General features: G+C 39.4%; 2 protein-coding genes, 1 long non-coding RNA gene and 1 pseudogene across 3 annotated transcripts; 3 read left to right on the top strand and 1 right to left on the bottom strand.

Annotated features, from left to right (window-relative positions):
* The first annotated feature begins 18,532 nt into the window (after nucleotides 1-18,532).
* Nucleotides 18,533-28,484, top strand: LOC143862607 (uncharacterized). The gene is made up of 2 exons (XR_013240382.1): nucleotides 18,533-18,847; nucleotides 28,296-28,484. It is a non-coding gene; the product is annotated as an uncharacterized LOC143862607 (long non-coding RNA).
* A 20,233-nt stretch (nucleotides 28,485-48,717) lies between these two features.
* Nucleotides 48,718-102,538, top strand: LOC143862159 (rab GTPase-activating protein 22-like). The gene is made up of 12 exons (XM_077373154.1): nucleotides 48,718-48,892; nucleotides 49,341-49,492; nucleotides 55,508-55,606; nucleotides 60,609-60,712; nucleotides 66,432-67,240; nucleotides 67,358-67,480; nucleotides 67,633-67,721; nucleotides 67,847-68,047; nucleotides 75,518-75,919; nucleotides 76,420-76,503; nucleotides 76,886-77,186; nucleotides 102,281-102,538. Exons 2-11 carry the CDS (start codon nucleotides 49,370-49,372, stop codon nucleotides 76,922-76,924), a joined length of 2,073 nt encoding a protein of 690 aa, XP_077229269.1. The 5' UTR covers nucleotides 48,718-48,892; nucleotides 49,341-49,369; the 3' UTR covers nucleotides 76,925-77,186; nucleotides 102,281-102,538.
* Nucleotides 97,653-98,982, top strand: LOC143861302 (bifunctional TH2 protein, mitochondrial pseudogene; annotated as a pseudogene).
* A 2,218-nt stretch (nucleotides 102,539-104,756) lies between the features above and the next one.
* Nucleotides 104,757-112,213, bottom strand: LOC143861301 (Peroxidase superfamily protein). Its single transcript, XM_077372236.1, has 4 exons — nucleotides 111,980-112,213; nucleotides 110,410-110,589; nucleotides 108,648-108,807; nucleotides 104,757-105,196 (listed from the first exon to the last, which is right to left on the bottom strand). Exons 1-4 carry the CDS (start codon nucleotides 112,211-112,213, stop codon nucleotides 104,757-104,759), a joined length of 1,014 nt encoding a protein of 337 aa, XP_077228351.1.
* Between the last annotated feature and the right edge of the window lie 4,650 nt (nucleotides 112,214-116,863).

Below are 116,863 nucleotides of genomic sequence, written 5' to 3'. Positions count from 1 at the left end.
ATGACTTGATTCCTTTACGATTCCACCACCAAAGAGGGAAGATAAGAAGAAATGAGAGAGAGGGAGGAGGAGGTTTGGACGAATTTTAGGAGGGGAGGGCTGAAAATCCTCTTTTTCTTCTTTTTTGGATGGAGCAATGAAGGGGTATTTATAGGAGAATGGGTGAGCAAGGTTACTAAGTTAGGAGGAGAGAAAAATCAAGGGTTGTGATTGAAAGGATCAATTTTTGGAAATAAAGGCAATGGTGGGATGATAAAAAGAGTAGAATGTTCCTTTTTTATTTTGGGCAACTTCCTTTGATAACTACACATACATCCAAATTGGGTGTGAGCATTGAAAAATTAGAAAGAATTTGTGAGGCTAGGATTACTTATAAAAATTGGGAAACAACTTCAAGGTTTATGATGATGCCACTTGTCCCCACAAAATCTTTTAACTTAGAAACAATTAGAGAGCAAAAGGAAACGTCCCATATGGAGAGATATGATGAACTTCTAGTAATAATTTCTCCCAATAGGATGAGGTCAAGTGTCATTTTCAATTTTGGGCAATGCTTTGAACTAATGAGCTTTCAACACATGTCTCTTCCAATTTGCAACATATTTTCACAAAATCTCCAAAATCCTCCCAATTTCTAAAAAAATATAGATGATGTCATCAAGGGCACATTTTCCCATGCATGGGAAAACATGTATAAAGGAGAGAGAAAATGGGAATAGAAAATGTAGAAAATGCGAATTTTCAGGAGATTTTGGTGTCTGTTTTCAATGATTTTTTCGCCTTTGGAATCCTTGATTTTTCCTCTTTCGTTGAAGCCCAATATTGCCATAGAAATATTGATTTCAAATTTTTGATGAATGAGAGCCGTCGATCTTCCTCGGCAGATCGTTTTTCCAAAGATTGAGCAAATCGGCGATCCAAATGAACCAACCAATTCGATCAATTTTGGATCAACAGCTAAAACTATTAAACCATGACATCAACACCAATTAAGACTTTAAAAAGTTTTGTTATCGATGATTTAATGGAATAATTTCGACGGTTCTCATTCATCATGCCTTGATCCGTGATTTTTCACTGGGTTGTTGCTCAATTAAGTGACACAATGTTTCATCTGAATTTGAGATTAACCTTGATCGATCTTATTTTGACTAAATGATCACACCCAAGTCGAGATCTGCCCTTGATCTAACGATTTAAGGAAATCGGGTCTTGGAATGGAATCAGGTCCCGGGCTGTGAAGTGATCCTAGCTTATTTTGTCTCGATTGAAGATTCACAAAGTCAGATCGAGACATAATGACCTAAAACATATAAATACATGATAAATGGACTCTTTCATGGATTTAATGCTCTAAAGTCACCAATCAGGGCATTTTTCAATTTTTCGGATCTAATCATCTTACCAGGTACATCTCTTTATCATTTTTGGTTTTCAGAAAATTTGAGGATGCATATTTTACCAGTAAAATTCCACGGATCAATATATTAGGTTATTGTTGGTTAAAGTGTAGCAAAATGAGGGTGTCTACACTTATTTGCTATGATTAGACATCATTATCATGTGTTTCTAAAGTTATTTAGTATATATAATCATGATAAGTTTCTTTGTTGGCCATGTATTCACTTTCATTCCTTTGGCCTATTGTGTCATGATGCCATATAGGTTTCACCTAAGGCCAATGACAAAGACAAAGGAGGAGAGCTTACGAGTGTTATATTTAGAATCATATGGACCATAATGACTTATGTTCATTGTCAATTTTAATATTCTCCACATATTTGTGCTTTAACTTGTATATCTTTAACAAAAAAAGGGGTTTCATGATCTACTTTTTGAATTTTGTGCTAAAACCTTAATATCATTATTGATCCTCACTAATATAAGTATATTACACTTGCTCATTCTAATTTCTATGAGGTTGAGTGGTTATCATGTGTACTTTTACCTTTTCACTCGTGTACACATGATATACTTCACTGTCATGTCATGAAATGTGCTAAAAGTTAACCATATGCATGACAATTCAAAAGGGGGAGTTCTTAACTTTCATTATATATATTCTTGCTTATCATGATGAGTCTATAACTGCACATGACCTCATGATAAGAATCTAATATGAATTCAAATAATTGGGGGCTTATCATGCTAAGTCTAAAACTTGCGTAATTTCTTTCATGGTAAGTAGAATATAAGCTAGATTTTAAGGTCATATCCTATTAGGCTTCATACTTATCTTAGATCATTTATTTGATTTCATTTGGTATCATTTTGGTATAAATATGTGGAAATTGTCATTCCAATGATAAGTTTCCATTCTAGTGGTCTACCTTGCGTATTCTCTAGAATCTCTTTCATATGATCTTTCGTAGAGGTGTTTATCTTATTTGCTATGATTAGACATCATTATCATGTGTTTCTAAAGTTACTTAGTATATATAATCATAATAAGTTTCTTTGTTGGCCATGTATTCACTTTCATACGTTTAGCATATTGTGTCATTTCATGCCTTGCCATATAGGTTTCACCTAAGGCCAATGACAAAGACAAAGGAGGAGAGCTTACGAGTGTTATATTTAAAATCATATGGACCATAATGACTTATTTTCATTGTCAATTTTAATATTCCCCACATATTTGTACTTTAACTTGCGTATCTTTAACAAAAAAGGGGTTTCATGATCTACTTTTTGAATTTTGTGCTAAAACTTTAATATAATTGTTGATCATCATTAATAAAAGTATATTACACTTGCTCATCCTAATTTCTATGAGGTTGAGTGGTTATCATGTGTGCTTTTACCTTTTCACTCATGTACCCTTGATATACCTCACTGTCATGTCATAAAATGTGCTAAAAGGTAACCATATGCATGACAATTCAAAAGGGGGAGTTCTTAATTTTCATTATATCTATTCTTGCTTATCATGATGAGTCTATAACTACACATGACCTCATGATAAGATTCTAGTAGGAATTCAAATAATTGGAGGCTTATCATGCTAAGTCTAAAACTTGCTTAATTTCTTTCATGATAAGTAGAATATAAGCTTTAACTTGCTAATCTATTATTGTATTATGGGTCATAGGGTAGATTTATGTTGGATTTATACATATACAAAGATATACCCTAAAAATTTTGCTAAAGTTGGAATGTCTCTTTGTTTTCTCAACATAGGCTTAATTTGTCTTGTGTGTATTCATTTCCTATGTTGTTTGTCTTTTATCATGCCGTACATACTTTAATTTTAATTGGTAAATTATGATAACAAGCTAGGGGAGCATCTAGTTTGATTGAAAATCTTTGATGCATTGATATTGTGCTTAACTGTGTATCATTCCTTTTTGCTTATGCCAAAAGAGGGAGAAGTATGAAATTGATTAGATTGTCCACAATCCATATGCATGTATGCTAAAACTTGTTAAATTTATCTTATGCATATGTTGAGGGGAGTTGTTATGATTATATTGTTTATTAATCCTCATAAGAGAATCCTCCCACGTCTCTAATCAATTTGGTTTGTCATCGTAAAAAAGGGGAAGATTGTTAGCCCAAGGGTTCCCCATGAGTTTATTCAATCACCTTGTTTTGATGATTAACAAATACAAATTGATTAGTCTTTTATGGACTAATTGTTTGCCTTGAATGATGTGCTATGGAAAAGAAATTCACAGGTTAATCCATGATAGCACCAACATACACATATGGCCTATGCTTGAAGATGAACCAAACAAAGGACAAAGGAGCTAGAGCATACTTGGACGAACCATACCTTGGAGGATCAACCAAGGAGAACCTCAACACAATCATCTCAAAGCATTGAACGCACAAAAGAAGATCATGAAGGCCAAAGCCTGTGGATCAACAACTTGCAAAGGAGATCAACCAAGGAGAAGCTCATCACAATCATCTCAAAGCATTGAACAGACAAAGGAAGATCATGAAGGCCAAAGCATGTAGATCAACAACTTGCAAAAGAGCTTAACCAAATGGTGGCATCATCTTTGGAAGGTGTAAAAGAAAGAAGCTCAACTTTGAAGATCCAAAAGCAAGCCAAGCACCACACTGAAGATCAAATGAAGATTAGCTCAAGAGAAGTTCAAGAGAGTACTTAGAATGGTAGTATCTATCTCCTTTCTCTCTTGCATTTTCTCTTGATCAAGACACATCTTAAAACTCCTTAAAAATATATTTTTCAAAGAGACTAACACACCCTTTAAGGACTTAAATGGATAACTGAATGGCCATGGTGGTGTACCAACATGTTGAGACCCATATGACATTCAACACAACATTAAACAAAACAGAGTTCCGAATAAACAACCTGGACCAGTAACTAAATCCTACCAGAACTTGTTTAAAATATTTTCAAATATTTTTGAAAATATTTTTAAAAGATAGCTCTCATTTGTCTCATATCCGTAGAGTATAAGAACGTCAAAATCCGACAAGAAATGAAGGAGATATGAATTTTTCAAGTCGGACACAGATTGCTGGAAAACCAGTCTCGGAACTCTGAGACATTTCTCAGAGCTCCGAGAAAATAACCTGAAACAAAAAACTATATAGCCGTTGTGGCCCAACGGCTAGTTGACTGTTTGACCCGAAAATGACTATTTTGCCCCTGAAACGGTCATATTGAGTTGGGACTTCATATATACCCATTCAAATGGTCCAAAATACTTGATGAACACACACCAACTCAAGTAAACCCTTAAAAATAATTTGGCCATTATTTTTGGGTAAAATCTCTCTCTATCTCACTTGTGCTTTGATTAGGAAAAATTCTTTTGAGATTGGATTAGGCATTACTTGTAATCATCGTTGAGAGTGTATTGTGAGCTTTACATTGTATTAGCCTATTTAGAAGCACGTGAACAACATCCTTCTTCTCTTCATTGTATTTGGCAACAAATGGCGCCGTATTTAAGACCCTTGACACTCGGACTCTCGGATTGGACAAGGTGAAAGGAAAGCCGTATTTAAGTTTCTTGAAAGATAGTGGATACCTCAAGGAGAGCAAACTTGATAAGAGTGGAGTAGGTATTGGGTTTAAGATCGAACCACTATAAAAGCTCTTGTGTCAAAGCCTCTTGTCTCTTCCTCTCTACTCTTGTGGTAAGTGCTTAACTCTTGTGGTTGAACATTATTCTTAATTTTGTTTTACTTGTATGAACCATCCACAAAGTGTTTGTCAAATGAACTAAAAAGAGAGTAGATGAACTAGGGTTCCACCATGATAAAAGGCCTAAAAGAAACCATTCATCTTATTCCTTCATCTTGTTATGGAATTTACATTATATTTGTAATCTTTAATCACCCACCAAGTATTTTGACAAAAAGACTAAAAATGAAATAATCAACTAGGATTTTCAAAAGTCACCTAACAAGTGCTTGTTAATAGGTCTAAGAGAGAATATTCACTTAAGCTTTTGAAACTAATCTAACAAAAGTTTTTAAAGAGGATAAATTTTTAAAGACACCCAATTCACCCCTCTCTTGGGTTGCCTATTAGGATTCCAGGCACTTTAATAAAATTTAAAAAAATATGATCACTTTCCATCAAATTTAGATACCAAAGCACAAATCATATGGAATTGCAATAAATTTTGTGACATGGCAGCAATTTTAGGGCATCAGACTGTTCTAATAACCACATTAAATTCACCTTGTCTTTTTGTTAAGAAGAAGCAATGACATGCACAAGGCATAAAATGAAAAAACAAGCTGACTTTATGCAATTACCAGAATTTAATGAAGTAAATCTCTGAAACTTAACAAACAGTAGTTGGATACCTGAATTTTAACAAAGGCAAGCCATGGATAATTAATCTTAATTGCTGGCATCAACACCTACAAGAAGATCATAGGAAAAGGTTCTATTGGGAAACTAACAGATTCAGAGTTTACCATTTTGACAACGGTGATCTTATATTAACACAAATATCGAAGTTATAATTACAAAGAAAATGACTACCAGAAGTTGAGAATAAAAGCTGAATAAAAGAATCACCATAAAGGACAAACTCAACTCTCTTTTCTTTTCTTTTTTTTTACTGATTAGTCTATCAATATGCATGATAATCTTTAAGAGTCAATTTCATGGGAAAGAAATAAGAGTGATGCCAATACCAACATTGGATAGTGTGATTATCAAACCCCTATGACTGTCTTAAAGGGATAAAATAATCTTGATCCTGTTTCCAAACTTACACTAACTTATCTTTAATTCCCAAAGGGCTGTCAAAGACTCCTTACAATCCCCATGAAAATTTTTGTAAGCCGGATGAATAAAAGAAGACAAGCTGCAATTGCGTAAGTGCCAAAACATGATGATGTTAATTCTACTCGTGTACAGAAATAATAAAGGAGACTCCATTATGGGCCAATAATGTTGACACTACTGTGCTTTGATAGTTATACCCACACACCTTATATCTCAACATTTAGGGAACTACAATAAGATTGCAAAAGGTAAAGCAATCTAATGCAATTACAGGGCATGATAGAGTACACATCCATTGCTTTCTCTCATAAAAAAATGTCAAGAATAAAATTATAAGTAACAGAAATGAGACCTAAGAAGTAGGGGTGTTCATTATTCGGTTTTAATCTAATAACCAAACCGAGTTGATTTGGTCGGTTCGGTTCGGTTTCGGTTATCTCGGGAAAAAAATTCGGTGAACCGAATAACCAAAATTAACCAAAAATAAACATTATTTTTTCAAAAAATGGTGTATGGGCACTCCGTAGGATGATCCAAACCGTCCATTGATCACAACTTCAATAGGTTGTGCCTAAAAAACCGTTTCGATAGATTGATCATAGCCCTCCGATCAAACCTGTCCAAATAGATTTTTTTGTCTTTTTCTATCACTATTAGGTTATTCGGTTTTTCTATCACTATTAGGTTATAACCGAATAACCGAATTTTTAATCGGTTCGGTTTTCGTAAAATTCGGTTCTGTTTCGGTTTACGAAATTTGATAACCGAAATTATTTCGATTATCCAATTTTGGTTATAACCGATTGAACACCCCTACTAAGAAGCAAATTCAATACTTGTATGATCCAGACATGACCTCATGACCATCTCCCCTCTGCTCTAAACAAAATTTGTCATGGAATACTATTTTCTTTACAGAGAACAAATCAAAGATAATATGGGCTTTAGAATTTATGAAAATTTCAATGAAAACTTCCTACTCCTTATAAAGTTTTCTGTTCTAACAAGAATGAAGCAAGAAAGAAGATCACCACACCAACTCAAATACGATAAAGAAAGGATTAAAACACCTGGAACTTACACATAACATAAAAATCACAATTTCAGATATAATCTGTATTTTCCGATCTTTAACATAACAATCATTGATAAAACACTAACCTACAACCAAACCAAAGTTCATGATTCAACACCATTTTTTTTACACGGAGTTATGGGAAGGAGTTAAATCAATTACCCTCTCATTTTGAACAACATGCTATAACAGATGCACGTAATGGACATCAAAGGACAAAATCTGTGAAACTACCCTTTACAACTTTATGACCATCAACAGCATTAGCACCCAATACAAATGTGTTTGTGAATTCAAAAATAATTCAGATGTTACAATACTTACCATCTCAAGATGACAGTTCAAGCTTCAAAATTATTATTCAAGTGTCCTATTATCATTCATATTTTTCAATATTAAACATAAACCCTATCCCATTTAAATAGATACACCCAAACCACCCCATTTGTTATTATAAAGAGGTATGAAAATCAGCAGATTGTAAAACTCATTTCTTTTATATAGAAATAGGAAAATCAACAAATTGTAACTGTTCAGGCCCTACAAATTGACAGGGGAATCTTACAAAACTCATACCAATGTTAAAATACTTGAACTTTAGATTGCCATTATAAACTAACCAACAACTATGAGCTTAGGACTTAATTATGAAAAACTTGTTAATCAACTGACCAAAACTATAAGCAATACACGACCAGAGGCTGGACATAGGACGAATTTCATCATAAACCAATTTTTTTTTTTTAAATGATCATATCCCCTGTATTATCCTAAGTCAAGAAATACTTATGTTAAAATGAAAGCAGCATTGAACAATCCAAGGCTATTACCATAACTGAATACCATTGAACTAATTTTTTTTATTGTCAAAACTAATTACTGCTAATCAGTAGTTAACAAATGAAGCTATATATGGTTGATAGTAAATAGTCCTAATTAAAGAAATCATCCAACACGCATGTTCAGCCTACTTAATATCAATTTTTATCTTAGAAATCAACACAATCAACTATCAATCTCATAAATTCTAGTGTGACCGTGGGAATAAAGTATAACTTTGAATAACACTGTGTGGATCCCGCCCGAAGGGTGACCCACGAGGGTGTGTGTTGCGATAGCGCCTTTGTCCATTGATTTTGAATATTATCGCTTTTCTCGTAAATTTGGGATGAAAATCCTAATTCACGAGAGAAGCCCTGACCAGAGTCGCTACCTAGATTAGGGATCTAGGACCCATGATTAACTCTGTATATTTGGTCTATGATTCTGAGTTGGGTAAGTTACCTGATTACAAGAAAGCAAGGTGTTAGGCACCCTTCTTGCCCGACCAATGTCGGTCTTTACTTTTAAAAGCTTTAATTGTTTAAGTTTTAACTAAAGGGGATAAACATTTATTTTTATTGAGAGGCCTAAGTATTACTAATGATTTGGCCGTTCACAGTTTAAACTCATGCTGGCCAGGCGGGCTAGGAGTGCATCCTACATGCAACTACATGCCTAGTTTTTTTGTCTTTTTCTGAGATTGATGAGATTTGGTTTGAGTTGGATTAGATTGATTGAATTGTGTGAACTACGTTACATGCTCCTAAGACTAATGTCATGGACTCAAGTTGCATTTTCTATGCCTTTGAAGAAATTGGATCTAAAAGTTCTATTGGGCAACCTAGAGTGCCACTTCTAAGTTTTCCAATTCTAGAACCTAGAAATTAAGATTTTGGAGGTTAAGATTTTGAATTGAAGTCTTTCAACTTGAATAGCTTGAGTTCTTTAGATTCTTAGAATTTTCGGATTCCATCAAGTTTCAAATTTAAACAAATACAACTAAACATGCAACATAACTAACATGCAAAGTAACAAAACAAGCAAAGCAAAATAACTAGCAAGATACCTAAATATGTGATTTCTAAGCTTATGAATAGAACAATTAATAAACAAATCTAAACGTGCAATTAACCAAACATCTAGCATGCAAAAAGGTAAAAGGAAATGGAAGAGATGAAGGAGGGTGTGGGAAAGGAAAGAGGTAGAAGAAATGTGCGGGAAAAGAAAGAGGTACAAGGAAGGTGTGGGAAAACAAAGACGTAGAAGGAAGGTGCGAAAAAAAAAAGAGGGAGAAGGAAGGTGCGACTGAACTTGGGGGTGCCAAGTTGCCTATGTACCCCATGGTGGGGATCAAGCCACACGTAGTTCTAATGGAAGGGTTTGAATTTTGAATTGGGATTTGGATTCGAAATTAGGAATGGGAATGAGCTAAAAGGAATCACCTACATTTAAGAAACTGGACTTAGAAGTCCAAGGGAAGGGCTTATGACATTTAGCCAAGTGAGTTGGGTTCGGGTAGAATGGGGTTTGGGTTGTGTTGAGGTACAACTCGGGAAGCTAGGCATGAGTTGGTTATGAATAAAAGGTATGACTCGGTGAGTCATAAGAAGTAACTTTGATGGGATTTCGGCAAATGACTCGGGTGAAGTAGAAAGATGTAACTTGGTGTAGGTTCTAGGAGTATGACTTGGTTGGGCAAGGTGTTAGGAAGGGTTAGGTCCAAGTTGGACCGGGGTTGGACTGGGTTGACTCGGATTGGGTCGAGTTGGGTTCGGGTTGGGTCAAGTTCGGCTGGGTACGTGTTAGCCCAAGGGTTCCCCATGGGTTCACTCAATCACCTTGTTTTGATGATTAACAAACGCAAATTGATTAGTCGTTTATTGACTAATTGTTTGCCTTGAGTGTTATGCCTTAGACAAGTATTAAACAAGTAAAATCATTCTAGCACACACATTGTTGGCCTATGCATGCAGATGAACCATACACAGAGTCAAGGAGCTAGAGCATACAAGTACCTTTCATGCCTTGGAGGTTCCCTCAAGGAGGAGCTCAACACTTGTCATCTCAAAGCATCAATGTTTAAAGAAAGATCAAGGAAGGCCAAGCTTGAGGATCAAAAGCAATGAAGTGTCAAGGAGCTTTAATCAACTTGAAGATGTTCAAGAAGCTCACCATTGAAGATCTCGAAGCTCAAGAGTCAAGAGAATGTCATTTTGGTATAGATTGTATCTCATTTCTCTCTTGTGTTTTCTCTTGATCAAGGCACATCTTAAAACCCCTAAAAATATATTTTTCAAAGAAATCAATAAGCTTAAAGAAGGACTTAAATGGATAAGTGAATGGCCATGGTGGTGTACCAACATGTTGGGACCCATATGGCATTCCTTCACATTTGAACAAAAACCGAGTTCTAAAGGCCAACCTAGACCAGCAACTAAATCCTATCAAAATTTGTTTAAAATATTTTTAACAAATAGCTCTCATTTTTCTCATATCCGTAGAGTATAAGAACGTCGAAATCCGACAAGAAACGAAGGAGATATGGACCTTTTAAGTTGGAAGCAGATTGCTGGAAATCCAGTTTCGGAGCTCCGAGAATTTTTCTCGGCACTCCTAGACGTTTCTCGGAGCTCCGAGAAAACAACCAGGAACAAAAAAAACATATACCCATTGGGCCTGTTTGACCCAGTTTTGACTATTTTGCCCCCCCAAACAATCATATTGAGTTGGGACTTCATATATACCCATTCAAAGGGTCTAAAAGACATGATGAATATTTTCCAACTCAATTAAACCTTGAAAATCATTTGGCCATTATTTTTGGGTAAAATATCTCTCATTCTCACTTGTGCTTTGATCTTGAGGAATTATTTTGAGAGTAGATTAGGCATTACTTGTAATCATCTTGGAAAGTGTATTGTGAGCTTTACATTGTATTCGCCTACAAAGAGGTAAGAGAGTTTATTACTTCTTCTTCGTTGTAAACTTGGCGGAAGGAACGCCGTGTAAGTTCCTTGGAGAGCTTGGACTCGGAGTAAGCAGTGGAGCTTGGATATCTTGGTGGAAGGAACGCCGTGTAAGTTCCTTGGAAGAGATTGGACTCGGAGTAAGTCGTGAAGCTCGGATTGTGTGGCGAGTGAGAAGGACGTGGAGCCATCCTTGTATGTACTAAATTGGATGTTTAGTGGATTCCTTAAGGAGACAAAACTTGAGAAGAGTGGAGTAGGTCTTGAGTTTAAGACCGAACCACTATAAATCTTTGTGTCTCTTGTGTGGTACTTATCTCTCTCTCTCTCTCTCACTCTTTCATTTGTGGTTGCTCTTGCATTTTCATATTTGTGTTGTGAGAGTAATTAGCATAGGCATTAAACTTAAACATCTTTAGCTTGCTAATTTGGCTACCAGTCCACTTAATTAAGTCAATAATCAACAAGGCTTTTGAGTATGTATTAATTGGCAATAATTATTTTTAACTCAACTATTTGAACTCAATTAAGAAAAGATAAAACTAGGGTGATTTTGGTAAAACATATTAAAAGACAAAGTTTTATAAAGACACCCAATTCACCCCGCCTCTTGGGGTTGCCTAGTGGGATTTCACTTGGTATCAGAGCTAAAGGCTCTTATATTGATTTTTGAACTTTCAAATTTCTTAAAGAAAAAAGATCTATATTGGCAACCTAATGGCTTCTAGACTTCCTTGTTTTGATGGAACAGACTATGGATCTTGGTCGATCCGTATGAGGTCTTATCTAAAGAGTTTAGATAGTGAATTATTAAAAGTAATTGAAAATGATAAATGTATCTATGCATGCTTGTGCTTAAATGATAAATCTCTTTTTAGAATTCAAAGTCTATGTGCTTAAACTTATTTATACTAAGACTATGACATGTTATACTTAATTGTAATATCTATTGAAAAGGTTCTTTGGATATCCCATGTTGATATCTAGTTTATGTTTGTGCTTCAATGTGAAAATCATTTCAAAATATGTTTCCTAGATACTTTGGACTTAGTTTTGATTAAAAACACTATATCTGGCTATTTGTGCTAAAGTGTCAAATCTTACCAAAAATATACTTCTAGATACAATGTATACATCATAATCTATGGTTGTATCTAGTTTGTGCTTCATGATCACATCTTTTTTAAGAAATAATTTGTAGATACAATAGGCTTGTATTGTTTGATTTTTATGTATCTATATGTACTAGTCTTAGTGCCCACATTCACAATCACTTAAAATCAATTGTGCACTTATTATTCATCAACATGTAAAACCACAATAGAGCATTCAATGTGAAAACCATAATTGTGCTTATAGGAAAGTCAACCACACCTTTGTGCCCATGTGTTCAAAATTGAATCTTCAAGTACATCTTTAATATTTGAACCTATATTGGTAGTCGTTAGTAGTTAGGTTATATGATCTATCACATCACTCTACCAAAACCAAAAAGAGAAGAGATCCATAAGCTTAAAGACTTGAACTTAAATGAAAATTTTTGACAATCAAATAGTACTTGAGCAAAAATTGAAAAAATGCCAAAGTATTATTCTTTGAACTCTATTTTGGACAAACATGGCACTTGCCAGACAATTGAGTACTTAAATTTTTTTAATATATCTTTTCTAGCAAAATTGAGGAACTAAATACTATGTCTAAGAAATCACTTCAAATTCTTTTTTAGACATCTTTTTGTGTCCTAGGTGAACAAACATGTATATTACTTTGCACGTAGTTGTCCTATCAAACCCATTATATTACATGCTTAATGATTGTCACCGTATGTGACAAGAATCATAGATGGGTTGAAAGTAATGTACTTCCAAAAGCTTTAATTGGATAATCTCATGACTAAGTTGAACCTTGAAATGTATAGGTATTTTATATGTATTTTGTTCAAGTAGTTATGAAAGTTTATATTGGAATGCATGTGTGTGTCCAATGTTGTATTACTTAATGGATATATTCTAAGTATTCTTGGATCCTAAATGCATGAAAGAATATATTATATAGGCAAGTTGAAAATATGGCTAGGTTCAATGTATAACTTGGGTAAAATTGAAAATATTTTTTGAATCTAGATTCATTATTGGGCATTCACTACATGTAGCGGTTGTATGAAATACTTTATGTTAGGAACATGTGTCTCCCACACATTTTGATTTTCAAATGGGCTTATGCACTTTGTGCTTAATGCATTGTCATTATATGTGGTTTGTGGATGTAGGTAGAGATATTTGGACCATTTCTTTCATTTGTCATGATTAACTTGTCCAAACATTATTGACTATCCATAGATGCTTTGATATGGATCGTATCTTTCTCATGATGTATACTCTCACCTTCATGAGCCATGGATATCTCTCTTTTAGACATGGTACTTTATTGTCTATTCTTCTATGTCTAAGTTCTATAGAATTGAGTTCAAATTTTTTTATATATTCTATAGTTATTACCACTTGTTTGATAGTACCTACATATATGAGATGTCAAACCTAATTTTAAAAGCTATTCAATCGGTACTTATGCCCTCTTGAGGGAACGGTACCATTATTTTAATTAAAACACCTAATCATGTGGCCTTGTGCCAACATCTCAACATGGAAAGGTATATATTTGTGTGATCTTCCTATCTATTTTATATGATATATACTTAAGGAAAGCAAAATTTGAAATTGTAGAAATGATATCACACTTAGGGGGAGCATGAGATAAAAATTACAAATCTTTTGTGCTATGCTTGTTTATCATGATGAGCTAGACTATGGCTATAATTTTATTCATGATAAACCTACACTTAGAGAGTAGAGTATCATTATAGCCCAAGGGTTGATCTAAAATTATGCATTTGAAGATCCCTTGGAGTCTAAGTGAGGACAACCCTTTGGATCCATGCATTGCATGATTCATCTTCATAGGGGGAGCGTAAACGGTAAAATTGTCCTTGATTGCTTATCATATGATTCTCAATGTGGTTATCACTTCACATATGATAAGTACAGTCTTTTGGAGCATGGTTGCTCCATATGGGTCATGACCGGGCTTGTCTTGTATATTGTGTATAAGACAAGAAACCCATAGCCTAGAACTCAGTGTCATATCTCTTAAGCTTTTGACTTATCTTGGATGATTTAATATGATATCATCTATTCCAAAAATGAGTTTTGGTGGCCAAGTATTCCATTGTCATATCTTTGGCCTATTGTGTCATGTCATACCTTGTTTCATATGGTTTATATAAGGCCAATGACAAATACCAAGGGGAGAGCTAATCTTTGCTATCTTTATGTTTATATGGGTCATTGTGAGATGCTCACATTGTCCATTCAAACCTTTCATGCCTTGCAGGTTCACCCAAGGAGGAGCTCAACACTTGTCATCTCAAAGCATCAAGCTTTAAAGAAAGATCAAGGAAGGCTAAGCTTGAGGATCAAAAGCAATAAAGTGTCAAGGAGCTTTAACCAACTTGAAGATGTTCAAGAAGCTCACAATTGAAGATCTCGAAGCTCAAGAGTCAAGAGAATGTCATTTTGGTATAGATTGTATCTCCTTTCTCTCTTATGTTTTCTCTTGATCAAGGCACATCTTAAAACCCCAAAATATATATTTTTCAAAGAGACCAATAAGCTTAAAGAATGACTTAAATGAATAAGTGAATGGCCATGGTGGTGTACCAACATATTGGGACCTATATGGCATTCCATCACATTTGAACAAAAACCGAGTTCTGAAGGCCAACCTGGACCAGCAACTAAATCCTATCAAAACTTGTTTAAAATATTTTTAAATATTTTTTAAAATAGTTTTAGTAAATAGCTCTCATTTTTCTTATATCCGTAGAGTATAAGAACGTCGAAATCCGACAAGAAACGAAGGAGATATGAATTGTTCAAGTTGGAAACAGATTGCTGGAAATCCAGTTTCGGAGCTCCGAGAATTTTTCTTGGAACTCCGTGACATTTCTCGGAGCTCCGAGAAAACAACTAGGAACAAAAAAATATAGTCGTTGTGGCCTAACGGCTAGTTGACTGTTTAACGAAGTTTTGACTGTTTTGCCCCTCAAACAGTCATATTGAGTTGAGACTTCATATATACCCATTCAAAGGGTCTAAAAGACATGATGAACATTTTTCAACTCAATTAAACCCTTGAAAATCATTTGGCCATTATTTTTGGGTAAAATCTCTCTCCATCTCACTTGTGCTTTAATCTTGGGGAATTCTTTTGAGAGTGGATTAGGCATTACTTGTAATCATCTTTGAGAGTGTGTTGTGAGCTTTACATTTTATTAGTCTACAAAGAGGCAAGAGAGCTTGTTACTTCTTCTTCGTTGTAAACTTGGCGGAAGGAACGCCGTGTAAGTTCCTTGGAGAGCTTGGACTCGGAGTAAGCCGTGGAGCTCGGATATCTTAGCGGAAGGAACGCCGTGTAAGTTCCTCGGAAGAGCTTGGACTCGGAGTAAGCCGTAGAGCTCAGATTGTGTGGCAAGTGAGAAGGACGTTGAGCCATCCTTGTATGTACTAAATTGGATATTTAGTGGAATCCTCAAAGAGACAAAACTTGAGAAGAGTGGAGTAGGTCTTGGGTTTAAGACCGAACCACTATAAATTTTTGTGTCTCTTGTGTGGTACTCATCTCTCTGTCTCACTCTTTCATTTGTGGTTGCTCTTGCATTTTCATATTTGTGTTGTGAGAGTAATTGTCATAGGCATTAAACTTAAACATCTTTACCTTGTTAATTTGAATACCAATCCGCTTAATTAAGTCAATAATCAACAAGGCTTTTGAGTTTGTATTAATTGGCAATAACTGTTTTAAACTCAACTATTTGAACTTAATTAAAAAAAGATAAAACTAGGGTGATTTTGGTAAAAAAATATTAAAAGGCAAAGTTTTATAAAGACACACAACTCTCCCCCCCTTTGGTTGCCTAGTGGGATTTCAGTATGGGTTGACTCAGGTTGGACCGGGTTGGACCGGATTGCGGTTTGGGTTGGAAGTGGACCTAGCCATCTTTGGTATGGACTACCTTAGGCATTGGTGCATGCTAGCATTAGGCATGGACTCATTTGGGATAGGCAAAATCTAAGGCACTGGTGTGCAACGAGTGCAAACCAGCGTAGGCACTAGTGTGCACCATCCTGGGCACTGGTGCGCATTGAGTGCAAACCAGAATAGGCACTGGTGTGCACGATCCTGAGCACTGGTATGCACTGGTTGCAAACCAGGATAGGCTCTGGTAGGCACCTTTTAGGCACGGGTTGGAGCACGGGTTAGGCACTAATCTAGGCGAAGGCCGGACATGGTGAGTTAACTTGAATATTGGGTGTGGGTCTTTGGGGTTGGGGTCAGGTTAGGTCGATTGGATTAGGCGGCTTTTGGGTTGGGTAAATAAGTCGAGTGGGGTTGGGGTGAGGTGCGGCTTTAGGGGTTCACCTCTGGTTGAATTAGATCCGGGTTGGATTTGTTGGGCTTGTTGGGGTAGGTCTAGCGTGGGTTGAGTTGGAGCTGGGTTAGACCGGGCGGGTCTGGGTTGGACCGGTTGGGTTAGGTACGGGTTGAGTCGGGTTGGGTTAAAGCCAAGGGGGCTGCGAGGTTCGGGTCAAGGCCAAGTCGGCCGTGGGTCGGGTTGTAGGTTTTGGGTGCGGGTCCGGGTTACGGCTTTGGGGTGCAGGTTGGGGTATGGGTATATGGGTTGTGTATGCGGATATGGTTGAATTGTTACATGGAAATGGCTATGGTGGTCTGATGGGGCATGGACATGGGAGTTATGAGTGTAGTCTGTTCATGGTGACAAGGCTATGGATGTAATTGATGGGATGAAGTTCTCTATGGTAGATAGAAAAGATGGTCGGATGAGTTTTGGATTGTGACAATCTGATACATTGGGTAAGAATATTATGGTATGGTGATGTGGTCTGGTGGGATATGGGCTTTGATAAAATCTGATGAGGTGATATATTGAAGGGTATGGGAATAATCAAGGAGATGGGGTCTACTTAGTGACGAGGCATGGGAATATGGTATGTAACCATGGCTATGATTAAATTGAGTAGATTATACATATTTGGGCTTGGACGGCTGGGTTTGGGTCGGGTTGGGTCACCAGGTTAGGTTGGGGCTGAACCGGGTTAAGGCTGAACCGGGTTGGGTTAGGGCTGAACCGGGTTGGGTTGGGTTGGATCCGAGCTGAACCGGGTTGCGGTTCGGGTCCGAGTTGGGTTGTGGTTTGGGTCCGAGCTGGACTCGGGTTGTGGGTTTCGGGAAGGAATGATTCGACCAAGAAAGTACCGGGTAGTGAGTTTGCTTTAAGAGAGAGGGTGATAGGCAGGGGTTCTGGCTTAAGAGAGAGGATGTTAGGTATGTGGATGATGATATGACATGATGGGCCATGGGAGGTGATTATGGAGATGAAGTCTGTAGCTATGGGAATGAGGTATGTGACTATGGCTATGAAATGGGCATGTGGCTATGGAAGTGAGTGGTGTATACTGATGGGCATAGAATTGTTAGGATGGTGTGCATGCTGTTAGGTTATTGGGGGGTATGCTATTTGGATGCAAAGACATGATGTATGGGTATGTGGACTATGGAGGATGGGATGGGGATATGGGTTAAGATTCATGAGGTCAAACCTAACAGTTCTTCATGCACGACATGAGTACATGTATATCCAGTGTGTATCACCTCATGTATTTTTTTGAATTTGATGCGGGTTGAGGCAAGGTTAGGTGGGTAGGTCCGGTTAGTGTCGGTCCAGGTTGAAAGGGGGTGAGTCCAGTTGAGATTCTTCACTAACCAATAAGATTCTTCAAAGGGCGAATCTCAAAGCTTTACACCAACTCCTTCTTCAAAGGAATCACACCCTGTAGACACCCCATTTTGACTGAACTCCAATTAGGTGTATTTGAATGAAACCTAATTAAATTAGTGATCTGGTGTCCCAAATTTCACTCTAGGATAGCTTAGTGTCTCACTAAGGTCCATGAAAAATTTCATAGAAATCAGACAAGAGTTGTCCCTCAAATGAGTTCAGTGAAGAGTATGGTGCAGTACAATGCAATAAAGGGGGTGAGCTAATCCAATCTAGTTGTACAGCTAAAAATCCATGTATTTGGAGGACAATCCTTATCAAACTAGTGCTTTAGGTGCCCATAAATACATTTTTGAATAGATTAGAACCCCAGGAATTTCTCGGCAAAATTTTAGAAAATTCCGATAAAAAATTGCACTAAGGATAGGGCAAGTTTGTGCTGATATCAAAGGTGGGGGTGCATTATCCAGACAGAATTGAGCATTTATCCGCCCATCAAAATGGAGTGCCGATATTAACTTCCAAAAAGCCTATAAATACAAGCCTAACCTCTCATTTTTTTTTCTAATGAGGGTTTTCTTTTCCTAATAGAGAGGAAAGATTAGAGAGAGAGATTTTTTCCCCCTAATTCCCCAAACCTAAATCACCGAAACCCCTAACACTTGTTCTTGATTTTTCCAATCAATTTTCTTCTTCTCCGATCAAACTTTAGCTCCGGCAAGATCATTTTAGCCGGTCTCAATTTTCGTGGAGAAAATCAGAGGAGAGTACTCTATCCAAGGATCATTTTCAGATCGAAAAATTAGAGAGAAGAAGAAAGAGGAATTCATGGCTTCGATCAGGTTTTCCCTTCTAGATTGCCTTCTCCGGTAATTTGCAGAAGCTCCGATTAATTTCAGGTTGGATCGCATTCTCAGTTGCTTTATGCTTTGTTTTGATAGATTCTCTTCCCTGATTGTCGTTGTTACATTGCTTTTGTTTAGTTTCTTTAGATCTAAAGCTATAAATCATAGATCTTCAAAGTTTTAAGATTTTAGCTATTATTGAATTCCAAATTTGTGCTGATTCCTTTTGAAAGAAAATGAGATTTTAATTTTGTTAGAGTTATTGGAGCTTTAATCACTCTAATTGTTTCCTCCAAGCATTTGTTTGTCATTCTTGAATTATTATTTTTAGTTTTGTTTTACACTGCAAGATGAGAATTAGTCAGCAGCAGGTAAAGTGTTTTTTTTTTAGAAAAGATAAAAAAATCAAATGATTTTTATGACTTCAGTTGGAGTCAAAAGCCTGTTCTCTGAAAGAAAAAAATGCTCTTGAGTGATTTTGTTTTAGTCTATATCATTCTTTCAGGCCGATGATCTTATTAGAGCATATGTTTAATATACTGAAGGAATGGACTTTCTTCTTGATAGCATTAGGTTTAGTAAAAATTCTTGGTTGTAAACATTTGATTTGTCAAATAATGAAACCTTGTTCGTAGTATTTTTCTAGGAAGTCGTTGATAGATTTAAAGAAAAGATAATAAATGAGCCCAATTCCATGAGTTTCTACAGGGACTGTACTTTAATTTATGGTGAACACACATTTATGATTTCATACGTTGCATATACTTTTGTGCTGAAATCTGTCATATGTTGGATGTTCATTGCCCTTTGGTGTTAACCTTGGATAGAAGGAAATTGATTTTTGAAGTTCAGGGGTTTGTTTTTATTGAAACTGAAATCTTCATTTTGAACTATGTTCTGTGTTTAAACATAGAAGCTATCATCATCAGTTAGTTGAACTAGGAGGTTTGCTGATCATTGGTGATTTAATACACACCTCTAACTTCACTATCACAAGCTGCTACTTATGTAGATCTTTATAAGGAAAGCGTGGCTTGCATTATGTGGTTATTCCTTTATAATTATATGGACACTGTCTGCACATTCCAACTTCATGTACAAAATGGATGGAATTGGTTTTTCACGCCCTATGATTTTTACTTCATAGATCTATTCATTGATATGTAAAAGAGGCCTGCTATTAATTTTTTTTTTTTAGTATAGACACTTTATAAACTGGTTGGGAGTAGTGTAGTAGCTTTGTTGTTGAAACTGTTTTCCTTATTTAAATGATTTTAATAAATAAATTGTTCTTCCATAGCTATACAATTGTGTGGCTTTAGAAATAGACAAAGTTGTTCCTTTTAATCGGGTAATCATGAGTAGATAGAATGATTATGTATACAAGTTCTGAAGGAAGGTATACCAACTGAATAAATAAGAGATGTTATGATGATGTGAATGTTTGTTTGGATGATGTGTGACTGTTTAAAGGATGTAATGTCATGCTTGTGCAAGGTGTTTTGGCTTTGGCTGCAGTTTACATTTTTTAGGTGCTGTGTATCTCCTCAATATTTCCAGCTTTGCCATTATTACCGAGCTCCCATCTCCTTTGCCATTCCACCACAAATCTTACCCTCACCATTGGAATCTATTTTACTGTTCATGGTTATAAATCCCATAAGTGGCTGCTATCTCCGATGACTTTTTGCAAATTATAATAAGGCAGCTCAAATTTTGTATTTCCTGATTGACTTCATTCTCTTCACATCCAATAGTTTCCAATGAGCCTTCTTCCCGACCCTTTTCCCTGGAGATTGTGCCAAGATCTGTTGAGTGTTTTGATTTTTTTGGTAAAAAAAAATGCAGAGAACGATTAAGCTTCTGTAGTGATTGAAAGGATAAGAGAAGAAGATTAGTTTGGGGTGGTAAAGGAAGGAAGAGAAATGATAAGGTCATTATCATTTTAGTATTTGCAAAGGTCTTTGGTTGTAGGTAATTGATGATAAAAATGGATTTTAAATGTTGATTTTGTTTAAGATTTCAGGGCATATTCAGATTACAGAACAACGAAATTTGGATCTTATTTCTCTTCTTTACTAGTAGATCACAAATTTATGTGTTATGTCTCTCAGCTGGTTCCATCGTTGATCGATTTTTTTACTATTATTATTATTACCTCATGTCCTGGTAGGGGTGGCAAAATTGGCCGAACCGAACCGGAACCGAGCCGAAACCGAACCGAAAATTCGGTTTCGGTTTGGTTAAACCAAACCGATTCAAATTTCAGTTTGGTTCGGTTTGGGTATCAAACCGAACCGAAACCGAATATTTGCAATTATTAAGAGTAAAGGGTGGCAAAATTGGCGGAACCGAACCAAAACCGAACCGAAAATTCAGTTTTGGTTCGGTTTTGGTTTGGTAAAACCAAACCGATTCAAAGTTCGGTTCGGTTTGGTTTGGGGGTCAAACCGAACCGAAACCGAACCATTGCCACCCCTATGTCCTGGGCATATGTATATGGAACATTTGATTGTATAATTTTTCCGTGGTTTCTGGAGTACCTTTATTTTATTCATAGTTTGGTATTGCAATGTTCTTGCTGGACGTTCCTTTGTTGAAACTACCGTTTGTTCTCATTCTTAGAAATAAAAATCTGAGTCATGCAGTTATGTTTGATCATGCGTCTTTACAAGTAGGGCCTGATTCTTAGTTTGAATTAATAATTTTCAAGTGCCTAAAAGATAGTTTGGGTAAGTGATATTAGTTAGCTTGATGTATCAGACCTTGGTTCTTATTATGGTCTATTGGTTCAAATTTTAAGTAAGAGCTTGAGTCTTGTAATCCTATTGGTATTCCTCATTAGATCTACATTTCACAATATCCCTCATAGCCTGAAATTCTATCATACCATTAAAATTTCTGAAAATTCGATTCTAGTTAATTTCTTATGCATTATCTGGTCTTGATTAGCAGTTTAAACATATTGGTTAGGTTCAGGTTATATTGATGATATTGCCTTTTTTATTGTAAAACTACATAAAAAAAAGTCTTGTCACATTCTTCATATCAGTGAGACCTTGTTTCATGATTGAGACTTTGTGGTGTATTAGTAGATTGCAGAAGCATATGGTTTAAACATATTCTTATTAACCGTGGTAGTAAAGTTGTTGGTTGCATAAAACTTGTGAACTGAATTGCTATAATATCTATATGAGTTAGTAGAATATTAAGATAAAGTAATATTGAAGTTATTTTCTTATGAAATTTACGAAAGCTGATGGAATCATTTAGAAAGTTCTTTGAGTTTTAAGAGGATAAAATGTCTTAGGATAGTGTTAATTCTATTTCTTTGTCTAGTTTTGCCTAGATTTGAAGTTCATCTAATCTCTTTGAAATACTCAATTTTAGAATAATATCTTTTGTATTGTCATAGATTGGAATTTGTTAGAGTTTTTATGGGAGCCATTTAACCTCTAAAAATGTGAACTGGAATGTTTCCACTTGGGTCAATCATGTTTCTTAACAGGCATAGGCCCTATGGAGTAGTAAATATCGAGATTAGTTTAGAATAATCATTAGGTTAGAGAAAGTGCTCATGTTGTGCCTTCCATTAGTTGCACTAATTTATCATGTCTTTAATTCATGAGCAGCTCTTGTTGGCTATTATAATGCTAAAAGTTATATAGTAATTTGGTTTAATGATTTATGCATGTTTGATGCAATGATTCAAATACTTGAGCATTGGGCTTAGGAAAATGAATTGTTTATACTGCAATTTGGCCCTTTACTTCAAACATTAATAAGGTGGAAGTTTTATCAGTTGTAGGAGTTCGTTTTTGCTTTAAATCATTTAAATTTTGGTACCATAGCACTATGGAGTCAAATTTATTTTCTTTTGTTTCATCTCAATATTGATATATATATATATGAGAAAACATTTCCTACACACTTGTGTAGGTAAGTTACCTACACACTACCTTAAAATACAGTGGGGGCCCACATTGTTTGGGTGATCCAAACCATTCATTTGAATGGTCCTCACATAGATAGGGTGTCCACAAAAAATCAGATCCATAGGATCATCCTAACCATTCAAACTATGGAGGCAAAAAATGGACTAATTTGTGAAGGTTTATACACATCCATTTTACCTCCACAAATCGTAGGGTTGGGATGATCCTATGGATCTGATTTTTTGTGGACACCCTATCTATGTGAGGACCATTCAAATGAATTGTTTGGATCACCCAAACAATGTGGGCCCACTGTGTTTTAAGGTAGTGTGTAGGTAACTTACCTACACAAGTGTGTAGGAAATGTTCTCTCTCTCTCTCTCTCTCTCTCTCTCTCTCTCTATATATATATATATATATATATATATATATATATATATATTAGAGAACGATAAATTATTGCATTATGTCATTTAGAATATAGAAATTATTGATAAAGGTCATTCCAATTTGAGATATTTGTTTAAATGATTAGAGACTAGCAATGTTAATACCCAATTGAGGATATGGTAGAAGTTATGTTCACCCATCATTGTAAAGGCGATGAAGGCGTTAGCCCAAGCCCATCTTTAGAGATACTTACCTTGTCATAGTAGTGTTTTATGTCTTCTTTTTTTCTTTCTTCTTTTTCCTTATAGAGAGTATTCTTAGTCATTAGATACCCTTGAACCTTAAGTCCTCTTCATCGTTGCAAAGGTGATGAAGATGTTAGCCTAAGCCCATCATTAGGGGACTAGCCTAGTCCATATAACGTTCCCTTCTAATTTCTTTCTTTTTTAGAAGATTCTATAAGTCTTTTAGACAACCCTCTATCATAGTATAGGGTTCTCTCAGTCTCATTATCTTGCTTGCCTTCTTCTTTGGAGAAAGGTTTTGTCTCATTTGTTTTAGGGGTGCCACCTCCTTTAGACATATGTTATCTGATTGGCGTTTCACTTGTTTGTGATCATGCTAGTTTACTTGTTTGTGACCACGCTGGTGTACTTGTTTGTGAGCACGCTAGTTTACTTGTTTGTGAATCACACATGTTTACTTGTTTAGCATCTTTATCTCGGAATATGTTCTGAACTACGTTGGCTTGATCCTCTCTCACGAGGTACGTAGTGCAGCTTGGGATCTTTATCCCAGGTCTAGCCAAACTTTGTAAGTAAACTTTGTAAATCTTTCAAAAATTATTTAAACTACTTTAAAACCTTGTTTTCAAAAAGGTCTTCCTCTAGAGTTAGGAGTTTGTTCTAGATAAAGAGTTGAGTTTGTCCTTGATTTGTTGTGTGTTTGTGTTAGAGTTAGGAGTTTGTCCTAGCTAGGAACGCCTCCGTCTGGTCAGTTGGCGATTCACATCGCCGACTGATGACTAGGTCTAAGATGCGTTAATGATCCTATTATTTTTCTTAGGACACACAGCCTAGTTACACATAGGTTGTAGGAACCACCTGCATTAGCTTAGGGCTAACCTGCATTTAGTTAGGGCATATAGGGTGTTCTAAAATTCACAATCCACTGGAATTTAAATAATCGCACAAGAAGCTTTAATAACTAGTCTGGTCTTTTAGGTCGAGTCTAGGATAAGAGTTTAGATGTCTTAGGCATCCTAGCCTAGAATAGGTGCGAAGAACTACATTGCTTTGATTCTCGTGGAGGCGGGGATACAGGCAGATTTGGATGAATACCAGACCATCCAAAGAATCGGACGAAATCGTTTAGAGTTTAGGATTTGTTGTGTTGCGTCGTGTGTGGTATCGAGTCATATTGTATGTCTTGTTGTGTTTTCTTACTTTCATGTACATATCTTATACCTTTAGCTGTAGCATGCATGTATTTGCCCACCAGAACTTAGACACCAGTTAGGCATGTCACTCATAACCTAGCTATGATTAGGCGACACTTATTCCATTTATTTTGCACATGCTTATTATTTTATCCCCGGATCATGCATATTTAGACAGACGTCCACTCGGGGATATTTGTTCATATTTTACATGATTTTTGCCCAAGACTCTTCAAGGTTAATAATAAATGGGATAAGAGACCAAGTGCTTGTACTCGGACGAGTTGGGGGTGCTCTTCAGACCTTCTCCATTCGTAATCAGGCACGAGCCCATATATATTTCTGGTTATCCATGGTATACAGAGCATATTTATATTTGGGGTTCCATGGCCTATCCATGGATGGCGACTCAGAGTTTATTTTAGATACGTCTTGGTTTGGGGATTTATCCTTGGATCAAGAGGTATCTCATTTATCGCCACTCGTGCTATGCTATGAGCGTGGCATCCGTTTCGAGAGTTCCTTGGTAGAGCTCTCCTTCACACGTGGATGATCTTAGAGGTCGTTAGGGGCTCGTCCCCGACCTCTCTCTCTCTCTCGGATCGGGGTCCACACACCCTTTTCTGTAGGGGTGGCCAACCGGTTCGGTTCTCGGTTCCATGAACCGTAAGAACCGAACCGTAGTACACAGTAGGACCGAACCGAACCGGACCGAACATAATCGGTTCGGTCCGGTCCGGTTCTAATGGCTAATTATTAATTATTAATTATAATTTATAAAAAAATTTAATTAAAGTTATAATATAAGTTACTTTCTTATTATAAGAATCATATTAACTATTACTTATTAATATTATAAGTAATTTATATTATTAAGTATATGTATAATAGAAATATAAAAATATTATATATATATATATATATATATATATATTCAAAGTTCGGTTCTTCGGTTCCGGAACCGAACCGAGAACATTAGACCAGGAACCGAACCGAATAAGTTCGGTTCTTCAGCAGTGGAACCGAACCGGACCAAAAATATTTTTTTACAGTTCGGTTCCGGTTCGGTTCTTCGGTTCCGGTTCGGTTCTTCGGTTCTGGCCACCCCTACTTTTCTGCACGAAGCCTTTCCGAGGACACCTTCCTCGTACAATTGATTTACCTTTCTTTCCGGGCCAAATCGGAGACCCTCAAACATAGAATGAAGAAATAAGAAGAAAGAAACTCTCAATGCCTCTTGATAGGCTGATTACAACATTTAAAGCTCACAAACTCTCTAAGGAATATATACAAATGTAAAGCCTATGGAGATCCTCTTAATAGAATGTAAAATTACAAGTTCAAAGAGGTTTAAGCTTTCACATAAAAGTTTAGGTTCAAGAAGATGGGATTTGATCTTGTAAAAAGGTTATGTAGAAAGGTTTTTTATAGTGTATATGTAATAACCGGTAAAATATATATATATATATATATATATATATATATATATATATACAAATAAATAAAAATGGCCTCATAGGTGGGTAATCATCGGCCATTACTCATTTTTTCCCGAGTTAATCGGGCATGAGGACATCTGGCATAATGGGGCGTACGCGATTCGAACCCAACGCTGAGCGAGGATTGAACGGCTTCCTACCACTAAACCACCGCCCCAGATGTCAACTAAAAATGAGTAAATACTTACACATATTAAAAATTACCAATAGTCACTATTCATAATTACTATTCACAATAGTCACTATGCAAGATTACTATGCAAGTTCACTATTGAGATAAACTATTCAAAATTACTATTCACAGTAGGACCCACCGAGTACTATTCACAAGCGGGTCCCACCAACAGTGGGTCCCACATCAGCGGGCCCCACACAAGCGAGTCCTACCACCAGTGGGACCCACAACAAGCAGGACCCACAAATAGCGGGACCCAACGCCAGCGGGACCCATCACTAGTGGGAACCACTACCAGAAGGACACACCGCAACCACTTTCATTAACTCATTGGTTAAGCGGGTCACTCCACAACCACTATCATTAATGAGTAGTTGCGCTTCACCGACGAAAATAATAATTAAATAATATTAATCATCCTGTTACTATTCAAGCAGCCTTTACTATTCATTTATTTATACCTTACTATTCCTATATTTTTGTAAAAGCATTTAAGAGAGTAGTTGTGAATTTAAGACTGTAGTTGAAAAAAAATACCTATAAATAGAGGAAGAGAAGAAGAAGAAAAATAAAAATAAAAATAAAAATAAAAAAGAGAGAGAGAAAAGAGAACGAGAGAGAAGAAAGAGTAAGAGAGAGAGGAGAAGGAAAAGAAAATCCACTTCATCACTACCAAGGTAAGTCTTTCATATATATAGTTAAAGTATTTATTATGGGTAATATGGTTGGTTCTACCACCTATAGATTATGCAAGTTTTATTATCTTATTTGAACGGTGAAATGCTAGCAGAGTAACCGTAAAGTAAACTTTAATCAAAGAAAGGCGAACTGCTGAGCATAGTAGCCCATCTTATTTGAACGGTGAAATGCTAGCATAGTAACCGTAAAGTAAACTTTAATCAAAGAAAGGCGAACTGCTGAGCATAGTAGCCAAGAAATAAACTAAATCAAAGAATGGTGAACTGCTGAGCATAGTAACCTGTGGGGTCCACATGAATAGTAACATGTGGGGTCCATAACATGTGGGGTCCATATGAATAGTGCATGCTGGGCCCCATGATCTTAAAATTTTAATAGAAAGAACACTGAACACAGGAAACATTATTTTGGACATAGATGGACATTACCTGGACAGAAAGGACACTGCCTTAAAACATGAATTTGATAAAATTAGAATATATTTACAGGTTATCCACTCCAAGGTGTAAGCTCAAACAAACCAGTGACCGGAAAATTATATGTAAAGGTTTTTTTTCATTGATTCTCTTTTGCTATATGTAAGAGTTTTCTTCCATTGATTCTCTTTTGCTATATGTAAGGGTTTCTTCCATTGATTCTCTTTTGCTATATGTAAAGGTTTTCTTCCATTGATTCTCTTTTGCTATATGTAAGGGTTTTCTTCCATTGATTCTCTTTTGATATACTGGATGTGAATATTTCATATTCTTTGATTATCTTTATACGCAATTGCTATAAGAGTTTCTATCCTTCTAAGATCCACAACTGATGAGAATTCAATGGGGATCCTTTCTTTCAGACCACATTCCTTTCAGATAAATGATTTTACTCATAAAGCTATAATTCTATTTTGTATCCTCGAAACTTGTTTTCGTGAGATATGTTTATGTTTAGAGTTTATCTTGTGATACCCTAATTCTGAATATGGACTGAGTTATGATATGATGACGGGTGGACGCGTTATAGTCCTCCATGTGCACGTAGGTAAAGACGACTCTAGAGAGTGTAAATCTAGAGGATTATGAGCCGAGGTATGGCTATGAATGGGCCGAGATATGGCTATGAATGAAAGCATCTATGCTTAATGAAGTCTATATATATAATTCTATATATAATTCTTGATATCAAGTTCTGTAAGTTTTCTCTATACGTTTGGAAAGTATGTTGTGCTTATTCTTTCTTTCCATGTTTATAATGTGAGATGTCCTATCTACAAAATATCATGTTCTTATGAGCTTGACAACTCTACATCACTTGTTGTTTATACCCTACTGGGCTATTTGAGCTCACCCCTTTTTTTTTCTTGTTTTATTGTTCCAACCCCCAGGTGAAGTATAGATGAAAGATGAGGAATGCTAGAGTTGAATCCAGAACTGTTCTAAAGGACAAATATGTTTTAAATATGTATCAACTATATCTTGAATTAAGATGTAATAAGTTAGACCTAATTTCTGTAAACCCTCTAAACGTAGTTGTTGTATTTGAGATCTTGGGAATAATGAAAGTTTTTGAGAAAGATGATGTAATATTCTTCTACGCACCGAGTTGGTATTTCCAAAAATTCGGGGCGTTACAGTATATATAGCCCATAAGGAAATATGACTGTTTTGGGGGTAAAACTGTAATTTACATGGTTGAAAAAGCCAATCTGCGAAAGCCCCAACAGATCTATTTTCCAGTCGCGGCGGTCGACCGAGGCACGGCGGTCGCCCGCCCTTATCGGGCTCTTCTTTTGAAATTCAAAATTCATACCGGCGCGGTCGACCGGCCCAATGGTGGTCGCCCGGCAAGGGCTTACTGTTTAAATTAATTTTTTGCTCAAAACACTATCGCGGTCGACCAGACCCATGGAGGTTGACCGCCCACACCATACTGGATTGTTTCTGTTTGAAATAGAAACGTATTCGCGGTCGCCCGGCCCGATAGAATTCGAGATGGCCTGGATTTCCAGGTTCCATTCCGTGGTCGCCCGGCCTAGCCCGGTCGATCAGCCCTGAGTAAAATTCCATTTTAACTTTAAAATCCAGGGGCTTTTTGGGCTATGGTCTTTGGGCTTTAGTCCAAGGTTTTCAAACACATTTTTGGGTGTGTTGATGGTTTTCAAAGATGTAAAATGTTAAGTATAAAAACCATTTTTGAAAATCTTTTGAAAGTTTATTTTATATAAAATCAAGAGGACTCCAAATACATTCTAAAAATAAGAACCTTGAGTCTTCTTGGAATGTCTTGGCTCCTTTGCACTTTCTTGGACTTCTTCGGCTTGGGTGAACATCTTGACTTTGTCTTGGCTCTTGTGACATCCTTCAATCTTCATTGCATGTTGTGAGGTGCATGAGGTGTCACCAATGACTTGTTCAACACCAAGCTTCTTCTTAACACTTGCTTAGGGAACTTGTGAGATATTCTTCATGATGAGCTTCTTTACTTGAACATCTTCAAATGAGGATGTCTTCACTGTAGGTGCAAGCTCTTGGTTCCTTTGATCCTTGATCCACAAGTCATGTGTTGTGAAGACTTGTGTAATGACGATTATGACATGAAAGTTTTGTATACAACACAACATCTCAAAGCAACACATTAGTCTGTCAATGCTAATCAATTTGTGTTTGCTAGCATCAAAACAAGCAGGTAAGGTGAATGATTGAACCCATGTGCACCCTTGGGCTTACAGCTTATTTCATGAAGTTAGGATTTTTATCCTAAACTTATGAAAAAAGCAACCATATTCAAATGCAATGGACAAAAGCGCTATCATCATCGTAACACACACCCTCGTGGGTCACCCCTTCTGGAGGGATCCACACTTGCATAGCCGGTCTAGAAGCAGCCCCGTCATTAGAGGTACAAGACCTCGATGTGTACGGAGACTCTCTGTTGATCATTTGTCAAACAAATGGGAAATGGCTCACTAAAGAAGATAGGTAGATTCCGTATCACACTTACCTTAAGAGGCTGATGAAAAGTTTTCACAATATCAGCTTTACTTACATCTCTAGATTGAGAAACAAGTTCGCTGATGCTTTGGCCACACTTGCATCCATGGTTGACACTCCAATAGGGGTAAAGGTTTGTCCTTTGGCAATAAAGCGATATGTCATCCCAGCAAATGTATACATGGTTCAGATAGCAGTCAAATGTCCAGATGAGAAACATTGGTATTTCGATATCAAAAATCTTATCTCCGGCAAGGGACATCCCCAGAGGCCTAGTTAAAAGGAGAAAAGAGCATTGCGGAAACTGACATCTAGGTATGTCATTTGTGGAGGAAACCTCTACCGCAGATCATTTGACGGGGTCAAGCTCCTCTGTGTCAAAGAAGACAGAGCCGCAGAAATCTTATAAGATGTTCAATCAGGTGTCTATGGTCCTCATATGAACGGCAAAATGTTAGCTCGGAAAATCCCTTCGTCTTGGTTACTTCTGGACTACTCTCGAAGCAGATTGCTTCACATTTGTCAAGAAGTGTCACTTATGTCAGATTCATGCTAATCTGATACAAGTGCCACCTTCAGAGCTTCACTCGCTCACGTCTTCGTGGTCTTTCTCAGTTTGGGGTATTGACATTATTGACAAAATTTCTCCAAAGTCCTCCTGCGGACACGAGTATATACTTGTCGCGATTGATTATTTCACCAAATGGATCGAAGCTCAATCATATCTTCAATATCATCGGCATCAGTTGTCAAGTTTATCAGGGCCAACATCGTCTGGAGATATGTAGTCCCGCACAAATTGATATCAGACAACGGTTCTCACTTGAAGAAAGAGGTAATCTCATTGTGTGAAGAGTTGAGAATCAAGCACCATAAGTCATCATCGTACCGGCCTCAGACTAATGGCGCAATCGAAGCAGCTAAAAAGAATATCAAGACTATTCTTTGAAAGATGACTCAATTCTATAGGGATTGGTCAAATAAGCTTGCGTTCGCATAATGGGCATACAAAACGTCTGTCCGTGCATCCACAGGAGCCACTCTGTACTCGCTTACGTATGGTATGGAAGTTGTCCTACCAATCGAATTGAAAAGCCTATCACTCAGAATCCTGATGGAAAGCAATCTACCAGAATCTGAATGGGCCGGCATTTGTCATCAAGAGTTATGCATGATGGATGAGAAATGGCTGAAAGCAGCATACCATGGACAAGGCTATCAACGCAGAATAAAAAGAGCTTTCAACAAGAAGGTTCAAGTCTGAGAACTCAAAGAGGAGGATATGGTGCTTAGAGAATGCCGAGCTCCTCTTTTTTATCATAGGAAAAAAATTTGACCTAACTGGTATGGCCCTTATATCGTTGATGAAATCCTGTCCGGAAAAGCCATCGGACTTCTTGACCAAAATGGAGATAGAATGTCAGAACCTACCAACCTCGATCAAATCAAAAGATATTACTCATAAATATCAAAGGCCTCTGTGCGCCGATTAGAGCCTAAAATAACTCACCTGCAAATTCAAAACCCTTCTGAAGATGTCTTCAAACACTCGAACTACGCGGACCTGATCCCAGCCTCTTTGGGGTACGTAGGCAGCCTGACAAACTCAGGTCCGGTCACCCTTTGGCAAAGCCAACAAAACCCTTCATATTACCCCTCTTCGATCATTTTCCCCACAGAAAAGCCTCAAACTACGCGGATTTGATTCCACCCTTCTTTGGGGTACGTAGGCAACCCGACAAATTCAGGTTCGGTCACCTTTTCCAAAACCAACGAAACCCTTCGTTTCAGTTGGTTCCCCAACAGAAAGCTTCGAACTATGTGGACCTGATCCCAACCTTCTTTGGGGTACGTAGACATCATGTTGAATCCAGGTTCGGTCACATTTTGCAAAACAACCCAAGATCTTCGAAACTCTATTCTGGAGTCCTGCCTATATCCGAGTCGAGATATGTGTAGGATAAAAGAAAAGAAAAAAATAAGAAGGTCTGAAGACCCATTAGGTCAAAAACCTGAAAAGGCGACTTAGGAAAAATTTACGGTCATCATGCTCGTAGAAACGAAAACCTGAGGATTCGTTTCTTGCAAAATTTAGGGCAAAACGGTCTGCCAAGTCGAAAACTTGCAAAAAAAGACTTGGTCGATGACAATGCATCCCTTTAGCAAAAATCGGACAAAGCATTCTTTGGTCCAAAAAAAATGAGTTAACACTCCAAGCAATCTAAAGAGTCTTTGGACCATGATTGAAAAGCCAAAGGCAAGGAACACTGCCTATGCGCAAATGCATTCAAATTCATCTATCAAGGTTCGACTTACCTAAAATAAATTAAAAGCATTTGTTTCAGTAAAATTTGAATCTCTTTCCATTCATTTCTATAGGAAAATTCAGAAAATAAAGCTCATTTCCCCAATAAAGCCATTACCCGGCAAAGGTAATCATATGTTGAAGGAAAACATAGCAGACTTCTCTCCTGTTTCAAAGGATCAAGGTCCAGCCCGATTTCCGTGTGCAAAACAAGAATGTTCAGAAGAATGTAACTTCATAAATCAGGGACGCTCAGAATGTACCCTCCTTTCATTGCAATGAAATTGCCCTTGTTTCTTACCTTGTATTAACTTTCTCTTGTCTACGGGAATATGTACACTAGGGGCATTTTGTATTATTAATCATAGTAATATATGACTAATATTACAAAATGAATGATCAAATCATTAAAGAAACCATGCAATGGGCATTTTGCATTATTAGCGCTAATAATGCAAAATGCTCAAAAACAAGTTGTTCAAAGAACTAAATTAGGGGCATTTTGTATGAATATCCACCTATTTTAGGTGGATATTTATACAAAAAGCACTTTATTTCAATACAACAACACAAACAAGTGCAGATAAAAGCAAAAAGACTGCACCATATATCAAATAAATGTATGTTTGATCAGTAAAAAATAAATACATCTCATCCCAAACTGGGGGAACAAAAAAAATCCTCACTGCTCAGCCGGAGGGTTTGTCGGGCTCTGCTCCGGAGAATCCTGGATAATCACTGGGGCGGACGACAGGTCTGCTCTAGGCTTAGAAACTGAAGACTCCCCTGGCTCTCGAGATCCCTCAGCTGGTCTCTCTCCAAGGTGGAGCTCGCCGTCATCCCCACATCAAGGAGCCCCAAAACTAACTCTGGGTCTACTCCAGCGGTAGCATCAACTCTCTCCATAGGCTTACTAGCTCAAAAGGACGGGGAGCAAACATGCCCCCAAGGCCTATCCCAGTCCTCGCTCTCTTCGCCGGAGGGGCGCTCTAGCTCATAGGCCTCTTGCCTCGCCAACGGGCAGGCGAAGTAGTGTCCTCGGCCTCTGCATCCTCAACCTCTACGACATAGTCCTAGTCGGACATGTCGTCTCTGTCATCGGTGCTGCTTCTGCCCTCTGGGTCTGGCATCCTCGGCCTGTACACCTCCTCTTGCATCCAAAAGTGTGTTAGAATATCAAACATATATCAAAACACATATGCAGAATTCAATTCAAATCAAAGACATAAATGAATTTCCATACCTGTCTGGACGAAGGAACCTCCTGTGTCCCTAGCCTCTGCCTCAAGGCTTCGATCTCCTGTTGAAGCGCTAAGAGTATCTCGCCATCCTCTCGTCGAGCCCGCTCCAGCGCCGAGATCCTAGACTCCCACTCCCTGAGAGTCTCCACCTGCTGGGCGAACAGAAGCTTCAGGCTCCCCACCAATAGTAGCATGTCATTCGCCTGGTGGCGAGGAAGCTACAACACCAAAAGAATTCAAATCAAATATGCAAACAATTTCAAAATACTGAAATAGATGTATAAATAAAATCACTCACCCCAAGAGACCTCTCAGGAAGTGGGTATCCAAGTGCCTCTGGCGGCCTGGTCAAAAAGATCTCCCTCACCCCTCTCCTATCGAAAACCAGGACACCCCAGCCTGGCACTGGGTAGTGCTCTAGAAGGGTAGATGGGCCAGCTTCTGACGAAGCAGGAGGAGGAACCCGTCTGTTGGACCCTCGGGCTACGGACCGCATCTGAACTGGCGGACGACGCTCCCGTCTCTCAGGAGAAGAAGACCTCGACGAAGACGTCTCGGCCACCGCCTGTCCCTTACCTCGACCACGGGTAGAAGGCCTCCCTCTTCCTACCCTGCCCGCCAAGACAGAAGCAAGCTCTCTGAACACCGGACCGCCTCTCACGCCGGAAGTCGTGGCCCTGATGGCCTCATCAATGGCTCGGCCCTCGTCATAAGGCTCTCTTGCAAAAGCAGGAGCCTCAAGATCCTCTGTAGAAAATAGGATGATTCAAATCAATAAAAGGAATTCAGTAGCGATCAAATCAAAACTGAAAAGAAAAAAAGGATAGGTGAAGAAGAATACATGTCCTGAAGTCAATGGAGGCATCAGCTCCATTGTAGCTCAGGCCGTGTAGTCTCCAGGCAGAAAGTGATCCTCTGGGATCTCAAACCCTCGAGTCTGTATGATCTCCAACTGGGGCGCTTCGACTCAGTCTAAGATCCTCAAGCTGCCGAAAGGAGGAGGGGGTACTCTGTGAATCTCGTGCCCAAGTGCCTGGCGGGCTATCCGATCCGACAGGTAAATTGCAGCCCCCAAATGGCAGTGGAAAGCCGCCATCCTCCGAGTAATGCGCCTAGAGTTTGCAAACTCCTCTCTCAAAACCTCCTGGTGATCATCCAGAACATAGACCATGTGTCAAAGACATGAGGACAATTCAAAGCAAAAATGCAGTACTGAAAATGAAAACAATTTAAAGTACTACATTGTTTAGCTGAATCCGGCCAATGGCTAGGGGAACCTAGTCCGCAATGTAAATGGGGCGTGACCCCATGAGATGCGCTGGGAAATAAACTCTGTCTGGCTCCCTGAGCTCAGGGGCAAGAAGGCCAAAGCACTCGAAGGCCCATGCCTGTACAAGAGTCATCAAACAAAAGAAAGTTACTTAAACAATTCCTATCATAAGCAATGAGCTAAAAAGCAAACAAATTCAAATTTCAAAAAGAGAAGGGTAAAAGATGTACCACTCAGATGTACCAAAGCCCGCACATGGACTTCGTCGCTCCTTGCGACAGCAAGTTCATTTCTTTGATCAGGAAGGCGTAAGCTGCCCCTCCCCAATCATAGTCCGCTAATCTGTCGATGTGGCGAACCACGCTCAAAAAGTCCCTACGGACTGTGTTGCCTGTCCCGTCGAACAGGCTATGTCCCAAAAGGGAAATCACAAAACTCATCGCAGCTAGCGATAGCTCTTCTTGTTTGGCTCATCGGGTCTCTCTGGCCAGTGGTCAAGTCTAGTCATCCACAACATCGGCATGGAGACATGAGGAGGCTCCCCTAGCCGATCCCGACTATCATGCTCTGGCACCCCCAGAGTCTCTCTGAAATCCTCTGCTATAACCAGAGTCAGGACGATGGGAATCCCTCCTATCCGAAGCCCTGTCAGCGCATAAAGCCAACGGAGTCATTCCAACCTCCCCAATCGGGAAGTGGAAAGTGTGGGTCGTATCCCACTAGCGCTCTGCTAGGGCCATCACGAAGCCTGGCCCCACTCCCTTTAACTCCAAAGAAACGACTCTCTGGAGCCCCGACCTCTCAACAAAAATCCGAGCCTTGGGATGTAGAGTCCTCCACCTCGCCCGAAGATCTCTCAATGACCCTCTCGTGGTCATAGTAGGAAGAACCTGTGCAAAGAGCCAAGAAAACAATCAAAACATTTCCCAAACAGGAGAAAAATCAAAGCTAAAAGCAATCTTAAAAATCTAGGAATCAAAAAAGAAGTCCAAAGGACGTACCTCTCCGTCGCGGAAGTGCCGCGAAATATGTACCATGGTACGCGTAAGAAGCGTCCCTCGATACCAAGGGGCGCGGACCTGCCCCTCGTCCATGGAGGACTCTCGCCAAGCATCCCTCCTCCCTCGTAAGTGGGGCGCACCATAATGACCAAGAGTAGAAGAAAACTCGAAAATGCGGAAAAGATGCGAAAAAGAACTCGAAATCTCAGAGCAAAAACGGACGAAAAGAGACGAGAATGAAACAAATGAATATCGTATGGATAAATATATATATATATATATGTATATATATATATATGTATATATATATATGTATAGGAAACTGTTGGTGCGCTTAAGCTCACCAAGCTTATGGTGCGCTTAAGCGCCCAATCACATGGGTCCCACATTTTCTGTCGTGATCCAAACCATTCATTTGCAAGGTATTATCGTAGATAGGGGGTGTAACAAAAATCAGCTCCATAGGATCATCCTAACCCCTCCATTTGTGGAGAACAAAACTGGGCAGATTTGTGGATGGGTTAGGATGATTCTCCAAAAATGGATGGGTTAGGATGATTCTATGGAGCTGATTTTTGGTACACCCCCCATCTATGCAAGGACCTTGCAAATAAATGGTTTGGATCACCACAGAAAATGTGGGACCCATGTGATTGGGCGCTTAAGCGCACCATAAGCTTGGTGAGCTTAAGCGCACCAACAGTTTCCTCATATATATATATATATATATATCCGCTTGAAAAATTTGGAAAAAGCGAAATATTTTCGCGGTCTGTGAAAATTTCTCACAGGCTGCAAAATTATATTTCACAGACTATGAAATATTCGGATTTCGACCCCATTTTTTGTCGTTTTCTCGCCATTTTTGGTCTGTTTCACCATTGTTTCTTCTGCAGACTCCCAAAATCTTCCAAAGATGAATCAAACAACTCTTTGGGCACTCCTCAAAGCTTCCAGGCACATCTTTTCGAGGTCCTCCCCGCAGAGTCAAACTTTTTAAACTCCTGAATTGCCAAAGATTTGTATATCTTTCCCCCCTGGGTATGTATAAAGCATTCTTGAGGCAGCTAGCACCTTTCAAAGAAGCTTTTCCAACGGGATCCTTGAGGCACCACAAAGGCCTTGTCAATCATCCCCAGTAGAGCCCAATTACTCCAAAGGAGTCTCCTATCGTGGCAAAATTAGTCTAAGGCACTCAATTGCCCCAACTTCTTCCCAGCTCAGCGTATAAGCATTCATTCGCCAAAGGGTCTACTCCAAGGCAACTTACTGCCACCCCAAGCCTCTCCAGCAAAGCCCAAAAATACTCTCCAAGGTCACTTAGAGACTCGAGAGAGAGAGTCCTCACCATCGTAACATGCACCCAAAAGATTGGTAAACCTTGGTTTATCTCCGCAAAATCAAGTGCTTGATTCCGTCTCCCCAGTAGAGTCAACGCATATAAATGCCTTTCAGGCATTCCCTGGAAAAGGACCCTCGCTTTTACATTCCTAATATCATTGGATTTGTCAAAACTCGGTCGAACCCGACCAATTTTGTTGTTGTTGGCAGGTGGTCACCATCCCCTTCAGAGTCAATTCTTCACGTTGTTGATAGAACATCGACTCCCCAGCATTGGCGGACCCCCTCTAGCAGAATCAATTCATGTTGGCTCTCGGTTGATTTAAGGCAATCAAAGGACCCTACCAGCTGCGTTAGCTCTTGTGGTCTTCCCCACCAGAGTCGATATAATGTATTGTCTCCAAAAAGTTGCTAGACAACCGAGTATCTCTCAAAGAGAGTCAGGGGACTCGCCCCCACTTCCCAAAGCCTTTGTTGAGAGCCTAGTCATCAAGACCAGACCGTCAGCAAAGATATCTTGCCAATCAAATAAGAAAATCCCTCGGATCCCGTGTCAAGGATCCATTTTCCATCAACAAATCAGGACCTATCGTCACAGATCCCATCAGTTCAAATGCGCATGCCTTCAGAGAGTCGTCCGCGTTCAGTTTTCAACAGAAAACACGCGCTCCCTGATTCCCCAAGTCATTCAGAAATTAGTGTCATAACATCTAAATCAGTGTAAGTCCCCTGAGGGATCCAACCAGTGTAAGTCCTCTGAGGCATCCAAACAACCAAAGCCTCCATGAGAGCACCTGCCATGAGGCATCCAACCAGTGTGAGTCCCCTGTGGCATCCAAACAACCAAAGCCTCCCTGAGAACACCTGCCCTTAGCAAACAACCAAAGTCTCCCTGAGAGCATCTGCCCTGAGCAAACAACCAATGCCTCCCTGAGAGCATTTGCCAATAGGCTTTCAAATTATGGAAGCCCACTTAGGCATTCCAAATCAAAGCAAACTCGTCACCACGTGGTAGCTCTCCAGGGTAAGTCCGTTTCTATGCGGTAACCCTCCAAATCAGAGCAAATTTGTCACCATGTGGTAGCTCTCCAGGGTAAGTTCGTTTCTACGCAGTAGCCCTCCAAATCAGACCAAATTCGTCACCACGTGGTAGCTCTCTAGGGTAAGTCTGTTTCTACGCGGTAACCCTCCAAATTAGAACAAACCCGTCACCACGTGATAGCTCTCCAGGGTAAGTCCGTTTCTATGCGGTAACCCTCTAAATCAGAGCAAACCCATTATCTCACGGTGGCTCTCCTGAAAGTAAGTCCATTTCTACGCGGTGGCTCCCCAAAATCAGAAACCATGAACTAGATGTTATAAGAACGTCTCACCTTTGTAAGTGTTCGTATCCGTACAAACACTAGTCTTTTGGTAAGACAAATCAACTCTAAATGTCAAAGAAAAATCTTTTCAAAATCGAGACTGTTAAAATACAGTATCACATCACATCAAATCGCTTAACCAAATCAAAGAGCAAATGACAGTCATGCATCTGTTCTACTGAAATCAAATCTTGCATACGATCCGTCGTACCAATCATCAAGTGCCACTTCTGCATCTCCTTTATCAGATGTCAGAACGACATCCCCCGAGGTCCATCTTCAAGTCAGGTGTCAGATCTGACTTCATATGACCCTCTCGGCTGTTGGAAACGACGTTCACCCAAGACTCGTTCTAACAGTCGTATTTTTCAAAACTCAAAAAACCATCAACGAGAGGTTTCCACTCAAGGACCTGACAGCAAGATTCTTCGGTGAAGGCTATACACATAAGGACCCGATGTGAATCTTTCAAGCCTATCATTAGTCCCCAGTGACAAAATTTTGTTGTCTCCATACTTTGGCATTTAGCCTTGCACCTTCTACTAGAGAGGGGTATCTGTAGACACCCAATTTTGTCTAGGTGGAACTAATGATAGGTTGTCGCAAGGAAGAGTCTCATGACGAGTCACAGAGCACATGTTGTCTTTCTCTCAATCTCTCTAGGTTACGAAACTAGGAAATAATTCTCAAAAATGAACTTTACCCCAGAGGTGAAACAAAAGTCCATCTGTACACGGTATCCCACCTTTCACGGCACGGCCAAAAAGCCCGTTTTCACACGGCTTTTCAACCGAGAAGTTAGCTTTGAGTCAATAACATTCGTTTTTACCCAAAAACACTACGTGTTCCGAAAACCATCGATATTAGGTTCATTGGAATCTCCTCAGAACGAGGAATCCAACGGATTTGACCACGTGTGATTCAGAGTCAAAACAGAGGAGTTACGGTCCGCCGAAACTCCCCAAAAAACCCATCAAAAGAGACGAAAAATCACATTTCTCGAAATTGAATTTTTCCAATTTCTCAAAGTGGGAAAATTTTCGCACTCTGGAAAAATTGGACCCGAACCCCTATAAATAGAGGGGTAAGAGTAAAATCAGAATTTAACTCTCTGAAAGGTTTTAAACTTCTGGTTTTATTTATTTTCTTAATTTCTAGAGTTATTTTTAGGGGATTTCCTTCTGATATTCTCTTCTGAATCTCAGAAAATCCTAGTTTCTTTACTTTAGAAGAGAGGAAGTAGAGAAATTCTTAGGTAGCTCATACTGGGCGTCTGCATTCTACTGAATTTTCGAAGACTCGGAGCGACATCCTTCAAATAGCGTCGTTATTCTGTCGAATTTCACAGAACTACGAACTATTTTTCAATAATAACGCTGTTGTTCTGCTGAAATCTCGGCAAACCCGAAGCCCCTTCATTAAAATAGCGTCATTGTTCTGCTGAATTTCGGAGATTGTGAGGCCCTTTTATCTGAATAGCACCATTGTTTTGCCGAAATCCCGACAAACCCGAAGCCCCTTAATCAAAATAGCGTTGTTGTTCTGCTGAATTTTGGAGAACGCGATGCCCTATTATCTGAATTGCGCCGTTGTTCTGCCGAAATCTTGGCAAACCCAAAGCCCTTTTCGACCAATCAACGTCGTTAAGCCGCCGGTTTCTTGACAAGCGCTCCTCTGGTAAATTTACATTTGTTTCCCATCTTTCTACATTTCTATTACAAAACTCGGTGCAGGGTAGTTACAGGATTTATGGCTCATTTTGCCCTAGATCCTGTAATATAAACCCCTCTATTCTCTGTAAATAAGGCTACGTTCCCTCTCCTTATCCCACCACTCTGTCTCCGGTCCTACCATAGGCAACGAGACAGAGACGAGAGCCCTGGCGCTCCACGGTATTGGACAAACGGAGGTAATCATAAATCCAGAGTTTTTTTTCCCGTATGTATTGTCGTTTCCGTTTGATTTAGTTAACCTGATTGTGGTCAGTTGCGAGATCTTTCGGGACTCATATTACAGCATACGACATCAGTCTGGATAACAATCGCTTATTTTCTTTCTTTTTGTCAATTCATTTTATTTACATTCTGGAATTATGCATAATCCAAATAAAGGATAAAATGATAAGTTATTCTGATTAAATTCTTCAAAAATGCCAAATCAAGTCAAAAGACCGGATTTACCCTAGCAAGAGGGGTGCCTAATACCTTCTCCGATTGTAACCATAACTCTTACCCAGATATATGTATGGACCATGCCTTAAGAAATAAAGCAAAATTACAGGTTCTAGGCCCAGAGCAAAAGAACCAATTTGGTTACTGTTCCTCCAATGAAACTCGGGTACCTATCCCCTTTTCATCGGAAGAACAGACAAAGGTCCTAGGCCCTAACTTAGGTGGCGACTATGAGTTTCTCTTTCTTGTGAAATCCGGACCACAATCCCGAGTTCACAAAAAACGCAGATCAACTAACACTCTTAGAGAACTTGATGTGGTGATCCCCTGCCGCCCCGCGCGCTCCGGAAAAAACCGCCCCCCACAAGTACACACTCACTCTCTCAAATATAAAACAACCCAAGAACAACCCTTTACAAGAGAAGAACCCACCCCTTTGAAGAGAAATTGTTCCCTCTCTCACACACACACAAGGATCTCTAACTTTCTCTCTCACAAGTACACGGCAAAATACCTACTTTTAGAGTCTTTGTATTGTGGGTATTTCAAACCCGAGTTTCAACGGCAATTCCACTCTCATGGTTTTACAAACCGCAATAGATAGGCATAAGGAGGGTGGAGAGTTGGGTTTCCAATAGGAAACCACTCCCTAAATTTATGTGCCGTACACAACACATGGACAGTTTGCATCATCCTATAGTGTGGTCCGTATAATACATTTTGAAAAATAAGGGACTACGAGGGCTTACACCATATAAAATCTCTTGTAAAAACAAGAGAAAATGACTCAGAAATTACATTTTAATTCTGAAATAACAGCTGGCCTATACTTTTTTTCTTCTCACAGTAGAACATATAAAAATACCATTTTACACTCATCTGTATATGTAAGTGAATATGGTTGAAGGAAGATATGCGTTCAAACCTGACTAAAAGAACCGAAATATGGTTGAAGGAAGCCTGTTGTGTGATGCAGTGGGAAGAGTGGGGTCCTGTCCTGACACGACCCCAATTTTTCTTAACACAACACCTATATTCCCTGACCCAACCCTCATTTTTATTAGGGCTGCAACTCGAGCCGGGTTTTACCCGACCCGCATCGACCCGACCCGAAAATAACCTGGGTTGGGTTCAGGTTTCACGGGTTTCGGGTCGAGCCGGGTTGAGCATCCAAAAGCCCGCATGAATCTCGGGTCGAGCCGGGTTTGAGGGGGCCCGACCCGACCCGAGTTACATAAGTTATAGTATGTACTTTTTTTTTCTATTGTTAGTTAAAAGTTAAAAGTGAAAACCCACGCACCCACTGTTATAGCATGTGAGTGTAATTTCTGCTTCTATGAGTTGAGTTGATTCTAGTGTTTGATTCAGCATTGTTTGATTGTAATTACAACATTGTTTGATTACATCATTGTTTGATTCAAGTGTAATGTGAGTGTAATTACATCATTGTTTGATTCAAGTGTAATGTGAGTGTAATTTCTACTTCTATGAGTTGAGTTGCCTTGCCAAACAAGAGTTTTCCTTAAAAAATTGCGTCAACGTGAAAAAACCTGACCCGACCTGACCCGACCCGAGATTTATCATGGGTAGGGCCGGGTTTGGGAATCGTGGGTTTTCCGAAAAAAAAACCCTACCCAACCCTACCCGCCCGACCCGAGTTGCAGCCCTAATTTTTATCAACAAGACACCTCTTTTTCCCGATACCACCCCACTTTTATCCCAAATTTCATCGACAATACTCTATATTTACTCATTTATACTAGAAATCTTCCCGACCCTCACCGAATGAACCTCACGGTTGAGTAGGAAGAGTGGGGTTGCTTGTGCATCACACCCTACGCATGGGCTTGGGTGAAGATCTTGGGACCTACCCCTTCAAAACACAAGGTAAAATGACGGGCCCCACCCAATGCATGGATCCAAGTGGAATTGGTGGGACCCACCTTTTCAAAACATGATGTAAAATGATGGGTCTCACCCTGTACATGGACTTGGTTGAAGATGGTGCGCCTACTCACGGGTGTAAAATGGTGGGCCCCACCATATGCATGAGTTTTGGCAGAGATGTTGCGCCCTACCAATCAAAATACGAGTGGAAAATGGTGGGCTCCACCCAATGTTGTGGCCTAGAATGATGGGCCTCACCTTATCAAAATATGTGTTGTAAAATGATGGGACCCGCTCATGTTATGCAAGAGGTGGAAAAACAAACCCACCCTAGAAAAAATTCCAATAAAAAATTCCTTGGAAAATATTTTCCAGTAAGGTCATGTTTGGCTACCATGGTTTTTTCCTGGGATATTAGCTTACCCGATGATGGGAGAGGGATAGACCCGAGACGGGTTAAATGGGGAGAGGGAAAGAAAAACCTGAAAAACAAGGAAACAAAAAACCCCACCTAGAATACGATTGATCTTTTTACTTATTTTTTAGCCACTTCTCACCCTCTACTCATCTGTGCCCTCTCAAGTCTCTCCCACCAGCCTTCCTCTCTCACCATTTGAGACACTAATTTACCATGAAACAAAATTTACTTCGATCTCATCGAAGATGAGTTCGCAAAACGAAATTAGAAAATACTCAAAAGTTCTCAGCGAACTCAAAAGCGTAAAGCAAAGTTTCATTCAATAATTCAAAGAAGTCCATTCACAATATCTATTTACAAGAAAAGAAATCCTAAAAGCTACTTTAAGACTTAAGTAACTAATCTAAGCCGTTCATCTAAAGTAAACTTAAATAAAAGCCAAAAACATGGCTAAAATAATCCTAAAATAGAAATCTCGTAATATGCATGCACTACACTTGTAAATTGCATGTAACTTTCTCAAATTAAGTCCAGATTGCGTGATCTTAGGCTCGTTGGATAGGTAATCGAATAACCTTTTTAATGAGGCCATAATCAAGCCAAGCGAAAAAAGATTTCATGCCTAAAAAGTAGGTTACAAATAGAATAACGAAAACAAAAGTTGAAGAATAAGAGATTCTTTCTACGTGGACAAACCAAACGTTCTTTGGTGGGTTTTCACTTTCATCAAACCCCTTTATCACTACCGAACTCTTCCAACCCTCTTTTCTAAAGTAGTTGTTGCATATGTATTTCCTTTAGGCCCGGTCTATTTTATTTTTATCTTCTCAATCATTTGATCACAACTAAAAATCACATAAAGGTATTATTGTGTACACTTTTACGCATGCAACACATCTATTAATTGGACGTTGATTTTGGAATCAAGAATTATTTATTAGGCTGAAAGGTGACCACATTGAAGGTCCGCTAGATTCATTGGCCCAACTTAATCCGTTGACGGCCCTAGGTGGGATTAGACCTGGCAAAAGCGACCCGTGCCTGCGGGCACGGGTCTGAGTTTTAGTGACCCGTCAAAACTAACCCGCAGGTGACTCAACTCGCAAAAACACGGGTCGGGTCGGGTCAACCCGCGGGCACCCGCAAGTCACTTGGCTTTTTAAAGGGTGGTGATTTTGTTATGCTAATCTAGTTAGATGGCGTTTTTTTTCTAATGCAAAGGATGGTGATTTTGTCATGCTAATCTATTTTTTAAGGGTTTGATGCCTAAATAGGTTATGGCTGGCACCATAGAATATAAATAGGTTATGGCTGGCACCATAGAATATAAATAGGTTGTGGCTAGCACCATAGGTTGATCCCAACCCTCCGATTTGAATGTTAGAGGGTTGATCACTTGATCCTAACCCTCTATAGATCGGAGGGTTAGGATCAACCTATTGAAATGATTTTTGGGGCACAACCTATTTAGGCTGTGGGCCATCTAATGGACGGTTTGGATCATCCCACGGTGCCGGCCATACCCCCTCATCAAAATCCAGTGATAATATTTTCCAAAATAACCTACTATTTGAATTTGCGGGTGACCCGCGGGTTGACCCGACCCACCCACAGGCCGCGCGGGTCACCAAAATTCTGACCCGCAAAAATGCGGGTCATCTCTTAACCCGACCCATGTGACCCGCACCCGCATCACCCGCGGGTTGACCCGGCCCGACCCACCCGTTTGCCAAGTCTAGGTGGGATCATGTAGGCTCCTCTTCAAATTTTACCCAAAGTAACCTTTGGGTGCCTTAAACCCTCGAAGGACCAATAACTAATACAGTTGTCTTTATGTATATATTTCCCATTTCCCCCTTTTGCCCTCATCGGTCCTACACGATACACGGTTGTTTGATTGATCAATAATTGTTTGGATGTAGAGCTTATTTTTAAACAAGTACGATTTGGCATTTGAACAACTGTCATGGATAGAAACAATCCTAACTTATGCCTCTAACCTGGAAATGAGTGTAACTGAAACTCTAGATACTCGAGGGAACTTCACTTGCTCTGTTAAAGTATAGAAGATAAATAACGCCTTTCTTTAAGCTCTTGGAGTAACTGGTCGTTTAACATGGTATCAGAGTCAAAGGTCTCAAGTTCAAACCTCTCGGATAGCAAAAATCCACATGTGATGGTCAGCCCAAAGTGGGACCACATGTCTACATGTGTGCCAAGTGAGCCACACATATGGGGGAGTGTTAAAGTATAGAAGATAAATAACGCCTTTCTCCAGCTTTTGGAGAAGTTGGTGAGCTAACATACTCGAGTCAAAAAATAAAAAATCCTATAACATCTATATTTCATATGAAATGACTAAAATACATGCACTTATCATATAGAAGATGACCAAAACACCCCATCTGTCATAAAATAATCAAGACACCCCCATTTTTATAAAAAACAACCAAAATACCGTTATCTTTTAGAAAGAAGCCAAAATAATACCTCTACCTCGGAAAATAACCAAAGTACCCTTACAACATTTGCATATATATTTTTTAGTTTTGAGAAATGGAAAAAAATACAACATAGAAATAATAAAGAAGAGATTTTTTGAAAAATTCCCAAAATTGAAAAAAAATAAAAAATCATAGAACACATAATTTATAGGAAACAATAAAACACTCATATATTATAGAAGATGAATGATTGATGCAAGGGAGCCCATGCATAAAGAGCCAAAAAAGGGCCCTTGATTGGATCCACGTCATTTTTGGTAACTTTTTAAAATCGGTTGAGAAAGTAAATTTGGTTGCACTTAACGATGTGGATCCAATCAAGTGCCATTTTCTAGCTCTTTATGCAAGGGCGCTCTTGCATCTATCATTCCTCATTAGAAAATGACAAAAGTACCCCTATCTCATAGTAAATGAGCAAATTACCCCTTTTCTCATTGTAAAATATCAAAATACTCCTACCTCATCAAAATACCCGTATCTTATGAAAATGGCCAAAATACCCCTTTTTATATAATATCATCAAAATGCCCTTATTAGAAAATGACCAAAGTACTCTCGTCTTTCATTCATCCAGAGTTCATAGGGAATAGGAATATTTTGGTCATTTTCTATGCAAAAGAGATGCTTCGATAACTACTCTAGTCTTTCTTTCACCCATAGTTGACAGGAATTAGGGTTAGTTTGGTCATTTTCTATGCCACATATGGCTTTTTCATGGGATATATTTTATTCATTTTCAATGAAATAAGGCCATTTTGTTCATTTTCTTTGAGATATGGGTATTTTGGTCATTTTAACAGTGTGGGTTGCTCCCCAGTTGCGTGGATTCAACATGTTACCATTGCTGTTGAGGTCTTGCAACTTGCAAGGGTTCCTCTTACTTTTTCGTCCATATAGATTATTTATTCCTTATTAACACCACACGAAACAAACATCCACGTCATAAATAATTGAGAAAAGTACGGAATGGGGGCTGATGTTTCGAGAAGTTACGGATTTCGGACACCTTTTAAAACAAGAATGAAACATGGGCTAATCTTCAAAATCGGGTGGTCAAAAGACCCTGATACCCTTCTGACATGGACAGAGTCTTCCTTTTTTATTACTGCCTCTTAAATTGGCGCGCTTCATGAAGCTTCTTTTGGTTCGTTTGAATGCGTATTTGAACCGACATAACCTTGGGTTCGTTTCTATCTTGGCCGTCGGAAATAACTAGAGACAGATGGATGCTTGACACGTGTTGGAAAACTTTTTGAAACGCTGACAACCCAAAGTCAATTATTATCTTTTCTCACTTCTCTTTTTGCTTAGAATGGTAACGTTATTGAATACGTCTCTTTTGGCTTAGAATCTTTTCACTTCTCTTTTGGTCCTCACTTCTCTTTTGGCTTATAATGGTAACGTTATTGAATACGTATCTTTTGGCTTAGAACGGCGATGTTATTGAATATTTCATTGAGGAATTCTAGACTAAAGGGAGCCTTTGCAAAAAAGAGGTGAAAGGGCTCTCCTATTGGCTACACATCACCATCATGCATTAATATCGGCTGAAAAGTCAAACATGATGGTGATGTGCAGCCAATGGGGGAGCCCTTTCACCTCTTTTTTCCAAGGGCTCCCTGCAGTTTAGACTTCCTCTATTTTATTATTTCTTAAGTCTCTTTTGCCTGAGAACGCTGCCGGATTCTAGAGTACGCCGCTAGAATATTAAAGGGTACTCCGGCGGAAATAGGGTGTATGCCGGCAGAATTCATGGGTACGCCGGTGGAAATAAGGTGCAAGCGGAAATAGAGTGTACACCGGCGGAATTCATGGGGTACGCCGGCGTAAATAATGGGGTACACCTCCAGAAATAGGGTGTAAGCAAAAATAGGGTGTACGCCAGCGGAAATAATGGGTACACCGGCATAAATATTGACGATCAAAAGAGAAGGGAGAAGATTCTAAGCCAAAAGAGACGTATTCAATAACGTTACCGTAAGCCAAAAGAGAAGTGAGAAAAGATAACATCAGCTTTCCAAAAAGTATTCAATAACGTCAGCGTTCCAAAAAGTTTTCCAACACGTGTCAAGCATCCATCCGTCTCTAGTTATTTCCGACGGCCAAGATGGAAACGAACCCAAGATTATGTTGGTTCAAATACACATTCAAACGAACCAAACAAAGCCTTGTGAAAGCACCAATTTAGTAGGCAGTAATGAAAAATGAGGACTCTGTCGATGTCAGAAGGGTATAAGGTCTTTTGACCACTTGATTTTGAAGATTAGCCCGTGTTTCATTCTTGTTTTAAAAGGTGCTCAAAATCTGCAATTTCTCGAAACATGAGCCCACATTCCGTACTTTTCTCTAAATAATTCTAGGATAGCCAACAAAGTTGTTGAGCGAAAGATAAAACTAATTCATGATTACAAGCAATCCATAACAACAAGCAATCTATGACATGATTCAAGGTTAGATTATCTCCCAATCAAACAACCTCATGGCATGTGATTATGATTCTCAATTCGTGACTAGTCATAACAAAAAGAGAACCAGTGCAAAATTGGGTCTCATAGGGGGCGTGTGAGCATGTCTGTGAAATCTAGATCTTATAGTAAATCTAAACCGTTGATCTTGTAGAACATCATTAGATGACTCGCATAGTCTTGGTCCCATCTCGAATGGACATCCCATGCATAAGAAGGAATATGAAAAAGAATAAATGGTCCCAATTTTTTCCGTGAAACCCTAAACAAGGCTGCATGGATCAAGGGTTTAGGATACTCCAATCCAGGTGTTTTCAACAACATTTAGACGGATCAACGGTTCTGATTGAGTACATGAGCACAACATCCTTTTTAGATCTAGAGCTACAAAATCAACGGCTCTCTTGAAAAATCCTAAAAAGATGCCTTCTGGTGAAGGGCCAGGATTATTTGATCATGTGGGACCGTTATCAATGTTCTGAAAAAATTGAAGGGTATTTTCGTAATTCTCTCGGAAATACGTCCGATCTTTCCCATATATTCGGTCATGAAATTTATTTGACCGTTACGCCGAGGATAAAATACCATAAACGACTTTAAATTGGGAAATGATAAATTCGCACCCCCTATAGGATAATTCACACTACTTGTAACGTGAAAAATATCAGAAAAATGACGAAGAAGTTTACGCTAGAAGAAGGACGTATGCGTAATGCGCATACCCTTTTCACGATCTTTGTTCTTCCAGGCCCCACTTTTCTCCGCGAAGCACTTCACTAGGCTCCTGTGCGTACTGCGCACAGAGCGCAGTTTAAGATGACGAGAAAACAATAAATACATGTCTAAGGCCTTACGCCAAATCCTTCATTAAAGTAGAAAATAAATCAATAAATGCACGCACACGAAAAATGATAAAAGAAGAACAAAACCCAGCGACTAAAAACTTTTCTCTGTTAATGGCGATGGAGATCTTCTTCAAATGCTATCAGTGACTATCAGATCTCAAAATCTCCTCCATTTTCAGGTGATTTGATTCGTTATTTTCCTTAGATTTCTCAAATTCCTCTGAATAGTTGGAGTTCGATTTGAAATCTCTGATCAGTTAATCACAATTTTTTTTTGTTCTTCGAATTAATTCATCTGAATTGTATTGAATATTCGTTACGATTGGATTACGATTCGATTCTATACGTAGTTTTTTGTTCATTTTGTTTGAATCGGTTAGATTTGATCAGGAAATATTGTAGTCGATTTGATCTAACTGAATTAGGGTTGAATCAATTTGATCTTACTGAATTAGGGTTTCTGTACATTTTTATTGATTCTTCTACTTTTATCAACCAAGTGTTGTTATTTGTATTTCTATAGTTAAGGCGATCTGTTTGATTTTGAAATGGAGTTGTTTTTTGGGGATTTCCTTTCTGTTTGAATTTTTGGATGATTGGATTGATTTATGGATTGAATGGCTTCAGAGAGTGAGAGTTGGAGGTGGAGTTTGTCGATGTCTTTTGATGGAGATGATAAACAATGGATCTGTGGGAGGGCTGGTTCGGTGAATCTGCATCACGTCACTTCCATCGTCCGCGAGATTAAGAAACCTTGCCTTCATCACTCTCCTACAAAGGTCAGTAATTTAGAAATGTCTAGGAGCTTGCATTTTAGTGTTGTTTTCAGTTGACTAGTTATTACTGTTTTGGAACTTCTATTGATAAAAGTGGGTAGTGGATGCATTGCTTCAAATTCACCGGGTTAACTATTTAATTTGAATTCACTTAGGGCCCGTTTGGATACCTCACATATTGTACTTGGATTTGGAATTGAGTTTTGAATACAAAATGAATAGATTCGGCAGCTCATGTTGAGGGAGAGAGAGAGGGAAGGGGGTACTTCCTAGTGGAGGGGAGAGGTTGAGGAGCGAATAGGGTGACGGAAACTGCCAGATCTGTGGATTTCCAATTTCTTATTTGCACACCATATTTGGAAACCTGATTTTTTTCACTGTCAGTTGCTGAATTGGAAATCCAAGAATTTGTTCCGGATCCAAATTACAATGCAAAAAGGGCTGCAAATGTGAGAAATCCAAATCAAAATCTTCTCTGCATCCAAACAGGCCCTTATAGCTTTGTCAACTGAAGTTGTATCTTCATTCTTGAATTGGATTCAAGTTTGTATTGAATTCTGAACCATGTGATGGGTTTGTGTTCATTCTATAACAGTTTAACTTTTCAATGTTGTTGACATGAAATGATTGGAGCCCATGACATTTGGGGATGCCATCTACGTGATCAATGACTTAGGTACAAGGGTCCTTGATTGCTTTACGTGCAAGGCACACAAGATTTACAATTATAACTTTTTACAATTTATATTGTATGTGAATATTTTGGGCCTTTTTTAATGCCATGATCTTTCAATATCATTTCAAGTGTTCAAGACAATGTAGTGGATTTAATTAGGCTTTAAGTTGTTACATGTAGACACCGGTCCAGGAGAAAGTCACATTCATCCGTCCTTAATTATTTGTAATTTCGTATATGAATTATGAAAATTGAAAAGGTGAAATTTTAAACTACATGAATCCTACTCCTTTAATTTAAATAACTCAAACTTCAAAATTCAAGAAAAAATCATGTTTAAATTATCTACTACTAATGCATAGAAACTCAATCAAGCAACTATGCATCAAAATATCAAATCAATTAATTTCTGTATCAAGTAAGCAATTAAAGATTGACCGTAAAATGCTAGTCATAGAATACTTAGTGATGGGGGACCATCCAATGTTGCATGAAGAATCCAGAAGTTAAAAAGATGTCGCCCATTGTTTATGTTAAAAGAGTTTTATTAGGCTTTCAGTGTGTTATTTAAGTCTTTTCAAGTCAGGGGTAAGTAGATTCTTTTCCCATCAAATTCACTTAGGGCCTGTTTGGTTTGACGGAAAGGCCTTTCCACTCTTTCCTTTTCCTTTACTTTCCAGAAATGCTCTTTTCATCGTTCGGTAGAAGAAACATGAAAGAAAAAAGCTTTTTCTTAGATGTATATTGATTGGAAAAGAAAAACGATCACGCTAGTTAAGTTAATAAAAGTCTTACTTTTATGCGGGGTGTTAATACTATAACCGGGTACCATTATCTAAACATATAATTGTAGCAATGGTCCAGATCCAATCATCAAGTACATATGGCTGATGGGTATAATGATCCAAGCCACTTAATTGTGTCCTAGTTGTGGGGCTTTGCTGCTGTTTGAAAATCTCATTCGCAGGACAATTCAGGCCATTTTATCCATTATTCAATAAATGGTCATTGATACAACGGTCAAGATGTCCATTGATCGAACAACCAGGACTTGATCAATGGGAATTTCATTCAATGGCCAATCTACAATGGTTCCCACCGAAATGTATAATCTTGATCGTTACACCACTCAAAGTGTATGTTTGCTGGTTCAAATGGAGTGGTTCCACATGAGTGTATGAAACCAAATGGACAGTCGAATATGTACAAAGCTGTCATAAAAAACAAATAAAACTCATGGCAAGGAAGCCACTTTGACTCATGGACGGTGGAAGGCTTGAATCCGATTATCGAAGGGGAAGAGAATCCACATTTCCGGCGAGACTCTGAGTGAGGTAGCTGGAATAGGAGTTTTTTTCCCCTCGTTTTCTTCTTTATCAACCAGCCGACGATCATACAGTCAAAAAATACTGATTTCTTCCTAACAGTCATGGCCGGACCCCTTGCAGTTTTTCTCTGCCGACAAGTGAACTGTCCCAATTATTGGTGAGGAAGAGTTGCATAAGCCATACTTTTCTTGTCAGCCATTTCCAGTAGCTCATGATTCCTCTCTTGCTGCAGCCAATCTGATAGTGAGTACCAGAAACACAATTATTGGGGAAGAAGACTTGCATAAGCCATCTGCCGGTTTTCCCAGCCAGTCGCATGGAAATCAGTTGTGAATATGGAACCAAAAGCTAGAGAAACTCCATTCGTACCGATCAAAGATGCAAAACGACTTATTAAATGACGAATCTCGAGTGCTGTTGATGATAGGAGAAAGATAAGTGGTTGAAAATGAAATATATAGAAATCTAGGGTCAGGGTTAAGAGTAGATGCTAAGGCAACTCGTTGGAGACTTTGTTCGAGAGGACGGGACTTACACGTCACCCAATATTTCTTTCCTTGCATGCGAAGGAATGCTGCATCCGACCTTTTTAGATGGAAAGATTTTCAGTGTTGGAATAGATTAGAGGGAAGGTGCTATCCTCCTTTTCTTCTACTACCAAATAATCGAGAGTGGTGGAAACTAGGAAAAGAGTTTCCTTTCCATCTCTTTCCACTCCTTTCTTGCAAACCGAACAACGGCTTATGTTATTTGAGTTATGGGTGTTATAAATAGGTCCCCACACATGCAATACGGAAATTTTAAGTGGGAAGAGAATTTTAAGTCATTAGAGGCTATTTTAATCTAAAAGTGTTAGGTTTTTGTTTAGGATTGTAGAACTTTCCATTTCTCTTCTTTTTCTCATATATTGTAAGTCTCACGCATTTTTCTTTGTTGATGAATTATGGATGCTACGATGATGCTATGCTATGATAGAATGGATAAAGATTTGAAGTTTTTTTCTCTTTCGTGTGGATGCGATGTCTGTTCTTTATGGTGCAATGTCTTAATCCCCTTGGTGCGATGTCTCGGGATTGCTAGTGTCATTCTAGCATATTCTTCATCTTTGGTGAGATGTCAAAGAGAATCCTTGGTGGGATGCCTTGAGTTAATTTTCTTATTTCTTTATTACTTACAATTTTTATTTCTACTATTTTCTCTTCTTTTTTTGGTTTCTTCTCAAAAAAGAAAAATCTACCTAGGAACCGAAAACATTCCTTTCCACCGGCTAAAACTTCAAAATCCTAATTTTTCTTCTTATTTTACTCATCCCTCTCACCCTAAATCATGCGTCCCTTAATCTTGCCAAACCCTTGCTTGCTCCTTCCCGGCATATGTCTGTAACTTCCCAGTATATGTCTGCACCTTTCCAACATACGTCTGCACATTTCCAGTATGCGTCTGCAGACTCTGCATCTCTATAAACCTACCTTAAATCTAATAGAGATATTTTCCCAATCTAATCACATATTTTATGGTCCTAAACTTTAATTTTCGCCTATCTTTCTCACCCATAACGTCCCATCCATAGATCTGTCCTACATCAGTTTGGTATCAGAGCGAAATATTAGTCCTTTGATCGTCCTATATTGGATTTGGTATCAAAGCAAAGTATTAAACCTTCCTTTGATCGTCTTGCATCAAATTTGGTATTAAAGCTCATGCTGGAAATATGTCGTTTAGATGCAGTCCCAATCGAATAGTTAAGCTTTTGGAAGGCTTAAACTCCAAATTTGAAGGGTTGTGGTCCTACTTGGATGGCGTGGATCTCATCCACTAAGATTTTCATGCACGTTCTATGGCCTTGGAGGCTCTACAGTTTACACAGGTTAGGAGTTTGTGTGGAACAATCATTGTCGATACCTTCTATGGAGTGAACGAAATTAAACAACAGTCCCTATTGTCATGCAAAGCTGGTTCTAACGATACATTGCTCATACGCGTCACACAGAGATAAATATGGCAATGATCTTTATTCAATACGTCCGGAAAAGGAAAGTCATTGGACATAGTCAACAAGAGCTTTAGATAGCACTAAAGGACGTTGATGATGTAGCGGGACTAAATTTGAACCCTAGATCTACATCATCTTTTCAATCAATAGATTGGTTCATGTCTAATTGTTAATTTTTGTCAAAATTAGTAAATTGAGCCAAATGAAGGAGAAAATGTTTCTTCTTAATTTTTTTTTCATACAACCTAAGGGAACTTTTGAAATTTGTTTGATCAATGAAGGGGTGGTACATAAAGTTGTTAGACAAAGATAGCCTGGATAAAGTGGTGGTTGAAGGGGATTCACTAAATGTAATTCGTTGGATTAGGGGTTCCCACCATCACCCATGGAGATTTGATTGTTCCTCTGATGAGATTCATGATTGGGTGGGGTCCTCATCTATCATCTTTCAGCATGTCAGAAGATCTGCAAATAGTGTGGCTGATAGTCTTGCCGAGGGTGGAAAAGTATTCTTTTACTATCTCTCTCTCCCCCCCTCCCCTCAAAGACTTTCCTTTCACTCACTATTTTAGGGACTGTTTTTCCTTTTCTTATGCTATCTTTTCTCTCTTTTTATTAGCCATCTCAGTCTTTTTTTTTCCAATTAATGAATTTGCTGCCATTAAAAAAATAAAATAAAGGGGTGGTACAAGACTTGCTCTGCTGAGCATTCTAGGGCATCTCTCTCACTTAACTATCATAAGTGAGAGCTTTATTTGAATGTGAGCTTAAATGCAGAACTAATGGTGGTGGTTTCATGGCCAACTTGCTTTTCGAGGCTTACTTGTGGGGATGCAAAGTGAGTAGTTGTGCATTGAAAAATCCTAGACAATTTCTACCAGTGCATGCTTGGGTATGGCAATCAAATGACAATGCCCTTGAGATGTTTGATTTGTTTGTAGGCTCTTTGAAATAGGCCCTTTGTAGGCTCTTTGAAATAGGCCCTTTGGTATTTCTATCATTGCTCAATGCTTAATGATCGAAATTGGATGAATTCAGGTTCATTTGAAAGCTCATTCAAAGAGCCTAGCAATAGCATAGTTTTCCCGCCTATAAGTTGAGAGAACTCTAGTTTAACCATAAGCACAATGTAAGTGTCTTATGATGACATATCAGAGTTGTCTGCATCGTCTATTATCTAAGGGTTTTTAGCGTAGATTAGAATGTTTTAGGTTCCTAAAGGCTCTTAGCAAAGGTTTCTGCAGATTTGCGATGAGGGGACAATGTTCATTTAAATGAACAAGACCTTTTGGTGGAGTATGAATCTTATTTTGCGAAGATAGGCAAACTATAAGGTACAAGCCCTCCTTAATCAATCCTAAATTGGCTTATGCAAATGGGTGTGTCTATAATGTCCCACACCACTCCTTGTCTAAATTGATTAAGCTTTCATCCTTGGAGGCTTTGGTAGGTGACTTCGTTGGGCATCTTACTGCAGATTAAACTAAGATTATGGTGGCTAGCATTTGGCTGTTACTCTCTCTTACCATTGATTCAACTTGTCTATTAACAAGGTATGTTGTATGATATTAAATCAGTGCTTTGAATTCACCTAGTTATGACTTCTACATTTGTTTATTGATTAAGAAACTTTAAATCAATAGTTATGCCTTCTACATTTTTGGGGGTAATATACATGTATGCTTATGGTACATCTATGCTAATGATAAACAATGATTTCTAGCAAGAAATAGTGTGGTTGTGTGCGCATGGTATGCACTTGCTCTTGGAAGCAAAAGTGAATTCCCTTGACAAACATGAGGCCTTTCCTTTACCTTCCTTGCACTTTAAATGACTTATGCCTCTAATTTTGTAATGAGTTTCTCTATAGTTTTGAATGTTAGGTTGCTGTTTTGTTAGGGGCATATCTTGCCAATGAATATTCTTCAATTCAAGTTCTGTATTTGGTCCAAGCAAATAAAGCTGAAGTTCAGAGTTCTATATTATTTATTATCTCTTTTTCTTTTCTTCTAATTGTGCAGGCAAGCAAAATGCTCAAGCCAGAGAAGTGGCAATCCACTTTTAATGGCGATGGAAAGGTTTTTGGTTTTAGGAAAGCGCTTAAATTGATTGTTTTGGGGGTAAGCTATCTCACAATATTTAGTTTTTGCCTTAGGTTTGCTCATCTGTTTCTTTAATACATAGGTAGTTTGCTTAATATGTGTGGTGCCTAACATGCTTCTTGCACATTTTCTACATCCTTTATCTTCCATTAGCCACAGTTTTTGTCATCCAAGTAAAGCTTTGCATTTTCATCATTCATGTATCCAATTAAAGTTTGCGTTTTCATCACACAAGTATAACATGCTACGCGCACATCTCTTCATTTCATCTCATTCCATTCTCTCTTTGTCACGCTACAAAGAGACTACATGAGCCCTGAGAAAAGACAACAAGAAGACAACATGGAAAAGACAAAAGCAAGATAACAACAAGACAACACTAGACAACACTAAACAACAAGAGAACACACTCCATTCATGGAAGTACATGGGGGCTTCAACACTCCCCCTCAAATTGAGGCCAAAGGTCTTCAACTTGCAACAAAAAGAATGACTTCAAGGTACCAACAACACTCCCCCTAGGCCGAGACTGCACGAGCCCTGAGAAAAGACAACAAGGAAAATACAATAGCAAGATAACAACAAGACAACACTAAACAACATGCTATGAGCGTGCTTAACATACTACGCGCACGTCTCTCCATTTCATCTTATTCCATTCTCTCTTTGTCACGCTACAAAGTTTTTGGTTTTTCCTTTTTATTTTTCAGAGACTCCGAAAATCTCTCCCTTAGATTTTCTTCCCTCAAATCTCTCCCAAAATCCCTAAAATCTCTCCTCGATCTCTCAATTCACGCGCAAACCCTTGTGTTGGGTTTTCCGTAAAATCCACTCATTCCCTTTGTCATAAATCCTTAAAAAGAAAAAAAAAACAACAAGAAGAAGAAGAAAAACCTCTTCCCTCTTTGCCGTAAACCCATTTTGGGTTCTACTCCACCTCCTATTCCTCCATTACCCAACATCCAAAACCCCAAATCTCTTTTCTTTTCTAAATCCTTACCCTTGTTTGGTTCTTTCTATTTTCCTAATCTCTTTCTTTATATTCTAAATCTTTTCTTTCTTTCTTGTTTGAATCTCCATCTCCCCTCCATCCTAATCCTTATATTCTAAATCCTCTCTTCTCATTGTCTTCTATGTCTTTTGTGTTATTCTTCAAGGTTCAGACCAAGTGTTTGGTGTAATGTCCGAGAGAGGTGTGGTGCCTTGAAGTCATTCTTTTTGTTGCAAGTTGAAGACCTTTGGCCTCAACTTGAGGGGGAGAGTTGAAGCCCCCATGTAGTTCCATGGATGGAGTATGTTCTCTTGTTGTTTAGTGTTATCTTATTGTTATCTTGCTATTGTATTTTCCTTGTTATCTTCTTGTTGCCTTTTCTCAGGGCTCATGTAGTCTCGCCTGAGGGGGAGTGTTGTTGGTGATTCCTTTATGTTCTTCTTGTTGTGGTTGGTTGGTTGTTATATTTCTCGTCTGTCGTGATGTCTTCTCTAGTTGATGTATTTCACCATTCTTCAGTTGTTTGGTTGCTTCTTTGCATTGTTTGTTGTTTCTTCTCCATGTTCTTGGTGCGTAGTTCCTTTGCGTAGTTTTACGCGTTCTCGTGGTTTGCGTTGCAATCCACTTTTTCAGGTCCGGCCATATGCCTGGTCGTTAGCGTGGCTTTCAGCCTTATCTCTGCACCGGACGACTTGCTTCCCGTCGTCGTTGGTCAGTGTTCTCTCTAGGTGATGGTTTCCCCCTTGACCTTGTCTCCAGGCGATGCTTTCCCCATCATTAGTTGGTTATCTTCAGGCGAAGATGTTTATGCCGCCGACCATGTCTCCAGACGATGGTTTCCCCATCGTTGGTTGGTTATCTTTAGGCGACGATGTTCATGCCACCGACCTTGTCTCCAAACGATGGGTTCCCCATTGTTGGCTGGTTATCTTCTTATCTTCAGGCGACGATGTCCTGCCGTCGACCTTATCTCTCCAGATGACGGTGTCCCCCATTGTTGGTTGGTTCTGATCACCTTTCCTCTCTTAGTGTTGTGCTACTCAGCTGATGTCTGTGCCAGCCAGTGTCACTTCGCCGTTGTTCGTAATGCACGCCCTTAGTGTGCCCTTTTTTTTTGCTCGATGGATCGCTACTATTTCCCTGCCCCCGTTCGATCTTTCATGGTTTGTAGATTTATTTGCCTGGCTCTCATTCAGGGCGAGGCCCTGTTGTGATCGCTCTCGCCGTAGTGCTACTTCAGGGGGAGTTGTTTCCTATGAAGCAAGAGTACGGGTACGGGGTGCGGGTACGACACTACACGGGTACGCGGTTACGTGATTTTCTAAAAAACCCGGATGCGGGTACGTTCGGGTACGCCGAATATAATAATATATTTTAATATTTTATTAAATATTTATAAAAATGAAAAAAAATTAAAAAAATAATATGAGAGCAATCAAATAATAATATCACCAAAATGAAAAATTCTAATATTACTCTTCATTTCAGAAGTAATTAAGTTCCAAATTGTTCCATATTTCATCATAACAATATAACATAAAGCACAAAAATACGAAATATATCATTCTTCATTAGAAAAGAAGTCAACCGCCTCATCTCCGATATCATCCTCTACATCGTCGGTAAAAACAATGGCCTCCAACTTCGAGACAATCTAAAATCTATTAAAGAACAAAAACAATTTTAGTATGCAACGTTGCAACCCTACAAAACAAGGCAACTACTGAACTCTATTGTCAATGTCATAATCTCAAACAAACAAGGTATAAATTGTGAGCCCCAACCCAATTATTGGACTCTACTTTGAATCCAATAATCAGTTTTGGGCTCTAAATTGGTTGCCCACATTCTCATACAAACAAGGCCTAAGGCCCTAAACAAACAACAGATTTTGTCAAACAAACAAACAACAAGGCCTAAACAATTAAAGTAAAAATTACCCACAATCTCAAACAAACAAGGCCTAAATAAACATCTGCTGATTTTGTCCTATTCATTTAATTTATCTGAGGTGCTTGTTCTCTCCTGAGAAAATGAGCCCTGAAATGGTTTTTTGCAAAATTGCCTAGCAAATCCCAATCGGATGTCAAAATCTGAAACGAACAGGGCCTTAAATGCTTAAACCCTAGATGGCTGGCACAATGGCACCTCAGATAAATTAAATGAATTGGACAAAACCTGTTATTTTGAGATTGTGGCAACTGATTATGAGCCTCAAACCTATTATCGGACTCAAATTAGGTTTGGGGAACACAATCAATTGGCATAATCTCAAGAAAAAAAATGGGAGAGAGAGAGAGAGAGCAGTAGAGATAAAGAGAGAAAGAGAGCAGTAGAGAGAGAGAGAGAGAGAAAGAGAGCAGTAGGGAGAGAAAGAGAGCAGTAGAGAGAGAAAGAGACCAGGAGAGAGAGAGGGCCGGAGAGTCGGAGAGAGAGCCGCGGCCGGAGAGGGAGTCGGGCAGAGAGAGAGAGAGAGAGAGAGAGAGAGAGTAGCGTAAGGGTTTGTTTAAGAAAACCCTTCGTTTTTCTTTTTACGTCTTTTTTAATCCCCCCCCCCTTTTACCTCAACACCCCCCCAACTAATTTAAAAAAAAAACATCTGGTGCGTCGGGTGCGCACCCCAAACGCACCCGACACGACCCAAAACTCAAAATTTGATTTTTTTTTAAAACCTATTTTTGGGTGCGTACCCGAGACATATCCGAGCGTACCCGTACCGGATACGCACCCGACACGGGTACGGGGACTTTTTAGGGGTACCCATGCTTCCTAGGCTGTTTCTTTTTTATGGCCGCTGATCTCGACGATTGTACTCTCATGGTTGTCGTTGTCTTTGTTATGTTTTTCATTATGTATTCACCACATCAGCTTGAGGAGGAGTGTTATGCCATGCTGGATGCATGGTTTTAATCAATACCGAAATCGAAATCGGTAATATCCAAAACCTTATTTTCTTTTGATCGAAATTTTGAAATTTTGGTCTAAATTTCAATTTCCCGATACGAAATTTATGGAATTTCACCAAAAAATCCGGGATTTATTCATTATTTAATATTTTCCCGAAATTTCAGCCAAAATTACTGACACTAATTTTGGACGAAATTTCCTATGGGGTAAAATAATATTTTTTTTTATTTCATTGGATTTCGGCTGAAATTTCAAAATTTAGGTTTCGGTGGGGAGCGAAACGCATTCCAAAACCGAAATTTGAAACCATGGCTGGATGTGTGTATGAGATTATTGTACTTTTTGTTATTTTTAGTTGTTTGTTGTAGTTTCCTATGTACCAAGTTGGAGTTCCATAGTATATACACTCTAGCTTGAGGGGGAGTGTTGAATAACATGCACAACTAAAAATGTAGTGTAGAGGGTATTATAGTCTTTGTACTCATGTTGCCCTAGATGGGCCTATATATACATCATTTACATGAGGAGCTCCCTAGTGGAGACTCTCCATCTGTCCATTCTTCTTCTTCTTCTTACCCACTAACCCTAGCTCCATTTCTAACATCATCCATTTAATAATATTTAATTACTTGGTAAACACCATGCCCATTTGAGACCGAATCCTATGGAAGCAGCATGGTTGCTATTTTTCATTGATAAAATAAGATATTTGCTGCAATAAGTGAGATGAGCATGGGCTGTCATTCACATAGAATTCTGACATAAGAGGTGAAGAAATGCCTTGATGCTACATCTAGAATTTGACAGCCAGAGCCTTATTTGTGGTAAAAATGAATTGCACATGCAAATTTATTTTGTCATTTTATCAGTTATCAGAGTCTCTTCTAATTATTATTATTTGGCAATTGGCAAAGATCATTGTTTTTTTAGATGTGTTGATCCTTCCAAACTTTCTGTCCCTTCATTATTGTAAATGTGTTATTATTCTATCTATTTCAGAGAGCACCCTTGGTTATTGCAGGCAATGATTTGCTTAAATTGGTAATTTGTGAAAGAGTCCTATTACTTTCAGGATGATAATTTTCTGACTACTTTATGCACTTTATTTGCCTCCATGGTCAGGGTGTGGATCCCTCTATACGGGCCGAAGTTTGGGAGTTCCTTCTTGGTTGTTATGCACTGAGTAGCACTGCAGAGTACCGGAGGCAACTAAGGATGGCCCGTAGGTCTGTGGTCCCTTGTTTTTTTTTTCTTATTCTCATTTCAACTGATGTTTGTATATGAGGGGAAATCTCTCTAGCTTAAATTCCTCTTATCCCGTCAACTTCTTTTCTTCCAAATGAAATTGCTCATTTAATTGTATGTTGCCGCCTTAGATGTGCAAAGGCACACACACACACACACACACACACACACACACACACACACACACATATATATATATATATATATATAGGGAAAAGTGAGCGTACTCGGTCGAGTAGATAAGCTTATCTACTCGGTCGGCTAAAAACAGTGGGGCCCCACATTTTTTGGGTGATCCAAACCATTCATTTGAAAGGCCCTTACCTAGGTATGGTGTCCACAAAAAATCAGCCCCATAGGATCATCCTAACCCATTCAACAGTGGAGGGAAAAATGGGCAGATTTGTGGACAAACTGTGTCTGTTCATTTTCCCCATTTTCCCTCCAAATTTGGATGGGTTAGGATGATCCTATGGATCTTGTAGATAAGGGCCTTTCAAATGAATGGTTTGGATCACCCAAACAATGTGGGCCCCCACTGTTTTTAGCTCGACCTAGTAGATAAGCTTATCTACTCGACCAAGTTCGGTCACTTTTCCGATATATATATATATATATATATATATATATATATATATATATATATATATATATATATTCTATGTTTGTACTTTTCTTTTGGGACAATTAATGTCACTTCATCAAAAAAGTACCAAAAGATCAAAGATAATCAGGCAATTTTAAGGAAGAGTGACTCCCCAGCCTCAATAAGTGAGGCCTTTATACATCATCCTTAAATGAGGAATCGGCCACATCATTAACCTTGAATAGGAACACTTACACTTCTTTTAATTCTTGGATTTTGTGTTTGTTTATAGAATGTCATATTTTATCAGTTCCTTGTATTTATTTTCATGCATTTTGTCTCAATTTCTGGTTACCTATTGAATCTCAGTGATTTATCACTATTTGCTATTTTTGCTTTTCAAGGAAGTCGATTTAAACTCTTATTTCTCCTTGAATTGAAAGTCATCGAAGAAGAAGAAAAAAGAAGGAAAAAATGCAGAAAAAACTAGCAGTTTGCACACGAGATAAAAGAATTGAAGTGTTTGCATTTGATAAGAAGAAGAGGCCGGGAGGTAAACTAGAACCAGTGTCCAATAGAAATTTAGATGAATGCTATTTTTTTTTTTTTTGTACACATTTATTGTTTTGGTATTGTGACATTGAAAATTTCTGGACACCCCCATGTCTGCATAGCTTGATCTTCAGAGAGCAATGGTGGATGCACATATCCATACCTAAAACTGGCCCACGTGCCCATTCCCCTATGAAGTAACTTATTTTGGACTTCTGGAATTCAGGCAGCACTTACTCAACTCAACTCAACTCGACTCAACTAAGCCTTTGTCCCAAACTAGTTGGGGTAATTCAGGCAGCACATAAACCTTATAAATTAAATGCCAAGTGCAGTTACTTTAAAGATGATCTATTCTCTAATCTTGCAAGGAGAACAAACATCTATTCGTTCCTTACTCAATAATGCATATTGCACCATGTCCAAGGTTTTAAATTTCGGTTTCAGTTTTGGTTGTCACGGAAACGAAAATGTTTCGGCTTCAGCTGGAAATTTAGGCGGAAATCGGAAACATATGATCAAGATAGAATCGTAAGATGAGACTTCAGGAAATGCTATTCAAGCACACATACACATTTAGAAATAACCATCTATAATGGTTTAACAACATCGAACACCTAGTGATATGTGCTGTCATGCATGCATGATAATTCACTACATTCCACATTTCAACTTCAATTCATATACATAATACATATATTACATTTTTCACAGGCAATTCATTTTTTTATGTGTAACATATAATGATTTAGTATGCCACTAATACACTTATGATTTTGATTTCGGTATGCGTTTCAGTTACGGTATTGGTTTTGGTGGGGAGGGAAATAGAAACATTTCGGTCATTTCATGTCGATTTCGGTGGAAATTTAAAATCATGACCTTGCTCGTTATAGAATTCTGTCATCAACATGTTTCATGAAGCATATGTTTAAGGATTATAGGAGAGTCACAAATTTATCACTGACTCAAATAGTGATCAGAGACTGACCATTTAGCTATGAACAGTATCAATTTTTTTGCAAGTGTCCTTAAGAGCCGCTATTATGCTCATTCGTTATTTGAAAACTTTTATATTTCATTCCGGATGTATTTCAAAGGCTAGACCATTTTTTTAGTGAGAGTGCATGGATGCCGATCTTGTTGTTATTGTTATTCATGAAATCTAAGTGGGTTTTCACGGAGAAATAAAAGGAGAAGGAAGAACATAATGAAGAGGAAAACATTCCTATGATGGGTAAAGGGTGATTCATCAACACTATACCCCTAGCACAACATCCATTTCACTAATTTGATTTAGAAAGAGATGTGGAAAATGACACTCATAACTGGAAAATGACACTCATTTGTGACCACACTTTGTTAAATGTTCCTCATGGTTGGAAGAAGATATTTTGTCTCCAACTCCGAACAAAATCTTATGGGACTCTACTCAAGGCTTTTGTAAATGTTAGCCGATTGTTTACCAAGATGGATTTAAGTAGGGGCGAAAGTTAGGTTGGGTTTACTGAGTTTGGGTTGGGGTAATACTTAAGAAAATCCACACCCAAAATTTCCTTTCCGAACCCAATTTGCCTCAAGAGACTTCACCTGAGCCCAACCAGCTCAAAATTTACAGAAGAAACGAGTACATGACCAACCCAAGGAATGAGTATAGACTGGGTCCTTGAATTCAGTCCATGTAACTATGTATGTTATCTTGCTTAGGAATCAACAAATATATCGGACTTTTGCCAAACCCTCAATAGATATACAAATTATCAATGAAGTCTATAATGCTAAAGAAAGCTAATTTAGTATCAATTGGTGTTTTCAGAGAGAGGTAAGGCAATCAACCCCCTTGAGGTGTGAGTCGTCTCACAAATGTTCTGAATTTTTAAATAAAAGTAAAAATAGAAAACATTAACAACTGCAAAAGAAGTTACTACAAAATCTAGAAAAAAATATATGCTTCATTTCCAACCAAATGTCATCATCCAACTCATTAATACACTAACACTAACAAAATAAACTATCAACCACATTGGCAAATGTCATCATCCAACTCATTAATACACTAACACAATAACAAAATAAACTATCAACCACGTCATCCAACTATCTTTACCAAGTTACCAACCAGATAATACAAAATAGAGAGGTTATCAAAAAGTTTACATTACATTCCAAATTTTCCATGTCCAAAAACAAAGTCACAAGTCACAAGTCACAAACAAAATACAAATGAAAAGATGCCTGAAAAAGGACCAAGTCACATCAAAAATCTATGTCTTCGTCCTCAATGTCAATATCCTCTTCATCTGTGTAGTGCATGCTCTCATCATATCCACCCTCATCATACTCATCTATTGGCACGTGATGAGGATGCACTACATTTGTACCTTTAGCTTTACCTGCATTAATGTTCATAAAGACACTGATTCACTATTACTCCCAATTGACCGTGATGGTGGTTTAAGTGGCACGTTAGTTGAACACTTGAACCAACAGAAATGGTCTGTATGCGAGTGACTTCAAACATCATGTTAATGCCATCCAACCAATAAGGATCAATAGGAAGAAGATGCTCTTCTTTCTCAGCTATCCGCTCTTCAAAATCTACATGATCCACCAAGATTGAGTCAATGTTTTTCTTCATGCTTTATGCTTCTCTCACATATCCTAGTGTTCTAAATAACATACACTAGGGCATTTAAATTCTCTTACTCTAGTCTATTCCTTTTTTGTATGAACCTATAATCAAAACCGTTTTAAAATAAAATTCGAATTTGCAAATTTAAAGTTCTCAAGAATGATAAACTGACAACTAAAAACATAAACTTAGTAACTTACTAGATCAAACTCCAATCCCTTTCACAGCCTGAAGCACTGCATGTGAGGCTTAGGACCCGCACAACAAAGCATGCTGACTCTAGTGTCCTGGAACTAAAGTGAATCCACCTGTCAGCTGCCATAACTGGTTGAGTGAAGACGACAATCAAGACATCAAATTAAGTAACAACTAAAAAGTAAAAAAGTAAAAAGTACGCAGAGAGAGTTCTTCCTCGTCTCAATGACCCATTCAGGTTCCAAACTCTCCCCTAGCCTCGTCGTGTGGATCTAGCTTGACATCCGCATTAATTTGTTCCCTAGAGTCCTTGCCTAGCACCGTATCCCCACATTCATAGAGGCCGTCTTTTACCTTATCCACATTGGAAAAGTTATCTTTGTATTTGGGTTGTGGATTTAAGTAGTGGCCAGCTGCATTTTTTTTTTCAAAGTAGTGGCCAGCTGCATGCTCTGTTTTCAAAAGCACAAGTGGCGTATACCTCGTGGTGTAAGCCGGGGTGGGGGGGGGGGGTGGGGGGTGGGGAGGTGTAATAACGTCAAAAGATGTACATCTTTCACTTGAGATGCATGGTTCTGACAAAAGGCATACGGCTTTTAAGCCTGCGCTACATGATTTTGACAACCCAATCCCCCATTTTGTTTGTTTTCACCTTTTTATCCTATTCTTCCCTTGAGCCACTACTAATAATTTAGGGGAAGGGAAGTCTTATAAGACCCATTTGAACTCTATATAGGTTTTGTAGATAGTTAAAAGACTTTCGTAGATTGCGTGCATCCATAGGGATTAATCCTGCCCTAAAATGGGGTGAGGATATCCTATGTCATAAAAAAAAAAGACTTTTGTAGATAGTTAAAAGAGTCTTCTAAGCCCTTTGTCTTATTTTAACACACATAAGAATTGTAATTATAATGACTAAAATTCCCTTGATGAGGGGCAAAGAATAAAAACAACAAATACACAGGTATTAAGTGTCAGATTTAGCCAAGATTCGTTGACTTGGTTTATTTTAGTAAGCTTTGCTTTTTCTGGGCCAAGTTTCATTGATATCAGCTGAGTTTTTTGGGTTTTCTATTTGACTCTATTAAGACCATTGCCGAGTCAACTTGGTTGGTAGCAAGATAACCGACTGTTTGAAAAACAGTGGTGTTTGTTTTTCGATTTTTTTTTTCTTGTTTTTTGAAAGTAATTATATTGTGCCCGACTGTCAAGTCCCTTGTGGGCGGTACGTCAAAAGTACTGCCCTTGATATTTTATCAAACAGCTGCCTCTTAAAAAGTGGGTTGCTGTCGGATCAAATATCAAGGGCCGTACCGCCTACAAGGGACTTGACGGTCGGGCACCATATAAAAACTTGTAATTTGAATACATTGGCTGCTCCTTGATAACTTTAAGTTAATTAGAAAACGGGCTCAAGTTAGAACTCGTCCAGAGGCTCTATATTTGAGTCTGCTCAGTTGAATAAGTCAATTGAAAATACAGAAAAGTCTGAAAATTAATATGGTGAAATACATGGATGTTCATAGCCTCACCCTAGTCAAGGTAAAGCTCATCTGTACTTCAAAAGCTCTTCATTGATCGATTCAGTGAGTACTTATATATTCATGTAAGTTGGGGCCAAAACTAAGTTGACTTGACCAGTCCAGTTCAAACAAACATGTTTTTGAACTGTGTCAAATTATCTAGTAGATTTTCTTTAATTGCTATCTAAAATTCTTGGAATCTTTCAATGCAGGGAGCGGTACAAAGATTTACTCATGCAGTGCCAAAAGATGCATTCAAGCATTGGCACTGGTACCCTTGCCTACGCTGTTGGGTCCAAAGTAATGGATATGAGGACTATGTCTAAAGATAATGGTAACAGAGAAGAAGAATCTAGAAGTGGGCGAGCTTCTCAAGATACTACTAACAAACTAGAGGCATATCCATGTTTGAATAATGATTGTACAAATACACCATATGCATGCCAAAGAGAAAGTTCTAGTGACTCAGGCGACCTTGTCAGTGTTAGAGGAAGCACTGATAGTGCAGCCTATGATTCATCATCTGCCATGGCTTCTTCTGGTTATTACAATGGGATTTCTCAAATACCAGGGAGAGAAACATGTGGATTGCAATATGCGACTGAGAGCTATTTTGATTTTCCTCCTCTACCTGTGACAAATTTATTCCAAAAGAGTAATAGGGATGAGATAGAATGCGAGGTGCATGATGATAGACTATCTCCAGAACAAACATTTAGATTGGAGGATGGATCCATGCATAGTTTTCAAATTAATAACAATATAGATCTAATTATGGAATCGAGTACCATACCATCTGTCGATGTTTTGCTTGCAAGTAATGGTGAGATTGAAATGTTTGCTTCAGAAGTCCAAAGGGAAGTAATGGAGTCGAAAAAGTTGGAATATAAAACTGAAATAGTGAACAGATTGAGAATATCAGATGTACCAGAAGCAGCTATGATAAATGCAACCACATCTCATGAGATGACTGCCAATGAAGACAGAGTCTCTGATTGGCTCTGGACGCTTCACCGAATTGGTAATCCTGGTTCATGTTCTATATTCCTATGTAGACATGGTAGCTTTTCCTATTCCATTATTAATTTCACTTAATTTATTAGTTTTTTCAAGCTGACACAATGAAATGCCATTTCAGTTGTCGACGTGGTAAGGACAGATAGCCATCTTGAATTTTATGGAGATGCCAAAAATATGGCTCGAATGTCAGATATTCTTGCTGTTTATGCGTGGGTTGATCCTGCCACTGGATACTGCCAAGGTTGTCCTTTTGTCCTTTCTATTCATCCTCGTATAATTTTCCAAAATAAAAGCTCTTAATGATTAGTCTTTCTCAAAGACAGATGAGATCAACTTAGTTGATGTAAGCTTTAAGCATTTAAATTGCCATCATAACTGGAATTCTGATTTTAGGTATGAGCGATTTGCTGTCTCCTTTTGTCGTCCTTTATGAGGATAATGCGGATGCATTTTGGTGTTTTGAGATGCTTCTACGGAGAATGGTACCCCCATACTTAACAGGGACAAACACCCTTCATTATTTTGTTTTATCTCCTCTCATTTATCCCTTACTGGCTGTTTTTTGTTCAACCCTCATATTGACACATCTCTTTTGCGTCTTTGCCAGCGTGAAAATTTCCAGATGGAAGGACCAACTGGGGTAATGAAGCAGTTGCAAGCACTATGGAGGATCTTGGAACTGACAGATACTGAAATGTTTACACATTTGTCAAAAATAGGCGCTGAAAGCCTTCATTTTGCTTTCCGAATGCTTCTGGTGCTTTTCCGTCGGGAAATGTCCTTCAGCGAGGCTCTTTGTATGTGGGAGGTTCGTATTCCTTAGCTGTTGTAATTGAAGGTAATATTATAGTTGTTGACTTCTTCGGTTTTAGTGTTGTTAAACAATTCAGGAGGCCAAAATGGTTAAGGAATGGCTGTGATGGACCTTTTCTTTATTAGTTTATTACTTTGACAGATCACACATCGTAGTAAATCGGAGATTACTTGACTTCTCATCTTTGTTGCTGATATCATTATCTCTACTTATGACCATGGTTTTAAATTTCCCTGAAACACTTGAAATATTTCCATTTCCATCCCCACTAAAAAGAAATTTACATGATTCCTCCCACGTCATTATTTTTCTGAAATTTCGACTGAAACTACCAAAATTTGACCAAAATTCTACCGAAATGGTCGGAACGACAAAAAAATGGAAAGATGTTATGATTTGCATTTCATTTCATTTTATTAATGTACAGAATAATGGTGAGGAAGGCAACATCATTGAACTGTAGAGAATAATAGTCAGGCAGGCAACATCATTGAACTGCACAACTAAGTAATCGTATCTTATGCATGGGATGTCAGATCGGCATGGGATCAATAATACCTCGTAACTCTATGTTGTATTGACATAGAGTTGGGGTCCTTAGAGGGGAGACTGGTCATTGCACTTTCTCATACTTCATTACATTATACTTCTTTATTGACTTTTCTGTTCTAGACATGTCCGACAACGCATGTCACTAGGTGTTCGATGTGATTGAGCCATTATGGATGGCTTTCTTGCATATGTGATAGTTTCTAAGTATGTATCTGTGCTTATTTTAGTATTTTCTCAAAGTTCCTTTTAAAATTTCATCATTTACATGTGTTTCCATACGTTTTTGTGATTTCACAAGATTTCCATCGAAACACAAGATTTCCATCGAAACCGAAATGTTTCCGTTTCCATGCCAACCGAAGCCGAAACTGAAACCGAAATTTAAAACCATGGTGATGACCAAGAAGGTAATTGCACACCTAGAATTATCTCTAATCCTAAGTTCGAATGGATTTGGGACCCCTCACATAATTTTTGAGCCTAGAAGTTCCATGATCAGAGCGATCCAATTTTGTTTGTCAGGCCAAATCCGTCATGGGTTTAATTTGTCTTGCAAATCTAACTGATTACAAAGTAGGCACACTCTGCGTGATCCTAGTGTTGTTAGACATAGAGTTAGGGTTAGAAAAAGGAAGAAGAAGAGTAGAGAGATTGCGAGTCTCCACTAAGGAGCTCCTCATGTATATGATGTATGTATAGGCCCTAAATAGGGCAACATGATACAATAACTATATTACTCTCCCCCTCAAGCCATAGTGTATATACTATGGAACTCCAGCTTGGTACAAAGAAAACTAAAATAAACAACTAAAAGAACCATGCGACAAAAAGATACACCAAAAAAGATAATCATCTCATACACACAACTAGCTTGGTACAACACTCCTCCTCAAACTGGTGTGGTGAATACATAATGAAAAGCATAACAAAAGGTAGTAACAGCTACGGTGAACACAAGATCAAGATCAATGGCCATAAAAAAGGAGCAGCTCCCCCTAAAGTAGCACTATGGCGAGAGCGATCATAATAGGGCCTCTCCCTGAATGAGAACCTGGCTAATAAATCTGCAGGCAAACGGAGATACCTCGGCAGGTAAATAACAGCGATCTAACGAGCAAAATAGGCACACCAAAGGTGTGCACACAAGCAACAACGAAGCACCATGAGCGGGAACATCAGCTAAGCAGCACAACGCTAATAGAAGAAGAAAAACCACCAAAAAGGTGATCAGAACCAACTACCGATGGGGGATACCATCGCCTGGAGAGAGATAACCAACCAACGATGGGGGACACCATCGTCTGGAGACAAGGCCGACGACAACACGTTGCCTGAAGAGATAACCAACCAACGATGGGGGACACCATCGTCTGGAGACAAGGCCGACGACATCACGTTGCCTGAGGAGATAACCAACCAACGATGGGGGACACCATCATATGGAGACAAGGTCGACGGGGGACACCGTCGCCTGGGGATCATCAACCAACGATGGGGGACACCATCGTCTGGAGACAAGGTCGACTGCAGCACGTCGCCTGAAGAGATATGGCCAAAAGCCACGCTAACGATTAAGCATATAGCCGGACAATGAGAGGTGGATTGAAACGCAAACCACTATGAGTGCGTAAAACTACCCAAGAGAACTACACATGTGTAGAAGGAACCGATCGACAATAATAAGAAGGAACAACTAATAATGAGAAGAACTAACAATGCGAAGAAGCCGCTAACAAGACAACACCAAGAACCAATCTACCAACTAAGAATGGTGAAGAACATCAACTGGAAAAGGCAACAAGACTTAATAGGAAGAACAACCACCAACACGAACCACATAACAACGACTAACAAGGTGGCGATACTACATCATGCGGAAGGAGACGACAACAACAAGAAAACAACAAGACAACTCAAGGCAATACCAGATAACACTCCAATGGAACTACATGGGGTTTTCAACACTTCCCCTCAAGTTGAGGCCAAAGGCCGTCAACTTGCAATGAAAAGAACACAATCAAGGCACAACACTTGTCAGAGACATTTGATCAAACACTTGGTATGCACCTTGAAGAGCAACACAAAGGCCATGAAACACAACAAATAGAGAAACGGAAAACGAAGAACAAGATGAAGTGGATGGGAGGAGAAGACTCAAACGAGAAAGAAAGAGAGGATTTAAACCATAAAGAAAGGGGAGACGAAACTAGAAAGAACTCAAGAATGGACTAAGATTTGAAAAGAAATGGAAAGAACCCAACAACGGTATGGATTGACAAAACGGAAAGAGATTTATGGATTTAGGACAAGAATAACAAGAAAGGAACTAGAAAGAAGAAAAATAATGGATTTAGGAGAAGAAAGAACAAGATTTATGGAGAAAAAACCAAACAGAACAAGAAAAGAAAGATTTGGATGTGGAAAAGATGGAAAAAATGTACCATAAGGATCTATTGGGGTTTTTTGTTTTTTTTTTATGTGTTTTGGAAGATGGATGGATCTACAAATGGTATTTACAAGAAAAGATTTGAGGTTTAGGGACCTAAAAGATAGGGTTTTGGGTTTGGATGGATGAATTTGGGATTTTGGATGGAGATTTAGGGATTTAGGGTTTTGGATGGAGGGAAGAAAAGGTGGAAGTTACGCCAACAAAGGGGTTGTGGATGGAGATTTCCTCCAATGGGATGTGGATGGAGGTGTAGGGAATAAGATTTGGGGAATAGGGTTTGGATGGAGGGAAGTAGTGGGGTGTTGGATGGAGTAGGGTTTGGTTATTATGTAAGGGAGAAAGAAAGGTGGGTTCACGGCAAAGCTGTGGGTTTTTTTTTGGTGTCTTTTATGGATTGGGTGGAGGGTACTGGTGGGGGGTTTACGCAAGATGAGGGAGAAGGTTTGGGCTTTACGGAAATCCACAAAATGGGTTTACGGTAATACGAAAGGAGAAAAAGGGTTACGAGAGAGAGAGAGAGAGAGAGAGAGAGAGAGAGAGAGAGAGAGAGAGAGAGAGAGAGAGAGATGGTAGGGAGATTTTAGGGATAGGGTTGCACGAGAGATAAGGGAGAGAGATTTTAGGGTTTATAGAGGGTTTTTGGACACAAAAACACACACACATAGAGAGAGACAGAGATGCATGCGAGACTCTTCTTTCCTTTCTTTTTCAGGATCTTTGCTCTGATACCATGTTAGAAATGGATTTAGGGTTAGAAAGAGGAAGAAGAAGAGGAATAGAGAGATGGAGAGTCTCCACTAAGGAGCTCCCTCATGTATATGATGTATAATGTATATATAGGGTCTATATAGGGCCATGGTTTTAAATTTCGACCGAAATCCGAAATTTCGGATTTCGGTGGAGACCGACACCGAAATCGACCAAAACCGAAACGATCATTTATTTCGGCCGAAATTACCGAAATTTAATATTAAATAAAATATTGGTTTCGGGTTATTTACCAGATTTCGACAGAAATTTCAGTCGAAATTTCAAAATTCCAGGGTCCGAAACCGGTACCGAAACCGAAATTTTAAACCTTGTATAGGGCAACATGATGCAATGAATACAATATCCTCTACAATACATGTAATGACTAAACTACCCTAGCACACTACTCAACAAGTGTTAAGTATCGAGAGGTTGATGGTGTGCCTCTTGATGATCTGGAATCATTGACTTCTACGAAGTTTAATTTACGTGGAAATGACGAGTTCAAATATTGCATGTGCTGTTCAGATAGTGAATCAATTTGTTTTGCTCCTCTTACACATCATCTTACAACTTTTCATCATATCATTAGATACTTACATGGAATCGAGGATCCTAGTCTATTCTTTTTATCTGCATCTTCGCTAGAGTTAACAACCTTTGTTGATGCTAACTGGGCAGAAAGTCTGGACACACGTTGGTCAACAATTGGTTGTTGTACGTTCCTAGGAGTTTCTTTGAACACTTGAAAATGTAAGAAACAATATTTTTCAAAATCTTCGGCTGAAGCAAAATATTGCTCAATGTCAGTAGCATCTAGCGAGGCGTTCTAGCTTCACGCTCTGCTTTCGTACTTTAGCATTTCACTCCCTCCATTAAGTCTATGACGATAACTAGAGTGCTAACATATTGCCACCAATCCAGTATTTCATGAGAGAACAAAGCACATTGAGGTAGATTGTCACTATATACGACAATGCTATTCAAAATGGCCGATCACCGCCGTTTGTTCCTTCTGGGCCTGAGTTTCTGATTTACAAATTGATGTTTCATGACCCTTTGCATCATTTTGAGGGAGAGTGTGGAACATAACCAACTTGTATACACCATTATTGTGTGTTTATAAGTCACATGGAAATGCCTTGGTAAACAAGTGTATGCATGCAGCATCTTGTGTCTATAATTAGATAGGATTTTTCATTTATTCCCTTTAGCTAATTTACTATACAAAAAGTGTGTTCGTGTTATTGGCTTAAGATATAATCATAAATACAAGGAGAGACAAGTCGTGGGATTTGACTTGTTTTTCCCATTTTAACATTTTTGACGTGGCTTCTTTCTCCTCTCATGCCTCTTATTTATGATAGTTTACTGATGTTAACAATAATATGGGTTGTCTTTTATTTCATTAATAACACTTTTTTTTCGTATAACTTAGTTAATATTAGAGTCACAAAATGGAGGTGTGACTTTTTCTTCTCCCGAAGTACCTTTCCTTTTTTTTTTAATTTCTATTCTTCCTCTTTATTTCAACCATGGTTTTAAATTTCCACCAAAATCGACACGAAATGACCGGAATGTTGTTGTTTCCATCCCCACCAAAACCGAAACCAAAATGACCGAAATGCGTTCACGAAAATCATAGATATAATAGTGGTATGCTATATTCACATGTGTTACATAATTATATTTATATGAATTGCATGCACAATGTGGTGCTTCTATTATTCATAAATATTTATATGAATTATATGTGAAATTTGGTATGTACTAAATTATCAGACATGTGCGATAGAGCATGTCATTAGGGTTCGATGTTTTTAAACCCTTATGGAAGGTTGTCTTGCTTATGTGATTGTTTCTAAGTGTATTTGTTGGGGGTTCCATGCAAATGCAAAGATCCCACATTGGAAAAGTGAATGGACGTGGATGGGCTTATAAGGACTTTGGCATCCTTCCCTTAACGGCTAGCTTTTAAGGGTGAGTTCCACTTGGGTCCCAAACTGGAAAATATGAGCGCCATTGGGAAGAGTTGGATATGAAGGCGGTTAGCGTGATCCGTCTATGTTTGGAGGATGAGGTCGTTTACAATGTAATCAGCAAAGAGACTGCAACCGAGATTTGGCGCAAACTCGAGAGTCTATAGGGAGAGATCACTAACCAGCAAGTTGTTTGTCAAGAAGCAATTATATGCTCTTCGGATGGAAGGAAACTGAAGTCTCCTGGGTCATCTCCACACTTTCAACATGATGGACTCAGATTTGTTGAACGTTGAGGCAAGTTGGAAGAGGAGGATAAGACCCTACTTCTCTTGGCGTCCCATATTGGATATTACGACCACTTAGCTACTACAATTCTCTTTAGAAAGGATACCTTGGTCACAACAGAGGTAACGCCAGCTCTCCTTGCATGTGAAAAGATAAAGGATGCCACCGGGGAAGAACCCGAGGCAGATGGGTTTGTGGTGAATGTCAGCAAGTGGTATCAGCGGCGTGGTAACTCCTGTGTGCCCTCGAGGATGAAAAAAATACTCTCGGGGAAGATCTCGATAACCCCAGTGTATCCTCGAGGACGGAGAAAGTCCTCGGGGATGATCTCGTAGTTCCCATGTTGCTCCCATGTGGAAGGGGGAGAGGGGAGATTGTTGGGGGTTCCATGGAATGCAAAGATCCCAAATCGGAAAAGTGAATGGATGTGGATAGGTTTCTAAGGACTTGGCTACCTTCCCCTTAACGGCTAGCTTTTAAGGGTGAGTTCTACCCAGGTCTCATGTCCCAACAGTATTTGTGCTTATTCTAGCATTTCTTGAAGTTTCATCTTTAAATTCTATCATTTGCATTTGATTCCATCTGTTTCCTTGATTTTACGAGTTTTCCACCAAAATTTCGAAACCGAAACGTTTTCGTTTCCATGGCGACTGAAACCGAAATTTATACCTTGATTTCAACAGCTGGGTCACTATCATTGATGCCGGCTAAACAAATCATACACGCTTGCTTTTCAACATGGATTTTGTTAAACATCACAGTAAAGTGCACTTAGCATGTACAACTAGTGCCATTTGTTCCAAGATCCTGTTCACCCACTGCATCAGAAATTTAGAGAAATTTATTTTTGTAGGAAACAAAAACTGTTGGAGGCAGGACCAGTTTAATATGAAAATATGAAAATTGACATGCCCTCCATTGACAGTCTTCCTTGTGGTCTTTGTTAAAAGACAAAGGGAAAGTGTTGATCAGGGTGTGGGGCCCTCTCCAGAGGTTCCTAGTCCTAGATGGGCATGTCAAATTATGTCTAATATGGAATGCTCCTTTCAGGATACGGAAGACATGTTTAAAATTGTAAGAACTATCAAGAAAGTCTCTGTCTAATATGATGCGAATGACACCCATTCCAAGAAAAAATACTGTGAAGTACTATGGTTTTGTGTAGCACAGGATTATTAAAATTAGGAACATTGATCGTCTTTGTAGTTTATTGCCCCAAGGCATAATCATTTTGAAGTTCTTCGAGGAACTTAACTTTGCTAATTCTGCAGGTGGTATGCGTGGTTTGTAGTTTATTGTCTTTGAGCATGTGCCAAATGCCCAGATGTATTATTTAAATTGGATTATCATTTCACATTATATGTATCATTAATTTCACTTAATTATAGGTTGTAGTACTTTGTGCAATACTAATTTTCTGTTGTAACTCTCCGTTTTTTCTTTCAGATGATGTGGGCTGCTGATTTTGATGAGGCAGTTGGTCAGGAATTAGAGGGGAACTGTCTTGAGCCACTGGTTCTACAGCTCCCTAGTGATTCTGATGCAGAAGTGGCAGAAAGCATGGAGAATGAGCGAGGGAATTCTAAGGGTGAACAATTTGAGCCTGACAATGTAGATCATTCCACATCTTATAACAATGGTGCAAGATCCATTTCAATTCATCCCTTTTGTGGCTTGACAAGGGCTAGTTTCTGGGCTAGGCATGACCACTTTCATTCTTTCACCATAACTTCAGCGACAACAAAGAATGTGGATGATGAAATGCCTGTCTTCTGTGTAGCTGCAATTCTCATCATTAACCGCCAAAAAATCATTAGAGAAACAAATTCAATTGATGATCTGATAAAGGTGGGCATGTTTTTCTAACTTTGATACTTCGAGTCGCCCAGTTAACATTTGGAAATATAGGTTTTTTTTTCTATCTTATCCATGCATGGCATGGGCACATAATGAGTGCTCAGAGTTTACACTTAATATGAAAATGTGGTCTTGTGTATGAAACCTGTTGCACAATGTTTGGAGGACAATCATTTTCTTCCAGGAGTTTCCCCTACTGATTCAACGATGGGCTAGCATTTCCATGGAATATCCTTTTCTATACTTATTTAACTTTCTTTTTTCTGTCGACCAAGATAGTTTTTCTTATTGCCCCAATCTTAATCTTATTCTTTCTTTTGCTTCAAAAATCTGCTGCTAAAAGCTCTCTGTGTTAGAAGTTGACAAACACCTAAGAATGTATGCAAGTGTTGTACATCTGGAAAAAAATATTGTATAAATTCCGTTTTTGTGGTTGCTTTGGGCTCTGGAGAATTGACATGCTGGTGTTTTTCTTGCTCAACCTCTTGCAGATGTTCAATGATAAGATGCTTAAAATAAAAGTGAAAAGATGCATTCGGATGGCCATCAGATTACGGAAAAAGTACTTCTACAAGGTGGACTTAACAATTTCTTGATGGCACCAGATTGCCTCTTATGTCATGTTCACTGCATATCTATTAGTTGGGATTACACTGAAAATAATGTTTCTCCCGTTTGACATGAATGTTGTCTTTGGGGAATGATACAAACATATGAACCAAAAATCAGATGCATTAGAGGCATCATAATTGCCACATTTCAGTGGGCCCTCTAACAAGATCTTCGTATTCCATGCCTGAGGATCCCACTGGAATGAGCCAATCATGATGCCCGAATGTCCACGGATTATGTCATTCTTAATTCCCTTTTACTGTATGTATGGTTTTTTGGTCGTTTTGTGTTAACAATTACTGCTTTTGGAGAATCCTGTTTTGAAACTTGTCATGTTTTGACCAGCTCATCAAGCAGGCGAGCACCGGGAATTCAGAGCGATGACTCATGGAAAATTATAGAGGGTCACCATTCCTCATTTTCTTGTGCCATGAGAAAAAGCTAAATGCTGTGCATATCTTTGTGCTTTCATGTGAAGTGGGAGATGAAATTGGTATTAAAAAAATCCATATATTTGGGTTCGGTACGATCAATTTCGTCATTTCTATAATTTAGTTTGAGGGAGTTGAGAGCAAGAGGCAATTCTTAGCCTGTTTGAGTATCCTGTTATCTGCAAGTTCCGACTTTCTTTCAGCATTTTTGCAAGGTAAGCTGCTTTTTATTTTATTCTTTGTTTTCACATTAGGATGATATAACTAGATTTTAGGGTAAGTTAAGGATTGCACTTGGTTCATGCTTCAAATGATTGAACTACCTGAGCTTGTGAAAAATATTCCAATATCTTGTTCTTTTCCCCCAACCAACCAGAATATTTTCTTAAAGTACATCTTTTTTATCATGTACTCCAAAACTCAAAATCAAAACAATCAACTTATACTGGTGAATGGTAACTGCATAGAGGGCCTGAAGTACAAAAAGGCATTTTCTCCAAGTAATATTGCATTTCTTAGAAATGTGATTTCTTTCCTTTTGATTTTGCTGTGCCGTATGGGTATTTATGTGGATATTCTATATTAGCTTTTCTTAATGTCAAAGTATAAAAGATAAATAACACCTTTCTCCAACAGCTTCAGCTTTTGGAGAAGTTGGTTGGTTAACATGGTATCAGAGCCAAAGGTCTCGAGTTCAAACCTCCCGGATAGCAAAAATCCACATGCGATGGTCGGCCCAAAGTGGGACCACATGTGCCACGTGTTTGCCAAGTGGGCCACACGTGCGGGGGAGTGTCAAAGTATAAAAGATAACATTATGGAAAATTGGATTATTTCCAATTCATATTGAATGACTAGATAAGAACTAAGATGCTAAGATGGAAACACAATTTCATGTCAGATGCATGGTTTGTTGTTAGTGAGGATGTCTGGTTTGCTTCTATAAAACCCTGAATATTCATTGTTAACATGAGACATAGCACTGCATGCAATCTTGACTTAGTTGCTTAAGTGCTCAAGGTCATTTGGCCTTGTCAATCAAGTGGGAAATCTCGGATGACCCATTCAGTTATTTTTGGAGGATTATTATGTAGTAGTTGATGATGCTACAAGTTTGGGTTGCTAGGCATGCTTTGCTTATCTATGCCATGGTGTGTTATAGGACAATTCCTTGTTCCTGTCACTATGCAAGTTACCAACTTTGTTGGTTGTCCTCAATAACTATTCATCAAATATTGCTTTGCTTATCTATGCCGTGGTGTGTTATAGGACAATTCCTTGTTCCTGTCACTATACAAGTTACCAACTTTGTTGGTTGTCCTCAATAACTATTCATCAAATATTGAAAATAAGATTTGGTGATCACCTATTTTGGGATATTTTTCTATTTCAAGATTATTGGACTCGTGGTGGTTGATGCGTGATTCTTTGAATGAGTTTCCTGGGAAGCTGATGGTGGACGAGAACTCTAGGGAAATTTCTTTGAATTCTTAGTGTAGATCGAGCTGTTGGAGGTTAGCCAATCTCATAGATTAGTTATTAGAATTGGTAGATCATGTTGCTAAGTATTCTCTGGATTGATTGGTAATGCGGAACTGGAGTAGAAATAGAGTACTTCTAAGTTCTAACTGTTGAGGAGAAGAGAATTGAGAGAATTAGTGAGTTGAAGAGAACTCCCCCTCACTTATGTACTTATATAAAGAGAGAGGGTACACAGACTAAATTTCCCTTAGGCATATTACACACTTCTAACACTCCCCCTCAAGCTGAAATGCATATATCATACATTCCTAGCTTGTTACAAATGTCACGGAGCTTAGCCTTAATGGCTTGGTAAACATATCAGCCAGTGGATTAACTGATCTAGTAAAAACTGTGCATATCTCCCCCTTCTAGATTCTCTGATGAATGAAATGACAATCCACCTCGATGTGTTTAGTCCGCTCATGAAAGACCGGATTTGTAGCAATGTGAATGGCAGCCTTATTGTCACAATACAAAGGAGAAGGAGAGGAGTTTGTGAGACCAATCTCTGACAAATGGGAGTGCAGCCAGATGAGTTCTCCACTCGTGTGAGCCATGGCCTTGTATTCGGTTTCGTCACTGGATTTAGCTATGACATCTTGTTTCTTGCTTCGCCATGACACCGGGTTACCTCATACAAAGGTACAATATCCAATGGTAGATCTCCTGTCAACTGGAGATCCTGCCCAATCTGCATCAGTGAACGCTTCTATCTTATCATGGCCATGATTCTTAATCAATAAGCCTCTCCCTGGAGCACCTTTCAAATACCTGATAATTTGAAGCACTGCTGCCCAGTGAGAGGCACGTGGAGAGCTCATATATTGACTGGCACCCCTACAACAAAAGAGATGTCTGGATGGGTGACTTTGAGATATATGAGCTTTCCAATCAACCTCCTGTACATGCCAGGGTCTTTTAAAAAATATCATTCCTTTGGACGAAGTTTCACATTTGGGTCCATGGGCAGAGCAGCAGGTTTCACTCCAAGAGAACCTATCTCATCTAGTAAGTCCAACACGTACGCTCTTTGTGAGAGGGAAAGGCCGCTGGAATAGGCTACCTCAATCCCAAGAAAATATCTCAGGCGACTCATATCTTTGCCTGAAGGACTTCAACTTCTGTATACCAACTGAGTCATTGTCAGTAATGATAATATCATCAACGTATACTATTAGAAGAGCACACCTAGTGACAGATTGATGGCTAAAGACATACTGGAAAAGGCGAAGACAATAGGGTAAAAAGTCTGAAACGGGGTGGAGATTTAGGAACGAAAGGTCCCGGCGAACCTTGCTTCTTTCCAGTGACTTGAGGACCCAAGCCCTTCTTGCTCTTCCTCGACTTTGTAGGGCCCAAGCCCTTCACAATTCTTTCACCTTTAAGGTAATGGCGGAAAGAAGAAACAAAATGACGGAGAGAGAAAAGGTATCGCAAAAAGGCATCGTAGGCAAAATTGAGAGATATTTCAGACGAGGGGATTGGGGATGAGTAGCATGCAACTATCAGAATTTTAAATGGCACAAGGTTTGTAGAAGATGTAATGGTGGAAAAAGTGGTTGGCATGTTGTACCATCTAAATGTTACGACCCGATCCAACAGGTCGCTGCGAACAAGAACAACTTGTTCAACTTACCAATTTTTTTTTTTTTTTTTGGAACACAATCATTCTAACTTCAACACTACTATCTATAAATCTTATTCCATAACTCCAAAGAGGATCCCATTACAATTATTCAATGTCTAAATAAATACATAATTAAAAGTCCATAAATGTTTCTCCAAGACTCCAACTAAAAACTTTAAACCATAGAGATTGACATGGCTCGTCGTCTCCAAATTTTTATTTGACTCCACTCCCTTACCTGAGCCGTTCCATTCGTTCACGTCCGTAAGTTAAAAAGGCAGGTGATAGCTAGACTCAGCTCGTATAATTATCAATTAATATGATTGGGATTGTGATAAGGATCTTGCTATTTTCTTTCATGTCAAGTCTAATTCCATTTTTTTGTTCTGAGACTGTAAGAATTTTCGTTTTGTGCTATCATGAGGTTTAAAATAAAGTAGTGCTTATTGGTTTTACGCTATGAGATAGAAATTTTCAGTCACGAAAATACATGTGATTAAAACAGACATAAGAAAGGAAAGAAATGAAGATCATAAATGAATAAGCGTGACAGAAGGCCAGGAGCTATCCCCGATAGAACGATTAGACAACATGGGAGTCATGCGCAACCCTTGTTGATGATGGAATCCTCTGAAGACCATGAGTCTCTAGGCGGTAGGATCTACCGTAACAAGTCTGCACAAAACCGACCGTGCAGGCCAAAGTAACAGGCGAATGGGAGCTGGAGGACCTTGGGGTAACAGGGACACTTAAATGAAGAAATAATGAAACTTTTGAAATCGATATTTAGTATTTCAGCTTTACAGTTACTTATCTTGTTGATTTCAGTTTTACAGTTACTTATATTGTTGATTTTAGTTTTACAGTTACTTATCTTGTTGATTTTAGTTTTACAGTTACTTATCTTGTTGGTTTCAGCTTTACTGTTAATTAATTTGTTGGTTTCATAAAGTTTTATTTCCAGCACAGGCTTGTCGATAGATTTTTTCATAAACCTTCCTCATTTCATTGATAACCAATACTTGTTGAGCTTAGCCACATGATCTTGTTGTTCTCACTCAGTTTTCATCTCAGGGTTAGAGAACGTAAAATGAGCGTTTGCGAATGAGGACATTTAGTTGGTAGGGCAGGGGAATGGAGTCGAAGTTAGAATGATTGTATTCTAAAAAAAAAAAAAATTTGGTGATTTGAACAGGTTGTTCTTGTTCGTAGCGACCTGTTGGATCGGGTCGTTACAGTTGCGGTATCAGAGCCCAAGTCTACGTAAGACTTGGTGCTTGTGAGTTGAGTCGTTTTCTTGGGATTAGATAGCTAATAGGTGACATATAATGTGTCACACTTTTAATTTCACCCAAAAATACGAATGAGATAAGGAAACTACCCTAAAAAGATTAGTAAGTGAATATACGTAGAGATTGAGCAATAATTTGAAATTGGAGTTAAGAAATAAAAAGACAGAATTCTAACCCCGTAGATCTTCTTCTCTTACTAATCTACCCTTGTATCTTATAGATGTATCAAAGAAGGAGAAATTCGAGCAGGGCCATCAACGCTAACCAACCTCCTGCACCTAATAATAATGATTAGGGCCCAGGTCAGGCCCAAAATCAGGATGGGTTGCAGATGCTTGCGACGATCCTACAGCAAAATCAGGTGGCTAATCAGGCGGCCCTACAGACCATTGCAGCCAGTCTCAGGGCTCGTCAGGAGCCGAGGCCTCGTGATGATGCCACTCAAGTGCATAGGCAGTTCAGGGACTACCAACCCTCTGAGTTTACTAGGGTAGGAGACCCCTTGGCAGCTGATCATTGGTTAGTAGAGATGGAGAGGATCTTCGCGGTGATGGATTGCACTGAGGCTCAGAGGACCTGCCTTGCATCCTTTCAACTGAAAGACGATGCAGGTATTTGGTGGCAAACAGTGGAGGAGAATTACCCAACGCTCAGGAATGAAACTTGGGCTCAGTTTAAAAGACGATTTAACAACCAGTTCTTTCCTTCGCATGTCAAAGACCAGCTAGCAGGACAGTTTGCAGAGCTAAAACAAGAGACTTTGACAGTGGCTCAGTATGGGGCCAAGTTCACTGCTTTATCGCGCTATGCCCCAGGTTATGCAGCGACAGAAGCAGATAAAGTCAGGAAATTCGTCAACGGTCTTCGCCCTTCCATTAGGGCAAGTATCATTAACCTTGGTTCTCAGACTTTGGCTGAGGCATGTGAAAAGACAGAAGTGGCGTAGGACAGTGAGAAATTAGTGCAGGTAGCCAGATCGCAATCGTTTACTAACAAGAATCAGGGACCGACGTTGAAGAAACCCAAGACTGAAGCTAGTTCGGGTCAATCTAAGGTATTGTGCCCTCATTGGGGGAAAGTCCACATCGGGAAGTGCTGGAGAACGTTGAATGTATATTACCATTGTGGAGACCCTAACCACAGGAGGAAGGACTGCCCAAGCTCCTCGCAATATGCTCAGCCATGCCCTTCATCTCAGCAACAGAACCAAGGGAAGGGAAATCAGTACCGTCCTCTGGTCCAAGACAAAAATGCGCCTCAGGGGGAGCTGAGAGGCATTTTTTTGCACTCGTTAACAATACTGAGGTACCTGAAGAGGCGGTCGGAGATCAGGATTTTAATTAATGCTTTCCGTTGAAATTTTATTCTTGTTATAATCTCTAGCTGTATGCAGTATTGGAATTGCAGTGATAGGTCTTGATTCTAAAAAGGGAGATCATAAGAGCAAAATATTGGCCTAGAGCAGGATTCGTGAGGGAGGTTAGTGCCATTAGATTTTACTTAATAACTAATATTTGTTCCTACTACTAGAATTTTTGTTTATGAAGAAGTTAGACCAGGTTTCCACTACTGGGATCGCATCGCTAGGAATCCCGCGCTAGGAGAGATGCATTAGTTAGAAGAAATGAGTCTGACTTGATCATATTAAGGTATCGAGTCGGAGATATTTAGGAGGAGTGGATTTAGAATTCCGCAATTTTGGGAGATAATATAAATCGGTAGCTTTTAAGGCCCTTAAGTAGATGGTGAAATCAAGGAATTTATTGTGGTGGCTTGAGACGAGGGAGAAATCAGCTTAATAAAAAGGAATAATGTTAAATATATTAGCAAACAGTTTTTCTTAAAGTTGAGAACTCCGATTCAAGGATAAGTTAAGAGATTTCTGTGAGTGTTTTTTGATGTGTAATGTTGAAGTTTCTTTCCATGATGACGAATGATGCCAATGATGAAAACACTTATTGATGAGATTACTGATTTTGGTGTATTCTAATAGTTCGGTGATGCATTACCATGAGCTTAAAATTTTTGGAATTTACATTACTAACCCATGTAAGTTGTCACGATATTGTGAATTCTAGGATGGCATGCACAAAGATTACCACAAGGAAAAGTATGCTCAAACCAAGGTTATGGGATAAACAAAGAGACCAAGAACAAAGGGAGATAGCAAAAAGAGAGATCATTGAAACTAGTGATTCGGAACCCACAGAAAGTGAAGCCGATCCCGAGGAAGATCCTGAGGAGGAACCAGAAGAGGATTCTGAAAAAGATCCAGAGCAAGAACCCATGCAACAAGAAAAAGAAATCATAAGCATATCCTCTTACTCAATTGGCGATCAAACGCCACTATACTCGGAAGAGGAGGTTACTAGTAAGCGTAGAAGGATATCAGTGTTTGGGAACGTACTGGACACGTACGAGGATGACGAATCTGTCAGCGACAGTGACTGGGAGGTATGTATGCATTGTTATTCCAAGTTCGTCATGGAAGTTAGCTTACTACTTTATTTGGGATATGGGAGGAGGATTTTCGCGGACGAAATTCTCGTAAGGGGGGTAGAATGTAAAGACCGCCTTTAATCTTCATCTATAAAACCTTAAGATCCAGGCCATAGGATCATTAGATTGTATTTTCGAGGGTGGAGATCGTCGATCCATCGATGATCAACCCTCGATCTTAAGAATTAGTCACTTTTCCTTGATTTACATAGGTCTGATTATTTTATTATTATTTTCGTCCTTTTAATTATAGCTAATTTTTGGGGCGTCAAAACTTATCCGTTCGACGTGGGTTATGCCCCGTTAGATGGGATATTCGAATACCTATCCAACGGGCCCAAGATCGCGCGATTCAGATGCGATTTGGCTAAGTTATGGGGAATTTTTTATTAAGGTGGGGCCTAATTACGGGATTTGTCTTATTAGGCCAAAATTTTAATATTTTAGGAATCTATGACTACCAAAAGTTATACTATTTTTATGCCTAATCTAACCCTATTTATTTTATTTCGTAAAGAGAGGTTAAGGGGTATATTGGGGCTAATACAAGTGTGCGAGAAAATGTTTTTTTTTTAAACCTCTAAATATTAAATCGTATTCACCTAACCCTACAAAGTTGGGCGTGTTCTTAGCCGCCCACTCCAATCTTGGAGTGGGTACGACAATTCCGTTTTCCTCACTCTCGCCCAATAAGTGGGCCCAACTCAAGAATATCAATTAAGATAAACTAGAAAGAAAAGAAATAAGGCAAGCCAAAAGATTTGGGTAAGGATATTTTAGGTAGGGATTAGATCAAGTGAGAGATTTTAGGGCCTTTAATTTATCAAGGTTGGGAAGCCAACTAAATCACAAAAAAAAACTATATTGTTGGGCTCTCTCTCACACGTCCAAAACTTTGGACGCCCAAGAGAGAGAGAGTGTGTGAGAAAAAAAAAAAGAGGAAGAAAGAAAAGGAAGAAGGGTGGGGATTCGTAGCTTGTTCGTAACTTTTCTTTGGGTTTTCATCGCTTCCAAGTAAGTACCCTATCATATGAAATACTTGTGTTTGTGTGTATTTTCCCCAACCCCATCAGTATATGCCCATAGAGCTAAAGAAATGTTTTTGTGTATTTAAAAAAAAAAAAACTCATTAGTAATATGTGCATAGAAATAAAATAACAAGATACTTATCACAATCCCAATCACATTAATTGATAGTTATACGAGCTGAGTCTAGCTTTCACATGCCTTTTTAACTTACAGACGTGAACGAATGGAACGGCTCCGGTAAGGGAGTGGAGTGCGACGGCCCTGGAGTCAAGTGATAGGGTGTAAGCAAATGTCAAATTTTGTTTTATGATTAAGTTCTCTAAACACACCCACACAAGTCTAGCTTTTGTCCCAAGATGGGACTCAAAATACCCCGGAGATTACCATGTAGTGCACTCCCGTTTTGGGGTTCCAAACACAAGTATTAGTAGTGTCCCAACCGCCCTATTTAGGGTCACCAAATCCACACCCAAAACAGTGCCCTTGCTGCCCTGTCTTTGGGTACCCAACACACACACACACATCCATGCTGTTGCCCTGTTCAGGCGCCAAACACACATGCATTATATGCCACTGTTGCTGCCCTCTTTAGGCACAAAGACAGCGACACAAACACACAATGTGGCTGCCTTGTTGTGGGCAGGAAGATGCACACATGAAAACACTATTGCTGCCCTTTTTCTGGGCAAGAAAAATACAGTCATGAAAGACACTATAGCTGCCCTGTTTTTGGGTGGGAAAATACACACAACAAACACCATATTGCTGTCCCGTTTTCGGACACAAAACACACATTACAAACCATTACGTTTCTGTCCTGTTTTGGGACGGAAAACACACATGACAAAACATTATGTTGATGTCCCGTTTTGGGATGGAAAACATTATTACGCTGTCCTGTTTTGGGATGCAAAACACACAACAAAACCCCCATAGAAAACGCTTGCACACACACACACGCGCGCGCGCGCGCACGAAGTTCGTTTAACGAGTTATATATGCATAGTAATGTGTGTATTTGTGTATATATATATATATAAATCATTTTAATATTTCTATATGCTTAATGCGCATGAGATTGGAAAAATACGTAAAAAATATCATTGAACCACCCTATGCGAATATCACATCAAAAATCATTGAATATACTATGTGCGTATAACAGACAAGATAGGAAATACATAAAAATCATTTAATGGCTTGTGCGTATATCACTGGTGATACAAAAAAAATCGTTTGTTTAATCCATGCGAATATTACTGATGGGATAAAAAAAAATCTATATACTTAACCCTATACGGATGTTACTCTTGAGATTGAACGAAAACCATGAAAATTGTTTATGTACCCTTTATATGCATATACTGATGGGATTTGTAAACGGTGCAAAAAAAAAAAGCATTGGTTTAATCGATGCACATATTACTCATGAGTTTTTTATAAAAAAAAATACACAGAGACGTTTCTTTAGCCCTATGGGCATATACTGATGGGGTTGGAAAATACACACAAACACAAGGATTTCATATGATAGGGCACTTGGAAGCGATGAAAACCCGAAGAAAAGTTACAAACAAGCTACGAATCCCCACGCTTCTTCCTTTTCTTTCTTTTTTTTCATTTTTTTTTCACACACTCTCTTTCTCTTGGGCGTCCAAAGTTTTGGACGTGTGAGAGAGAGCCCAAAAATATATAGGTTTTTTTTTTTTGTGATTTGGTTGGCTTCCCAATCTTGATAAATTAAAAGCCCTAAAATCTCTCGCTTGATCTAATCCCTACCTAAAATATCCTTACCCAAATCTTTTGGACTGCCTTATTTCTTTTCTTTCTAGTTAATCTTAATTGATATTCTTAAGTTGGGCCCACTTATTAGGCGAGAGAGAGGAAAAAGCAATTGCCGTACCCACTCCAATATTGGAGTGGGCGGCTTTTTTTTTTAGAGATGAGAACACGCCCAACTTTGTAGGGTTAGGTGAATACGATTTAATATTTAGAGGATTTAAAAAAAAAAATCTCGCAAACTTGTATTAGCGCTAATATACCCATTAACCTCTCTTTACGAAATAAAATAATTAGGGTTAGATTAGGCATAAAAATTTTATAACTTTTAGTAGTCATAGATTCCTAAAACTTTAAAATTTTGGCTTAATAAGACAAATCCCTAATTAGGCCCTACCTTAATAAAAAAGTGCCATAACTTCGTCAAATCGCGTCCGAATCGCACGATCTTGGGCCCGTTGGATAAGTATTCGAATATCCCATCTAACGGGGCATAACCCACGTCGAACAGATAAGTTTTGACGCCCAAAAAATTAGCTATAATTAAAATGACGAAAATAATAATAAAATAATCAGATCTATGTAAATCAAGGAAAAGTGACTAATTCTTAAGATCGAGGGTTGATCATCGACGATCTCCACCCTCGAAAATACGATCTAATGATCCTATGGCCTGGATCTTAAGGTTTTATGGACGAAGATTAAAGCCGGTCCTTACACTAAACCTATGAACGAAGCCCTTCAAACCCGAAACGCGGAGGAGGAGAAGATCTGGCCAGACTCTGGGGAAACCTCAGTTATTGTGAGGAACGGAGTACCGGCGGTCCTGGTATTTGGCAAGGAAATCGATAAAAGGCAATAGATCTTAAAATCAAGGCTGATCGGAAAACTAAAGCAAAATGTGCGGAACCTAGATGATCTATGGAGTTGGGCTAAATGGTTCTGGGATCTCCCCACGTTACCCAAACCATCCATTCTCGCTTCTAATGAAGTCCTGTTTTTGTTTGAGGAGGAAAACATGGCAACTAAACTAAAGGAATTGGGGGGGAAAGCTTATGGCCATTATTTACTTTCTCTTAGGCTCTGTTCACTTGTTTTCCCGGGAAAGGAAAGGAAAAGAAAGGAAAGGAATCTGACTTGGCAAAATGGAAAGGAAAGGAAAAGAAACTGTGATTTTCTCTTGCTTTCTCGTTGTTCACTTGCCCAGAAAGCGAGGGAAAATATGCAGGAAAGTTATTTTCTAGTTGTTCACTTGCCCAGAAAGCAAGGGAAAATATGCAGAAACCCTGAATCATGGTTTTGTAACCACAGAAGTAGACACTCCCATTTTTCCAACTGTGGGATAGTTCAAATTCCCTAGAAACCCTCTTTTCTCTAGCGGTGGTGGTTGCGGCCGATGCTTCTCCTACTCTCCCTTTACTGTGTTGCAAAAAAATGCCCTAGAAACCCTCTTTTCTCTAGCTCAAAACCCCAACAGATCCGAGCCTATGTTTAATGGGGGTAATAGATGGCGGATCGGTGGTGGAGAGAGTGACCGGAGAATGAGTTAGAATGGCCGGATTCGGGCGGAGATTTCCAGAATCCCAGATTTTGGGGAATTAAGGAAGAGAGAGATAGCATTGTGGGGTTTACAACTAGGGCTTTTAATGGTGGGATTATTGGTTCAAGCGAATTACAGGTGAAGGTGATGAGAGGTGGAATTTGGAGGCCAAATCTAATGGTAATGGTGGAGGAAGATGGTGGTGTAGATGGCAGATCTAGTGGCGGTGGGGGTAGCTGTAAATTTCCAATCTAATGGAGGAGGGTTTGGTCAGATGGAGATGATGGGTTTTAATGGCTGCAAATGGGAGGGAATCAAAGTGGGTTTGGGGTGGAGATGGTGGTTGTGAGGGGAGAGAAGGGTGGCTGTCTGCCGGATGATGGTGATGGTGGTGATGCCGTGGGGTGACGAAGCTCCGGCGATGTTCCCGGAGAAGGAGACCGGATTTGCTTCCATCTCTCTCTGCAACTCTCTTTTCCTTGTGGCCGGTTTTTCTTGTACAAGATCAATGGTCTAGAGATTAGCCTTGCCGGAATTTTAGAGCTCGCCAAAGTGTTTTTCGTCGCTGGAGTGCCCAAGGTGGACAAAGGAGTTGCAGCTAGGGTTTGGCTCCAGAGGGCGTGGGTCGAAAAAGAACATCCCGATAAATTTTCTCGCGAGAAAGGAAACGAGCTTTCCTCTCATTTTGGCTGGAAACCAATTCGGTGTTTTGCGAGAAACTAGACTTTCCACGTATTTTTTTTGCTTTTCCACGTCAGTAACTCTATTTTACCGAGAAACCAAGCGAACAACGAAATTTCATGTTTCCTGAGAGAATAGACGCTACTTTTCTTTCCTGCGCTTTCTCAAGAAGGCAAGTGAACAGAGCCTTAGAGAATGGAATTCGGGTTACCATCAAGGAGCTAAAGCAATTTGGGTTAGATTTCTGGGAATCCCACTTCACGCGTGGGCTACATCAACGGTGGAAGCTCTGGGGAAGCTATTTGGCACAGTCCTTGAAACAGATATGAAAGGGCATCATGAGGATTGTATGAGTTTTGTGTTGGCAAGAATCTTCGCTCCAGTGTGGAAAATCTCAAGGTCGTGTGTCGACCTACGGGTTCGCGATAGCTGCTTCAAAATAGGCGTTGAGGTTGTTGAATCCCCATAACTGGCTAGAGAAGAGGATAGAGGGGAAATTAGAATCCTAGGAGTCAAATCCCAAACCTCGCCTCCCTCACTGAAAAGGAATTGGCCTAAGGAACGTCAACTGGAGGAATCTTCTCCGGTGCAAGTCCAAGACCGGAAGAGTGGGGGAAGTCACCGGAAACTGGATCGGCACGTTCTAGCGACTCAGCAACGGTTGGAAAGACGATTGTTGCCCCCTGCAGCCACGTGTCCGGAATTTGGACGATTATGGTCCCGAGCATCATTTTTGCGCTCAGAGGGAGATTTCAAATTTCAAATTTCAAATTTCAAAGGCCTCTGTCAGACCCATCTCTGAAAGTCACTAGGCCAGACATCATCGCGAAGATACGTGCTGACTTAACGGATAAGGCAAATGGACGAAAAAAGACTTTCCGGTCCCTCCTATCGCCAAGATTGCAAAAAAAGGTTGACCAAGCCCTGTGAATTCTAAATCGCCAAGATTGCAAAAAAAGGTTGACCAAGCCCTGGGAATCCTAAAACAAGGATTGAAGCAATCTGGATCTTCAGGATTGATCGCAAAGGGACGATTTCTCAGATGGACGTCGGCGAAGAAAAGGAGAATTCTTAACCAAGCCCTAGGTGAGAAACCTTCTAAAGGAACTTCTGGAAGTAAAAATATTCAGTCTGAGAACCCCTGCTCTGACAACAGGTCTAAAACTCCACGAAAGTTTACAATAAATACTCTTTGCCTTGGGGAGGTGGGCCCTTCGCAGATTCAAGGACGGAGAGGAGTCCTCACCTGAGAGGACTATGAAGTCATTGGGAGTATTCATCCCCGCTCCCAATGAAGATAGGCTTCTGGAACATTAGGGGATTAGGGGAAGATTGAAAGTTACAGGCGGTGAAAATTTTTATTTACCGGAATCGGCTATACTTAGTGGCCATCATTGAATCCAAGCTAATGGAGGTAACAAATATCATCATTAATAAGACATGAGGCAGAAATCAGTGGGAATGGATAGCAAAGGATGCCGTGGGTACAGCAGGTGGGATCATAGTAATTTGGAAAGAAGGTAGAGTCCGTCGGGAGGAAGTCAGGCTGGGAAGATTCTTGATCTCGATCATCTTTTCCTCTCCTGATTGGAATGAAAAATGGATGCTTACGGTTGGGTATGGACCGGTTAGAGCTTCAGAGAGACGAGAACTTTTGTATGAATTGATGAATGCTCGAGGATCTTGGTAGGGTGCGTGAATACTTGGGGGTGACTTTAACACGATCAGATTCCCATCAGAGAAGAATACACATACTAGAATGACAACTAGCATGAGGAATTTCTCAAATTTTATTTAAGAGCATGAACTGATAGACCTCCCACTGCATGGAGCGAGGTTTACTTGGTCTAACAACCATGATCGACTGGTAATGACCAGGATTGACCGTGTCCTCATCACTCGAGAATGGGAGGAGTGCTTCCCTCTAATTTCTCATAAGGCGCTCCCAAGGTTCTTGTCTGACCACAACTCAATCATCCTAGAAATCTCTAATTTCTCTGGGGGGCCACGACCGTTTAGGTTTTATCTGGATCTGTTGGAGGTACTAGGTTTTGAAGACAAGGTCAAGTTATGGTGGGAAGAAATCGAAATCAGAGGCTGGAAAGGATATGTCATATGCCAAAAACTGAAGGGGCTCAAACTTAAAATTAAAGAATAGCAAAATGTTGTTGATGAAGATACCACTCGAAGGAGGGAGGAGATTTCGAATAGCTTGGTGATTCTAGAGAACAGAGAGGAGGAGGGCCTGTTATCAGCGGAGGAAAAATCGGGTCGTCTAAAACCTTTGGAGGAGAACGAGATGATCATACGAAGAGAAGAGATCCGATGCAGACAAAAATCACGCGCCTTGTGGCTTAAAGCAAGAGACATGAACTCCAAGTTTTTCCACAGAACAACCAACTTACGAAGGCAAATCAATTCAATTAATTGTTTAAGGCACGGGGATTCAATAATTGAAGACCCAAACCTTACCAAATCTAAAATTGTGGATTTCTACTCGGCGCTATACTCTAGGCCCCTGGTGTGATGACCAAAGCTGGAGGGCATTCAATTCAAGTGCATTACTCATAGCCATAGAATAATGCTGGATCAGAACTTCACAGAAGAGAAGATTGAGCAGACCATTTTCTCAATGGCTAGGGACAAAGCCCCGGGCCCGGACGGTTTTTCGATGGCATTTTTTCAACACTTTTGGAAGATCCTTAAGGGAGACATTATGGCTTTTTTCAAAGAATTCCAGCATAGGGACATTATCAGTGAGGCAACAAAAGCAACCTTCATTGCACTAATCCCTAAAACAAAAGGCGTTATTGGGATCAAGGACTTTCGTCCCATTACCCTCATGCATAGCATTCCCAAAATTGTAGCTAAGCTACTTGTAAGAAGAGTGAAAAATATCATGGGGGATATTATATCCCAGTTCCAAGGAGCCTTCGTCGAATTGAGGCAAATTTTGGATGGTGTTCTAATTGCCAATGAACTTATTGACTCGGTGAAGAGAAGTGGATGTTTGGGGTTAGTTTTTAAAATAGACATAGAGAAGGCCTATGATCATGTAGATTTTGGTGTCCTTGATTTTATACAAGAAAAGATGGGATTTGGTCCAAAATGGAGGCAATGGGTTAGATCGCTTATATCATTTAACTCTTTCTCAATCATCATCAATGGTTCAGAGGAGGGATTCTTCAAGGCGTCAAGGGATACGTTAGGGGGACCCATTAGCACCATATCTGTTCATAATGGTGGTTGAGGCCATCAGTCAGATGCTGACGGAAGCGAACCAAATGTGCCTGATCCACGGGTTGCAATCTGGTCCTTCAGGTGAAGAAATAACTCATCTCCAATTCGCGGACGACACACTAGTCTTCCTGCGAAACAACTCCCAGACCATCCCTAATATCATAAAGATATTCAAGTGGTTTGAGGTTTCCTCGGGTCTTAAAATCAACTTTAGCAAAAGTATGCTCCTGGGAATTAACATGGACCAGATCGAGGTTCAAAGATTGGCAACGCTAATTGGGTGTAGTGCTGGGACCTTCAAATGCATCTTATTCAAATGCATCTTACCCAGGTTTACGCTTAGGATTTGGCATACCGTCGGCTGCCCAATGGGACCCGGTGGCAGAAAGAATTGAGAGGAAGGTAGCAACATGGAAGAAGTACATTTCTCTTGGGGGAAGAATAACATTAATAAAAGCGGCACTTTCCAACATGCCGGTGTATTTCATGTCGTTGTTTAAAATTCCGGTCAAGGTAGCTTTGACAATCGAAAGATTATAGCGGAATTTCTTATGGGATGGAGATGGTAAGTCAAAAAAGCGAAGCATCTAATCAGTTGGGAGAAGGTTACACAATCCAAACGGAATGGGGGCCTGGGGATTGGTAAGCACAGAATGCGAAATAAATCATTACTGGAAAAATGGTTATGGAGGTATGGTGTGGAGAAATTGGCGCTATGGCAACGGGTAACAGGGCTAAAATATGGATCAGAATGGGGGGGCTTAATGTTAAAAAACCATCGGGAGGGAAGGGATCGGGCGCTTGGAAATCTATCTGCTCTGTCCAAGAAGATTTCGAACAAAGAATACGCTACAAAGTGGGTAAAGGCACCAATGTACGATTCTGGTTGGATCATTGGTGTGGTCAGTCATTGCTACGCATGGAATTCCCAAGATTATTCAGAATTGCCATATCCCCTGAAGCAACGGTCTCAGATTACCTAATTAGAGAAGGTCAGGGAGGCAGAGGTTTATGGGATATTCGCTTATGTCGGAACCTCAAGGAGGAGGAAATCCAGGATCTACAGAGGCTTCTTTTGACTTTGGAGTCGACATATTGTTCACAATTTAAGGAAGATGAGCGAATTTGGACCCCGGCATCTAATGGGGACTTCACTACAAAATCTTTCTTTACGGCTTTAAATGCTGGACATCCATCACCGGTAAGGCGAATTTGGAGATCTCTAGAACCCTCGAGGGTGGTTGCTTTTGGGTGGACGTTGATCCAAAGGAAGATAAATACATGTGATCGCCTAATGAAAAGGCAGTTCAGCCTAGCAAGTATGTGCGTCCTCTGTCAGCAAAATGAGGAAACGTTAGATCATCTCATGTTGGATTGCCCATATTCATACCATCCGTGGGTAAGAGAGATTGGAGCTTTCGGGATTCCCTGGGTCTATCCTCAGCCTATTAGTGCCCTTTACCTCGAATGGCGCTCGGGCCCTTTCAGTGGCACAGGTCGAAAGCTTTGGGCGACCTTCCCTACGCAATAACTTGGAATATCTTGAAGGAACGCAATAGATGGATCTTTGAGGAAAAAGTAGAACTTCTAGTCGTCTGGCATTGGACATTATAGTGGAATTGGTCTCATGGATAAAGTCTAAGAAATAAATTCCCTATGGGATGGCAGATCTTATAAGGAACTGGTGGACGGTTATATGGGGAGTCATTAGAAATGCTTCTGCTTCGACGGTTATGACATATTTAGGACCAGCCGGTATATGTGATGCCAACGAGGTGGAAATCAGAGCTCTTCTCTTTGGATTACGGTGGGCCGTTGAGAATAATCAGTGACCCCTAATTGTGTAAGGAGACTCCACAGTCGCAGTAGCTTGGGCCTCTGGGCTATCAAAGGGACCTTAGAAACTGCAGGAAGTGGTTGCGGAAATATTGGATCTAATAAGGGTACTCGAACCGAGAATTGAACATCATAGGCAAACGGCGTACGAAGTGGCAGATAGCCTAGCCAAGGCTGGAGCTGAAAGGGAAGACTTACAAATACTGTCCTTTCTGTAATTATTCCTCCTGCTTAAGAGAGGATCGAGTATTTTGGTTTTTTGAACTGTAACTTTTGACTGTTTTCTTTTGTATTGGCCTCGGGTATGCCCGAGCCTCCATTTAATATTTTGTATAAGCAGGTTGGGACTCTTGGTCCCAAATGCTATCTCAATATGAATAGAATATGTCATCTTTAAAAAAAAGACAGAATGATCAACGACACATTGTTTCATGCCAAACCACATGACAACATCACGCAATCTCCCAAACCATGCTCTAGGAGATTGTTTGAGGCCATAGAGAGATTTTCGCAAGCGACAAACTGAGGAGGACCTCTCCCCTTGAGCAACATACCCAGGAGGTTGCTCAATGTATACTTGTATACCTCCTCGGTGTGGTCACCATGAAGAAATGTGTTCTTCATATCGAGCTAATAGAGAGGCCAACCATGATTAACAACCAATGAAAGCAACACACGAACAAATGGAATATTGGTGAGAGGAGAGAAAGTCTCCTTGTAGTCGACTCCAAAGGTCTACGTATACCCCTTCGCAACTAAGCGCGCCTTGAGGCACTCAACTGTCCCATCTAGCAAGTACTTGATGGACAAAACCCATCGCATAGGCTGATCACCTGAAGGAAGAGAGACCAAATCCTAAGTCTGATTGGTCGTAAGGGCATCCATCTCAAGGTCTATAGCAGCGCGCCATCCAAGATGAGCTAGGGCCTCTGCCATAGACTGCAGCAAAGAAACAGAAGACAAAGAAGAGACAAAACTACGAAAAACAGGAGTGAGATTATCATAAAAAACAAAATGAGAAATAAGTTGGCTAGTAGAACAAGAATGAGTACGGGAAGCAATATGAGAGTCTACAGGAATATCAAAAGAGGAAAGAGGAGGTACCTAAGATAGAGAATCTGGTATCTCTAGCTGAGAAGACGCTACCTAGGACGTAGGATGATGGACATCTGGTCGGCGACGTCGTTGATAGACCTGCAGAGGAGCAGGAGGAGCTGAAGTCACCTGCACAGGAGGAGGAGGAGGAGGAGGAGTCGAAGTCACCTGCACAGGAGCAGAAGGAGCTTAAGTCACCAGCAATGGAGAGGAAGGGGACTCAACAGGGTCAGGGGGAACATGAAGAGGAAGAGGAACTTGAGGGGCAGAAACAATGGGACTACTCTCAGCGGGAGCAATAAAAAAAAGAGACGGACTCAAAGAAGGTGACATCGGTTGAAACAAAGAGCCCGGTTGAAACAAAGAGCCGACGAAGCCTAGGACTATAACACATGTAACCTTTTTAGATGCGAGAGTAGCCCAGAAAGACACAACGCTCCACCTGAGGGTCTAATTTATCCAGACCCTGGAGTAAGGCTGTGAACAAAACAAACACAACGAAATAACCGTGGAGTAAGAGGAAAGGGATCACGGTGAAGATGTAAGACCAAAAAAGGAGATCTACCATCAAGGACAGAGGAGGGAAGCAGCTTAGCCAAGAAAGAAGAGGTAAGGATGGCATCGCTCCAATAGGCTTTAGGGACCCGCATTTGAAAGAGAATGGTGCGGTCTATTTCAAGCAAAGACCTGAGTTTCCGCTTGGCTACACCATTCTGCTGAGAGGTGTAAGCACAAGAGGATTGATGGACAATACCATGAGTGGATAAGAAATCCTGAAAGCCATTAGAGGCAGAAAAGTATTCCCAAGCATTATCGGTGCAGCACAAGAGGATTGATGGACAATACCATGAGTGGATAAGAAATCCTGAAAGCCATTAGAGGCAAAAAAGTATTCACAAGCTCACAGAACTCATACTGAAGGGACTGAAGGGGGCCAGAAAGAACATAGGACTGCTGGAGTCTCTGAATGGAGGGATGGCCGAGACGGCAATTGTACTGATAGGCATCAACAGAACTATGCAACATGGTACGAAGAGGGTCACAATCAATGTGATAGATCATTCACGCACGACCCGAAGTAATCGTCTCCTAGTCGAAAGATCTTGAAAAATACAATGAGAGGGGATGAAAGAGACAGAACACTTACGACTATTAGTAAGTTGGCTAACAGAAAATAAATTAAAGGGCGACTTAGGAACACATAGTACCGAAGAGACGGTAAGACTAGAGTGAGGGGAAATAGTACCATTACCAGAGATAGGTGCAGTGATCCTATTGCCAGAGTAACAGTAGAGGCTGGATGAAGGGGCTTAAACGAACTAAGGGAAGCAGGGTTACATGTCATATGGTTGGAGTCCCTGGAATCAATAATCCAATAGCCAGAGGTAGTAAGAAGCGGAGTAGGTGAACTACTGGGCTAGGCAGGGTAACAGGCGGCTGGCGGTGCGCACTTAAGCGTAAAAACTCATCATAGTTGGCCCTGGAGACGCGGACATAGTCATCATGGTTGTATGGACAGGCAGAGGATTGGGTAGAGGGACGAAGAAGGTGAACAGAGGTGATGTGAACAGAACAGATTGGAAGGAGCTTGGATGTAAGGCATAGCACGTACCCACAATATGGTTCGCTACCTGACAATGAGTGCTGAGAGGGCGCCCATGCCCACTGGCAACATGGCCACCCCCAGAATCACGGTCATGATCACAACCTTGACGACCCTGGCCACGGGCAAGACTACGATTGTCATGGCTAGGACGGTCACCATCAACGTATGGGCCAAGAATAGAATCCTCGAGAGAAGGCTCGTGAGACCCGCAACTCTGCTTACAGTAAGGCGCACAAGAAAAGATCTCTGGGATGAATGAAGGGAACCCGTCAAGAGCGACATAAGTCATCTGTGGGAATGAACCCTCCACAAAATGAGAATAGCGAGACGAAGGAGATGCCGAAGGTGGAGGAGTTGCGCGGACCTCATGGGTCGTGCCGAGAGAGGGATCCAGACTGACTGGAGGCTCCATGAAGAGAGAGAGAGCAATACTCGCAACCACAACAACGGTAAAAGATCCAACAAAGAAGTAAGAATCACACAGCGAGCCTGGTCATGATACCGCGGCTCCGATGAAGAGACATAACAGAATGAGACATATGATCACTAGTCAGGAGAAGAATAGAGACTAGGAGAGAAATCAGAGGCACAACATGTCATCAAACACGTGGCGGACATCGCGGCTCCGGAGAAGAGACATTGTACGGCGACCACGGAGGAGAAACAATCAAGGAGACCAGAGCCGCGAGAAGGTATAAATTAGGGACCTAAAAAGATTTGGGCCATTGAAAAGAAGGGATTAAACCCCGAGTGAAAAAGAACGAAAAGGGCGAGTGTCCTTTTAGATTAGGGTTTGAAGTAGGTTTGGATTGACGGCAATGGAGAGTGAAGGTGTGGAGGCGTGGAGTGATGTAGGATTTACAGCGTGAGTGGTGTAGGAAGGTTTGGCGTAGGATTTACAGCGTGGGAGTGGGTTTAGAGGTAGTGGCATGGATGAAGGACGACAATGTTGGTGGAGTGGTGGTGAAGGAGAGGAAGATGAGGGTGGGACGTACGGCGTTGGTGGAGGAAGATGGAGCGTACGGCGCTGATGGTGGTGGAGCTTACGACGCTGGTTGTGGAGAAAGGGTGGAGCATACGGCGTGGTGGAGCGAGAGGTGGAGGTGTGAGGAAGAAGGAAGCAATGGTGGTCCCTAAGGCACCAAAAACCCTAGGGATCTGATACCATGTTGAAAAGAAGAGAATGGAGAGAATTAGTGAGCTGAAAAGAACTCCCCCTCACTGATGTATTTATATAACGAGAGAGGGTACAAAGACTAAATTTCCCTTAGGCATATTACACACTTCTAACACTAACTAGGATATACTTCTTCAAAATTGAAGAATGGGATGTTGATTTCACAAAAAAAGAGCAGTCCCAATGGAGCAACAGTTGAATACGCTGATTTCCTGCTTGCAATTGCCACAGGAAATGTTGAAGGAGGAAAAAGGCCTGGCAAAATTGTGACTCCTTTTGAGAAGACAAAAATTACTGTGTGCACAGTAGGTGCCATGACCTCTTGCATGATGCTCTATGCCTTTTGGGGTAAGGAGCTTCAACTGGTGTTGGATTCTGTTGAAAGCAGCCACCCCTACATGAAGTGGATTGACAATTATTCCTCCATAAATTTTGAGGCATCAGCTCTGCAAATAGAGGACTTGCTCGACAAACTTAGTATCTCTTTGACAGGAGAGGACTTGAAGTCATAGAAAGGCTTTATCATCAAGTTATGAAACTAGAAATTGAACAAAAAAATTCTGCTCAACCGATTGTCCAACAAACTGTACTCTCTCTGTCAAGAGTGCATGATGCAGCAGGGGAGCGTCTTATTATATTTTGTGATTTTGATTTGACATGCACTTTGAAAAGTGAGCTAATTCTTGAGTGAGTGAATCAGGATTACTAAAGGGCTTGAATTTAGAGGATATAAAACGCGCTGGAGAACTTATAATACTCCAAGATAGTGGTGCGGATTTCTTCCATCAGAGTGTAAAGAAGAAGGCAGAGCTGAATGCAGATGTTCACATGCTTTAATACTGTTGGTGTGGGGATCTCATTAGATCATCTTTTTCTTCCAGTGGCCTAAATGATTTGGATGTACATTCAAATGAGTTCATATGGAGATTCTGTTTCCACAGGGGAGATTGTTAAGAAGGTGAAGTCTCCCATGGACAAGGTTCAAAGCTTTCAAGGAAACTTTAAAGAGCTGTAGTGACACTGGCAAGAACTTATCCGTTTACATTGGAGACTCTGTGGGTGACTGGCTTTGCCTACTTGAAGCGGATGTAGTGATCGTTGTTGGATCAAGTTCAAGCCTAAGGGGAATGGGTACTTAGTTTGGTGTCTCTTCATTCCATTATTCTCCGGTTTGGTGAAGAAATAGAGGGAATTCATTGAAGAGAATTCTTCTAAATGGAAAGGCCTGACTGGCATTCTTTTACATGGACTCTAGTTGGGCCAAAATACGTGCCTTTATTTTGGGCCCATAGAAATATCTTCAATATGGGGTTCTTTCTCTTGTTTCCTTATTGCTGAGAACAGATTCATGAATTCATATAATAGATTTCTTGACGTAGACAACAACGGTGGCTAATTTACTGCCATTCAAAAAAAAATGGTGGCTAATTTACAAAGAGACACGGGGGTCAGATGTTTCCTTTTCTTTTTCTACAGGACTGCCATGAGAATATGAAAATGCTGATTTTTTATCACATATGCGTATGATATAGGGTACTGGGAGATTCCAGTTTCAGTCCGCAAATGGCCTAATAGGTGGAGGGAGATGTATGAATGTTTGACATCTCGTCTCAAGTAGGCTTTACACATTTCAGCGTTGTTATTAAAATTATCACTGAAAAAAAATGGTTAAAGATCTAGATGTATCTTTTAGGAATATTTTGTGAGAACCCAATGATGGTGTGAATTTGATAGCCAATTAGGTGTTTCAAGCATGGTGGTCTTCTCTATTGGGCAAGCTTTGCCAGTCTTGGTGTTTGTTGTAGTTTTGCCTTTTCTTCCTTAATAAAGTTGCCATATATGTGTTAGCGATTTTTACCAATGAATCCCTATATGTATATTGTTGTTAGCTGTCAAGAATCAAGATTTGATAAAAAAGTTTAAATTTTTTAAAAAATATTTCCATTAAATCTCTAAATGCTACTTACATTGACACACATTGGATATTGATTTTTATTTTTATTTTTTTGACAAAATGCCCTTCAAAGTGAAAAAAAAAAAGTACGTTTCTCTTGCCCAAGATTTTTTGTTTTTGTATCCGTATGAAATTACGATTGTTTTTAATATGGGAAACAGTAAGGCTAAATTTTTTTAGGCTAAATTTTTTTGAAAAGTGACTGAAGGGCATTGTTATAAAAAGAAATGTTTGTAGTATGTGAAGACTTTTTCAGAAATATATATATATATATATATATATATATATATATATATATATATATATATTTTTTTTTATTTTTTTTTTTAAATTGAACTTATTGTCCTTGTCATAATTTTCAAGGACTAGTTAGGAAATGTTTTGAAGAAAAGGGATTTATTATTTATATGAAAGGTCCAATATAAAAAAGCTATTGACTTCAGTATAATAATTGTTTTTGCATAATAATTGCTTATGTCAGCAGGGGACCACACAAGGTCAATTCCAGATGGAACAATAAAAATGCCTCCCGTTTTTGCTAGGACTTTATGTTTATATTTTTAGTAATTCTCGGGATTAATTTAGTAGGGTTTTCAAGGGCCCATATATGTGGGGGATTGTACCTCCAACCCTTCTATATCTGGAAGAGTTTAACTAGGGAAAGAACTCTTAAATGGATCCTACGGGGTTTTAAGTACATTTAGTCTTCTTTTTCATTGTCTAAGAATCTAGTTTTTATTCTTATATAAACAATGGTTATGGAGAACCCAAGGCGACAATTTTTCGAGTCATTTTTGTTTTCATCTGTTCTGGAATTTTTTCCAGTGTGCACTACACTATTTTGCTTCTGTGATTTACTCCCGATTTCGCCTGATGTTGCTACCTCTTATCTTCTTCTTTGTATGATGCTGATTGGAAGATACCTATGGAATCTTATTTAATGTGAGTCTAAGCTTTATTTGCTTGGATTTTCAGATCTGAGATCTTTGGTCAAAATTTCAGTATCTTTCAGACATTTTTATGTGCTAGTCTTTACCCCAGATCCGTGTTCTTTTATTGCTTACAGAATTCTGAACGTTTCTCTGAGATTGATATTCTTTCGCTGATTACAGTGTTCTGAACTTAGATATCTCATAAACTCCCTGATTACAGTGTTGTTTTCCTTAAGGCCCTGTTTGATTTCTGTGATTTTAGTGGAAGAAGTAGTCAAAGGGGGAGGTGACAAGCATGATAGTTGTGTAGGCTTGTCTTGGGGAGAAGAGTAGTAGTCAAAAGGAAAAAAACGGTAAGGCGTTTGGTTGCTAGAAGAGGTGAGGAAATATTTGGGGTGTCATTATCAAAATGGGCGGTGGAAGAGAGAGAAAGGGAAGAGAGAAGCAATGATTATATAAGACAAACAAATTCCACTCTTTTTCTCACAAAAAACTCCAAAAAAGAGGCTTGCAATTGGAATTTTAGTAGAGGGGACAACTCCCGTCACATCAGCGCCACCTAGGAAAAAGTGTGATAATGATGTCCCCTTGATGCCTGGTAGTCAAATGGAATTTGAGCTCAAATTTGGCAACCAAACATCTTCTTGCATTTCATATTCCATCAAGAGCACAGCCGTCTTCTACTCTTTTTGCAACCAAATAGGCCATAAGAGTCTTTCAGTCTAAAAATATATGGAAGCTGAAATTTCATGTGATTCTATATGAAATTTTGTGTGATCCTATAATTTTCATAATGAAATTTGGTGAATACTCTTAAAATGATACCAAAATATCATGTTATCTTATTAGAATAATTTGTAGTGTTGCTTTCACCATCCTGAGAATGCCACTTTTTTTTTTTTTTTGAAATGGCAGAATAATATCATTAATGAAAAAAGGAAGTGGGCCGAAGAGGACCACAACAAAGGAACAAAAAACACAAGAACAAAAAATAGCAATACAACTCTCATGGAGGAACTTGATAATGCCATTCCAATCAGTGTTCAAGAACTTATAATCTGATTCGGAACTTGATCGAATAAACTCAGTTTTGAATGGCCTCAACTGTCATCTCCATACTCCATTCTCTGTTTTTATAATCAATCGACTAAGTTAATTAATATTTTATAGGATTTACCAGCGACTTAGTTTTTTCCATCTTTGACTGCCAAGTACACTATCCAATTGTTTAAATAATCATACAAGGTTGTCCTGTCTGAGGCTTTATAAAATCTGCAATATTTTCATTGGTTTTCCCTGTTTGAACTTGAAAATCAAAATATTGATAATGACTGAAGCTCTATCTAGTTTTAATTCCCATTTCTGAAGTAATTGGTGCTTTGGTCTTTCCATGTTTCTCAACTTTCCCTTCCAAGAAATGCATCCTGTTTAAACTTCTAGAGATGATTATTCTGTAGAGCTTAGACCAACAAACTGCTGACATAATATTCTATTTCAGTGACATTTGAAAATGGAAGCAGTTATGTGTTGGCTGCTTAGAGATCTGAAACATCTTGGGACTACGGCTATCCACGGACACCAATAATCGGTAAGTGGAGAAAAAAAAATCAACCATGATTATTTTGTTTCCTTTTAGAATTGATGTATTCGAGAAAAAGAACAGATTTTTCTCGATTTTGCTTGTTTCCTGCTCTGACTGTGAATATTGAAACCTATTTATCCAAAAAAAAAAAAAAAAAATCATTGAGCAGTTCCATAGTTTTCTCCATGAAATGCGGTTGGGTGAGGGCTCTAAATCCATTTTCACATTGTCTTTTTCAAATTGTTTCCATGATCATAAGTACAAAGAGGTGTACTATGGTATCAGTATAATCTCAATAGCAGTGGGGACCATTTTGGTTTTTTTTTTCCCAGGACGGAGACATCCCATTTTAGGCTGTATTTCTCTCGATGTAAAATGGGTGTAAAACAAATTTTACTCCCATTTTTTCACTCAAAGTTGGGCGTAAAATTTGTTTTACTCCCACTTTACGTCAAAAGAAACCAGGAAAAATGGGGATAAATTTTCAGAAATTTTTAAGATTTTTTCAATTATTAATGTGTCTGTACATTGAGGGGCGCCCACTACGGCATAGTGAGTGCCGCCTTTTATGGATCTGATCCATCTATTTTGCTTTGGACCTCTTTTTTCAAAAAAATAAATAATAATAACAAATAAAAACACGCAAATGATGCAATACTAAAATTCTTTGCTGTAGATTTTTATGTGATTTGTTTCCGATATGTGGTTTTTCACCCTCTATGTAGAAGAAAAAAACACATATCATTGGATATTAGGATTGGATGATTGGTTTGATTTCAGGTAAATGGAATTCCATATTAGGGATAACCTTATTCTTGCTTGTTTCACCGGTAGGCAGAGAGACGTACTAAATTTGATCGATGGTTTTGTAAAATTCTTGCCCCCTGCAATGAAGCTTATTCCATGATTCTCAAGTTTTGGAATCAAGCAAAGAAATATGGGTGAGCAGAATCTCTATTCCTGGTTTCCAAGTACAACCAAACAGAGTGGGACCCAGAGTTATTTTCATTCCTAGCTCCACGATACTAGGTTGTGGGGCCTACATGACTGTGATCCTAACGCCCACCTTTACCTTGCACAATCATCCAAGCATAGCGCACCTTGATTTGTTTCTCTTTTTGTTTACTTGTATGATTTCCCCCCTTTCTGTATGTGACTACCTAATTGCATATTAATCTATTATTTGCATTTAAGATTATATGTAAATAATTTTTGGAGGGTATCCAAAGAGGCTCTTGCTTGGGTCATTTGGATTATAAGATTATATCCAAATGCATATGTTGACGTGGACGTGATTTGGTCCTTTGATCTAACAGCACAAGTCAGACCAATCACTATTGACCCCACCCTGATCGGATGATCCTAGCTTCTTGATCTTCGTCAAGATAAGCTAAATCGATGGTTTTTATAGGGCTTAACCTTACAGATGAATTTTTTGTTCAAAATGAGATTAAGATAATATGGGTAAACTCATGATGACCTACAAGATGAACGGTCTCGATTACACATACACTTGGAGCTCTAATAATTAATTATCCATAAATTTATAATCTCTTATATCTTACTGCTCGGACCAAGAACCCACATTATTCCTCCGGTGATAATTTATATTCTCTATTTTTCTATACGTAATACAAAAATTCAGCTATATACATTACAAGAAAGTACCTTATTAGGAAATGTTGTTCAAATTACATATTGATGAACTTTAATATTGTTCAAAGCATATATTGTATATAAGTACATATTATATGTAGATAGGTACATATGAAGCATTCTTCAATTTCATCAGAAAAATCTGTTGTGGTAGTGGTCACAACAATCATAGACTCTATGGTAGTGGCAGCGACACCAATGAAAGATACAAGTAGTGTGACCATCGCTTGTTAGTGTAGTGAGAGGTCAATAGGTTTTCTTTCTTGCCCGACATATAGGCATAAAACTTTACACAATAAACTAAGGCATTACAAAGGCAAAGAGTTGGATGAGGATGCGCACAGCCAAGAGTAGGGGTTGGTGGTGGCGGTGGGGGTGATGGGAAAACTTATATGATAATTAATACTTTTAAATATCTTATATAAAATACAACAACCAACAATATTAATTATTAGAGTCCCAACTTTACTAAGTTGGACTTGGATAGTTTAGAAAGTAAGAAAGAAATGAAGCAAAAATCTATGGACGGCTAGGATTGCACGACTTAGGAGAATTTCAGCAAGTAGCCCATCTTTTATTGATTAATAGAAGCTACTTATACAATACATTAATGAATAGGAGTACATATTGCATCTCTTTATTTTTCATAAGCACACTGAGACATCCAAGTGACAGAATTGTCCTTAATCTTTACAAATGATGAGAATGCCCTTATCAATAGCATTCATAATCTCCTTTACTTCAAGTGTGGATTGTCTATGTTTCTAAAACGACAATCTTTACGTATCTCTCCTTGTTTTCCTGTCAATACCCCGATGTTCCCCATGTCGAACATCGCTAGAGCAAATGCCAACTTGAAATCTCTGATACCAGTGGCAAATTCCTTCGTGATCTGTAGTGTGTCAGGCCCAAAGCGGAGTTGTTGGTCTATACCAAGGACCGCTTTGTTTTCGAGAACCCGAGTATAGTAGGAGTTATTGAAAGTGTAGTTGGATCCTGAGTCCGGATTCAGAAACACAATCGGGTCGGATCGGCCTATTCTCTTTGGTGGACATTGCTTTTGTAATTGCTTCAAGAAGGACTTGTTCATGGTTGGATCGGGCTTTCCGGTCCCGCTAAAGTTGTATAATCGGTCTCGGATGTAACGGCAGTGCGTCGTGCCAACGGTATGTGCACCTGTAAGTATCAAAGATGTATGTAATTATGTATATCTACAAATTTAGTATAATAAGATCAATGTAAAAACTGAAGTGTATTTTCGTCATTTTATGATTAGAGTGATGGCAAAGCGCTAATAACGATTATTATATAGGTTGTTAGGGGTAAAATCGGACGACCAATGACATGGTGACACATGGTGGAGATACGACAAAACCACTCGGTCAGTCGTGGTCCCATGTCCCGCCGACCACCCCTCCTTGTTGGGTGGTGGCTCTAGCTTCCGACCAAATAGAAGACCCTTGGGGTTGGAATCCTCCGCTCGAGTGTCACCTCGTATTGCTCCCACTATGGCCTCGACCCGGGGAGAGCACTCCGTCAACTGCCCCCAACGGCGCATGACCTAATGCAAGACTCGATGTAGGATGAGACCCCAATGCCCTCGAATGAGTGAAGGGTCCCTTCGAGGCCCATACGATGTCACCACCTGTGGACTTGCTTCCGCTGACTTAGAAGATTGCGCAACATCCAGTCACTTGCTGGCACCATCACTGACAGTAAACCGTACAAGGCCCGCCCTCTTCATGCGACCATCGGGGGACAACGCACCTTACCTGTCACATCATCATCAACTTGTTATCCCTGACTCATCGTAACATGCCGGTGCCAATACCCGAACGAGCAATCATCATGGTCTCACGTCACTGTCACATCGCACCCGCGAGACACATAACCTCAGCCTATAAAAGGGAACCCTCCACCCAGCGCCCAATGCATCATCATTTCCATGACACGCAACACTAGACCGTGACCATCACACTACACCATCCAAGTGTGTGTATCCACTCGGTCTACCCAGTGACCCCTCTCTCTCTCTCTCTCTCTCTCTCTCTATATATATATATATATATATATATATATATCCGCTCAGTCTACCCTCCATCCAGCCCCAACTGTTATTTTAAGCTAGGGAGTAGATAAGTTATCTACTCCAGGGAGTACCTACTCTTTTCTCATATATATATATATATATATATATAGCAGAAGAGAAAATGAGAGAATTTTGTCCATTTAACACGTCAATGTGGATGATTTTTACCATTTTTTGCCCTCTCCACATATCTGTACATACTAGCTATGTGAGGGTAAAAAAAGGTATGAATGTTCGGAATTATTTGCAAAATATGTGGCATTAACACGTGGCTGGTAATTTTGAATCTTGGTTTGCTAGCCACCTTCTCCAAACGCTATGTCTCGCCCATCCTTTGTAATTGTATGTATTCAGAGATTTGTCTTATTAGATGTGATGAAAAATTGCACCGAAATACTATTTCTTAAAAGGTTGCTAGCAATAATACGTAAAGAAAGAAGCTAGCAATAATAATCATTAGTAGTAAAGTTAATGAGGGAAATTACGGACAACGGGTACCTGGATATGACAATTACGGAAAAAACTACAAAGAAAGCTATCAAAATATGACAATTACGAAAAAAACTACTTTTCTTATTATTTTTTGAGGATATTACGAATTCCGCACACCTTTAAAAATATTTACAAATTCCGGGCACCTTTAGAGGACCAACAGATTATGGAAACCTCTATAGATTGGAGGGCTAGGATCAGCTTATGGAAATGATTTTATGGGCACAACCTATTGATGTTGTGTTCCATCACATGGACGGTTTGGATCAACCTATGATGTGGTCCGTACAGTTCTTTGTCGGCCCGTGCATCGCACAAGGTTTTTACTAGTGTGTGTGTGTGTGTGTGTGTGTATATATATAGAGGAATAAGATTGTGCGGTCGACCACACCTAAGCGTAGGTGCGGTCGAGGGCACCTAAGCTTAGGTGTGGTCAAGGGCCCAAACACATGGGTCCCACATTTTTTGTGCTGATCAAAACCATTCATTTGCAAGGCCCCATCATAGATAGGGTGTGTACAAAAAATCAAGTCCATTGGATCATCCTAACCCCTCCAAAAGTGGGGGGCAAAAAGGGAAATATTTGTGGCAAACAGTGTCTGTCCATTTTACCCTCCACTTTTGGATGGGTTAAGATGAACTTATGGAGCTGATTTTTTGTACATACCCCATCTATGTAAGGGCCTTTCAAATGAATGCTTTGGATCATCCTAACAAAGTGGGCCCACACTCCTTTTCCTTCTATATATATATATATATATATATAGAAGGAAAAGGAGTGTGCGGTCGACCGCACCAAGCTTAAGTGCGGTCGAGGGCCAAAAACTCATGTGGGTCCACATTGTTAGGATGGCCCTAAGCATTCATTTGCAAGACCCCATTATAGATAGGGTGTGTACAAAAAATCAGCTCCATAGGATCATCCTAATCTATCCAAAAGTGGAGGGCAAAATGGACAGACACCGTTTGCCACAAATCTGCCCATTTTTGCCCTCCACTTTTGGAGGGGTTAGGATGATCCAATGGAGCTGATTTTTTGTACACACCCTATCTATGATAGGGCCTTGCAAATGAATGGTCTTGATCACTACAAAAAGTGTGGGTGTTTAGGCCCTCGACCGTACCTAAGCTTAGGTGCAGTCGACCGCACACTCTTATCTCTCTCTCTCTCTCTCTCTCTCTCTCTCTCTCTCTCTCTCTATATATATATATATATATATATATATATATATATATATAGAGAGAGAGAGAGAGAGAGAACAATTTCTACACACCTGTGTAGATAAGTTATCTATACACTAGCTTCAAATACAGTGTGGGCCACATTGTTTGGGTGATACAAAGCATTCATTTGATTGGCCCTCATATAGATAGGGTGTGCCCAAAAAATCAGCACCATAGGATCATACCAACTCTACGATTTGTCGACGTAAAATGGATGTGTATAAACCTTCACAAATATGTCCAATTTTTTGCCTCCACTGTTTGAATGGTTAGAATGATCTTATGGAGCTGGTTTCTTGGGCACACCCTATTTATGTAAGGGCCAATCAAATGAATGCTTTGGATCACCCAAACAATGTGGTCCCCACTGTATTTGAATCTAGTGTGTAGATAACTTATCTACACTAGTCTGTAGAAAATGTTTTCTCATATATATATATATATATATGCCTAGATCCGATGGTGGGCTTCACTGTGAAAAAGGACCCTTTGATATGGGGTTCAGCCTTAGGGCGCCCCCTTTGATATTTGAGAAAACGGCAGCTGAGTTTGAGGGATCCAAAAAGCACTCTAAAAAAATATCCTACCAATAAGGGATCTGAACGGATTGTGACCAAGACATAGGTGGATCCGAACTGAAGTGGATCCATTAACCAAAAAAAACCAGTGGGATTCATTGTTTTCTTAACAGTTTCCCTGCTCAGTTATCTTCTTCAGTCATATTCTTATAGATGATTATCAAGTTAGTATGAGGGGGTGCAAATGCTAGCAAAGGGTTTGGAAATATCATTTACCAAGAGAAGAAAATATAAATTTTGTTACCTAAGAGGGTACCAAAGTCCAGTGCATTAAGGCCTTTGGATTTGAAGTAAGCCAGCCCCTGTTCCCATGTAATGCTAGGAAGTGGAAGATCAACTGATTTTGCACTTGATCCCATTCCATCTCTTCTTCCTGTGAAAACGGGATAAGCTGGTCCCCCTGCCTGTAAAATCACCAAAATAAAAGAAGGGCATTTTGATCCCAATTATATGTATATACGTATACTAGCATTCTTGGTCCATTCTATGCATTGGTGTAAAATAATGGGCCCCACTCTGTCAAAACATGAGGTGTAAAATAGTGGGCCCCACCGGATGCATGGACTTGGGTGGATGGGTGGAGATCGTGGGACCTACCCCATTGAAACATGAGGTAAAATGGTGGGTCCCACCTAATGAATGCGTTTGAGTGGAGTTGGTGGGACCCACCCAGTCAAAACATGGTGTAAAGTGGTGAGCCCCACCCAATGTATGGAAGGATTTGGGTGGAGATGGTGGGCCCACTCATAGGTGCAATATGATAGGCTCAACATATGCATAGGTTTGGTAAAGATGGCGAGCCCTACCGTATCAAAATATGAGGTATAAAATGGCGCACCCCACTCATGCTATGCATGGGTGTAATGGGGCTCAATTTATCAAAAGATGAGTTGTAAAATGATGCCCCACTCATTTTATGCATGTCCTAATAAAATTTTCCATTGAAAAAGTTTTCTAAAAAATTTCCGAACAAATTACAAAAGAAAAAAATATAGTTCGTATATAAGAGAAATTATATGGTGGCCGACCGTGTGGTAAAAAGGGGAGAGAGAGAAAATCTGTCACCCTTGATTTCTGATCCAAGGAAAAGTAAAAAAATGGGACTTTTCTTGGATCAAAAATCAAGGGAGGGAGGGTTTTCTCTCTCCGACTTTTTTACATCACACGGTCGGCCACCATATAAAATCTCCATATATATAATATAAATAGATAAAGAGTGATATTCATATATCCATTCCACTTCCTTTCCCTTCATTTCTATCCCCTTGTTTATCTTGAAAATAAATAAATTTTCTAGAAAAGACGACCAAAAGGAGTTGGATAGACAGTTATTTTCAAGAAAAGACTAATAAAAGGAGGTGGAAATGCTGAAAAAGGATTGAAAAATATAATTTCCCTATATATAGATACTAGTTGGCCCATGCATAAAATAATGGAGTCCACGCAATCAAAACATGAGGTGTAAAATCATGGGCCCCACTATATATGCATAGGCGCGGGTGGTGATCATGGGACCCTCCTCATCAAAACATGAGTTAAAGTGATGGGGCCCACCCGATGCATGGGTTTAAGTGGAATTAGTGAGACCTACCGTTTCAAAATATCTCAAAATATCGTGTAATATGGATGGCCCCATCTTATGCTGGGATTTGGGTTGAGATAATGGGCCCATTCATGGGTATAAAATGATGGGCCCCATCGTATGCATGGTTCGGGTAGAGATGGGGTCCTACCATATCAAAACATGAGGTGTAAAATGGTGAGTCCCACCCATGCTATGCATAGGGTGTAAAAAGGCTCCCTTAGAAAAAATTCTAGTAAATTTTTTCATGGGAAATTGTTTTCTAATAAAAAAAATTCTTGACAAGAAAACGAATGACAATGGAAAGAAACATGGTTAGTATATATTATACATAAATGTACGTTCGTATTTATGTATATGAGTGTGTTTATGTGCATCTATGTATGTATGTACATATGTATGTATGCATGTATGAATTTACTACCAGAGCAGCAGCATCTCTAGTGGCGAGATTGAGGATGTCGGCACAGGAGACGACTCCCGGGCACCTGATCTCTAGAACCTCCTTGATCTTGTCGATGAGGACGAACCCCCGCAGCCCCAAATTCTGAGGTGCCATTTTCTCAGAATTTACCCCGTCTAGAAGGATTGATCCATCGCAACCCTACATATCGCCGTATCGGACATAGATAATTAGTAGGACGGAAGACGTTTAATGCATGTTAATACAGGGAACAATTTTAATGTAATTTAAATGATATATATATTCACCTTAGCTTTTTTACTTGGGCCACCCCTGTCTACTGCATTTATGACTACTCTTTTACACTTGAGAGGGCTATCCCAAGTAAAACAATGGGCAAATATATCATCTCTCTTTTCTTATGAAAGAAATATGCATTTGTAGCTTTCATAACTTTATTCCAGTGAAATATTTTAAACTTCCACTTATCAGGTCATGTACTCATGTTTAGCTAGCTGCACTGAAAATTTTCCCATGAAAATCACATTTTCCATGGTTTGGTGACCCACATAATTTTTGGTAAAAGTTTATTTCAGATAAAAAAATTCATTAAAAAAAGCTTGAAAGAGACAACTCATGCTATAGCTATTTTTTTGTGTGAAAAATATTCACTTAATTTTTTTTCAAGCAAAATAAATTTCCAAAAAAAGAAATTTCAGCGTAACTTTTCGTGAAAGAAATATGCGAAAATCAAATCTATCCATTAAAAATAATAGTATTAAGTTCCATTTGCATTGCTGATACTTGAATTTAATATCCTCGTTTTTAATATAAATATATAATTATCATAAATGAAATCTATCCATTAAAATAAGGCAACCCATATTTGCACTACCATGTTTTGATAATTGCACTGACTAACCTTGTCCTTTATTATTTAATCAGCCGTAAAAAGTTGAAAGCTCTAGCCAGTTAAAAAAAGAAAAGACAATGTGAGTTTGTGCAATTATCAAATTATGGTAGTGCCAATATAAGTAGCACTCACTTATTAGTAGAGTTTGTCGTATTCATTAATTCATCTGAGGTGGCTATCGCCTCCTAAGTGAGTTGCAAAACACAGCCTCGTTATGAAAGCACGGAGTGAACTACTCTTCGCCTTTTACTAAAGGATTGAGTCCCTAGCTCAATGGTCAACGGGTCAAGCCTTTGTTCTTCATCCTAGAGGTCGGAGGTTCAATCCCAGCTTGCTGATCAAAAAAAAAAAGTGAGCCACAAAAAATGGCTTTCTTTAAGATTGCTAATCAAATCTCTAAACATATTTTTATCATAGTTTTAAAACTCCCCCGGCCTGCGCCATCGTGGACTCCCCTGAATCTGGCGGCATTAAACATTTTGCCCGAGTCAATAAAAGCTCCTTTGACTCTCTTGAATTATGACCGCGTCAACAGAGTACTTAAAAGTACTCGACCGTGTCGTGCCGAGTCAACTAGGATTTTGTTCGGCCGCGATCCTCATTTTTAAACACGGATTATTACCTTAAAATGGTTAATTTTGGACTACCGTGGTGTTCGCTACACTGAAAGAAACATACCGTAACGAAGCAATCGGAATAGAGAAGACGAAGGAGCGAGGCCGTGACAGAATGGTCATTCTTCCACACCAATTCCACTTGTTCCTTCACGAACTCCTCCACATACTCGCACGTTTTGTTGATTTTGTAGTAATGGAGCTCTAATGGCTCATTAGGCAACGTAATTGCTCCTCCCACACACGAAATGTACACACAAAATGCTAGAGCTACCAAGAAAAATCTACTGTTTCTCATCGCTCCGTGTTGTCACACACATGCTAAGATAACAATGATCGGGGTTTATATAAGATCTCTTTATAAGGTTTCAAGTACTGTGGTGTCATAGGTACGTGCCAACCTAGATTTTATTATCCCTAACTTGCCCACTGTACGTCCTTTTGAAAATTGTAAATTATATTAAATTATTGAACGGCCAAGATGTTACGTTACTTCAAGTGCTCCTAATACTGCGGCACGTGAGAAAGGAATGCATGGCCCTAGGCTACTCACGCGCCGAGGTCTTGACATTCTCCATGACCATGTTACTTATAATCCTAGTTTAAGAGGATATATTATATGGTGCCCGAACGTGAAGTACCGTTAAGGTGGTACTTCAAAAGTACCACCTTTGACATTTAATCCAACAGCAGCCTCTTAAAAAGTGGTCAGCTGTTGGATCAAATATCAACGGCGGTACTTTTTTTACGGTACTTGACGGTCGGGCATCATATAAAAACTCTTTTAAGAGATGTCAAAGAATGAGAAGATGAATTTGGTTGACCAAGGGTATTTTAGTCTTTTTCCCAGGTGGGCCCAGTTGGCCATTTCCCCAAAATGTCCCGATATAATCCTGACGCTCTAATAAATAGATGTTTTCAGATTATTGGAATTTTTTTTTTGCAACGGTCCATTAATCAGCCATCAATTGAGCAGTTAGGATCATTGGAAGAGATGAGTCGATGGGATTCGTGGTGGGCCCAAATGAATTGTTTTAGTCCATAGATTAAGATCATCCAGATGAGGTCCATCAAATGAATGGTTGGATCATTCAGAATTAATTGATTTGATGGGCAAATATGATCAAAACTGAACTTGGAAGCAAACTTTCATTGAAATTGCCAAAGGCAAAATGGGTAACTTAAAAAGTTTCTCATAAAACCCTTTTAAGTTTAGTTCGCGTTGAAAGCTAGGAATGGTGGCAACAATAGTATATTCAGCATCTCATTTCACAATTCAAATCCTAAACTAGTCTTAGCAAGATATTAATAAGGTCTTCTTAATAGATTTGACTTACAGCAACAGAAAAGTGAAGCTAGAGACCCCTTTTATAGCACAAGTAACTACAGCTGGAAACTGTATGTTGGGTTTCAGGTTCCTCCAGTCTGTAATGCAGTCATTTGCAAGAATTCTACACTTGATTCTTTTCTTCTAAGTTAATCCCACTTTGTTTCTCCATAATTAATTAGGCTCACCATGTTGACTACCTCAACAAATGGGCCTTGGGGTGGGACGGGTTGATGGGCTTTTAAGGCCCAGCCCGTGATGAATTAGGTTCGAGTTAGTTCCTTAATTTTGCCCAGGTCGCCTGAATCAATTAGGGCTTACACACGTTGTACCCGAGAAATGGGCCCGGGAGGGAGGGATGGATTGATGGGCTTTAAAGGCCGGGCTCATGGTGAGTTGGGTGCGAGTTAGTTTTGGATCCTAATTCTATCATTTGATTTTTTTTTTATTGGTAAAAAAATGGGTCCCGTTTCCCAAGGGTGTGTCTGTGCATCAAGGGTTTTCAGCCGTTTACTAAGCCTGATTGTATTCTGAGTCGGGCCCATGTTGGGCCCGAATTGAGTCAATTGTGGGTACTAATTCTGCATCTTATTATTCATACATGAGAATTGCTAGGGACCATCGCAGAAAGCCAGAAAGGCATTTTGTGGCGGACTATTGCATGGGAGAGCAGCCACCTCAGATGAATAAATGAATAAGACAAAATCTGCTGAAAAATAAGCCTATGTGGCTGCTCTCACCTGCAACAGCCAGCTGTGAAATGCCTTTCTGAGATGGTCCCTAGCAGTCCCTGCGATGAATATACTATTATTATAACACGTAGAACGCAATACTTAAATCCCTTCAAATTAAAGAAGAGGAAGAAGTGGCCCCACACAATAGGTTGGAGTCTTCAATCTAAACTAGATCTGGCTAACGGGTGGGTCGGGTAAGGTCGACCCGCGGGTCATGCGGGTGCGGGTTGCGGGTCAAAATGACCCGCATTCCTACGGGTCAGCAACCAGGTGACCCGTACCCAGTGCGGGTGAGTCGGGTCGACCCGTGGGTTTACCCGCATGTTTTTCTAAAACAGAGTTTTTATTGGGCGGTGATAAAGTCACCCCCTTCTATGTATGAATTCACCCCCTAATTTTCAAAATGGATGGTACAACCTACACCATAAGATGATCCAAACCGTCCATTTGATGGGCCACAACGTAAATAGATCGTGCCCCAAAAATCATTGCCATAGGACGATCTCAACCATTCGATCTATAGAAGTTTCCATATTGTCAGTCCCTCTTTAGATCGGAGGGTTAGAATCATCCTATGCTAATGATTTTTTTGGGCACAACCTATTTACATTATGGCCCATCAAATGCATGGTTTGGATCATCCTATGGTGTGGGCTGTACCTTCCAATCATCCATTTTGAAAAATAGGGAGTGTATTCATGCATAGTAAATTAGTAATGCTCATGAGCTGCTGGAAGTCGGGACTCCTCAAAAAGTGAGATGCTGTTAGAAGGGCTGATTTCCAAACACAAGTGCACTATTCCAGCTCAAAAAGTGAGATGCTCTTAGCCCTTGATCTCATTTTCTATTTTAAAATGAAAATTGTTAAAAAAAATCCAAAAAATCGCGGGTGCCCGCGGGTTGACCCAACCCGACCCGTGTTTTTGCTGGTTGGGTGACCCGCGGATCGGTTTTGGCGGGTCACTAAAACCCCGACCCGCGTGCCCGCAAATTTGCGGGTGGGTTGGGTCGACCCACGGGCACGGGTCTAATCTAAACCCAAATTAGTTGATTCAAATGTGTGAGATCCTGACCATTTTTTTAGTAGCATCAGCCTAGATGGGCCAGATCCCACCATATGATCCTAGCCATTAGATCAAAGGATTTTTCTTTTCTTTTTTTTAAAATAATCTCAAATTCCGGAGAAAAGGTGGTTTGCATTTTCGACAGGTACAGTGGTTGTTTATCAGGAAAAAAAAAGAGTTTAACGTAGACTGTCACCCGTTCTTTTATTTTTAATCATTACTTTTCGAGCAATTGATTGGACAGTTTGGATCCTCTGATCCAAGTGGGCCAATAGTCACCATTGGGATCAATCCTAAGGGATTTCCTAGGGAGCATTGCAAAAGGCATTTCGCGGATAGGCTGTTGCATGTGAGAGTAGCCACAAAGGCTCAAATTATGTCATATTCATTTAATTCATCTGAGGTGGCTGCTCTCACATGCAATAGCCCATCCACGAAATGCCTTCTGCGATGGTCCATAGCAAATCCCCAGTCCTGATTATCAGTTTTTGCTTCCCGCATGGTGATAGTTATGTGTAATCGGGGCCGCTAATCTTGTAGACAATCATGAGGTGACCCACATGGTCCTGACACCCACCTCCACCATAAAATAAAGGACTAGAGTAATCAATGGTACATTTATATGAAGGGACTAGGATTATCATAACCCGTACGGGTGTGGCTCTTTGGCTTAAAGTCATGGGTATGCTCTCCAGTGATGTGAGTTCGAATTCCCTGGCTTTTAGGTGATGTGCGTGGTTTACGGGGTGATTGGGCGCATCCGTAAGGAAGAGTCCTGCCCTAAATATTCAGGTGGGGATAGCCTATGTCATAAAAAAATAAAAAAAATAAAAGATTATCCGCTATCAAAATGAAGTGAATGACAATGAATTAGCCTTGTGGTTGCTGATCAACTCAATGGATCTTCTATTCACATCTACATGTGGGCGGAGAGAGAATCACTTTCTTATTATATGACAAAAACGTATTCTTCTGATAGTGCGGGGTCATCTTTTTGTGGACCACAGAGAAGCACGGACGGTGATTGACAGGTGCTATGTGGTGTGTCCCACAATGGAGTATGGACTGACCAGTGACCACTTAGAAAACATTGTATCATCAAGAGTCAAGACACGCTACACTGCTACAGGCATGATGAAGATTTTGTGCACGGATCTGATAGTATCCTTGCAATCTTTATCACATCAAAATTTGATCAATGGTTGAGAATAAGCAATGTGTCATCAATCATTGGATCCCACTATAGGAAGGCACACCACTACAATAGTGGGTTCAGCTAAGACTTGTGAAGGGACGATCTATTAAGATTCTTTATTGGTTGGATATTTTTTGGGGTCCTTTTCAGATCTTGCTTTTTGAGTCTGGGTCACGATCCATTTTGAATGAACCATACGGCAGAGTGTCCTAGGTTTTACTTACGTTGTACATAATCAGAGGGATTAGGGTTAGGATTAGGATTGAAAAGACGAAAAACAATGAGAGAGATACCATCATCAATGAAAAAAGCAAGAATATGAAATGTTATTTGTCTTGTTTAGTAGGGTCTTTAATTGTTACCAAAATATTCCCGTGCGATTGATCGTCGGAATCAGGGTTTGGATTGTTGGAATCAGGTATCGGAATCAACATTATATTCGGATTCCTAACTTCTCATTTTTTTTTTTAATTGGTGAAAGATATATTAGAAGAAGAAACATGCCCCAAGAGCTAGATTCTTCAGTCCTATTCCGATTCACCCTTCAACATGATAAATAAAATAAAATAAAATAAAATTTTAAATTAAAATAATTTTATAAAATTCTATTTTGACCAAGGTTAAATCA

This window comes from Tasmannia lanceolata, unplaced genomic scaffold, assembly GCF_043159265.1.
Source record: "Tasmannia lanceolata isolate RefF3 unplaced genomic scaffold, GAP_Taslan_0.1 ptg000037l, whole genome shotgun sequence".
In the NCBI taxonomy this organism is placed as follows: domain Eukaryota; kingdom Viridiplantae; phylum Streptophyta; class Magnoliopsida; order Canellales; family Winteraceae; genus Tasmannia; species Tasmannia lanceolata.
Note: the sequence above shows the minus strand (reverse complement) of the source record. Positions and strands in the feature narration are given on the sequence as shown.

Excerpts from the sequence above, each read along its gene's own strand:
- LOC143861301 (XM_077372236.1), bottom strand. The coding sequence starts at position 112,213 with ATGAGAAACAGTAGATTTTTCTTGGTAGCTCTAGCATTTTGTGTGTAC. Across the intron at positions 110,590-111,979 it reads ATTCCGATTGCTTCGTTACG|GGTTGCGATGGATCAATCCT; the intron begins GTATGTTTCTTT and ends GGCGATATGTAG. Across the intron at positions 108,808-110,409 it reads CTAGAGATGCTGCTGCTCTG|GCAGGGGGACCAGCTTATCC; the intron begins GTAGTAAATTCA and ends GTGATTTTACAG.
- LOC143862159 (XM_077373154.1), top strand. The coding sequence starts at position 49,370 with ATGTCTTTTGATGGAGATGATAAACAATGGATCTGTGGGAGGGCTGGT. Across the intron at positions 67,241-67,357 it reads CTGGACGCTTCACCGAATTG|TTGTCGACGTGGTAAGGACA; the intron begins GTAATCCTGGTT and ends ATGCCATTTCAG. Across the intron at positions 67,722-67,846 it reads AGATGCTTCTACGGAGAATG|CGTGAAAATTTCCAGATGGA; the intron begins GTACCCCCATAC and ends CGTCTTTGCCAG.